This window comes from Trachemys scripta, chromosome 13, assembly GCF_013100865.1.
Source record: "Trachemys scripta elegans isolate TJP31775 chromosome 13, CAS_Tse_1.0, whole genome shotgun sequence".
Lineage (NCBI taxonomy): Eukaryota > Metazoa > Chordata > Testudines > Emydidae > Trachemys > Trachemys scripta.
This window is the reverse complement of record NC_048310.1, coordinates 35,619,797-35,763,975: the sequence shown is the minus strand read 5'-3', so window position 1 is coordinate 35,763,975 and position 144,179 is coordinate 35,619,797. Positions and strand designations below refer to the sequence as shown.

General features: G+C 42.3%; 1 protein-coding gene across 3 annotated transcripts; it reads left to right on the top strand.

Annotated features, from left to right (window-relative positions):
* Window positions 1-49,608: 49,608 nt before the first annotated feature.
* On the top strand, window positions 49,609-126,849 carry CBFB (core-binding factor subunit beta). Of its 3 annotated transcripts, none has more exons than XM_034788393.1 (6): window positions 49,609-49,761; window positions 49,975-50,061; window positions 56,456-56,572; window positions 93,027-93,143; window positions 101,458-101,553; window positions 124,577-126,849. In XM_034788393.1, exons 1-6 carry the CDS (start codon window positions 49,684-49,686, stop codon window positions 124,643-124,645), a joined length of 564 nt encoding a protein of 187 aa, XP_034644284.1. In that variant the 5' UTR covers window positions 49,609-49,683; the 3' UTR covers window positions 124,646-126,849. The 3 variants fall into 3 exon arrangements, with proteins under 3 accessions (XP_034644284.1, XP_034644285.1, XP_034644287.1); XM_034788394.1 differs by having other exon boundaries at window positions 101,458-101,584; XM_034788396.1 differs by lacking the exon at window positions 56,456-56,572.
* Window positions 126,850-144,179: the final 17,330 nt, after the last annotated feature.

Genomic DNA, 144,179 nt, shown 5'->3' with positions numbered 1-144,179 from the left:
AACCACGTTGGGATCCAGTTAGAAGAAATGGTTTGTGATCACAGATCACATGATGTTTACAGCTGTGTTACTAACCAAAGCCTGGCACATGGTTTCTTCCTGTGTCCAGTTTGACTTTTTTGCATGGACAGGACATGCTTATCTGTCTGTCTGTAACCAGTTTTGCCTGTACTCCTTCCTCCCAGCTTTCTGGTTGGTAGGACATCCCAACGTTCATTGGCCCTTGTGCTGTTCCATTTGTAAAGGCTTTGGGCACTCTGTCTGCCTGAGGCACTGTGAGATACTTAACTGGATTTTCCCAGGATACACCAATACACACACAGATAGGCAGTGATGTAGTTGTGGACACATGAATGTAGTTGACATGTTCATGTTGTGAAAAAAGCAGCGGTGTGGTCACAACTCACTTGGGCTTGTTGCAGCCCGGTGAGCTGAATATCACAAACAGATTGCAAACACACAGTTGTAGCTGTAGTAAACAGAGGGCAGGGGAGGAGTGGGGTGGGGCCAGTGGTCCACAAGACACTTGGCCATATTGAGCAAGAGCATTGGGACCGGATGCATCCTCAGGGCTGTAGCACTGGCTGGAGTGGCTCAACTCGCTGTATCTAGATAGAGTAAAAGGGATGATTCTTCATCGCCAGGCACCACAGAATATCGCTGAGAATTTGGACCTTTGTTAGCAGACTTCAGACAGGGCCGCATTCAACCAGCAGTGTGACAATACTGGGTGGACAAGGACATACCATCAACTCTCTGGAGAAGGAAGCTTGGGTTGGGCTGTGTCAGGCAGAGGAGTGGGAATAAAGACTCCTGGTTTCCATTCCCATCTCTACCACCATAACACTTCAGAAGCCATTTCATCTCCCCGTGCCTCAGTGTAGCCCTCTGCCTAGATGAAAGACGCTAATTTAGCTACAACTAATCAGGAAAAAGATCTTGGAGTCATCGTGGATAGTTCTCTGAAGACATCCATTCAGTGTGCAGCGGCAGTCAAAAAAGCAAACAGGATGTTAGGAATCATTAAATAGGGGATAGAGAATAAGTCGGAGAATATCTTATTGCCCTTATATAAATCCATGGTACGCCCACATCTTGAATACTGCATACAGATGTGGTCTCCTCATCTCAAAAAAGCTATACTGGCATTAGAAAAGGTTCAGAGAAGGGCAACTAAAATTATTAGGGGTTTGGAACCGGTCCTGTATGAAGAGAGATTAAAGAGGCTAGGATTTTTCAGCTTGGAAAAGAGGAGACTAAGGGGAGATATGATAGAAGTACACCTCTACCCCGATATAACGCGATCCAATACAACACGAATTTGGATATAACGCGGTAAAGCAGTGCTCTCGGGGGGCTGGGCTGCGCACTCCGGCGGATCAAAGCAAGTTCGATATAACGCGGTTTCACCTATAATGCGGTAAGATTTTTTTGGCTCCCGAGGACAGCGTTATATCGGGGTAGAGGTGTATATAAAATCATGAGTGATGTGGAAAAAGTGAATAAGGAAAAGTTATTTACTTGTTACAATAATATAATAACTAGGAGCCACCAAATGAAATTAATGGGCAGCAGGTTTAAAACAAATAAAAGGAAGTTCTTTTTCACACAGCGCACAGTCAACCTGTGGAACTCCTTGCCTGAGGAGGTTGTGAAGGCTAGGACTATAACAGGGTTTAAAAGAGAACTGGATAAATTCCTGGAGGTTAAGTCCATTAATGGCTATTAGCCAGGATGGGTAAGGAATGGTGTCCCTAGCCTCTGTTTGTCAGAGGGTGGTGCTGGACGGCAGGAGAGAGATCACTTGATCATTGCCTGTTAGGTTCACTCCCTCTGGGGCACCTGGCATTGGTCACTGTCGGTAGACAGGATACTGGGCTGGATGGACCTTTGGTCTGACCCAGTACGGCCATTCTTATGTTCTTATGTTATGTTCTTATAGAAATGCCAATTGGTAACTATTTATTCTTATTCTTGCCGCTGCCTAGAAGATTCATCATCTGTTTATAAGTGCTCCTTCCCTTACAGTTTGAGGAGTATCCTAGTTAATTAGTTTTCCTCCTTTCCTGGTACTTAGTGCTTTGAAATACCAAACATTAATAGCACTAGACAAGCTTCAATTGTTCTGTTTGTTCAGCTATGGGGTCATTATACCATCAGCTGTCCCAGTACGAATCCTTTCTTCCATTACTCCCCCAGATTTACCTCTCTCTGATTAAATTAATGGTATCTTGAGCTGTTTGTCCATTACGGTGAATTCCCACTGAAAAGCATGGGGAAAATATGACAAGGCACGGGATAATCAAATGAAAATTTAATGAGCACTTGCGAGAATACGTTAAGAGAAACACCAATCAATATAAAACAGATTTCCTGTTTTTAAACACAAAATGGACCCATCCTAGAGAAGTCACTTCCCCTAAACCCATGTCCCAACTAACCCAAACATGCCAGTAACATTGTGTGAGATGATTGCTATTTCAATCAAATGAGGCAATTACCTGAAGGTGCTGGAACGATGTGGCCATAAAACACAAAGGCTAAATGATGCCCACAGTGGTAATGCACTCAGAAGCTTTTAAACCCAAAGAGCTGCATGTTCCAGACACTCCTGTTACTACTGTTACAGCCAATATGCGAACGGAATGGAAAACTGCTTGACATCATTCTGACCAACATTGTTACATTCCCTGTGCAGCATCTGATTCAGGTTTGTCTCAGTGCTTTGACTCTAATCTAAGCGAATGCATTTTGTACGCGACGTAGTCTGTGTTGCGTGACCAATGATTTCAGATTCCCCTTTGTTCCTAAGAACAGCTGAATTATAGGCAACAGCAAAAGCCAGTTTGGGGGTGGGGAAGTGTGCTGCAATCAGAGGTGTGATTGCAGTCTGTGCAGACATGCCGGGCCTAGCTTTAATTTCGCCAGTGTGAGTGAAGTAGCAGTGATGCTGTGGCAGCATGGACTTCAGTGCAGGCTAGCCCGTGAGTAAGTACCCAGGGGCCCACCTGTCTTGTATAACCTGCAGTGAAGCCCATGTTGTCGCAGCATCACTGCTTCTGGTACTTGCGCAAGCTAGATTAAAGCTAGCTCAGGGATGTCTACATGTACGGCTATCACATCTCCGACTGCAGTGGAGACGGACCCTAGGAAGTCTGGTTTTCCTCACACTTGCACCAGTGTAACTATTGAATCCAGTGGAGCTGCTCCTGATTTACACCAGCACGGGAGACAAGAACCAGGCCTTTCCTGTGTGAATTCTGGTTGAGGGGAAATGGGTGGCTGGAGGGCAGAAATGGGACTATGGAGCCATGAATCTAGTCCAGGTTGGTTGTGAGCAAATGCTGTTAGCGTGACCAGCCTTTGTGAATGAGTTTGGTGGTCTCAGTCTCATGCCCAATGGAAAAGCCACATACACATTGTTAAGCTATCTGATTGGCTGTCTCAGCAGAGAGGGCAAAGATTCGATTGGCCTTGGAAGCAGAGAAGTTACCCCTCTAGGGCCTGGTCCCCACTAACCCTCCACTTCGGACTAAGGTACGCAAATTCAGCTACGTTAATAACGTAGCTGAATTCGAAGTACCTTAGTCCGAACTTACCGCGGGTCCAGACGCGGCAGGGAGGCTCCCCCGTCGATGCCGCGTACTCCTCTCGCCGAGCTGGAGTACCGGCGTCGACGGTGAGCACTTCCGGGATCGATCCCAGAACATCGATTGCCTGCCGCCGGACCCGGAGGTAAGTGTAGACGTACCCTCGGTCACGCTTGAGGCCTAGGGTGGGGCAGTGTTAGGTAACTTGTGATGCTGTCCATGCTGTACCTGCTGTGCGAATAAGGAGAGGCCTTTTGTCCGAGAGCCATCATTCCTTCACCTTTCAGAAGCATGAAATGCACACAAAGCATTTAAACAGAAAGGATTTTTAAAAAGTCTCAGACGAATCACTTTTACTTAAGACTGGTGTCAGCAGCTCTAGGTTTTTGTTGGCCTCTTTGGTGTCATTTCCCTTTAAACCACACGAAAGACCTCGTTTTCAAGCATCTGTGCTTGATTTGCACACACCACTGTGTGCCACTGGGGAGTTTGCAAGGGAAACTGACCCGCTAAATGCACGACTGGTTGCTTGTATGCACAGGAACCTCATTTACATTGACAATTGCCATAAGTGTTTGTGCATAGAACTGCACCCTTTTTTTGTTTTGTTTTTTAGTATCAGGCCTACAAGGTCATTCCTGTCATTTGTTAATTATTATTACAAGTGTTTGTAAGGACACCTGTCACTTACATCATGTAAAGTGTATCCAGATTGCAAGTGGAGAGCAATTAGTTTCCGGTACGTAGAGGTAATATTAACTGCCAGACTGGATCAGACCAATGCTCCATCTAGGCCGGTATGCTGTTTCTGACAATGGAGAGTTATGGCATAACATGCCCCCAGGGGAAGTGTCCTCCTAGTGTTAGAAACGCCAAGTAATACTGATGCCACCACAATGGTTAAGAGCCAAGAAGCTCCTGCATAGCCCTTGATTCTAATTCTCTCCTTAATCCCTTTGCTGCTGATTCCTTTCCACCGGTTGGGCACCCACCTTCAGCTAACACTCCATTTGAAATCAGTGGAATGGCCAGTTATTCTTGGCAGCTCGGTAGTAATTTCTGTTTGAGCTACCAGATGCATCTGACATACACAGTGACATTGGGCGTGTGTCCTGCCAGCTGTACTGTAACTGGTTCTTTAGGCAATAATCAACAGAGTACAGCCTGATCTGGAGATTTGATTTCTTCTTATGTTTTATCTAACAGCTGCTAAAATCCAGTCAGGCCGCTGCAATGGTTATCTTGGCTTTAGTCCTGTATACGCAAAAAACTAGAAAAACACTAAGCAGCAGATTTTTAAAGATATTTAGACACCTAGTGGGATTGATTTCAATGGGGGTGGGGTGCCTAGATGCTTTGGAAAATCCCACTAGGTGCCTTAATACCTTTTAAAAATCAGGGCACTTAAGCACATGAACGGTCCCATTGAAGCCCATAGGTTTATTCTCAGGCTTGAAGTTGAGGAGTAATGGTCTCAAGTTGCAGTGGGGGAGGTTTAGGTTGGATATTAGGAAACACTTTTTCACTAGGAGGGTGGTGAAGCACTGGAATGGGTTACCTAGGGAGGTGGTGGAATCTCCTTCCTTAAAGGTTTTTAAGGTCGGGCTTGACAGAGCCCTGGCTGGGATGATTTAGTTGGGGATTGGTCCTGCTTTGAGCAGGAGGTTGGACTAGATGACCTCTTGAGGTCCCTTCCAACCCTGACATTCTATGATTCTATGTGTTCCTGCATTTACTCAGCCATGACCCAAGGGACTGATTTACAGAAGTGCTGGAGCACCCACCGCTCCAGCTGATGTCAATAGGAGGTATGGATCTTCAGCCGCTCTGGACGTCAGATCCCAAAAGGATTAAAGGGCGTGATTTCTTAGGCAAGGCTGGGGAAGCTGAACGTCAGCAATACTAATGGACTATCATGCTGTGCTTAAATCATAGGTATCCTGCATCAGACTCCAACAGACAGTATCCTCTATAAAGGTCAGTCACGCACAAAATAGCTATAAATCCCGTGACTTGAAATCTTTACTCCCTTGGCATTCATTATTAATGAATCGTTAATTATGTTGCAAGCCTCACAAACAAAGGACCCGAAATGTACTTAACTCCTGGCTTAACACAGACTTAACAGGGTGGCTACTGTCTGGGACACAACAGCAACCGATCACAGAAGCACCCGTTTTGAGGATTGACAGCTCTGTACAACTTCCCCCTTTTTATGGCCAAATGGTTACGCCTATCTTTTGAATAATCAGCAGATATTTAATTATAACCAGTCACTCTTGGAAGTGAGATCCAGCGACTAGGCCTGTGACAGCAAGTTAATAGAAGACAATCCTACTGATCCTCAGTGAACACATACCGATTTGTTGTAATGGGAAGGAGCAGCCTCCAAAGGGCTGGAAGAGCTGTGTCATGATAAGATTTCAGATCCTTCTCCTCCCAAGACCCATGCACCTCTCCCAAAACCTCTGTCGCCACTGTCGTGTAGAGAGCCCACCAAAGGGCTCTATTGCCAGCTCCGTAATTGACTCACTGTGTGACCTTGGATAAGTCACATGGGGCCAGATCTCCCACAGGAGCTCGATGCTAGGTTTTGAAGAGCTCAGCACCAAGCGTCAGGGCCAGATCTTCAGAAGAACTCACCTCTCATGTAGACACCAAAATAAGGGCCTGATTTTCCAAACAGCTCTGCATGTTGGCTTCTGAAATCTGAAGCCTAAATGGCAACTGAGTCCTATTGAAAACCTGCTGCTTAAATTCTTTGGGCCAAGCGAATCCTTGAGAAAAATCACTGGAGTTGCTCCAGAGATGAATTTGGCTCTTTGGGCCTTAATTTACTCCTCCATCAAATGGGGTAATGAAACGTATCTATCTGATAAGAGTGGTATGAGACGCATAGACTGTAAGGTCAGAAGGGACCATTATGATCATCTAGTCTGACGTCCTGCACAACGCAGGTCACAGAATCTCACCCACCCACTCCGGTAATAAACCCCCGACCTATGTCTGAGCTACTGAAGTCCTCAAATCATGGTTTAAAGACTTCAAGGTGCAGAGAATCCTCCATCAAGTGACCCATGTCCCACACTGCAGAGGAAGGCGAAAAATGCCCAGGGCCTCTGCCAATCTGCTCTGGAGGAAAATTCCTTCCCGACCTCAAATATGGTGATCAACTAAACCCTGAGCGTGTGGGCAAGACTCACCAGCCAGACACCCAGGAAAGAATTCTCTGAAGTAACTCAGATCCCACCCCATCTAACATCCCATCACAGGCCATTGGGCATATTTACTGCCAATAGTCAAAGATCAATTAATTGCCAACATTAGACTATCCCATCATACCATCCCCTCCATAAACTTATCAAGCTTAGTCTTGAAGCCAGATATGTCTTTTGCCCCCACTGCTCCCCTTGGAAGGCTGTTCCAGAACTTCACTCCTCTAATGGTTAGAAACTCAGTTCATTAAAGTTTTCTCAGATGAAAAGATATTATACTATATGAGTACTTGTCTTTTATCAACAAGACAAAGCCTCAAATCCTCAGGCAGTAGAAAAGCTATTTCATAACCAGCCAGAATTCAACCAACAGGTTGCTAGTTCAACACCAAAAGAACCAGGGACTGTTTATGCCGACTGAGGATCCCTGTAAAGTCAGACAATTTGGGCAGGCTGAGGCCCCAAGATGCTGTGTGTGGCTTTTTCACTCTCGGCACTCCAAGCCCCTATGCCAGGCCAGCTGTCAGCCTGGGAACAGATCAGGGAATGGGTAATAGTATGTGACTTTCCATCGCCTTATACCTTGGGCAGTTATTCACCTGTAAAATGCTACCAAGTCAAAATGCTCCATGCAGTCACATTGGTGGTAGCGATAAACACTCAAGAGTGCACTCAAGCTACAAGGCTGTGGAGAATCAGGCCCAATGAGTCCACAACTGTTGAGTGGAGTGTTTGTGGAGGGCATGGTGGGTCAAGATTTCCTGTTAAACAAGAGGAAGGGAGGAACTTGCAATGTGTCCCTGCACCTACAATAAAGACCAAGTAATCCCGATTGTCTTCCATGGCTCAAGTTCCCATCTGCCCAGAGCTCTCTCTGCACAAAGCAACAGAGGGTCCTGTGGCACCTTTAAGACTAACAGAAGTATTGGGAGCATAAGCTTTCGTGGGTAAGAACCTCACTTCTTCAGATGCAAGTAATGGAAATCTCCAGAGGCAAGTATAAATCAGTGTGGAGATAACGAGGTTAGTTCAATCAGGGAGGGTGAGGTGCTCTGCTAGCAGTTGAGGTGTGAACACCAAGGGAGGAGAAACTGCTTCTGTAGTTTGATAGCCATTCACAGTCTTTGTTTAATCCTGATCTGATGGTGTCAAATTTGCAAATGAACTGGAGCTCAGCAGTTTCTCTTTGGAGTCTGGTCCTGAAGTTTTTTTGCTGTAAGATGGCTACCTTTACATCTGCTATTGTGTGGCCAGGGAGGTTGAAGTGTTCTCCTACAGGTTTTTGTATATTGCCATTCCTGATATCTGACTTGTGTCCATTTATCCTCTTGCGTAGTGACTGTCCAGTTTGGCCAATGTACATAGCAGAGGGGCATTGCAGGCATATGATGGCATATATAACATTGGTGGACGTGCAGGTGAATGAGCCGGTGATGTTGTAGCTGATCTGGTTAGGTCCTGTGATGGTGTTGCTGGTGTAGATATGTGGGCAGAGTTGGCATCGAGGTTTGTTGCATAGATTGGTTCCTGAGTTAGAGTTGTTATGGTGCAGTGCATGGTTGCTGGTGAGAATATGCTTAAGGTTGGCAGGTTGTCTGTGGGTGAGGACTGGCCTGCCTCCCAAGGTCTGTGAAAGTGAGGCATCATTGTCCAGGATGGGTTGTAGATCACTGATGAATGTAGATCTCTGCACAAAGCAACTCATTCTCCACTGCTTCCAGCATGGGGCTTTGAATAGTAAACATCACATTAGCTCTGGTTGGGACCCTGTGATCTGGGGCTCCTTTCAACTGTAGGGTTAGCAGCCTTGTCTTAACCAGCCTTGAAAAGCCATATAGATTATATGAATTGTAGGCTCAGAGGACTGAAGTGCATAGAGCAGCTGTAGAGGAAATAGATAAATGATGCTGTTTAGAAAAGATGTGGATTGTGATTGCGGGGGCTGAGGTTTGCCTATCTCATGGCTTCCTTATAAGTAAAGCTGGTTGACATTTCAACCATTTTCAAAAATGTGATTTTACTGAAATAAAAGTTTTCCTTGCGAAACGGTCGATTTTTGGACAAACTTTTCCACTTTCTGATCTGGAGAACTGAAATGAAAAATCTCATTTCAAACCAAAGTTTTTTCATTTCTAAATGTCATTACCAAGTGACAATTTCATTTTGACCCGTCTAATCATTGTGTTTCAATTTGACATTTTGTGTTCACAATTCAAAACTCTCTGGAATTTTTCATTTCATGAAAATGTGTGATATTTGGACTTTTCATTCCCAGGGATGGGAAGTCATTTCAAACTGACAGCATTTCCTATGAAAGGACATTTCATATTTTTAACACAGCTCTTTCCTAAGCAGCCCTGTAACTGTGAGTCTTGGTTGTTCAACCTTTCACATTCTGCACACTAAGGAAAAAGTGAACCGAAGGACCATGGGAATACAAAGGAGAAGTTTTAATATATATTTCACAAACTAAATTTACACTCAAACAACCAAAAAGAAATCCGCGGTGGTCCTTCCAAAACTGCTTCGCTTGGTGCTTTCCCCCATTTTGTGCACAACAGCCCTTTTGTTGAATATCACATCCGGAAAGAATTTAATAGCATTTTTATTTTTAATTCATCTCCTGTGTTTTGTTTGGACTAATCCAGTGGAGCTCCATTCTCAAGAAGTTCTTTTCCAGTGCTACTGAATTTCTTGTAACTTAACCCGTTGATAACTTCAGGACATATTTCTGCCCTCATTAAAAAAGCATCATTGTACATTCAAGTATACCACAAGTACTTGGGTATGTGCTAAAAATCAGAGATTGCTTTTGGATAAGGGTGCCTATCTCATTTCATTCGGGAGGAGGCCAAAACAGTGCCTTAGTCGAAGGGGAGACATCCTTCATCATTTATGCCAGAAGCTCATGAAATGCCTGTCTTATGTCTAATTTTAAATTGATGTGAGATAGGCTTCTCTTCTTGTACAAGGTGATGAGAACTGTGAAATGCAAACATATAGGCTAAGAAAAGAAAAATAAAATGGGAGCAGGATCAGAAGAACAAGTTACATTAAATATAAAATATATAATTTTATATAAATAAAAACATGGTTTAGTTGCACAAGTTCCTGTGGGATTTATTAATAGTAGTATTTATTATTATGTTGAATTTGAATAGCACATTTTGTTCAAAGATCTCAAAGAAAGTTACAAACATTAATTAACTGAATCTCACAACACTTCAGACAGGTCAATTAATATTATTATCTCCATTTTACAGATAGGGAAATTGAGATGCAAAGGAGCTAACGGCCTGATTTGCAGAGGCGTTGACCATCCACAGCACCTATTTATTTCAGCTGGCATTGTGGGAGCTCAGAACGTCTGAAAACCAAAGTGACTTGCATAGTGTCACAGCAAATCAGTGGCAGGTGGGAATTGAATCCAGGAGTCCTGTCTTCCAGTCTCCTCTTTTCTAACTAGACAACACTCTTTTTTTTTAAAAAATCCTAACCCTGAAAAAAAGTCTCTTGGATGAGCCTGTGAATGTTCAGAGTAGAGGCATAATTGTCACTTAAATGGTATATTCCCAAGCTAAAATCTTAGTGCTAGTACTCTAATGCATCCGTGTGTTCACTGGAGGCTGTTATGTTCAGTTTGCATTGGAGTTTATACTCTTCTCGTCTGTGGCCAGAAAAGAAGGAACAATCCTGCAATGGCCAAAGAGGGATTAACTAGACTAACTGTAACAGACACCATTTAAATATTGACATTCACTGAACCATAGTACTTACCTTTAGCACAGTATTTGCAGTGTCCCCTATACTTAGACTATGAACTAGACAGGCAGGATGGTCCAGGGGTTAGGCAACTAGCCTAGGACTTGAGAGACATGGATTCAGTTCCCTCTCCACTCAGATTCCCTGTCACCCTGACCAAGTCACTTAGCCTCTCTGTGCCTCAGTTCCCCATCTGTATAATGGGGATAATAGCACTGGCTACTCACAGAGGTGTTGTGAGGGGAAATACATTAAAGATTGTGAGGACCTCAGCTAGTACAGTGATGGAGGCCATGTGAGTACCTTACTTAGAGAGAAATATAACAGTTACAAATAGAACGACTGGTATATGTATAGGTAGCAAATGCCTCATTTTAATGACCTGCATTGAATGTGATTTTTCCATTTCTTGACTTCTATAGACCAGTTCCTCAGCTGGTATACTTTTGGTGAAGTTCCATTGACTCCAATAGAACTACATCAGTTCACACCAACTGAGGATTTGGCCCTGTGAGTCTGTCTAGAGCAATCCCTGTGTCCATATTTAAAGTCCATAAGTAGCCAGCCCAACATCATCTAGTGTAGTAGTAAATGTAGCCCTGAGTCACCAAAGCACTTACGCATGTGCTTAACTTAAACCATATGCTTAAGGTCGCCTCTGTTCAACAAAACACTTTAATTAAAGTTAAACATGTGCTTAACTCCCTTTGAAGTCAGTGGGATTTAAGCATATGCTTAAAATTAAGCATATGCTTAAGTGTTTCACTGAATCAGGGCCTGTATGCTAAACACTGTACATTCCTATAGTATCCAGGTCTGATTCTTTTATTAAGATGTGCCTGTGTATATTACATACAATCTGAATGGAGCCCATATCGTATGCAGCATTAAGGACAATGCAGATGAATCTTTGAGCACATCTGGAACCTCTAGTAGTTTGGGTCATGAAGAAAGTTAGCTGATGTGAAATAACACCCACATAAAGTGGCTTTATATAATCCTTCCAAAGTGCTTGACTCTCAATCTGTGGATTTTTTTAGAATTAAATCCAGATTCTGCTTTGAACTACAGATACATTACATTTTGCTTTTATTGAAACATGTATCTTTTTGTTAATTAACAACAGGAAGGCAGGACAGTGTGGAAGCGCTTGGAGGAAGTTCATTCAGGGATTACATGTTCTTAAAGAGAGTCATAGCTGTCCTGCTATATAGGAAGGAAATCCAAGCCTAGCAAGGATAGAGTTCCTAGATTAAGGCTGGATGGTTAATGGCCTAGAATAGGCCTGTGAGAAATACCGCTTTGTACATGCCGCAAGAGAAACTGATTTATTCCAGCTTAGTACTAATGTGGACACGAGAACGAATGGATATAAACTGGCCGTGGGGAAGTTCAGGCTTGAAATTAGAGGAAGGTTTCTGACCGTCAGAGGGGTGAAATATTGGAACGGCTTTCCGAGGGAAACGGTGGGGGCGACGGACCTGTCTGGTTTTAAGATTAAGTTAGACAAGTTTATGGAGGGAATGGTTTAATGGTAAAACATATTAGCCAAGGAATACCAAGCAATGGCAGGTAAATAGTATAATGGCTAACAGGGGTCAGGCTGGAGACTCTTGCCTACATGCTCGGGGTCTTACTGATCGCCATATTTGGGGTCGGGAAGGAATTTTTCTCCAGGGTAGATTGGCTGAGGCCCTGGAGGTTTTTCGCCTTCCTCCGCAGCATGGGGCAGGGATCGCTAGCAGGAGGGTTCTCTGCCAATTGAAGTCACTAAAACACAGGATTTGGGGACTTCAACAGCAGAGTCAAGGGAAGGGGTAGGGACGGTTTTGTGGCCTGCAGCATGCAGGGGGTCAGACCAGATGATCATAATGGTCCCTTCTGACCTTAAAGTCTATGAGTCTAAGGCCAGAAGGGCCAACTGTGATCATCTAGTCTGACCTCGTGTATAACACAGGCCATAGAACTTCCCTTCCGCCCCCTCAATATTCCTGTTTGAACTGGAGTATATCTGGTTTTGGTTGCTGTGCGTTTATCCTTCCGGGTTCTAAGAGCAAAAGTAGCGTGTTAGGCTGCAGCCTTCCAGCAAACAAATTTTCATCCAACTCCTCTGCGTGTATAGCAGGAACACAACCTGTTTTCTTTTCTGTGACCAAGAATAGAACTTGGAGAGATGCACACAACATATGCAAATAACTCCCGACAGCCATAGCAACACAATTATTTAAAAGGGTGAGAGTAAAGGAACCAGACTGGTATTTATCCTGAAGCCCAGCTGGAATGATGAATGACTTCAGGAAAGCACATTTACATGATGGCCATCAACACCCATTTCTAATTTCTTAGGAAAGTGCCTTGCACTGCTGACATTACAGCTTGGCCGCTCTTTTTGATGTACATCTTAATGTTGCTCAGCAACAAATGAAGTGCATAAAGCTTTTGAGTGCAACTTGATACTACACCAAATCTTGGCCTGTTCTCCTGCCATTAATATTAATGATGCAGAATATTAATGGATTTTCAGGAGTTGTGGATGTTACAGGAATTTTGCATGGGACAGCGGGGTTCCTGTAACTAGTTCTTTCTCTGTGTGGGTTTTCTTAAGTCAAGTGAACACTTAAGAGGCCATTTCAGAACTCATCACATTACTCAAATCTGTTGCTGGAGCAGCACTATACATATCACACGAGGAGTAAGACAGAAGGAAGCACTTGTATACAGGACAAGGTTGTATAGTAAATGGAGACAATTTGTAAAATCCATCCATTTGAGCCTCCAAATGACAAATGGCCCATTTTTGTTCACCGGGAATCTGTCATTCTTGGCTTCCCCAATTATAACGCCCATTGAGAGGGTAGCTCTGGGGGTTGTAATATGCTCTCTGGCTGGCCAAAGGATGTCACAGTTCTTAGCTGCAATCCACAAGGGCAAGGAGCATCGCTTTGCAACCACACACAAACATTTTCACTTCGCACATTATTTGACCTGATGAAAAAAAGAGACCCTTCAATCTCCATTACAGACTCATAGATTCTAAGGCCAGAAGGTACCACTGGTGATCATCTAGACTGGCTTCCTGGACAACTCAAACCAGAGAACTTCCCCAAAATAATTCCTGATTTAACTAGAGCCTATTATGGTTTGGATGGATGATGTTTTGAGACTTCCCTGAGCAAGGTGGCCTGATGGGCTTTTCCAGCTTACCTGTGAAGTGTTATCTTGAATAACCAGTTTCAGGAGGTTTACAAGGCTTCGGTTTGGCACGAGTATTAAACAGAAACCAGAATAATCCTGTGGCACCTTTGAGACTAACAGAAGTATTGGGAGCATAAGCTTTCGTGGGTAAGAACCTCACTTCTTCAGATGCAAGTCACACATAGCTCACACATAGCCCTTGCATCTGAAGAAGTGAGGTGCTTACCCACGAAAGCTTATGGTCCCAATACTTCTGTTAGTCTCAAAGGTGCCACAGGACCCTCTGTTGCTTTTTACAGATTCAGACTAACATGGCTACCCCTCTGATACTTGCCAGAATAATCCTGTTGCTGCACAGACTTCTCATATCTGCACACTGTGACCCAATGGACTTCACTAACACAAGCAGGGATTGAATACAAGACCGTCTTCTCCAAAGACACAGCTGCTACCACTGAAGAATCTGTTTGGCTTCAAAATGCCATTAGTTGTCATATGATTAGGATCAGCCAGTAGAGATCACAAAAATTTCAGCACATCTAACAGGTCATCCAATCAGGTGTAATGGAGATACACATGCACCAACGAGCACACTCCAAGAGCCACACAATTGGTTATCCGTGTTTAATTGCCACAAAACAAACTAGTTTAGTAGGATTTATGAGAGGTTTAAATGGATATCAGATCTCATTTACCTGACGATCCAGATCTTCCCAGCTACCATTTTAGGAAGTGATCTTCAATTATGTTTCCTCCACAAGATACACACACAATTCAAACTCCAAACCAGGGGGATATATCTGAGTCTCTCCCAACTCCAACTTTACAAGGCCAGACTTAGCAGTCAGGATAACACCCTCAAGGCTAGGCTAAAAGAAGCTGCTAGAGAGGAGTCCATCCCTAGAGCACAGACAGCAGGATGAGGTTAAAAAACTCTATAACTCAGTAAAGCCTTGTTGAGCTTGTGAGCCTGGGTTAATTGTCCCTTGATCTCTGAGTTTTGCTCAGTTTCAATACAGGCCTCATATCCCCACCCAGGTTCACTTGAAAACAAAGTCAATACTAAGCTTCTGCCAAATCTGGGCTTTGTTGCAAGTTTGGAACAAACCCCAAAGCCAGGTGAGTTCTGTGGAGGGTCAGGTTCTGTTGAGATCATTGTGCACAGATATAATTTTAAATGAAGTGGTTCATTTTGTCTCACGGAACTATATTCCCCATGGTTAACTACCAGGTTCATGGCAGTAAAAATACGGTGCACACCCACTGAATAAACTTCACTGGATAAACTATGAAGAACTGGGAGACAAACATCTCACTGACAAAGTATCCTGGAAAAACTGTCTGGGCTGAAGCTGTTGCCAGATCCACCCAAACAAAGAAATCTCTCTGAGGCTGATTTCATGTTGTCTGAGTTTTAAAGATGCAGCAAAATGGGAAGGGGGGGAGTGATATTGGGATTAGAGCACTGCACTAGGTCTCAGTAAATGTGGATTCAATTCCTGGCTCTTCCACAAACTCGCTGTGTAACCTCAGGCAACTCTCTTAAATTCACTGTGCCCAGTCCCTCATCTGTAAAATTGGTACAGTAATGATAATAATTTCTAGCTCACACATAGCACTTTTCATCCATAGATCTCGAAGCACTTTACACAGGAGGGCAGTACCATTTTACAGGTAGGGAAACTGAGGCACAGCGGGGGAAAAGACTTGTCCATGGTCACCCAGTGGGCTAATGGCAGAGGTGGCAATAGAATCCAGTGCTCTATCCACTAGGCCATGCTGCCGCCTTAATACTTGCCTACAGGGGTGTTGTGAATGTCTTTGCTAATACAGAGATGGGGGCCATAAAGCACCTATAATAAGAAAATTAAGAACAGAGGCATCCAAATATTCACAGACCTCTTGCTGGGTCTTGTCTAATGGATCTACCATTCTGCATTCTGAACTGTATATTTAGGGGTACATGCAGAATGCTTTGGATGGAGTTTTAGCCATGCGAGTCCCTTTCTTTTGACTAGATGCACAGGGTTCTTCTAGGAGTAGGGTGACCAGATGTCCCGATTTTATAGGGACAGTCCCGATTTTTGCGTCTTTTTCTTATATAGGCGCTTATTACCCCCCCCACCCCGTCCCGATTTTTCACATTTGCTGTCTGGTCACCCTATCTAGGAGACAGCCCCGTCTCATGGAATTCAGGTTTAGAACGAATGCACACATTCCATTCAACGCTTCCTCTTTGCCACACCCGCTCCCTGCCCACTGGCCACTCCTTTTGTTTCACTGTGGGGAAGATCATTCATTGCAACAAGTATTATTTTGGGGACTGTGGGAGGAACTCAGAACTTTGAGGGCCACAACTTAGATAGCGACAGTTTCCGGTTTAGAGCTTGAAAACAATGGGCCTGTAAATATTGTGCCCTCAAAGCTACCCACACATCCATTACACATGCCCCCGGCCTCTTTTGTGCGTGCTAATCACATAACTGGGTACCCAATCTGAATGCACAAAATGGGGGTGCATGTAAATTGCAGAGAGATTGCATAGTGGGTTTTTTTGCGGGTGCTGACTTAGAGGCTGCTTCCACACCAGCTGGAAATTTGTCTCTAACAATTACCTCCAGAATCTAAAAATCCCCAGTTACTGTTGAAAGGAGCAATTTGTCTTCTACAAGGCAAACTGTCATGCAGTCCAACCTGGCAAGACCCATCATTGCTTTTTCTCTGGGCAGCTCAGCTAATCAACAACATCTTCTTCCTTTTGTCTCCTTTTTCTCTCTTCTCACCAAGCTGCTTTTCCCCGCCCTAATTCCAGTGAGGGCAGACACTCAGAGGGCTGGTGAGGTAATGCTTTGCCCAAACATAGCCAGTCACTTTTTTAGGCTGGCTTCTTGAGCCGAAAGAAATCTTGAGTTATCGTTTTTTTGGTTTTTTTTTTCCTGGCACCTTAAAGAATTTAAGCCTCCTTGGATTTCACAACCAGCAACCACATAGCTTTTATAAAGCTTAAAACTGACATGGAAACATTTACAAGAAGCTCCTCTGGTAGCTTTAGTCTGCAGAATTCTGCTCCCTAAGCGTAATCTCCCGAAAGAGTGTTCTAGGGGACTTCAGCCCAACTGGTATGACTTGAGGGGATTTCCAGAGGCACAAAGGGGAGTTTGCCACTCAACTCTCATTGAAAGGCAACAGGAGTTGGGCACTTAACCCACTTTGTGCCTTTGAATATCTCCCCTTTTAATTGTATTTCAGTAGCCTTTAGAGGCCCCATGAGATCAGGGCCTGTACAGGACAGTAACAGAGATGTCCCTGCCCCAAATAGCTTACAATTAAATAGACAAAGGGGAAACTGAGACACAGGGCGTGACTTGCACAAGGTCATCCAGCAGGTGAGTGACAGAGCCAGGACCCAGCTCTTCTGAGTTCCAGTCCTGTATCTTATCTCATAAGTGCATTTTTCCAGTCGGATGTGTGAGCTCCAGAGTTGGGAAGCTTCGAAGGGTGAAAGTCTCTACTTTCCTCGGTTGGAAAAGGGGTTAAATTAAATATCATTTCACCCCCAGTGCATTTCTGTCCGTGTTTTATTGCTCTGTGTTTGGTTGTGGTCTCTTTCTGGAATTTCTATTGAATGGTGCATGTAAGTGCATTTTTGTAAAGCAGGGAGATTATGAGAGGAATAGCCTTGGGAAAAGTGGGTCACCCTGATCGAAAGGTAGCAGACTGTGAGCATGGAGTCCAAAACCCAAGGAACAGGGAGCGCCAAAGGACTCTATGCGGAAAATATATGACCCTCTCCCTGGGGTCCTGGTGTGGCCTGCATTTCCCACGCTGGCATTCTGGAGTCCTGTGAGTAGTGGATTCTCTGACTGGACTCACAGCATTAGATTGGCGACAGAGTAGATATGACTCTCTGCGGCTAGTAGAGTGGACTCAGCTCTGTTGGTCTGGTCCAATGGTGACGGAGTGGACCTGATGTTGTGGAATTGGAGCTGTGGACGCAGAGCGGAGTGGGGTGTGACACCATAAACCTCACTGGATGGAAGCAGACGGGTGGGGAAACCATCTGCTTCACCACCCACTGGATCTGAGTGAGTGAGTGAGGTTTGGATGGTGGGATGGAGTTCTTCCCCCTTGACCAGTGGAGGAGGGAATGAAGTCTGTGAGGTGGTCTACACCCTGCATGCACTATGTGGGGTTTGCCCACTTTATTTTAGGTAAACATCTGCTGCTTGTGCTTACCTGGATACAGGGCGGGGTGGTTCATATGTGTGCTTGCAAGTAGAGAAAAGACACCTGGAAAGGGGAGCCAGGAGGTTACATTTTAGTTTCCTGGAGTACGGCTCTGGGTGGGGGGATGAACTGAGGCTTATTGAACCCAGCCCTTCGTGCTACCATCTAGACCAGGCACAAACTTGGGACGTCTGGTTCTAGAAGCATGCCCCTCTGCTGCCTGAATTAAAAGAGCCAGGTCTCTTAACCCAGCTGTAGCAGGCTCATCAAGTGCTCTGTGTCACCCAGCCACTAGAGGGAGACAGAGCACCATGGTGACTAAGCATGGGTTACAGATGTAGATTAATTCCACATGCCCTTTTTTTAATAAGAAATATTAAAAGTCCAAGAGCCTATTTACGGATGTTAGTGGAAACTATGTGTTGCCTAGAAAGCGCACGTTAATTAAACCGCTCCCTGCCATTTCATAGATCCCATCGATTTATCAGAGGGTGAGTCACTGGCAACAACAAGAGAGAAGCCAGTTTGGGCGGCACTTGCCAAAGCCCTACTAGTCATCCTTACGCTGGTGAGTGGAGATTCAGTTGTGAGAGGCAACAATCCACCTCACCTAGTAACACAGCGTTTCTCTCCTGCCCACAGAAGTGGTTGCTGTTTACCAGGGATAACAACTCACTAGCCAAATAATAGTAAGCAGACTGCAGGCTCCAGTTCAAAAATGTAAGAAGATCACTAGTGTATCAAGATGTGAGTTTGGGTCCTCTTTGCTAAGGAGGAGGTCTGCACATGGGCTAAAAAAATGGATGTGTGTGAAAATAAGCTGTTATGAAACTTGAGGCTGAAAAGATATATTGCTTGAAAGGGGGGAAAGGAACACAGCTCACTCGCCCCCCTCCCCACTTCATATAGCAAAGTAAAACCCAATATGTGGGCGTCAGTAAATATAGCCTCAGCTACAATGTTTACTTAATAATTTTGCACAATAGCATCCTTTATATAGATAGACTTTGTTTTTCCTCTCCTTGTTATGCATGAGACCACTACACAGACAAGGAGGCACCATGTGTATAAAAACTTGCTGCATCTTGCCTAGAGGCAGCAAATTTAAAAGCAAAATTGGATTCTTAGGGCTTCATAGAAAATTACTAAACCTGCCATTCAAGGTTTGCTGACAGTTACATTAACTCTCTGTGCATTACATTTTTCTTAGATACGTCCAGTATCCGTAGGTACTCAGATACCATGCTTATAAGCATGATATAAGAACCTAGATCATAAAGCAAGATACAGACAGATGGTGAAGGCTTTCTTAAGGGACAACCAAGGGCCCTGCAAAAACTGGTGGCTTAATGAAGGGAAAGCAAAGGGAAGGCAAAACTGAGGTATAGCATGGTCTAGAGAAGTGGGCACTTGAGAGGGAGTCAGAAGATGTGGGTTCTTTTCCTTGCTCTGCACTAAAAATAGTACCTCATTTTTGCATAGTGCTTTTCATCAGTAGATCTCAAAGTGCTTTACATGTGGGAAACTGAGGCAGAGTTGAAGTCACTTGCAGACCAGTGGCAGAGCCAGGAACAGAATCCAGGTCTCCTGTGTCCCAGTTCCGTGCACTAGGCCACAGTGCCTCCCCCACTAGCCAGCTGTCACTTTTCTTCTTGGCTGTTTTCCGTCCCACCCTTTGTCCATCCTGTTTAGTTATTCTGTAAATTCTCTGGGGCCAAGGCTCTCTCACTATGTGTTCATACAGCACCTAGCACAGCAGGCCCCAAATTCAACTGGAGTCTCTCGGCACTACCAGAGTATAAATAATACTAACTACTCAGTACATTTAAGGATACTTTACAGCAGTCTCTTCAAACAGGCAGCTGTTTACTGAAGGTGGTCTCTTCTCCAGATTTCACTGGATAGCTTTAGAAGTTAAAAAGGAGACTTTTTTTTGTATGAACTGTGGAATGTTTTCCACATAATTTGTGTGTGTTCAAGGTCTGGCAGGACTGGGGACTATGCTTTTTGTCACTGGCAAAGTAGATGACTTCGGGTAGTGAATTGCCTAGCTTGGCAATAACTTTTCCATCTGCTGGGGGGTTGTTTTTTTTATGAGTGGTTTCTAATCTTCTCTCATTTCTGCCTGCATAGTCACCATATTCTAGCTTTCTTCATCGAGAAATGGCCTCCCTGCTGCTCACTTCAAAGGAGAGCAAATCAGCTTCTAGTGGCAGTAAAATGGTGACTCACTCCATACCTAACCAGGTTCAGCGCAGTTCCTCCATATACGGTTTGCAAGCGAAAACTCTCCAAAGGCAGCTGCATTTGCAAATGTATTTTTCTTATTATCCAGCTCCCCTCAATGCTGATCTTGCCACACACCTAAAAGGCCTCAGACAAGATTGGGGACCCAATGTGCTAGATGCTGTCCATATACATAGTAGGAGACAGCCCCTGCCCTGAAAAGAGTCCTATGTATCTTTAGCAGGGGAAAAAAATAGGGCTAGATTCAGATCTTAGTTACATCAGTGTAAATCCAAATAACTCCATTGCAGTCAGCAGTTATCTGGTGTAACTGAGATTGGAGTTGGACCTTTAGTAACCAATGTAACATGGTGCCGTCTTTCCAGTGTGCTTATTTTGTGGGCCAGTTTTCGAATAGGGGTGTATCTATAAACAAAGCCTTTGCATCCAGCAAGCACAGCGATCCACAGAGTCCCCCAAGTATAAAAATGCATATTTAAGCTTTACCGTAATGAGAACTGGACTCTCCAAAATACTTTGACCCTCCCACCTCTTCTCAAACCCACAGTGCTCCCCTACTAAAAGATTCACACCTTTGCTTGCATACAGGTTCTCTCCAAGAATGTGGTCTGCAGCTGATTACACTGAAATCTATAGAGAAAATAGGTTAGGTTCCTTCATTAAGCAATAATCTATTAGGAGTGCTTCTGTGGCTTTGGCCTACTACTTACTACAAAGCTTAGGGCTAAAAGCACTGGCAGAGCCAAGCTCTACCCATTACTTGAGGTAATTCCTATAATTTTCTATTAGATTACGGGTATAAAATGTTCAGAAGCTTTTGAAGTATTGAAGCTTTTTTTCCTTTGAGAATTAACGCTCATACACCATATTTTGAGGCTCTTGCTTTCTCAAGGCACGCTGACTCCCAGCTCTTTGAGTAATACATGCTGAGCAAGGCAGAACTGGCAGTAACAATAAATTCAGTCGCGCCAGATGAAATTATGGCAGTTATAACATTGCTCTGCCTAGGCGAAGTTTTGGGCACAGGTAACCTACCAGAGAAAAACATAAACAATGCTCGCAGGGACTCAGCAAACAATTACTAGACATGTTTACTCATGCATTCCCTGAGAGCCGTAATCTGGCCCAAATCGCTCTCGTCTGCAAACCAAATAAAAATCCACTCGTGTGCTCCTCCTTTAGACCCACAGAACTTCTCAGTAGAGATATTACAGGCCTGATTCTGATCTCACGTGCACATGTACAAATCAAGAGGAACTTCTTTGCAGTCGATGGAATTACATTGGTCTAAAGCAGCGCAAGATCAGAATAAGCCCTCTGGCAGTAGCAAAACTTCTAGCACATCGACTGGAGCGAATGGTTACGACAATCATTCACCTGTATCAGGCTGGCTTTTTGCCAACTACAGCAACATCAAACAGTTTCTGCAGGTTATATGGAATGATAATCCAGAGCAAGGCTGCAAACAACATGCCGTGTGCTCAGGCACTGGTCTCACAAAGCCCCCACTGAGTTCTGCAGCCCAGGATCTGGGCCTATCTTTGTTTTTGAAAATGAATTGAAACATTTGCTCTGCTCTCGGTTTGAATGACATGGGATGAGGCATCTTCCATGTCTTTTCAATGGGAGGTCATAAGTTTTAAAAAAACCTTTCCTAAGGTTTTGATCATTTGTAAAATTTCACAAGACCTAGCTGGTTTAGAGCATAATGCAACAGTGCATCTTTTCCAAGTGGTCGACATGTATTTTTATGTTTTCTTGTAGCTCTCTTATGAGGCTGACATAGCTGCACAATATCCCACCCTTCACGACATCCAGCATGTGTGTCTATCTGTGAGCAACTCTCCGAGCTCATACATATAAGCATATATCATACTACACAGATAAGCAGAGGCTTCTATCTGTATCTTAGCAATACAGTACAATACAATACTAATATTATTACTGATTTGTGTTACTGTTGCACTTGGGAGCCCCAGTTGTGGACCAGAATCCTATTGTGCTAGAACAAAAGGACCACCATGTCAGCTATACATTTTGCTCAGTAGTTAGCAATGGGAGCTGCCGTTAACACGCAAGACATAGGAAAAAAGTGGCGTTAGGAACTGATTCCAGCTGATTGCATTCGTCACAGGCCAAATGTGGCTAGTCTTACCCCCACTGGTTGCAATGGGACTACTCACATGAGTTAGGCGAGTGGGATCTGTCCCATGTACGGTATGGCAAAGTGCCTCAACCCACTGTACACTGGGGATCCCTCCGTTTGGTGTCTGTAAGAAGTAACAGCAGAAGTTTGGCTGTCATGAAAATTCAGACCTATTCACAGAGTGCTATGGAATATCTAACAAACCAACACTGGTTTTCTTCTACACTGCTTCAGCGAACTATGCAACAGAACTGGGCTCCCTGCTTTGATGATGAGACTGCAGACGTATGCAGTGTCATTAGCAGAATTATAAAGAGCAGACAGTGGGACAGCCAACACCGTGGGAAATGAAGACAGTCTAGCAGAAGAATACTGGATCAAAGGGCAGAGCAGTGTTCTCCAATAACAGCCAGGCCCAGTCAGCCTCATGTGTCATGATTTTTTTTTCTTTCTTTCCATTTAGGTTAAAGAGAGAGCTCACAATTTAGATCTGCTTCCTTGTTTGTGTTTTTCTTCTGCAGAATATTTGCCCCTGAAATGTTGGAGTTAGTTGGTGTATTTGTAAGCTGAAAGAATATCAACCACAGCCTTCTAAATGCCTCTTGTGAGGTTCTGAGCGCTCTCAATTTGTGCTACATCAGTAGGAGCTTAGGGATCTAAGCGTCTTTTCGAAACTACTTAGCTCCTCCCAGAATTTGGCCCTTAAGCACTCTGTGCTTCATTTCCCTGTCTGCAAAATGGGCATAATTATTAGATACTATAATCATCAACCCCTTTGGGGGGTCTCTGGCAGGGCCGGCTCCAGGCACCAGGCAACCAAGCACGTGCTTGGGGCGGCACCTTGTAAGGGGCGGCCAATCTTGGGGTGGCGGAGGGCGCTCGGATTTTTTTTTTTATTTTTTTTTTGGTTCGGCGGGTCGGAGCTCGAGGGTTTTTTGTTGTTGTTTTTGATTCGGCCGGGCGGCGCTGGGGGGCTGGGTGGGTTGTTTTTGTTTCGGTGGCGCAGCACTCAGGAAGGTGTTTTGGCGGGGTGGTGCGGCGCTCGGGGGGGGGGGTGTTTTGGCGGGGCGGGGCTGCACTCGGGGGGGGGGTGGGGGGGGGGGGGGGGGGGGGGGGGGGGGTGTTATGGGGGGGCGGCACTCTTTTTTTTTTTGCTTGGGGAGGCAAAAAAGTTAGAGCCAGCCCTGGTCTCTGGAGCGCTGTGTTGAGCTCGGCACGAAGCAGTTTTCCATCCTGCAAATATTTTCAAGAGTGAAATTTCCCCCCATCTCGAATTGGGATGACAAGTCCATATCTCAAAAATATTCTCCAACCCAAACTGTTTTTCCATCTCAGGTCAATCAAAATGTCCCATTTCAATGTCAACCTCTTTTTTATTAAAGCCTTTTGGTCAGTCTAATTAACTTTCCTTTCAAAACGAAAAGTCGTTTTGAACAAGAAAACCAGGATTTTTCATCCCAGAAATGTCAAACAAAACATTTCAACATTTGTGACACTTTTCTTTTTTAATTTTTTTTTTTTTAGTTAGTAAATTCGTTGAACCTGACCAGGATTCACAAAGAGAATCGGTTGCAACAAAATTGGCATTTTTGGATGAAAATGATTTGTCGAAGAATTCCCGACCAGCTCTGCTGTTGTGTTACACGCCTCCCCTCTGCATGTTTGCTAGTTTGCTCTGTGTATTATGAGTTCAGAGTTCCTATGAGCACTTCAATTAGTAGACTTTAAGGCTCTAGCACGTGGTGGGTCCCAGATAGTATCCTGCCAAGTACAACCAACCACCATATTCTTTCCGTAGCCCCCAGACACCCTGCCTTCCAGTTACCCCAGAACCTTTCCCTCCAAGTGACCTATCTTCTGACCAGGAGGAAGAGAGCAACAGCTTTACCCTTAGCAGGTTCATCATACTCCCCTCTGCTGACCTTCCCGTGCCTCTGTTTCCCTGCCTGCAAAATGGGGAAAATTCTTAAATACATCACAGGGATGATTTATCTAAATATAATGGGATTCTTATTGATTTTATCACATAGAATTTTAAGTGCTTATTCCTAATTTTCTCTAGAGAACTGGGGCATATATAGACAACTATTGTTATGAGCTTGTTATGGGTTGAGTTAAAACTTCACTCATGCTGATGCATGAACAAGTCCTCCATTTAAGATAGTTGTAAGAGACAGTCGAGGGGCCAACCCAAAACAAAACCTAAGAGAGTTTGCCCAGAAACTAGCGCCATGGGGCAGAGGGTTCTCCTGGGTATTGTGACCAGTGTGTGTGGGTGTTTGAGAGAACACACAGACAGATACTGAGGTCACAGACAAGAAGAGAGCGAGGCAGCGAAAACAGAGGCAAGAAAAGCCAAGCTGGAGCCTGTAAGCACAGCGTGACCCTGGAGAAAGCTAGAGAGTTTTTGTTGACTTAAGGCGCTTTGGGGGGCTGGTAAGCAACTGCTCCTTATTGTTCTTTGTTCCTTCTGCATTCAGAGACATGGGACTTTGTACATTCTTTGTAAAGAAACAAGACTGCATCCAAGAAATACCTGCCTACCACCAATTTCTACTCCCAACTGGAACACCGAGAAAGCCCCAAACTTTGACTAGCCACTTGGGTGAAAAGGAGGCAACACCATCTGTTCAATATAATATACCAGCTTTCCTGGTGTGATTATCACTACAATGTAAAAGTTAACAAATAAAGAATACAAATACCATTTATTTAAGACTCTACAACCAAAAAAAGTCTCCCTTATTGTCTTTATCTGAACCTGGGCCACTGTCTCTCAACTCCAACAAAACTAGAAAAGGGAAAGAAAAGACATCTGGATAAATTAAAAGGGCTCCTAGCCAGTAAGCAATGCGCTAGAATCTCTATTCCATCGTTTAGCACCATTATCTATAGATGAGATGAAGAGTAATTCATAGATGATCACAGAGGAAGCTGACCATGGCTCTAAACAAATTTTTTTTTTAAAATAGCCTCAAGACAGAAACACAAAAGAGAATCCTCGTTCTTTGAGAGTTCTATTTTGGAACATACTTTTTGAAAAGTAGCATACTGTACCAATCCCACAATTACTGCAATTTCTCCTAAAGTCTTCTCGGAAACAGATGATCCAAACGATATTTAAATAAATCTCCCTAGCATGAAAACTCCTCCAAGTCTCTTCTGAGCTTCCCCACAGATTTTGGTTTGCTCTCTAGCCTTGATCTCAGTCACGGGATTGCCTGACTGATCAGTGTCACCCCACTCAATCAGCTCCAACAATGTTCTGACTCAACAGGGTCGACTGACCCTCTGTGGCAACAGGAACCAGACAAGACTATAGAACCACAGCCCCAGGCTTCTGACACACAATGAATCTACCAGGAGAAGAAGAGGGGAAGAAAAGATGTGGGAGGAAAACCACTTTGGGACGCTTAACTCCTACCCTTAGGAATGGGTTTCAGTAAGTGATCCATGGGGTCGTGCCATTATACATTTCATGTCCCATTGGGAGAATGAGAGATTGGCGTTTTATTTGACTCATTGCAAATGTTCTTTGGTTCTTCTTTGTTAACTCTGTATAGTGGGGAAGTGGGGAACTACATGAGAGTGATTAACATTCTGGTAAGAGGAACTTGTTTAGATCAGGGGAACACACATGAGTTCTAAGATATAAGCTTAATTGGGTCAGCCGTCCTTGTATTACATATCTTCATATTCATTTCAATGTCTCTTACACTGTCCGTGCATTTTCAGTTTGGAGTGCGACCTGGATTTTTGTTCTGATAGTGGATCAAGATGGACGTTTTCACAGCTGGCAAGGGGGCAGCAAGGAGTTTTGGAACCCAAGGAGACGTGAGAGGTGGCTTGGAATAGTCAGAGAAGCGTATTAGCAGAGCACTTTTGTTAAGCACTAAAATAACTAACTAGGTTGATATCTAAATGTGAATCACGCACGCAGCCTGGCCACCGAAGGTATCTGTTCATGAACACAGCACCCTAACACTGGACGAAACCTTTATGGAAGCAAATAAACCCAAAGAACTTAGAAGGACTAAATGACTCAGGTCATGATTCGTTAGTTTGAACAGTATCCAAACTGACATGCTTTGAGGGCAGATTCTGAAAACGTCTAGCATCTATACAAAATGCAGACTCCCTGCGTCGGTCTCAAGGGACCGCCCGGCTGGCAAAAGCTCAGGCTGCGTTTCTCCAAGAGCACGTCTTCCTTGCCCATGTGTTACAGCCGTGTCTGTGCATGTGAATCCCGGCCCCACCTCAGAGGCCTACTCACTTCTGAGCGGGCACAGTTGCAGGATCAGGGTCTTAGATCTCAGCTGAGTCATTATCAAGTGGTTTCAGGCATCCAGTTAAGATTTTGTTCCCGGTTTATCGGCTGTATTTAGTTAGTTAGTTTGCACGACACATGTTAAGCAATTTTAAGCAAGCTGTCCTCATGTAAATCAGGTCTACACTTGGCATTTGTGCTCAGGCAACTAGACAAGACAGATGCAGGGTGAGAGAAAGGATGGATTATTTATTATCCTATTGTACCGCAGAGGAACTGAAACACAAAGAAACTAGGTGTCTTGCCCAAGGTCAAACAGGAAATTTGTGGCAAAGTCAGGAATTGTACCCAGATGTCCTGATCCCCAATTCAGTGCCTTAACCAAAAAACTGTCCTTCCTTAAAAAAATAAAAACTGGATTTCTTGTCATTGATAGTACCCTGTATCTAGTTTTTGCATACAGATTTTTGCCATGCCTGTGTTCGTCATTTTTCTTATTCCACACAAATAAAATAAAGTTAAAAACATGGGCCCTGGTCCTCAAGTGGGTCTTAGAATCACACAGTAAAGCATCGGAGGTGCAGTGCAAAAATGGCTTTTGATTCAGACCTACCAGTGCCCCAGGCCAATCCCCTGGTGGAATTTAGAGCAACCTGAAATTGTGCCAGCTGCCAATCCCTCCCCACCCCACCCCCCAGGGGCTGCTGGGTAGTTGTTGAAAAGCCCCGGTCACTGCCCTTCACATTCCCCACAGGGAGGGGAGTAATGTAGGAGCTGCTATGCTGGCTCTGTGCCTCCAAAGGATTTTCCCATGGCTGGCTATGCCTGACTTAGGTTCAGTTTGCACTGGAGGAGGAGAGCAAAGAGGCCAGAATGCAGGAGAAATAAAGACCATGGGCCAGACTTTCTCAGACAGGGAAAAGTGGGATCCCGTCTGGCCTTCTGATTCCAGGTGCTGATGTCCTGTAACGGATGAGGGTAGTGAGAAAAATACTGTTCCTTTGGATTCCTAGGTGACTGAGTTCCTTTAAAAGCAGACGAGAAAATAATACTTTGTGCTTCTCTTCTCCAAGGATCTCAGTGCAGTTTCCCAGCATTCACGAATGAAGTCTCACAGCCTGCGTACAAAGTTGATCAATATTATGCTCATTTTGTCGATGAGAATAGTGCGTCCCAGCAAAATTAGGGCCTGATCTTTCAGCACCTGGCCCTATCACCTTTGCCTCTGTACAGTTGTGCACCTACTTTGCGTGCATAACAGTAACTGTAAATGATTAAATCCCTGGTTGTGTGCACACATGGGTAGCTGTCTGCCTGGCAAACCGCATGCATGCATACATTGGGATGTTCATGAAAAGCAGGTATGCACTTCTGTACTCAGAGTGTGTGAACCTTCTGGCTTAAGATCAGGCTGCAAGTGCTTTTACCCATGGTCACCCAGCAGAGAATGAGGCAAACACTTAATCTCATCAGCTTTCACTACTGGTAGATTTCCTTGCTGGAATATTTAATGTATTCCAAGAACAACTTCCCCCAGGACTAGTTAAGCAGAAATCCTACCGGTTTGGAAAAGCTGTTGCCTTTGGCCGACAAGGACAGTTCTCAGCTGTGGCACTGTGCGTGCAGATAAAGGAGTGAAGCTACTGCACGTTTAGCGGACTCAACTGATTGCTTCTCTGTGCTGGGGTCCAGTTGCAAAGCACAACAGGATCTAGAAGCCTTGTTTTTAAGCTGTCCCTGTCTCAGAGAGAGCCTGATTCTCCTGTCACTGCAAATGACATAAATCAGGAGTAAATCTGCCAAAGCCAACTGAGCTGCACTGGTGTGAAGCCAACATGAGAGTAGGAGAAGGCCTGTCGTTTCTCATCCATAATGACAGGGCCAGCTCCAGGTTTTTTGCCACCCCAAGCAAAAAAAAAAGGGCCGGAGTGCCGCCGCCGAAGCAAAAAAATAAATAAAAGAAAGCTGAAGTGCCACCGCCGAAGCAAAAAAACAACAACAAAAACCGGAGTGCCGCCCGTTGCAAAGTTCCGCCCGAAGCACATGCTTGGAACGCTGGTGCCTAGAGCTGGCCCTGCGTAATGAAGCAGTTTTTTGAGCCTAGCAGGAGTGGAGCCGACAGCCCTAAGATACGAAGACTGACCCCGGACAATTGTTTGCAACAAAGAGGGTTGGGGAGGCAGTTAATAACATTTAAGCAAAGAACAGAAAGTAGGGATATTACATCCAGAAAGTCTGTTCAGGGTAGAGGCAGGACAGAATGATATACCTTTCTGTCAAAATAAATGGCCCTCTGGAGAGAAGTATTTTGGAGACTCTTTCTGCCCCCCCGGAGATCATTTAAGAAATGCATTACCACTCAAAGTTTAGCTAGTAGATGAGTTGCAACAAACATATTTTTCCTTCTATGCTCTATGGCAGGGGTAGGCAACCTATGGCACGGGTGCCGAAGGCGGCACGTGAGCTGATTTTCAGTGGGTCCTGGCCACCGGTCCGGGGGGGCTCTGCATTTTAATTTCATTTTAAATGAAGCTTCTTAAACATTTTAAATCCCTTATTTACTTTACATACAACACTAGGTTAGTTATATATTATAAACTTATAGAAAGAGACCTTCTAAAAACGTTAAAATGTATTACTGGCACACGAAACCTTAAATTAGAGTGAATGAATGAAGACTCGGCACCCCACTTCTGAAAGGTTGCCGACCCCCGCTCTATGGACCCGTGGATGTGTTATTAGAGAACCATAATGCAAACAGTAGTTTCTGATTAGAAGGGAATATCACCAGCATTTCTCCAGTTAAGCATCGAATTTCCTTGCATACAAACAGATTGTTAGCAAACTTTTGTCTCCCTGCTGGTTACAGAAGCTGGAGAGAGGCTTCGAGAACGTTGCCAGCATAGTCAGAGCCTCTACTCAGGGTATGGCTCCACTTAGAGCTGGGGGTGTGATTCCCAGCTCAGGCAGACGTACTCACACTAGCTCTGATCCAGCTACCGTGCTAAAAATAAAGCCTAGCTGTGGCACACACGCTGCGGGACGGGCTAACTGCTCCAAATCTGTGCTCAGGGTCTCTGATGAGGACACGCTCAGGGAAGCCAGCCCATCGGACCACTCGCACTACCGTGGCTACGTTCTATTCTGAGTGCACCACCAGGATGAGAGCCAGTGTGCGTGTGGGACTCACGCCCCCAGCTCCAAGTGCGGACATACCCTACGTTTCTCTTTAAGGGCCAACTTTTCAGCTCTTTCCCATCAACATGCTCCAGCCTTGACGTGAAGGGAAACCTTCTGAGAATCAGAGGATAGTTCATTTTTCTTGTCTTCACTCAGACCTCGGTCTCAGTGGTGCCAATTTTTATTATGTGTACACCTGTCCAGTGGGAAATGAACTCAAACCACCACATTCATTTTATGCCAACCACCAAATAGCCATCTGAGATCAATTACTCTGAGTCGTTACTCATCAAAAACTCAAGATCATTACTCATCTTGGTCCAATTTGAACCAGTGACCCACAAGTGAAAGCTTCTATATTCATCTGCCAACAGTGTCCAGACCCACTCATTGAGGTCTCTACTAGTTATTTTTATTTATTTGAAATGCTATTTTATTATCAATTTGAATAATTGTCTTTGGTTGTTTATTATTTTAAACAACCATTCATAATAAGCTAGTGAATGCGATTATGGCTTAATTTATTGAAGGTACTAAATATGTAACACCGAGGCAGTATTTGTTGGACAGTGTATATTGGATGTTTATTCTTCGGGTGGAGTTATTTAATAGGTAAAAAAGATACAGGCATATTAATCAAAGGAAAGCAACCTTAACTACAACATTTGCTGCCCACAGAGGCTATAATTACTGCATATTACTCAAATCTCTCTTTAAATCTGTAGAATCAACAATCCCTTCTCTCTGAAATGTATGTCTCCATGAATAACTATGTTGTTTTCCAGTAGCAGGTGTATAAGGAACAAGACGATATGCCATTAATCTAAGTTTGCAACTAGCTTGAGATGAGTAGAGTATCTCAGCAGGGTTTAGAACGGGTAGATGAGATGTTTCGAAAGTTGACAGTTGTACTTGTTAATGAATGCGGCAATATTTCATACATGCAATGTCTAGTCCAGTCTGTTCTCTACTTCATACGCTCAATTCGGATGAGGCTTTCAAAAGTGCTTGGGAGATGATCCACAAAGGGATTTGGGTGCCTAACTGCCACTTTGTATGCCTAAATCGAAAATGTAGATCCTCAAAGCAACTGCCGCTCAACTGCCATCTAACCCTGGAGCACCTAAATTCTCTAGATGCTTAAGTTTCCACCAGTAAAATCCCCGAGGTACCTACATTTCTGCCAGCAGATGCCACCTAAATTCGGATGCTGCTAAGCTGCTCAATGCCTGAGCCCTAGAGGGATCCTCAAACTAGGCGTTCCCGCACCTTGCCTACTGGATCAGGCCCTGCATAAAACACAGCTACAGGAGGAAGAGGCAGTGCCCTCTTTACACCCAGTGGTTAGAGGGCTCAACCCAGGATATGCTGTTTGAACCCCGGTCTCCCTCCTCCCAGGTGAGTGTTCTAACCACTGGGCTGCAGGGTATTCCGGGGTGAGTCTCTGTCTCTCCTGTAGAAGCTGTTCCATTTTGTATAAAATACTTAAATGTTCATTGGGCCAGAGAGAGGGGGAATGCGAATGACTCTATATCCCAGTGGTTAGAGCACTCACCTGGGAGACTCCGGTTCCCGTCCCTGCCCCAGTGAAGATTTAAATATTTCCTAAAAAGTCACAAAGGGATCGTTTCTGACATTCTTAATCAGGACAGCTCAGCCATAGATGATTCCAGAAGAAGGAAGCCTAGGCTAGCTTGGTGGTATAGTGATACATCTAATAACAGCACTGCAGAAGCCTAAAGCGTTCTGCATCTGATTTTAGAAACCACTCACTTCAACCCAAGCTGTGTTGACAGAGTGGAAAGACTTTTAAGTTGCCCCAGCTTGGAAAATGGTTGGTCTGCTTTGAAAAGTCTGGAGTTACTTTTTCTGATTAAAACGGTCTTTGTTTCAAAATTTACTTTCAAATGCTTTTCATTTCCAAATAAATCAATGCCTCTATGGAATTATTTAACTGGCACAAACGTATTCCAGCTAAAATAATGATAAGCCTAACAAAATGATAGGAAATTGTTAATCCGTCATTGCATAACTTCTACGAGTGTATATTTCCGTAATCAAAATTCAACACGCTATCCAATCCAAGGAAAACATTTCAAAGAGTTCATCAAACACCACATGCTTCCAGGAATATTTTCTAAAGCCAATAGCTGGAAAACTTTACACATTATAATCCACCTTCCATATATATATATATATAAAAGATGCCAATTCAAAGACCAGTTTGTACCCCAGTTATTACAAGACATCACCTCTTCAAGATCTGTTAGCTGATGTGCTCCTTCGCTGCATTAAGCAACCTTCTAATATATTATAGCAATTCTTTTTTTTTCATACTCATGGGCTTTTTGTTGTTTGTTTGTTTTTTAAATCAGTCTTACAGCCCCTGATTCGGGACAATACTAAAGCGTGTGCTTAAACCCCACGGAAGTCAATAGGACTTAAATACATGCTTAAGGGCCCTTCCTCAATACAGAAGCTTTCCTGAACTGAGGCCGTATTTATCCAGTGCAATACATATAACTCAGGATACAGTGGGAGCTCCAGGTAAGCACCTTAGGATGTAATACTGACAATTTAAACACAACTACTAGTTTTGAACGACTATTTCTGTCCGTACAAGTTGGGGTAACTTTAAAAGTTCTGCCTGCCAAGCCACGCCCTAGGGCCTGGGACAGAGGAGGTCTTGCAGGAAAAACTCCTAAGAATAACTATGCCTGGGGAGAAAATGTAGGCTGACGCTTATATTTTGTTGATGTTGATGTTAGCAATAAAGCTATTCCCCCTGAAGAAGTTATATTTGACCTATATAGGTAGCATATGTGTATGCTGTTCAAAACAGGCTAGAAACATCATCTGGTTACAGACATCTTTCAGTACAACAACCACTCAGACTTAAAATAATCTCTCCCCCTTATCAGACACTTTGCTTGTTCTCTATTGATGATCGTTTTTCCTCAGACATTTGCCCATACCAAACAATAAGCAGCAAGAACTTGATGGGAACAATTTGGAACCACATTCTGAGGTAAGGCTGGTGGGTCCCCGTGGATGTAAATGAACTGAAGAAAATAATGCTGGGCATAGCCAGTGAATCCAACACTTTACTTTCTCAGTAGTTCCGTAGGTAGCTCTGTAGCTTAGCTGTGTAAGTCAGCTAAAGAAAGAAACCCTAAGAAGGGATGTACTGTTACTGAGAGTCGCGGTATAATTGCATTGAGAGCAGAAATGTGGTGGAAGAATATATGTTATAGCAAAAGCTCAATCTAGTAAGAAACTGATGAGAGACTGATAAAGGGTTTAAAGGAAAAATACAGGAAGTTAAGAGGAGGAAGTTGTCTGGGACAGTTTGAGAATTTCTGAAAGGATACTTGACTTGAGGAAAAAAGGAACTGAACAGGATAGAATAGGATTTAATGCTATCTCATAATTCCAGCCCATTGTCGTGATGCAGTAGGATAAAGTGTCCTATCTGTGGGCAAAGATAGGGAAGAGTGGTTTTGTTGTTATAAAACAGGCCTGGGAGTCAAAAGTTCTGGGTTCTAGTTACTGCTGACTCATTTTGTGACCTGGGCAATGCGTAACTTTGCTGCACCTCAGTCTACCCAACTGTAAAACTCAGACGATTTCGACTTTACAAGATGTTGTGAGGTTTCATTAATGTCTGTAAAATGCTTTGAGATCCTTGAACAACAAGTGCTGTGAAAATGCAAAGAAACATACTCTTATTGGAGAAAACGAAGCTGGGCTACTTTTCTGGAAGTGCTAGTGAAGATAGAAGTGCTGAATTTTGAGCTCCTGTAAATTAACTTTCTGAAGACTCATCTGTTCCCTGACGATATATGTTTTGTTACAGAGAAAAGGCATCAGCTTTGTATCCTGTATTGCTGGCACCACTTCTCAAGTTCAAAGGCAGTTCAGAGGAATGGTATTTTGGAGACCCAGATATTTCCGTCCAAAAGATACTGTACACCTCTTGATTTAACTATTCCTCGAATTGCGCATCGCATGTTTAATAGTTCAGGGCTCACTCTGTGTTTTGTTACTTATCAAATATTAACAATACACTTTCCACGGACAAAAAAGAAAATCCCAGGTATAGTTAAATAATATGCCCCAGGGTGAATTACAGACAGTTTCAGACTTAAATGTGTGGGTTTGATTTTCAAAACACCGTACAATGTTTCCAAGAAATTACATATGAAAGTCCATGTATTGGCAACAGCACAAGAAATTAGAAGCATATAACATTGTCAAATGGGATCTAAATATTGTACATGGCTGCTCATGTGACTGTATGGCTCAGAAATGGGTGGTTAGGTATATACAAACAGCGCAAATAAAACCGAGCTTTTGAGTGGCATTTTCATGGACGCGAGTGAGTTTTTCCTAATTAGGCTTGTGCCCCATTCTAATAATAAATATAAGCAGCATAAATGCTTGGCTACACCTTTCATTCAAGAATCATATGGCACTTTTCACCTACATATGTGGGAGGAATATATTATCTCCATTTTACAGATGGGGAAACTGAGGCACAACATACTGGCATGACTTGCCCACGGTCACACAGTGAGGCAAGTTACACAGACGGGAATATAATCCAGATTTCCTGATTCACGCTGTGTGAACTAGCTGCAGGAGTTACTGCCTGCAACCTTCCCTTTATTTTATTTTATGTTTCATGTCGCAGTCTCTCCCTTATCTCCTTTTCCCGTCACCACTGTCACTCCCTGATGACGATTCTTCCTAGCCTAGCTTCCATTTCCACTGGCCCTTTCCCCACAATGATCTAGTCTCATCCACCCTTTCTATCACTTGCCTCTCTTGTCCTGCTCATCTTCCACTCTCCTGCCTTCCTATCCCCATGCTCCACAGTCCATCTCCTGGTTCTTCCCTAACATATCTCTCACTCAAGTGTAGTGGTTCCCACTTGTGCATGCATGTTGCCTCCTCATCATACCTTCCCAGGTGTGGGGTGCGTTCCCAGTGCTCAGGGCCACAAGGAAGGTGCTTGAGAGATTATGAAGTAGTTGGTTCTGACTTTTTTCTCCAACTGCCTACATTCAATTCCACCATGTTACACTGAGGGTATGTCTGCACAGCAACTGGGTGGCACATTTACAGCCATACCGAAACAAGGGCCATGTCTATACTACAAAGTTAAGTCAACTTTATTTATGTTGACATCGAGCCTCCAAACTAAGCAAGTTGATCTTGCATGTCCACACCACACTCATTGTGTCAGCGGAGTGCATTCTCCCTAGCAGTGCTTGCATCGATGCATGGAGCAGTGCATTGTGGGTTGCTATACATATATAAATGCATGCAGCTCATTATAAAAGCGGCACGTCTGTGGGACAGAACCAGAACGACTGTTCGCCACCCTGGTCTTCTGGTACACTTGCCAAAGCTCTTTTATTTTCATGTGGGACTGATGCGTGTCCCTGGTGTAGCCCTTCTCCCCCATGCCCTGTGTGATCTTGGCATAGATGTCACATTTCTTCTGCTGGATCGGAGCTCTGCCTCCACAGACTCTTCTCCCCACACAGCAATAAGATCCACCACCTCCTGTGTACTCCATGCTGGAGCGTGTTTGCAGCCTTGAGTCTCCATGATCAGCTGTTCTGGTGGATCAAACAGGAAATGAAAATTCAAACGTTCCCAGGGCTTTTACAGGGGAGGGGCTGTTTCCTGTGTACCTGGCTGCCGTTCAGTGAAGTTGAAAGTGCTCTCCAGGATGGTCACAGCGGAGCACTGTGGGACACCTCTTGGAGGCCAATTCATTTGAATTACACAACATAGCGTCTACATTACCCCCATGTCGACCCATGGATGTTGAATGAAGCGCTTCTCCTCTCGCAGCAGTGGAATACAGAAGTTGACTTTACCGGCGACTTAGGTCAGTATAAGGGACTTGGTAGTGTAGACACATACATTATTAGATCGACTTACCGTGGCTTCTCTCGACCTATGTTTGTAGTGTAGACCAGGCCTAGCTTTGATTGAGCTCGCTTGCTAAAAATAGCAGCGTAGCTGCAGTGACACAAGCCCTGACATAGGCTACCCACCTGAATACAATCCTGCCCAGGACCCTTGGTATGTCTTTGGATGGCTACACTGCTATTTTTAGAGAGGTAGCTTGATCAGAGCTAGCTCAGGTATGCCTGCACATCCCATCCCTATTGCAGTGTAGACGTACCCTGAGAGGCCTATTGAGTGAAGATAGGGAGAGAAGGACCATGTGGAATCCCAAGTTTTGCATAGCAGCAGCCTCTCGTAACCACGAGCAGGAGCTGTAGGAAGAACCTTGCTCATTTCCTGCAGCCCTGGCTGTGAGTGATATTTCAGCTGGGATCAGTGACATTTGGGAGGCCTGGAGAGTGAAAGTGGAGAGGGGAAGAAGTGCTCTTATAAAGCAGGGTGAAATGTCAGCGAATGGCAGGGAAATGAGGGAACAAAGAGATAGAGGGGATAAAAGGAAACCAACAGAAGCATTGAAGGAAAGGAAAGAAAAAGAAAGAAAAACAGACAGAGACATTTACTTGAAAAGTTATGTGAACCAGCTGATGTGCTTCTTGGTGGGCATGTGAAAGGGATGAGTTGCTGGGTGGTGTACCCCAGGGAGCTACCCGCCCCTTATTAGATATTCTGTAAGGATGTTGTTGTTACTAATGCTGTACTTGGATGGATAAATGGGCTCACAGGATAGTATGATTAGCACTTATATTATTTTTGTAGCTTGGTGTGGGAATTTGAAGTTTCAGCACTGATCAAAAGAGGAGACTGAGTCATCCAGTTTTAACTATATCTAAGCCCCCTCGTTTTCAGTTTCAACCGATTTTTATTGAAAAAAATCCCAGGTTTTACAAAAAAGTATTATTCGTTTTTTTCCCTATTTTCACCCTACTTTTGTATCATTCAAATATATACAAAATAACTTGTTTTATTAGGAAAATACAATGCATTGCATGAGATACATGTATTACGATACCACATTTCTCTGTGGGTATATACAAAGCTGCCTGGTGAAGTAAGGCTATGTATTAGTCTAGAAGATACACACAATAAACAAACAGGCATGCATGCAAGCTCTGAAATCCGTGCGCATCTGAACGTATTTGTGAATCTCATGCCCACCACATGCACATTTCAAACTGCTAGCAGATAACGGTTTAAAGATCTGACACACTAACATGGGAAGAAAATGAAAACCTGTATCAGAATATATTTCAGAACACATGGAAGTACTTGAAAGTTAAAAAACAAAACAAAAAAAACAGGAGAAAAAGATGAAGTTGAATGTATGCACTGCAAATGGTGTGGCCCAATTATTAAATAGAACTATCAGCCTATAAACATTTATAAGTCTACCACAGTAAACTGTTTATTTAAATGAAAAGTTTTATTTGGGGATTAGAGATGTTGTTTTCTTAAACTCAGAGGTGGCATTGTGTTTTGAGCTGTGTTTTAGTTCTGCAGTGGGCCACAGTGAATTCCGTTCATCAAAGCATTCATCTACTGAATACTTTTCCCCCCTGTACTTCCATCCACCAAAATAAACCATGATATTGACCCAGAAAAATTATTAATATTTTTTGCACTGATTTTCACCTGTTGTTGTAGTTGTAGTAATAAACACCGATAAATTCCCAGGACAAATTAAATAAAATAAAAACAAAAATGAAGGGCCCTAGTTTTATCTTGATGTAGTCAACAGGGGTAGCCAGCAATAGCTTTGTGCCTGATGGACTGCAAATAATTCATAGACTGAAATAGACAGGGATGTTTCTAGTGGGGAAGAAACAGATTTCTCCCATCTTCATACATTCATTGGGAATTGACTTCCCTGGGATACTAAACTTTTCAGGTACCTGTAGCCTTTCCTATGGGAGAATAAATTGTAATGAGCAATACAGCTATCAGCAGGTTACAGAAGAAAACCTGCCACCTGCTGTTAGGACTACAATACTATATGTATGTATGTATCTTAACTATCTTTGTGAGGGAAATGATAAAATTGTTCTTTTTTCTCCAATGCATGAATTTTTGATGGCAAGACACACCGAGTTACTTCTCATGAGACAGATTCAGGTGTGATTCTACTGGCATTGAGGTACAGTATTTGTTTGTAGATATTATTATAGTCTTCTATATAACTCAGTATTTCTGTGTAGAGAAGTGATACCTTTTATTAGTGTATTCATGAGGGGGGTCTCATTTTGCATCTGAGCTGCATTACTCTTTCCTCGCAGAACTTTCACATGCTTTTTCTCAGCAGTTGAGGTTCTTTGTTCTAGAGCTAGAATCCATGAGGAAACCAGATCCGACTTTGATTCACATGAATCAAATTTAGATTGTAGGGTTTGAATAGCCACTAGAATTCTTTCTTGTGAAACTTTTGAAGTGCCCCCCCGTTTATTTAGAGTGTCAATTTCTAGCATAATTGGACTTTCCCAAAAGCTGAATGGCCGAAATAAACCAGCAAGGCAACTGAGAGGTGAAGGTCGGGGGGTAAATCCCTACTCCTGTCATCATTTATCCCTTGCTGTGGTAATGCCAATTGATATGAATTTTTCTATCCTTCCTCCCTTCCTTTAGGAAACATGATCCTGAAGGGGGGAGCTACATACAAAAATGCAGATTAGAGGTTATAATAGTAAGGGAAGAAAAAATCTTATGGTAAGGGGGGAGGGATAGCTCAGTGGTTTGAGCATTGGCCTGCTAAACCCAGGGTTGTGAGTTCAATCCTTGAGGGGGCCACTTGGGGATCTGGGGCAAAATCAGTACTTGGTCCTGCTAGTGAAGGCAGGGGGCTGGACTCGATGACCTTTCAAGGTCCCTTCCAGTTCTAGGAGATGGGATAAGCAAAGGAGTACACAATTAGACCTTGATCTTGCAATCAGATCTGCCTGGATGGACTCTTGTGCTCTCCCAGAGCCACACTGAAGTTAATGGGATCTTTGTGCTGGTGCAAGGCTCTGCCCACCTGGATCCAGTTCCAGGTTTGGGACCATAGTAATTTACACTCAAAAAAGACAAACAACTGCAGCAGCAGAGAAAAAAGTCTGAGAATAAAGTTACTACCACTCCCCACTTCTTTGAAATCACTTCCAAATTCTCAAAGGATAAAATCAGTGAGAACAAAACTACAGCACTATATTAAAATAAGGGGAGGGAGGGCAGAAAGGCAGATACACACCCAAGGAAGGAGCTTTTCTTTATTTTCTCAGTACTGATGTAAGTCAGGTGGAACTAGCTAAAGAATCTCCATTCCAGCAACAGCATTTATTTATATGCTGTTTGTAGAATGTGCGGTAAAGATTGCTAAAGGTATATAGTCCCTATGGTCAGAGTTCTGTGAGTTTGCTTGCAGTATAATGCGTTGATGAAGAATATCTTTTATAAATAGCTGCGGACTTGGAGTCAAGATATCTGAGTTCAGTTCCTGACTTTGCCACAGACTTCCTGTATAAGCCCTGAATGTGTAATTAGATTATAAACTTTTTGGGGCAGGGGACTGTCTTTTCCTATGTGTTAATTCAGCTTCCAGCACAATGGGGTGTTGGTCTCACTTGGGGCCTCTTGAAGCTACCATAATACAAAAATAAATAATAGTAAATTGATTGGTGTTATGAAGCAAGTTGACTGTGTGGACTTGTGGTTTATGGAAGTGTATGTAGACACTGCAAGATTTTATTTTTAATAACTATGCTGTGTTACAGTTTTTTATTGCGTAAGGTAACTATATGTTAGTGTTATGTGGACTCCAAAGTAAAAATTGAATTTTATAATCTATTAATTTGTAATTTGAGTTTTTTGCTGATTTTTGTGAGGCAACTTTAAAGTTGGATGTACACTCAATCAGGTGAAGTGATGGTAACCCGGAGACGATTATATGGCAGTAGGAAAATGTTCACTTCCACACATTCAGGATGATTTCTCCCAAGCCAGCTCAGAGACTTCGACACACAACTGTAGATGTTAACAAGAGTTGTGTTTCTAAATCCCCTAGCCAGCTTTGGAAATCTCAGTCTCTCTTTTTGTATTTTTAAAAGATGTAAAATTTCAAACCCCTATATTTTAATACTCCTTTCTGGTTTTTTGCCAAACTTCCCAGAAAAACACCTAGGCTGAGATCCAGCATGTACCATTTTAGGAGGAATTGGGTTGGGGCAGGGAGAAAGTTGATCATTGGAAAAGTTTAAAAATTCAGATTATCTTCAACCTTAACTATGATGCAGCTACCACAGCTCCTTAAATACAAAAGCTGTTCACTGTTTGATCCCTAAGGACATGTCTATACATACAGTCCTCCAGTGTCACAGCTGTACCACGAGAATCTCTTCCCCAGATATAGCACTGTGCACATGAAAGCTTATATCGGAGTGGGTGAATGTTTCACCCCTAGGTGCCCAGAGGTGGAATATGCACACCCCTAAGTGACATATATTTTGGCTACATAGGTTGTTGTGTAGACATAGCTTAAGAGGAGAGAATTTTAGATGGAGCTGACATGAATAACCTCTTCAGAATCTGAAAACTCATACTCAGAGTAGCCATAATTCTGTACATTACCTGTTTTAAGAATGATGTCACTTGTACTCTTTCAATTAACAGATGTATTGAATATAACATAAATGAAGAAATGCTATGCCACCAAAATAATCTCTTATTGTTTTCCTTTGTATATGTTGCAATACAAGCGATGCGTAACTGTAATGTATTATAGATTCTAGAAGCTCCAGATGGATACCTTGTCCAACCCCCAAATAATAAATCATGTGAAGACAAAATCTTCTTGAAAATGAGAAAAGATGTGCTTTTAATGACTGTCTGACCAAGGCTGCTGTTATTATTCATTCCAATAAGTTATCATTTAAGAGTTATTTGAAGGCACACAGCTGAAAATGTTTGTTTACTAAATTTACTGTATAGCTAAAATGTCTTATTTTTGTACATGCAAGTTTGTAGTTTTTCCTCTTTATAGTTATTTGCCTTATGCTGTCACCTAATACAATCATCACAGTACCAAACACAATAGAAAGGGGTGTGTTTGCACACGCTGTCACTGTGAAAACACCCTTGCTTCCTGTCTCAATTTGAGAACTAGAGAATAATGACTGCGCACAGGTCATAATCTGTGGCCTGATTCTGATCTGACAGTGGTGTGAATTAAGAGTAATTTATTGGGTTAAATGGAGTAACGATGGCTAACATTGAAACCAGTGCTGTTTCATGAGTTTAAACATGAGAGATCAGAATCAGGCCCTATTTGTCAGTTTCCGCTGTAACTTTCACTCTCTCTTGCCATCTCAAGTTAGCACACTGATAGTAGCTGGCACCTCCAAATGTTTGGCTCACACATCTTGGATCTGAAAATGTTCTCTTCTGGTCATGCAGGAGCAAAGATGAGTGATTTTAGGACCTGATACATGTGATTTATACACACAACCTCTTTCTCTCTCCTCCCTCTCAGATGTTAGCCACAAGTTTAGTTTGGATCAACAAAGTCAAAGCACAGAATATTTTTAGAGTTATATTAATGATACACTGATATTAACAACCCAGAGGAAGAGACATAAGATAAACACAAATAAAAAATAACTAAATGGAAGTGTTGTTACATTTAAATCTAGCTAGTATAGGAATCTAAAGGCTGAGACTTGAAATTGCAGAAACTATATTTAGCTTCTCCCAAGCATATTTAGAGAGAGCTGACTTGCCTGCTGCAGGGCCTATGTAGCTGGCAGACTACCCAGCCCTGATGAAATGTGGACCTTCTGCTGTCCTGGAACCTGTCCAGTTGTCTAAATTTATGGCAGCCCACTGACCACCCTTTTCCTGGCAAGACAGGATCTATGGTTTCTCCCCCTCACTGATGACTTTTGAAATACCTCAAAACTGTCAATTCAAGTAGGGCTAAGATAGAATAGCCCCTGTTTCTAAGCTATGCTGTATTCAGGATGATATTTTCTCAAGAGGACTGCAATGATGGGATATTTGATTACATTCATTGGATTTGAGTCTCTCTCTTGACACCACTGTAACTCAAGTCACTGACATGGAGTTAATCCTATTTTACACCCATTGTCGTTTCAGGGAATGGAGTTAATGTCCTTAATCCTCAAGTCCAGCCAAACTGCTTGGTGCAGGGCCCACGCCCTCATTCCGAGACTGGCCAGGAGTCGTTATTTCCAGTCCCATTCCCAGCTCTAACTGGTTCCGGCTGGTAATAGATGCCAAGGGACTGTAACATCAGCTGGGGACTGCTGGAGCCCTACTCTGACCACACTCCAGGCAGTCCTTCTGGTTATGCCAGCTTTATGCCACCCACAGATCCCTCCATGCTGGGTGAGTGCCGGGTTAGGGCAGCCTCTCTGCACTATCAGGACATCGTAAAGGGGCTATATTGAAGATCTGGCCCATTTTTCTCACTGTTTGAAAGTCTTTATTTTAAAAAGTCCTGACACAGTTTAGCCTGTAAGCTCTGTGGGTCACAGTTTCCAATTTGTATGGCACTTTTATGCTTTGTACATTAGAATATTAATATGTTAAGCAGTTAATATTTCTCTTTTCCTGAGTACATGAATAGATTCTTAGTGATTATCTGTACCAGAGCATCCCCCTTCAAAGAAAATAACAATAAAAATAATGGTGACAATGACAAGATTATTACAGTTTTTCTAAACACTGATTTTTGTATGTGTGCAGGCATGTGTGAATTATGCCTTTTGCCCAGTTAAAATGATATTCTCGTGAGTTTTAGAAACAAGAGTCTGGATGTTCTTCCTTTTCTCAGTTTATGCCACAATCTTTAAAAGGAAAAGCTTTTTCAATAGGGAGATCACATGGTCCCATTGTCTAACTGTATATAAATGGTGTAGAATCGTGCAAATTGGTATCAGTTTACTCATCCGTGTTTCTAATAATGAATAGGTATGAAAAAGTCAAATAGCCCTCTGGGAAAATCTGTTTAATTCTTTAATTGTATAATTCAATCCACATTGCATCATCAGATGAATAATTGGTTCTGATGTTCTGAAGTCTGCATTCCATGCTGGTTTCTAGAAAAATGTCTGCATTCCCTTTACTAATTGAAAGAATCTGAACTGACTTCCAACTTATTATGATGGGTTCAAAGTATCAGAGGGGTAGCCGTGTTAGTCTGTATCCACAAAAATGAGGAGTCCGGTATCTGAAGAATACTCCATGCATCTGAAGAAGTGGGTATTTTACCCACGAAAACTTATGCCCAAATACATTTGTTAGTCTTTAAGGTGCCAATGGACTCCTCGTTGTTTTTATGATGGGTTGTTTGCCTATGGTATTGCCTAGTTCACTAATCAGGGTCCCTTTTTGCGGCATCACAAACTTAATGCTACTGGATATCAAAATGTAGCTTTTTATGGCTCTATGTCCTTATCTTTCTTTAACCATATAATTGCTGGTAAAAGAATGCCAGAGAAGTTTATTAAAATAATAACACCACCTCGCTTTTACACAAAGGTTGGTATCATTATAGCCATTTTACAGAAAGAAAAACTGAGGCACAGGGAGGGAAATAACTTGCTCCACAGTCATACAGCAGGCCAATGGCAAAGTAGAACCCAGGTCTCCTGCATCCCATTCCAATGCTCTGTCCACTAGGAAACACTACCTCCTATTTAGCTATCACAGATTATGTGGGCTCTGATTCTGTGAGAGATATGGGGCACATATATTTTTAAATAAAAATCACTTTTTTTTTACAAAGGAGTTGCTTTGATCCATTAGATATGTATATTCTAGCAGACTGAAATTCACCCTGCTACAGAAGACTAGACCAAGGCCCTTCGTACCACTTAAGACCCCCATCAGAGTTATGTAGGGGGTCTTTGGACCACACAATGGATTTAGCTGATGGTGGGCTGGCAAAAAAGATCACTTTGGAAGTGGGCTGGAATGGTTTGGGGGGGAAGTCAAAGGAAGAGGCTTTGGATCCATGGTTTTTATGGGGTCACTGGATCTACAATTCCCTACCCAACTGGTGTGAAGGGGCTACAGATGGAGCACCAGCGGTACGTGTGTGGAAATCCAGCCTGCCTAGGGGTATAGCAGAGAACCTGAACACTAGGGCTTTATGTGAATGGACTGAATTTCACACTTAGTGCTCATAATTATACCTTTCAAATAGTCTGTTATATGAATTGAACTGTGATTGGCTTGTATATACATACCAGCAGTATTTGATTATGCTCCAAATGCCACACCTCAATGGTTTAGTGTACACAGACATCTTGCTGATGCACAATTTGCACAATACATGAAATCTAGATAAAAAGGGGCACAGCACCTGTACCTTACACTTCAAATAATGCTCATCAGTAACTGCAGCCTAAGTAATGAAGGCGTTCTTTGTGGAAGAGAACTTAATAACCACAGCATATACACAACCTCTAATTTGAATAAAATTCCCTTGCTCAGAAATAACCTCTCTGTAAATATTAAAGCGCCATCCTACTTCAAGTTATTCATATGCCTTAAAAATGTATAAAAGTTACTTTGAAAAGCAGTTCTGCTCTGAAAGTGATTGTAAAAGCAACATGTTTATTGATGCTCAATTATTTCTACTTTCTGAATGCACACTCCGTTACAGAGCTAACGGGCAGGCTAAATTCTTACCTTGTGAATCAACACCAAAAGAATTTGCAGTCCAAAGTAGAACCTTGGTGACACCTGTGCAACCTCAGAGTTTTCAAAAGATTTGCATAGGTGTCACTGAGAGGAACTTAGTAAGCAATTGTATTGGTTGTGCACAAGAAGAAACTAAATCTAGCTCATTCTTTGCTGTGATGGTTCTGCAGTGCCCAAAAGTTAGGGTGATCAGATAGCAACTGTGAAAAAATGGGACAGGGGTGGGGGGTAATAGGCGCCTATATAAGAAAAAGTCCCAAAAAAACGGGACTGTTCCTTTAAAAACGGGACATCTAGTCACCCTACCAAAAATAGAAAACAGAAAAACATAGTTTTATCACTGTTAAGAGTCTTATCTGCTTTTATAAAGAGAAACCAGATCTGTTGAGTAAGAAGGTGTCATTTCTCAGAGTAGAAATGAATTTTAAAATATCAGCTCAGCTTAAAGACAAAGAAAAAATGCATGGAGTAATACATGTTATTTTGTGCCAGTGTTTCACAACCAGTAGTTAGCTGTCAGGGGACTTTCCTGCCCTGTTTCTGTATTGAGAGTAATGGAGGCAACAAAGAGGAGGCAGCCTTTTGTTCTGTTGTGAGCAGTCCACTAATATTATTGCCTAGTTTTATTTAAACAAAAACATTGCAGAGAAGAGAGGATGAAAACTTAAAGAAGACAAGTGACATGTAAAGGGTGCTGGGGAAGAAATCAGTCCAACTTAACTTTGCCTCCAAATAAAATTTGGAAAAAATATATGCCAAGGTGAAATTAACAAATTGTTAGGTGATTATAAAGTCCCATTTCTTAGTTAAGGGCTTCACATCCAGTAATCAAATTTGTTTTGACCCGGGACATATTTTTGGAAACTTTATTTGGAGGCAATGTTAAGTTTGGGAGAGGGACGTAAATTGGGGGAAGTAAAAGTGGTGAAGGATTACTGACAATCAGGAAGCAGCTGGATCGCTACTGTAAAAAAACTGGCAGTTCTCTTGTGAGGCCACACTGTTAGCAGATGCTGTTGATTCTGCTGGGAGACATGTATATAACCTTTTTCTTTGGTCCTTTAAATATGTTTTGCCTACCTTAGAAGTTCACTTACTTTAAGAAGTACAAATTTGAGTATAACTATCCATTATCATTATTTTATTATGTCAATCAACATATAGTTTCTCTTCACTTTGACCATAACTAGAAGAAATAATAAATATTTGTCAATTATTTTGTTGTTTGCACTGTTGTTGTAGCTGTGTTGGTCCCATGGTCTGAGAGAAAGTGGTTGAGTTAATATCTTTTATTGGACCAATGATCTTCAGGTCTGGAGAAGGTAACCAGAGTGTCCAAGATAAAAGGTATTTACAGGGCATACCTGGTATTTAGCTTGGACACGCTGATTACCTTCTCCAGACCTGAGGAAGAGCTCTGTGAAGCTCAAAAGCTTGTCCCTTCCACCAATAAAAGTTGGTCCAATTATTTTGTTGTCATATAACCTTTAAACAGGATAGACAGAGAAAATTGTAATGGCAAAAGGTACATTAATACTAAAAATAAGAAATTAATACAAAGATTAATTATTAGTAAAGTTGAAAATATGTAGAAGTGGAAAATGTATTAAACTTTCCATAGAATAATTCTTCTACCGCAACCCCCTCCCCTCGACCTTCCCCAACAATAATAAAATCTTAAAGTATGAAAGTCTAGAAATAAACAATTAAAGGATACAGCCACTTTGTTCATATCATCTGTTCCTCCTTAATTTACAAGGACTGCATGCAAATCATGACTCCCATCCAGGCTTAACTTTGCTCTCTCTTAATTTGCATGAGTATATGTAAAGTTAAGAACATGTTACTAGGAGACTATAAAACCTCATTTCCTTACCAAGGGATCTATATATTTAATATGCTTTAACTAGGCTTGGAAGGATTAAACTTTTATTGGTAAATGTCAGCAAATGTTAATTTCACCATACACACACAAACTAAGGAATATTTCCATTGATGATAATTGAAATTTACAAACAGGCAAAGTAAGAAAAATGTCACTTAGGAACTTACTAGAGTTTGATAAAGGATATTTACTTTATATATTTTGCCATCAAGTTCACAATTTGTGTTTTAGTGGTTATAAAGCTTTAACTTTACAAATCTTGCTGAATAATTGAATAATTATTGAATAATTGTTGTTGAATAATTGTTGTTGAATAATTGTTGTCTGACACCCCCCGTCGCACAACAGTGAAAATGTAAATTGATAAAAATGGGAAAAAATGCTTAAACAAACATCAATATTATTCATCAATATTATAAAAAAATAAAAATTGAGTTCTGACAAGCCTAGCTATAACTTTAATAGAAAGGCTGCTGAAATAGAAATAGTCAAATATCAGTTGGTAAATGTACCTATCAGGAATGTCTACATATTCTTACATTTATGTAAGATACTGTGGATGGAATCCACAAAGGGACTTATGCATTGCAACGCTGAGCATCATCTCGCCTAGAAATCACAGGAGCAACATTGTGAACCACAAAGCCATGTTAGGCACCTAGGCATGCTCTACAATGAATGGGGAGAGACAGGCACCTCAGAGTGCAATTCGCCGGCATGCTAGGTGGGGAGCTGCCTAAGCTAGCCAATAGGAGATGCAGAGGAGAAGGGTGTGGGCTGAGCCCCGCCCCTCTCTCGAGATAGGTACCTACGTTTCTGGGCTGCAGAGAGGCGCCTAGCTCTATTTAACGATCCACAAATGGGATCCCACCTTCTGGAGTCAGGTGGCTTGGGAGCTTAAGTGATTTCTTGTAGGAGTGAGTTAGGCACTCCACAAAATGGGCTGCCAATCTTCTAACGTTTAGCCCACCGGTTAAAGCACTTTCCTAGACCCAGGTTCAATCTCCCCTTCTCTGGCGAGGGGGTCGGGGGAAGAAATGTGGGAGACCCCTGTTTAAGTGCTATCAGAATACGCTGTGAAATATTCTGATGTAGGGCTCCCTGAAATCTCTGCTGTTGAACTGTGGCCTAATAACTACTTAAGTATTTACAGTGGAACAGTCATTGGGCCAAAGGGGGGATTGAGCCTGAGTTTTCCACAACCCAAGTGAGTGCTCTAACAATGGGGATAAAGTTATAAAGTGGATGGTAACATCTCCTCCTCTGTCAGGATTTTGAATGGGAGCTGATCCAGTAGGTGGGTACAGAGGGTGCCTAGTGGATTAGGCCCTGCCTGTGATTTAGGTGACGAAATGGCTATTTTTCCCTGATTCGTGAATTGCTCTGGGGCTCAGGCTATGTCTACACTACTGCTGTAAGTCGACCTTTGCTATGCGAATAACATAGCTGGAGTCGACGTACCTTAGGTTGAGTTCCTGTGGGGTTTACACTGTGGGGGGTTGACAGGAGAAAATCTCCCGTCGACTTACCTTATTCTTCTCATCGGGGATAGAGTACAGGGATTGGCTGAAGAACGATCTGCTGTCGATCTGGCGGGTCTTCACTAGATCCGCTAAATCGACCGCTGGTGGATCGATCTCAGAGTGTCCATCCCGGCTGTAGTGTAGACTTGCCCTTAGCGGGAGATAGGTCTTCGGATGCCTAGAATGAGGCAGCAATGCACGTGCCCAGAGGCAGAAACTTAGGCTGTGCGTTTAGGCACCCCCAGGATTCAGCAGGAGTTTTGTGGATCAAGGTGCAGGGAAAAGTGGGACTTAAGCACCTAAGTACCTGTGTGAATCCCACCCCATATATTCAACACAATCAGTAAGTGCAAAGATAGATTTTTCTGTGAATAAAAGGAAAATGCTTAGTGCTCCTTCAAAATATTTCACTAGTAGCAAAGTTAGGGAGCTCTGACATACTTTCTCAGGCACCCTTTGATTAAATTAGGGCCTGACTGTGCAAATACAGGTGGGTAATAAGAAAGAGCCAAGGGCTCGGGCTCAGGAGTTAGTACGGCGCTTTGAACAAGAACTGATTCATTAACAGCCAATTTTAAAAAAAATCATTAAGACTAGATGCCTTGGCTTTTGAGTGGCTAACTTGAGACACCTTGGACCTGATTTTCAAAGGTACTGAGCGGCTGCAGCTCCCCTTCAGTTTAACTGACGTTGTGGGTGCATGGCACTTCTGAAAATTGGGCCTACAGGGACTCACGTTGGGCATTCAAAATGAGCGACCACTCTTGAAAGATTTGCCTAACCCCTACTTGGTCAGCATCCCCTCAGCCAGGTGGAGGTTGCTGACCAGCGACGCTCAAAAGCGGTTTTGATTTTGGATCTTGAAATAAAGGTGATGGCACAAGTCGATTATTTGGTTTGGGGATCCAGGAGAGGAGAGCGTTTCCAAAAAGATGATGTTTGCTGAGGCCACAGGCAATGTAACAATCACGCTTTCTGCTTTGTTTTAATCTGTTGTTGTTACAAGTTACATAAGTTCCTTTCCCCCAAGGAGAGGGCACAGCTCTGGCAGCATGCAGACACGCTTCTCTTGCCTGGGAGGTGTTTTTCCCCCCTACACACCACCACAGCCCAGAGAAAACAAGGGGGGGGGGGGAATTACCCCCCCCCCCGCACTGGGGCAGGTGCAGTACCTGAGCCTATTTTGAACGCCCCGCGGGAGGCTGCCAAGCCGGAGCACCCGCAGGGGTTGGCCTGGGGCAGCCCAGCCCGCCCAGAGCGCTGCCCAGCCCCGGGGCGCCGTGCCCCAGCTCCCGCGGGGTAGCGGAGCGTGACCGATCCCCGCGGGGTTCCCCGGGCGGGAGCGTGTCGGGACACGCAGGTCCCGCCCGTCCCGTGAGGGCTCAGCCGGAAGCCGGCGAGACGGGCTGAGCGAGGGGCGCCCGCCCCGCTCCCGAGGGCCACGCGGGGGCGGTGACTCACGCCCGCCCAGCGCCTGCCAGGGAGGGGCGGCAGCGCGAGCCCCCAGCTCGCGCCGCGCATGCGCGGCAGCCTCAGCCCGGAGTTGTGAATGGTGCGGCTGTTTGGCCGGAGTTTACGAGCCGGGGAGGAAGTCGGGGGGGGGAGGGGGCTCGAGACGCGCGGCGGCGGCAGCAGCAGCGGCGCGAGCTCTGGCGGTTGCTGCTGCTGCACTGGGCGCGAGGCGGCGGCGGCGGCGGCGGCGCAGCCGGGGGAGGGGGGCGAACAAAGGGCAGCGGGGCGAGCCGCCGGGGCGGCAGCGGCGGCCCCACCATGCCGCGGGTTGTCCCCGACCAGAGGAGCAAGTTCGAGAACGAGGAGTTCTTCAGGAAGCTGAGCCGCGAGTGCGAGGTGAGGGGACCCCCCCCCCCCGGGGGAGCAGCGCCCCCCGCGCCCGGTCCCGCCGGCGCCCGCACCTCCCAATCCTGTCCCGGGCTGCCGGGGCCGGAGGGCAGCGCCCGCCCGCCCGCGGTGCTATCTCCGCACTCCGCCTCCCCTTATCGCTCGCCGCCGGCCCGCTCCCGGGCGGGATTCCTCCTCTGATTTGCCTCCTGTTCCTCGCAGATTAAATACACCGGCTTCAGGGACCGACCCCACGAGGAGCGCCAGGCCCGCTTCCAGAACGCCTGCCGGGACGGCCGGTCCGAGATCGTAAGTGCCGCGCTTCCAGCATCCCCCCCGCCCTCCTCCACACGCGCCCCCGAAATCCACCTGGGCCGCTCGCTTGGCCCCCCGCGGCACGGCCCGGCACTGCCCAGCGCCGTCCCACGCGCGAACAACCCGGAACTGTGCGCAGCCCAGACACCCCGCTCGCTGCCTAGCGTCTGCCGCCTGTGAAACAAAGCTGCGGATGCTAAACCTTTCAGCAGCAGGAGCGACTTCCTTATTGTCTGCCCCATTCCAACGCGCAGAGGGGGAGAGATCTAGAGTCACCGGTTGTGGATGTCAATTGCCGACGCTTGTCGCGGCCAGGCGCTTAATCGCCAAACTTAGACAGCCCTAAACTCCCCCCAGCATAAAACTTCACTGGATAAATAACTGTTGTTGCTACCAGCAAAAGGGTTTGGGCAACCATGTTTTCACTTTATGGGAATAAAAAAGGGAAACTAAAACCCAAGCAGCATAAGTTAAACTATCCAGCCACTTCTTTAAAGAAATAAATGTGTCTTTCTGTCCAGCAGCTTAACTAAAATGTATAGTAATGTTTTAAAAAAATACTTTAAGGAAGAGGAAAAACAACAAGGAGCCCTTGTTAGAGACTGACAAATTTATTTGGGCATAACCTTTTGTAGGCTAAAACCCACTTCATCAGATGCATGGAGTGAAAAATACAGTAAGCAGTATATATATTACAGCACATGAATATATATATATACTGCTTACTGTATTTTTCGCTCTATGCATCTGATGAAGTGGGTTTTAGACCTTTAGCCTACGAAAGCTTATGCCCAAATACATTTGTTAGTCTCTAAGGTGCCATAAGGACTCCTCATTGTTTTTGCTTATACAGACTAACACGGCTACCACTCTGAAACCTTTAAGGAAGAGGAACACTTAAAGTCATTGATTTAAAACTCTCATGGATGGGTGGGGCAGAGTGGATGCTGTTTGAGGGATGTTTTGTAGAAATGTTTTGTAAAAACTATCAGTTTCAGTATGTAGGATTCATAATACGTATTCTGTGACTTATTTTTAAATAAATCAAGGGATACTTTGTAAACAAGTACCTTAACATAAATACATTGAATGTTGATTTAAACAATTATTTACTTATCTGTCCCCTAAGGAGTGGGCCTTGCATTGGAACATAGGGTGGTTGTGCTTCTAAAGTGTAGCACCCAGTTGTGGAAAGCTTTAGTTATATCTGTACTCTAGAAAAGAAAGGGAAGATGAATGTTCATTAACATTTAATATTCTCCATATAACAGTATTTGCGTCTATAAAAGTTAATTTTAGAAAACTTTTTTTGCCTAATAGTAATAGCTAATTCTGCTATTACTAGAGGAATAAAAACATATGTATCTTGTACATTAGGATTTAAAAGTAGTGTTATGTATGTGAAAAAGTACTTTATAGCCAACAAAATGATCTGTGAGAGTATATTGGCAGTTCTTCCTTCACCATTGCATATGTTGAAATTATAAGCTACTTATTTCAACTTTAAATTCCTTTGTCTAGGAAGTAGTGACTTCCAGGAATAAATAAGACTAATATGAAATTATTCTGAACTCTAGCCTATCATTTGGTTAAAATGAATTAGTAAATAACCTTGGTATAGTGAAATTTAAAATGGAAAAAAAAATGCAGTCACCGAAAGCTTTTTGAAGTAGAGTAAATAATCTTTTCTGAACCAAATTAGGCACGTTTCAAACTAAACTTTACAATTTTAAATATTGGATTTTTTCTTAGTGATGGTACTAGTAGACCACTCTCATCCATGAAGTAAAACAAGATTAATATGGCTCCATGTAGTCAAAAAGTGGCTAGAACTTATTTCCTGATTTATTTCTGTTTGATGTTTCTCAAATAGGATCTGTATCTTGTAGCATGCTTGTTAGTGATGTGGTTATTTGTACAGTTCCTTAAAACATTCATATTGAAAAGTCACCGATTTTTTTGTTACTTATTTAAAACAATGAAAATGGTGACAGAGTTTTCCTCTTCATTAAGGGTTTATTTCAAGTGAGAGGAGGATTTACCTGTTTTTTGATTCTGGCTTAATAAAACACTTCCATATACTTACCGTAAACCTACATTACTACATAGTAAAACTAGAGATTTTTTTTATGCACAGTGTACATAGTGGAATACACCTTACTTTAATTTGTGAATAGAAGAGGGGAGTATTCTAATATAGCAGATTCCTATTATTCTAGTTATCCGTTTTCAACAGTTATCTAATACAGCTAGAGGGGGATGTTTTATATTGTGTATTGTAAGTGAGCAAGGTTTATAGAGAATCTGTAGAAAAAAGTAGATATTATTCAAACCCCTGCGTACCAAATCTCTTGGGCTTGTTTAAATTATTGTCATTGAGCATGATTTTTTTAATATTTTAAAAAGTTTACTGTTGAAAACAATTATGGATGGAGAAAAACATAAATTTTTAGTCTTTTAAGGTTCCTGGACTGGTGGCAATGCACAGTATATGTCTGTAATTGAGCACTTCACTGAAAACTTCAGATCTAAGCTTATAATTAGTTACAGCTAATACGGTTTGTGAAGAGTTATTTTTGTAAAATGGGAAATACTGTCTCTTCACCATCTTATTTCTATGCCTGCACTCTCTCCCTGCCAGAACTCTGCCCCTTGAAATCTCCGGTGATGCCTGTTGCACACAGTTTTTCAGTCTGTTATAATAATAGGAAATAGCTTCTTCTTTTCTTGACCTAAGACATCTGGTTTGGTCCAGTAAAACTGATTGCTTGTTACACATCCATTTAGAAAGTGAGGGTACAGAATGATTAAAGTTTTAAAAACTAACCAGTTAATTCAGTAAAAGAGGTTATATAGATGATTTGCTACAGATAAAGAATTTATTCTCATCTTTACACAGGGAGGTTGTGCCTTCTGATGGCAGTGTGTCCAGAAGTAGTCTAAGGGTAATATAAAGATGGGGTTGGGACATAAATGCGTCATACAAAGGTCACAGTTCTCTAACTTCAGACCAAAGTGATCATGTCATGAACAATTTTTTAAAATAAAAAAAGTCATTACTGAGATGTAGTCTTAAATTATCAGTGGTATATTGTTTTGTGTATTTTGAGGAGAGAGCTTGCCTACAGCCACAATAATCTTCGAAAAGTGGTGGTTGTGCATGTAAAATAACTCCCCTGACACTTACTGTACATAAATACTCAGTTAACCTGAATGGTTCTAAACAAGTTCTTCTAGTCTATTAGGTAATGAAAAGGCCTTTGGAAAAGAAAAATAAATGTAACCAATAACCTTTACAGTCTATTGATCCATAAAACTACTTTTGAAACTTAAAACCCCCAAAACCCTGTGTTAAGCATATTTTCTGGATAGATTTAAATAGACTTGGTCTCTTGTGTATACATATTTTATAATCACCTATAAATCTTTTATGGTAAATCTTTTAAGTTCAAGTGGAAATTGTTTTTTTAATGTTGAACACTGTGACAAAAGCCAAGAGCTTTAAAAGGCCATATCCAACCTAAAACAACCACTGACTGCCTGACCTGCAGAAAGTCTGTCATATTTTGAAGTCACTCTAACCTTGGTATCAGAGTGCTGATGTGTTGGTCTGTTCATCCTCTTTGTTGTGACTGCATAATATCAGTTTAGATGTTACATGACCATCAGGTTTCCACTCGCTCTGTCATTTATGGCAGTCAGACTCATGGGAATGATATCCTGATGAGGATGGAAGACAGGAGTTCCTTCCATGGCTGACATCTAATCAACATGGGAATAACTTGAAAAGCCCTGGATTGCCAGACACTTCTCTCTCCTTTCTAGAGGTCAGCCAGAAAGCCAGAAATAGGGTTTATGGGACTATAGACTACTTGCTAGCTCCCTACAAAACACTAATGATGATGGATGGTCAATACATCACTGATTTTTTACGTATGTACCGATAGTAGTCAGTTATGCCTATCTGGTGATTGGGAGAATAGGAGAGGCATCCCCAGCCTACACACAATAGTGTTCGCGCGCGTGTGTGTGTGAGAGTGAGAGAGAGAGGGGGTTGGGGAAACATAGCAATAACAGCCACGTTTACATGATACATTAGATGGACTATTGGATTTTGTACATGAACTATTGATCTAATATAATTGGTTGGGGGGGGCGGACACAATGCTTCTAAAAATTCACATGATAGCCTGTATCTGGCCTATAGACTAAGGCTGCACAGTTCCAGTGGACGTTGGTGTGCATTCATATTTTCTGTCGTATTTTCTGTTATTTTCCCCGTCTTCAAGCTTTTCTATGATTTCCTGGATACATGTAAGGATTTCTTCTCTTGGTGCTTCATGCTAGGGTGACTTTTCCCCGAATGGAATATACTACCGCTAAAGCTAGCATCCAGGGGCCATCAGAAACTTGTGCAGTCTGGAAAGCTGCAAAATTCAGCTGGCTCAGCCCTTTCAGAGTTTTGTATTAGCGTGTGCATGTTTGTTTTTAATAACAGCCTTAGTTTTTAAAGGCTAAAAATGCTGAGAGAATGGTAGTAAAGCTGCTTGGCTGTGTTGGTGTTACTGCATTGTTGATTCAGAAGAGTGTTTAAATCTAGAAAATTGTTTTTCAAAATATTGTATTTACATATGAGCAAACAAAAAACTACAAATTGGGAAAATGATGTAATACAAGGAATCTCCACCAGAGTTCTGATGACAATGGCTCTAGTTCTGTTCTTACGGTTTACATGTTACCTGAAGCTGTTGATGGAGTATATCCTTAAGTTACACTTCTGTCAAGCTTTTTACTGCACGTTTATACTATTTAAAATATTTTTCTTTGAATGTTTTGTATCCTAAACAGATTAATATACTTGTGCAATATCACTTTGATACTAGTGACTGCTGTCGTCAATTTTAATGACTGTCTGTGTTGGCTTAATGGGAATGCTCAAAAACTGCTTATAAGAGAAAGTCAATAGATGAAACCTAATCATGGGATATTAGTCTCCTTCTGCTACAAAAATGTCAGGGCAAAGCAGGTTTCATTTTCAAAGTGAGAGATATTGATCCTGTGACACTTTCTTCTACAATGACTTATACAAAATGACGCAGAGCGAACTGTATGTTAAGTGGTAGTGTAGTCGAGTGATTTTTTTTTTTATTACCGCTAAGTTGCTGAATTCTGCATTGCTTAGAGGAAACATCTATTTTATGCTCCTCTCAGTAAATCATCTCTCTAAATTCAAACTATTTTGAGCTATATTTTTATGTAGTTTTTATGAATAAACTGTTTTCTGGATTAGTAGTATTTTAAATTTAAGTGAACAATGGTAGTTAGTCCAGCAATTTGATTGCAAGACATTCTATTTGATATAATGATATTTTAATGATATGTTCTGGTATAAGTGTGTATCTGTGTATGCATATTTACTCTGTACTCTATCATAACTGAAACAGTGAATCAGAATTCTACTTCTACCCACATTGTTTTCCCCCCTCCCAGCTGTGCAAGTTGGAGCTCTCTTTCCCTGTTTGAATTGCTGTGATATGCATGAGTCTAAACTTCTTATGAATGAAAATGAAACTTTGTTTTCAGTTGAAGTTGAAGGTCATGGTTTACTTGAATACAAGGATTCTCATTTCTGATAAGATTAAGTCAATGTCCCTTCACGAGTTTTTGAGAAAGAATACAACAGATTTCTCATACATGGAACATCTACTAATCTAGATTTCGCTGAAGTGTTTGCCCACTCACACACTAGCTATAGTAGCAACAAGATTTCACAACTTGACAGTGTAATATTATGCAGTATATGGAGGGGTACATAGATGGTGCATTCGCTCATCTGTCTGTCAGCATGCAAAATAAGGGTAAATAAATATTTTCCTTGCATTTTTGTCTTTAGATCTCAGGTAATATGCCTCCTGGATTTATATATCTGTGAAAAACAGATAGGATTTTTTTGTTCAAAATCTGTGCTCCCAGTAACAAGTCTCTGCAACTCACTTTCTTCTGAAAGTTCTTCTAACTGGGAAAAATGCTACTTTTTACAACATGTAAGCACTTTTTTAGTAGGTTTTGGTACTGAGTTGTTGGTACGGGATTTCCTGACAGAATTCTGAAATAATAGATTCTAATGTCAGCAAAAACTGATTTGAAAGAAAGTATTGATTCCATGTTGTATTTTATATCCAAAGCAGCCAATGGCAAATGTTGTCAAAATGGAATCAGATGTTTGTAACTTAATACTTAAGAAAAATGATGAGTGCATGTTTTTGACTTTAAGTATTCTCTATGCTGCTTGGCTTAAGACATAAACTGATGTAAAAATAAATGACTGCCTGCATAATTTATGTAATGTCTTGCTCCCTGATCCTGTTTGTATTGATTTTTCTAAAAGGCTTTTGTGGCCACAGGAACCAATCTGTCTCTCCAGTTTTTTCCGGCCAGCTGGCAGGGGGAGCAGCGACAGACACCGACCCGGGAATATGTCGACTTTGAAAGAGAGGCAGGCAAGGTAAGAAGGAAATGGTTGCAATTCAAAGATTTTTATGTGCAGTGTCAGTGAGCTTTTAATATAAACTGTGTATTATTTGAAATTCTTAATGTTCCACAGTTCAATGCGTAGTAGAGTTAGTTATAAAAATACTAATAAAAATTATTAAGATGAAATCTGCTAAATTTCTCTAAGGATTGTTAAAAATAAATTTAATTTTAACTTGTTTTAAAACACTTTTTATATTACTTGGGGAAAGGTATGTGGGGTAATACTTGGTTCTTTCCTTCTATGAACTTTCATTTATTTTGGAGGGCAGAAGCCCACTTCTTCATAATAAAATGTTTAGGAACAACTGCAATTTGTTAGTTTTTAATTTACAGTAGACACACCTTTGGGACTGCATTAAAATTACAAACCTTAACTAGCAAGTTATCTTAGAGAAATTTTCATTAGTCTCACTGAGCACATTCCCTTGGCAGGGTTCAGGTTGGCAATTTATATGAAGTGTGGGAATTGCTTGCTCTTGTTCGTCCACTAGACATTTTTTGCTTGACTTTCACCATCACAAATTATAAAGAATAAATACTACTTTAAATAAATTGCTGACTTCGCCTGTTTTGCTGTTCTGAAATGGTTGATCCACAGACTAAAATTCCTTAATGGCACAGCGGTACTTTATTAGTGTTTAGGTTGTATCTTTCATCTCAGAAAACTTGTTTGAGAGGTCACTGTGATGAACTTTTTTTTTTTTTTAAATGTATGGTTTCACTGTATAGAAAAATACTTAAAAACAATGCTTAATAGATATGTTTCTCTGTACTATGTAGGCTCTATGGGCCTGATCCAAAGCCATTGTAGTTTGTGAGACTTTTCTTTTGGGTCAGACAGTGTATATACTCTTGGACTCCCCCCGGAGCTGGGTAACTTTTTTGTACTATTGTTTTCTAATAACTCTTTTTATAAAGGTTCTTAAAGGGACTTGCTCAACTTAAAACTCTCGCTATCTGTTTTCAACCTTCTTTTGTTACACGTAACTACTAACAAAAAAAACTGAAAGACGAGGAAATATTTCATAAAGTTTTATATAATAGCCTATTGGGTTTTCCCACATCAGTATAAATAGGAAAATCTGATTGCAAAAGCACAAAAATTCTCAAAGGACTTACTCAGGGTCAAATGTAGTACCTGAAGTTTCTTTTAACTCATATTTTGAAATTAACTGGAGTTCAAGTTGATAGTACTATATCATGTTTGTGTTTTTTTTGTAAACCTATTCTACTGTACTGTGGAAGCCTGCAAAAGTTTTTAAAAAACACATTTTGGGCGGGGGGAAAGGCTGGGTACTGGCTTCTCTGGTGAACAAGATGAATTGAGTTTGGCTCTTACTGAAAAATATTGATTCTGGCTCATAATTGAATGAGGAATTTTTTCTTGTAACATAGCAAACTGAAGTCTGTTTTTGCTTATTCCAAAAATAAACAATTTAATTTACTTCCATGATTTTTTTTAACTTTGTTTCCTTGGAATGAATTTTTAAAGGGGTGAATTAAGAACTTAAGAATGGCCATACTAGGTCAGACCCATGGTACATCTAGCTCAGTTGCCAGTGCCAAATGCTTCAGAGGGACTGCACAGAACAGGTTAATTCATCAAGAGCCATCCTCTGTTGTCCAGTCCCAGCTTCCAGCAGTCAGAGATTTAGGGAGACCCTGAGCATAGGTTTGTGACTCTGAACATCTTGGCTAATAGCTATTAATGGACCTATTTGATGTGATCTTATCTAATTTTTTTTAACTCCGTTATACTTCTGGCCTTCACAACATCCCCAACAGGTTGACTGTGCATCATATGAGGAAGTACTTTCTTATGGTTTGTTTTAAACCTGCATCCTATTAATTTCATTGGGTGACCCCTGGTTCTTGTAGTGTATAGGGGTAAATAACACTTCCTTATTCACTTTTTCCACACCATTCATGATATTCTAGATCTCTATCATATCCCTCCCCTTAGTCATCTTTTTCTAAGAATAGTCCCAGTCTTTTAATCTCTCCTCATATGGAAGCTATTCCATACCCCTAATCATGTTTGTTGCTCTTCACTGTGTTTTTTCCAATTCTAATGTATCTTTTTTGAGATCGGGTGACGAGAACTGCACGCAGTATTTCGGGTATAGGCATACCATGGCTGTATATAGTGGCATTATATTTATTGCCTTATCTGTCCTTTTCCTAATCACTCCTAACTTTGTTAGCTTTTTTTTTTTTTTTTTTTTGACTGCTGCTGCACATTGAATAGATGTTTTCAGAAGACTATCCACGATGTCTCCAAGATCTTTCTTGAGTGGTAACAGCTAATTTTGTAAAAAACAACAAGGAGTCTGGTGGCACCTTAAAGACTAACAGATTTATTTGGGCATAAGCTTTCGTGAGTAAAAACCTCACTGCATCCGAAGAAGTGAGGTTTTTACTCACGAAAGCTTATGCCCAAATAAATCTGTTAGTCTTTAAGGTGCCACCAAATTGCAAGTACGGCTACTGCCTCTCTGGTACAGGATTTACATCTCTTTACATTAAAACTGCAATGCAAATTTAAAAGGATAGGACATGCGGTTGCAGGACCAAGAAGAATACCAAGCTCTTTAAACACATACAGATTCAGAATGAGTAAACATTTGGCAAAGATGAATATGGGTTGGCAGCATAACTTGAGCCATATTTCAAGGACTAAATTGGAACATTACCTCTGCAGGGCAAATGCAATGATTACAGTAAAGATCCTGAAAATCAATTACAAAATGGGGGTTGGGGGGAGAAGAGATTACATTGTACTACATATATTGAAAACATATTAGGTTTTCTAAAGCCTCCTTTGTNTGTTGTTTTTGTAGATACAGACTAACACGGCTACCCCCTGATAGCTAATTTTGTGTGTATTGTTGGGATTGTTTTTTCCAAGTGCATTAATTTCTATTTATCAACACTGAATTTCATTTGCTATTTTGTTGCCCAGTCACCCAGTTTAGTGAGATCCCTTTGAAACTCTTTGCAGTCAGCTTTGGAGTTAACTATCTTGAATAATTTTGTACTGTCTGCAAACTTAGCCACCAGATTTGCAGGAACTTAGTATATACTACTGCAAAGCCAAATAGAATTAATCTCATCACTGTATGCTACTTCTTGCTTTTTACATGTTAGTTTATAGTAAACTTTCAGAATATTTGGCTAAATTTAAGTCTCCTTCCATATTTTTTCATTTAAGGCCATTTAGAAGTAGAAGATCATCCAGTAAAACATGAATAGTATTATACTGTACTTTGGATAAATCACGAATTCCTGGGTGTGATTTAGCATTATTATAAATCGCATGTGACATCAAGCTTGTACTATACAGAACTTGTTTTAAAGTGAAGTTGCTCCCATAGCATGTTGAGAAGAGAAGCAAACAGGGTAGAAGTGCGTTACGATATCAACAGAAAGCACCTGATGGCATTATAGTATTGTAGTTTAGTTGTCTGTCACTTATTCTTTATATAACTTTGTAAGGAGTTTTGTGATTTTTTTTTTTGCACATATTCAACTGTCTCTACACTCAGACATGTGATTTCTGTAGCTCCACGCAACAATTTTTTGTAAGCTTTAACTCTTGAGGCAGTGGCATAATGTGTGTTTGTTCATCACTGGAGCTGTGCCAGCAAGGCATGTTTTTAATTATATGAATAAAATATAGGCCATTGAGGGAGCTGTCATTTAATTATTATTCTAGGCATAACTCTGAGATTCTGAATGTAGATAAAGTTAAACTTACAAATACTGGAATCTTTTTATTCTAGAATTCTTTACTGTTTCACAGCGTTTGGTTAACCAACTAATGTCCCAGAAATAGTTTATTCAGAATTTGTAAGTGCATTACTGCCGACTATAAACAGTTTTTGTCCTTAATCATGTAATTTTATTCTCCAGATAAACAGTTTTCTAAACTGTTTTCTAAAGGAGCTTTAAAAAAAATTCCATAGTTGAGTCCAGTTTGTTGTCCAGGGAAAATGAATTAGCATCCTGTTCTTTATCTACAGAATAGGAGTCTGACATACGAGGCCTTTTTAAGGATAACAAATTCCTTAATAGTTATTGGGACTCTGGGGGATAGATCTTCGCAGACAGATATATGCAATTTGAGTTATTTTGTACCTACAAGGATATATACGTTCCAGAAAATTGGCCTCTAGAGCCTAAAGATCATAAAACAAAATCTTTCAACGATCTTCTAAAAATAAAAAGCTCAAAAGACGTGTAGGAGTTACACAGTGGATCAGACTTGTAGCCCACCTCATCCGGGGTCCTGTCTGACAGTGGCCATCACCAGATGTTTCACAGGAAGGTTCAAGAAGCCCAACAGTAGGCAGATGTAGGGTAATCTGCCCACATGAATGTCTCATCCTCATCCCTATGAGTTAGAGATCGATTTAAACATAAGGTTTTATTTCTTTTCAGATTCCCTTTGCTAGCATTAACTATTGTAACTCTGGATATTTTTATCATCTATGTAAAAGTTGACTCTGCCTCTGAATATTGCATTGTTTTTGAGATGAACAACATGCCATGGCAGTGTGGTCTGTATTGTGAGAAAGTATTTCCTTTTATAAATTTTGAATGTAACCTTTTAATTTCATTGAGTATCCCTTTTGTTTTTCTATTATGAGAAAAAGAACAGAAGCCTCTGATATTTTAAATGCTTCTATTATTGTAAAGTTAAAAATATCCTACTCTTTTCCATCTCCATCCATGTGAGGTTTTTCTGTCCCTGATCATTTTTGTCATGCTTCTCTGAACCTATTCTAATTTTGCAACACTGTATTTGATGTGTGGCAACCAAATACTGCACACAATATTCCAGAGGAAGCTGTGCCATTGAGTCATAACTTTATATTTTCCCCCATATTAATCTCCATTTCATTCCTTATGCAGTTTAACATTTTGTTTGCTTTTTTTGACAACAGCTGCACATGATCAGAGGTCCTCCACACAGCCAGCCTCCAAGATGCCTGTGTCTTTTCTTAAGTTCATATAGTAAATTTAGACCATTGTAAAGTGTTTGAGTAATTGAAATCTCTTCTTCCATTTTGCATTAATTAGTATTGCCATTGTCTGCCGTTCACCTAGTTTAAGTCCCTCTGACATTCATCATTCTTCAAATTATGCCACGTTTGAGATCATTAATAAATATATTAAACACCGGATGGAGTATGGCACATTGAGGCACCCTGCCGTTAACCTTTTGCCAAGATGTAAATTGACTATTTATTCCTATTTTGTTTTCTCTGTCTTTACCCAGTTTTTCATGCATGACAGTGCCTTTAAGACCATGACTTAGTTTCTTCAGCTTCTTGTGAGGGACTTTCTCAAGGTCCTGCTGAAAGAATAAATAAATTGTTAACCAGTTCTGCTTTATCCACTACTTTATTGACAGACTTTTCTTTGCTGAAATCATGCTGGTTGGACTCAGTCATTTTTTAATTACCTTTCCAACGAATTTACTGATGTAAAGCTTACTGGTCTGTAATTTCCCAGATCACCCCTTGTACCTTTTTAAAATAGATTTAGAATATTTTTCTATCCTCCAATCCTTTGGTATGGTGGCTTTTTTAATGGGGTTTCATATTTTTGCTAGCAGCTCAGCTGCTTCATGCTTGAGCTCCTTCAAAACTCTTGGAGTTGTATCATCTAGGCCTGGTGACTTATTTCTTTTTAAATTATCAGTCTGTTCCAGCATTTTTCTGACACCTCAGTCTCTTATAGTACCTCATCTTTATTGCCAAAAAAGGTCAGGTCTGTAGTAAGTATTTCCCTGACATCCTTTGTGGTAAACTGATTCAAAAAATGAGTTAGTTTCTCAGACATGTCCTTATCTTCCTTAACTGCTCTTTAACCGTTGGTAATCCAATGGACCCCTCATTTTTTTTCAGGCTTTCTGCTTCTTGTATATTTAAATAATTTGTTTGTTTTTATACCTATTTCCTCTTAAATCCATTTTTATCCTCCTAATTTCCCTCTTACATATAGCCTGCTGTAACTTATATTTGTTTGACTTCCCTAGAGGTACAGTTCTTTCAGAATTTTTTTGTTTGAATATCCTCTCAAGCCTTGTTAATTAGCTATATTGGTTTATTGCTTGTCTTCCTGGTTCCCTTTTTTTGTAAGGTGCCTTCTGAGGTACTATTAGTGTTTCCTTAAGTAGCCGCCATACGTTTGAGGGTTTTACTTCATTTGACCTAGGGCCTTCTTTACTAGCTTCTTCATTTTTTTTGAAATCTCCTTTTAAAAAGTTTATCATGGCGTCAGATTTTCTTTTTAACATAAGCTCTTAGGATGTAATTCAAGAATTAACAGTAGTAGAACAACTAACTCCTCTGTATTACTTAAGACTAAGTAGAATAGCCTCTTCTTATGTGCTTTAGCTCTTCCAAGAGCCAGTCACTTAGTGTTAAGAAATTCTTTCTCTAGACCTTGTCCTATTGTGTCTTTTTAACAGTTTGTATGAAGGTAATTGAATCAACTGATGGTACACAATGTTATTGTATTGAGTAAGTTATATAAAAACTGGTGACACGCTGGTCATGAATATCATTGCATGATGTGTATATACCGATGGTGTGTAAATAGGGGTGTGTGTGTGTGTGTGTGTGTGTTGGAAATATGTTCCTAAAATATGTTGTGGGGGCAGACTTGGCAAACAAGTCTGCTCTAGACAAAGGAATGTCAATTTACCCATCTGGGTTAAGTTTTGTAAGCCATAGACCATGAAAGTACATTTACAAAAAGGGTAAGCAAAGCAGTCAAGCTAACAAACGGTGGGAGAAGCAACCTGGTGAGCACACTGGGGAACATACCGGAGTTTGACATCCTGAGGTCTTCCTGGCTCCTGAGACAAAGGCAATGAACTCTGGAAAATATAAGGGGAGCAAATTTTAGTTATCCATCACTCCGGGGACAAAGGGGACGGCACACTCTGGTTCTGTGAACCTTGGATCCTTTTGCCTGAAGACTGGAGATGCTGGTAACTTAAGGTGAAAAAATGTGTTGGGCAGAGACCTAGCTTGATAGAATTAAGTTTTAGGTACTAGAAGTGTTATTTTTTTGTTTTGTTTGTAACCTTTTTTTTTTTCTTCTTTTTTCAGTTCTTGCTTGGTATTACTTAAATCTGTTCTTTATAAATAAACGTATTCCTATCTTAGTGCTATATATTAAGATAAAGAATGGGTCCTCAGTGAGCCAGCAGTTGGTGTGTGCACTGTCTCTCTGGAGGCAGCAGGCTTGATAATTCTGTGAGTATCCAGTGAGAGTCACTGGACACTGCAGAGAGACATCTCTGGGGAACTTTGGAACTGAATGTTACCAGCGAGGCAAGGATAAGAATGTCAGTGACTTGGAACTTTTAGTGAGGTGGGCAGACTTGAGTGACAGGGAGCTGATGTACAGTCTAAATGCCAGTAAACCTCTCCCTTGTTGCAGCAGAGCGAGGTAACATAGTGGTTTACAGTTCTGGGTGCCCTGAGCTGAGTGTTACAACAGTCCTGTCACTATTTGACCCCACTGGTGAAAGAACAGTAGGATTCACCAAGGGCAATGTTACCATGGTGCGCCTCCTCACAAGGAGACCTTTAGGTCTGTGTGGTCATAACAGCACTGCCTTTGAGTAGCACACAGAACATCTAATATGCTCTACTTAGCTGGAAGTCCAGGGAGGAACTGTGATTAGGAATGGGCTTTCAAAGTCCTTTAAATCAGATCTGTAGTAACTACACGTCCATCCTGCTTTACATCTGGAGCTTGCTTAGAAGGTTTCTATGCTCGAGGCACTTGGTCCCTTTGCGCACAATCCTGTTCATAAAAGATTTTTCTGATAGGATGATCTTATTGATCCACTGACCTAGAATGCAGGAAATCCAGGTTCAGTTCCCAGCACTGTAGACTTCCTGTGTGACATTTGGGCAAGTCCATTTAATTCAGTGATATCTAATTTCCAGCATGAGGGCCAAGGTATTGTTTCAGAAAGGTCAGGGGCTCACAATTAATACTTTTTTGCTACTCAGGAACTGCCACTCCCTCCTCCAGACTATTTTAACATGTACCAAGGCTGTGGCAGACAATCAGGGAGCAATAACTGTCTTATTCTTGATTTCGTTGCTTCTCCTTTTCCTCTTTTTTGGGCTGCTCTGGATACTTGGGGCATGGGGTAACTATCCTTTGATATTCAGTTCCCATTGACTTGGACAGAACTTGTCAATCTCCTATCCTGCTTTCCCTGCAGCTCCCACAGCCCAGAAGGGAATCAGGGAATGGTGCAGCCGGAGAGGGTTTTTTTTCCCTTTTTTGTGATGCAGCTGTTGGTCAGTAGGGTTGCTGTTAAGTAGCTGAAGCAGTGAAAGGACAGCAGTTTGTCTTCATAGAGTTATGAATAAGGCGTAAATGCAGTAATGTTGTCATTGCAGACTGAAACACTTTCAGAACAAAAACTTTAGGTTAGCAACTTCTTTAGCATCTCCATACTTACTGAGATTCATGAGATTCCTATCAACCCTTTATGTCCCTGTAGTACTTCATGTCTGCAATTTATAAAACTGCTTTTTCCTTAACTCAAACTTTTATTACATGTTTTAGAATCGCCACTTTATTCAGTAGCATTTTATATGTTTCATCTTTTTCTGGTGGTCTAAACTCGGCCATCCACGCTGTAAAGGCAAGACTTCAAATTTCCTAATACCGGCCTCTAGCTTCCTAATATTTGCCAAAATGAGAATGAAAATAGAATAATTGTATGAGTTAACTTTTATAGTGGGGAGCCAACTATAAGATTTATGAGTGTTGCATGAATTGTTATAGTTCCTGAAGTGCTTGCAGCATAGGTTTGGGGGGGAAATCCAATCTTTGGGTTTTTTGTGATTCTCCTTTGTTCACACTTTGGCCTCTGTTTACTAGACAGAATTGTTGCAGTTGTGTGATTTCTTATTTTTTTCAATGCAGGAGAGAAGTAAAAGCTTCATCTCATTAAAGATTTGACTGAGTCTAGCTCTTTGTGAAATTCAGTTAAAAGAATACCTCCACCTTTTTAAAGGAATTGTGCAAACCTATGAGTTATCTAGACACTTACTACTAAAAACCTTGGTAATTTAAAATGATTTTTCTGTAAATTATTGGAATGCATCTTAAGTTATTGTATCATCCAGATTGAGTATTGGAATACACTAGTAGTTGGGATAATTATTGGGCCATAGAACTGGACTGATTTACCAGATACGCTTTAACTGGTATATGTTCATTTATTTTGGTTGGGATTTTTAAAGGAGCCTAGGAGACTTAGGCACTCAATTTCCAGTGACTGTCAGTGGAAACTGGAGGCCTAACTGTTTGGCTGCTTCAAAAATCTTCCTTTTTGTGTCCTTTGATGGTAAAAGCTATTGAATATTAGCAAAGCTGGTAGCAAAGGGATGCCACTGATGTAGAGAGTAAAAGGATTACTTCTGATGAGGATACACTATATCGTTTTAAAGGAAAGAACTCTAAGGCTTTGTCTATGCTTGTTGCTGTAGCACTGTAGCTCTTCAGTATAGACACTCATTACAGCGACGGGGAGGGACTGTAGTTGATCCACTTCCCCGAGAGACGGTAGCTAGGTTGATGGAAGAATTCTTCCACCAACCTAGCGCTGTCTACAGTGGAGTTTAGGTCAGCATAGCTACATCTATTGGGTGTGGGGTTTTTTACACTCCTGAGCAGAAGCAGCTATGCTTTTTGCTGCCTCAAGCACGGCAGTCAGGCGGCGTTTGGTGGCATGCCTGCAGGCGGTCCACGGTCACACGGATTCGGCGGCGTTTCTGCAGGTGATCTGCCAGTCCCGTGGCTTCAGCGTACCTGCCGCTGAAACCGCGGGACCGGCGGACCTCCCACAGGCACACCGCCGAAGGCCGCCTGACTGCCGCCCTCACAGCGACCAGCAGGCAGACACCTGCAGCTTGCCGCCCCAGGCACGCGCTTGCAGCTCCAGGCACCAGGGCAGCTCCTGCTCCTGAGAGATGTAGTTATGCTGATGAATGTTTTTTTGTTTGTTTTGTTTTGTTTGTTTTTTCCCAGTGTAGCCCAGCCCTTAGTAAAATGAAGATCTCTTGCATGATATAAGCAATTAAATGCTTAGTATATATTCAGCTAAAAAGTTAAGCAGGTTAGCTTATTGGCCTACCACAACATACTTTGTGCCTGATAAATAGGAACAAAGTAACTTTTCTCGTACTGAGGATTATTATGGCAACTACAGGTGTTTGCCAATGTAAGGATTATCTCGTCTCCTGCTTACTGGTTGTTATATTTTCAGATGTTTGGACTAAGTAGAAAATCCATACATTTCCTCTGCTTCCCCAGGATCCAGGCTTGTAGAGAAGATAAGAGTAGACAAGAAAACTAGCATTTCCATTTGCTTTGGCTGAACTTAAAGACAGTTATCAGAAGATACAACAGATCATGTACAGGCAGGTCCTTTGCTTCCTTTATGGAAGAATCTCGATAAACGCTTTGTCCCATTCTCAATCTTTCTTCAACTTGTCTGGAAATCAAGACCCAATTATTAAGTGCATTTAGTTTAAACTGCTTTTTGAGATAGTGTAGCTTGTGTCAGTTTATTTTAATGTCAAGAATTGAGTGGTTGGTGGGGAGGTCAGGAAGTGGTAAGTGCTGCATAGGAGTTTAAGAAATCAATCCACCCCAAAAATTTGTTAATGGTGTCTCACTGTTGGGAAATTCTCCTCAGACCATCTCTTGTCTATACAAAACTGAAATGAATCTAATTTATTATTTTGACTAGAGTAAATTTTTCAGGAATTTGAGGTATAAAAAGCTTGGTGTCTAAAACAGTTTTGTGGAAAATAACTACTTTGTTGATTTACTAAAGAAAATTCCCAGCCGTTGTTGGGAATGTTCCTCATTAGAAGCTGGTTGTCATCTATGCAGAATAAGCAAGATGCTGTAAAATGTTGTTAGGTGATGAAAGCTAAATAGCTACAAAAAGTACAAAAGACAAAAACTGAGTAACTTGCATTAATTTGTCTTAATACCATACCATTTATTGAATAAATATTCCTACATTAGATTCTGTGTACCATATGTGCTTAAGTTCCTTATTTAACCATGTATTCAACAATATATAAGATTTGGAAGTGGGGTAAAATAGTATAACAATTATAAGCAAAACAGGTCATTTTTAACTGTTTGTGTCTCTCTCTTTTCAGCATAATATAGTAACATTTACATTGATTTGTTTCTGTGGCCTATGTGAAACAAATTTCAGTTTCTCACGTTTCCTAGGGCAGTTTTACAAATGACACAATCACCATAATTGTCACTAATTGGCACTCTTGTTGGGCAGTCTCAGCAGAAAACCCAAGGATTTGAATGCTGTAGCCCACACCCCGCTCCTTCCCCCTCTCCCCCCAAAAATGTTTGAAGCACGTTTCCAAGGAGGCATGAAGAAGCCTTTTGCCCATCTCCTTGAGAAGCCTGGGCTTTTCCATATATATGACAATTTTAGTTAAAAAGGGTGAACAAAATAATTGTATTTCATGGCATTTATTACAGTGGCTCTCAACCTTTTTTGATCTGCAAACTACAAAAGCTAAAAAAAGAAATTGTCCCATGACCTGCTTTGTGAAAAATTAATTGCAAGTTTCTCAAAACGAATGTAGTAAAATTTAAGTACACCAAAATGAATGGATTGAGAGAGAAAAGTAACTAATGCATGCAATCTAAAAAGTTCAACTTGCTTTTCCAGCCATCAGTTTTTCTGTGCTGTTTTGTAGGGATGGATAGGTAAGGGTTCTATCCTCTTCCCTTCAGCTTTCCTAAGTGAACACCGCTCTGGTGGAACTGCTTGCATGGTCTATATAGTATCGCTTCATGCCCTCCAGAGCTGAGTTGTACATGAGAAGAAGTAGTGGCGTTGAAAAGTTGCTGAGGGATTGGATGATAATTAAAGGGGCAGAGGAAGTGAGTTGATGGTTTTTGCCCCTCTGCTTGCCCCTATTCGATCCCACTAGCATCCATAGTTGCTGCTTTTCTTTTCTTTCAAACATTCTTTCAAACATTCTTTCTAATGGGTGCTCCCTTGCTACGCGCTTCTGAGTTCACTTCACCAATTGAGAAATGGTAGTCTAACAGACTAAAAATATCTAATAGCTCGCCTTTGAACCTTGGTGTTCCATGTTCTTGGTGGGGAAAAAAAACACACTGCACCCGTTTGGGGATAACTCCTGTTTCACTTACATCTCTTGTTTATCCCTTTATCTTTTTGCTGTGTTTCCGAGCTGCCTGCCTTCTCTTCCCCATCCCCCCACTTCTTGAGGGCAAATGCTATCTACCATAATGCCATCCTAGTCAATTTTATTCCTAGTAGCCAAAGCACTATTGTTCTTGAGTACAACCTTATTCCAGAGTAGGGCAGAACATTGATTATTCCTCACTAGTCTGTTGCCCAGATGTGTGGCAGAATTCCAATTGGCAAGCATGGTGGCCTTGCCATGTATAAGTGCTTTAAGGGGAGTGCTGCAATTTATTTGTAAATTTTGTATCCTCTACATTTAGGTTAGAGGAAGCCCTTTTTGTAGTTTTTATTTGTAATTCTGTTATTCTCATATCATCTTAAAACATTGAAAATAAATTTCCTCGCCAATTTTTTGTAATTTTCCATCTAGAAAGCATATAATGTTTCTAAACATGGGAGAAAACAGCACAATTTTATTTGTGTGAGTATGATTTGTTAGTGAAATGTATGCAGTGTTAGAGTTAGACTTGGAAATATTTGATTTTTATCCGTAAATGCTGATTTCACTGTACACCCAGAAAGCAACAAAAATATTTCTATTGATGATCAAAATTTACAGATAGGCAAAGTAAGAAAAATATGGTGTGAAAACTTATTACAGTTTGATTTAAGGATATTTACTTTACTTGTGAAGTTGATAGTTTGCATTTTAGTGGTTATAAAGCTTTTAAGTTTTTGAATCTCAACATCTGTCATTGACACCCCCCCATAATTTCCTGTGTAAAATTTAAATACTGTATATACTAGTTCATTAGCCCGTTCGTTTATAAACTGACACCCCCCCCCCAAAACGGATAGGTAAAAATAGCAAAAACTGTATGACCCTTTCATAAGCTGACCCTATATTTCAGCGGTTGGAAAACTTTGGCTCCCGGCCCACCAGGGTAAGCCGCTAGCGGTTCGGGATGTTGGCTGGGAACGGCGAACCGTGGCCACAGGGACCTAAGGGGCTCCAGGTAAACAAAACTACAATGTATTAGATCAGGGATCAGCAACCTTTGGCCCGCGGCCCACCAGGGTGTTTACCCTGGCGGGCCACGGGCCAAAGGTTGCAGATCCCTGTATTAGATATTCAATTCAATGATTCCATAGAGTTTAAAATCCTCAAATTTTGGTGTAGACCCGTTTATAAGCCGACCCCCGCTCTTTGATGGGTCACTTTTTTACCAAAAATATTCGGCTTATGAACGAGTATATATGGTAGATAAAATAAAAATCAATATATCCATTGAAATTATAAAAAATAAAAATCAAATTCTGCCAAGCCTAGTTTTAACAGAAGTGCAGAAGCATTTGTCTTTTTAATAGTGTCAAAATGACAGCATTATTCTTTTAAAAACATATGTATTGTGCCTAGTTAAAATTTTAAATTTCAGTTTTTCAAAACCTGCCATTTGTGTAGTAGAGAGGGTTAGGTTTAAGTTTAAAAGCCTTTTCCTTATAGAGTCTAGCCATTGTAATTTAATGGATGATGCTCAAAAGATTTATTTTGGATAACCCCAAAGCATCTCTGCTAATCTGAATGTATCCAGGCATTTTAATCCTCGCTGTCTCAGTGGCAATCTGTATTTTACTATGTTTTGGAGCGGGATTTGTGTTTTTGTTTTACTGTACTTTTGGGGAATGTGGGCCTATTTGTTGAGGTTGTAAAGAGAATAAGCCATCAGGGTGCCTTTTTGTCTTACTTTAGCTTTTGTTTTCAGGGTTTGGTCAAATATAATGTATGCCCCATGCTCAGTCCAACAGTTCAGAATTCTTGAATATGGGAATTACCTCCAGGTTTGCATGTTGGTACCTGTATTCCAGAATGCTACTGTATCAGGTTGTATCACCTCAGAAAATAATTATGGGGAAGTAACTATCTCTCATTTAAGAATACAGTTTCGGTACAATTAAAATTTAATTTTCTCCACCGACTTCTAAACATAGCACTGATGGTTTTTAATCGAGGAATAAAACCTGTAGTACTGGAAAATTTTATTAATCGTGTCTTTTCTGTTATTGTTAGCAGTTCTCTTCAGACCAATTGTGTGGTTCATTAAAACTGCTAATTAGCTTATTTATTTTAACCAAACATTTAACAGTCCTGGAAAAAGTATCATGTTACATAGTCGCTGTAGTAGCAAAAGATAAAATTGCACTAATAGTACTATGACTCTCACTTTTCTAAAAGCTACATTAGAAAATTCTATGCCATTCACTGTAGCAGGAAAAGTGTTTTCTGTTGTTTCTTTACGTCTCAGAAACCCAAACTCATAAGAACACAAGAGCAACCATACCGGGTCAGACCAAAGATCCATCTAACCCAGTATTTTGTCTTCCGACAGTGGCCAATGCCAGGTACCCCATCAAAGTCATCCAACCCCTGTTGCCTTTTCCTAACTTCTGGCAAACAGAGGCTAGGGACACCATCCCTGCCCATCCTGGCTAATAGCCATTGGTGGATCTATGCGCCATAAACTCATCTAGTTCTTTTCTGAACCCTGTTATAGTCTCAAAACTCTCATGTATCAGTGACTTATTTTGGCAATATGGAAAGTTGTCTGTCACAGTTGTGAACTTTGAAACAAGTGTTTTTCTAGCTGGAATTGACAAATGAATATTACTTTGTTAGTAAAAATGAATGGCACTCCATTAATATTGAGATACATAAATACTTTTAAAAAATAATATCCTGGAAAAATGATTTTTTTTTTTTAATTAAAGCAGACACCATTTAAATGTTGCTAAGTTGCTTAATGACAAACCATCGGCTTTTGCTATGGAACATGCTTTTGGGCAGTGCTCCAGGATTTGGAATAAATACCCTTATAAGACTTCGTTACTTTGAATCTGAATCCATATTTTTATATTGAGTGGCCATACTGAGGGAATGCTACTATAGTGTTGGCATTCTTGGATAGAAATTATTGCAGCATTTTTCAATATTCATGTTCTGAAGAGTTAGCATTTTGAGCCTGATTATCAAAAGTAGTTCAGTATTTGTACATTTAAATGGACAGCTATGAATCTATTCATTTGTGTGCGAAAATATTCCCATTGCACACCTAAAACTACTGAAAATTAGCACTGTTCTCCCTCCTTGTTCTTGAGTGTTGAATTCAGCAGTGAGTCTATCACCTGCCTAAGTTAAAACTAAATGACACACTTTTCTGAGAATGTAGAGGGTGAAGTTGATTCACCATATATCATTCCTGGAAACCATGTGTTTCTTAATTTAGCTGTATCAAGTTCCAAGGTACAAAACCAGAATCCTTTGCTCTATGGTGGGAGAGGGAAAACTCTCCAGAATTTATAAACGTTAAATAGCACTTTGACTCGGTTAGATATAAAGAGCTGTCTAAATAATTTACAGATGAAATATTTAACACTAGGCTCAAATATTTTTAATATTTTGCCATCCCAAATTTTAGCAAAACTGTGCTAGAGTTTATTAGCAATTCATAAGGGCTTCTGGAAAGTTCGCAATTCAGTTGTTTAAAGAGTATTTTATCCCTTTTTTATTCAGCCAAACTCAAAATGTCCAATTTTTCTAGTCCTGAAATATTGAATTACGAAATGCTGTTTTTAAAAACAATATATAATTTTTCTCATTTTATATAAAATGCTAGAATAATTTCTACTAGACAGTCCAACATGTACATGTTAAGCGCTAATGTGCTATAAAGTTCACTTCCATATGTTTCTTCGGGGTTTCCTTAGTTGCCCAAGGCTAATGGCGCATAGTTAAATATAAGCTTTGATTTTGAACTCTAGCTTTATAAAAATTGTGGAATGTGATTTACAAAATTAATACTGTGTTTTGGATATGAGGTGTAAGTGACATAATGCAAAGGGGAAAATGGTAGAATTGCAACCAGATTTAATCAATGGGGAGACACTGTACTATGAGATTATGGAAGATGTTTAAAAAAGGAAAAAACAAGACTCATTGGCTTACTGTGGCTCAATGAAAAAGGGAAAATACCCATGGTAAAATTATTACTGTTTTGTCTACAAAGCATGGTGACATTTAGTGAGTGGGGAAAAAAGTCATACCAATTGGAGATGGGGCCGAGTTTGTCAGGAATTGAGTAGCTTCCTTTTCATCTTTATGAGATTTGTTTTTAAGACCAAATTTAAGTCACTAATTTGGCTAAATTTAGCTTTCAAAAAGATGACTTTTGTTTTAAGAATTTTCTCTAAGTGATTATGAGATTAAACTATATTTTTTCTTTTAAACAGACAACTTTCAAAAGAATGAACTTGTTAATATAATCTATGTTCAGAGTACCCATGATGTAACACCTCTGTTTAGAAAGATCTAGGTAAGCAACCCAGAATTTAGAATATTTGTATATGACGATCACTTGCATAAATGTCACCAGCTAATATATACATCTAAGAATCTGAGGTCAGAGAGATTAATTTCAACCTTTTGTCTAGGAATGCCAAATAAAATAAGATTTAAAAAAAATACCTTGCACATTGACATAATTTAGCAATTTGAGAGTTCACTTGGTATAATGATAGTGAAGAACTAGTAGCATTGTCTCGAGCAGGGTGTATTGTATAAGTTACTAGTCAATTACATAGTCACACTTGATCTAAATCAATATTTGGATCTTGGTGTATCGTGTACAAGTCCAGTGTGCCATCCAGTTTCTTTATTTTTGTTTTCTTATCACCATGGTCTTCAATATTGATAGCCAGAATTACTTTCTCAAATGATAATTTAGGGATTAACTACAAATCTTCATTAATTAAAATTTGTTTTACTTTTCCAAAATAGTTTTAAGTAATAGACTGGTTAATATGTGTTTAAAAATTTGTTCAAGATTTATATCGTCCATTTGAAGGGAGTCAATGAGAACTAGATCTTAGAGTGTTGATCATAGCAACAATGTAAAAGCCTGCATCTTTTAGTGATTGCTAATATAACCTTAATGTACTGTTTCCTTATTGGAGAAAACTAGTTGGCACAGAGTGCATAATGAAACTAACAGACATTTTGATTAGTTCTGTGTGTCACCAGTAACTTGTTGATTATTTTTTCCTTAGTTTCTTTGAGCAGATTTGTGTGAATGATCAATATGTAAAAGTATTATCTGAAGCAGGAGTTTTACATTGACTGCTCTTAAGCTATAAACTTGTTTTAAACTTTGCTAATTAATCTGCATGTCACAATTATTGTTGTACCCCATCCTATTTTACCAAAAGGATTTATTTTTAATGATATGCAAGTACTACTTTTTAAAATAAAAATTAAGTTAAAGGGCATTTTTTTCCTAATTTACATAAATTCATCTTAAAACTATGAAAATATTGGCGGAGAAAGTTCCCATCCCCTCATTTAGTGCCATAAATGCTATCATACAAAGTGTATTAACATGTTTTTACCTCACAAGTGGCCTCGAGAGTATATTCTCCAACTTGTAAAGTAAGAAGCTTTGTGACTCTCTAATGATGTTGCCACATGTTATATTTGAGGACTTTAATAGAAGTTGATAATGCAAGTAAACATGTATAAAAACATTTAGGTTTTCTAAGGTAATTGAAAGCTAAAGATGGATACATAACTTCCTAACTGAATATTTTACTTGCTTCTCTTGAACAGAGTTTGTACTTTTTAAACTAGTGGGCCCTGTACATAAACCAGGTTTTGAGTAGATGAGCTGATACAAAGTTGAGCTTAACCTTATGAAATTTCTCTCACTGGGACCAAATATTTTATAAATATTTCTTACACAGGAGACAATATTTAGTAAACTAAACCATTGGCGAGACTGCTGTTTTAAATAGCCAGTGTTGGGTATGATTCAGAGACAGGTGGGATGAACGTTGGAATTTAATTATTGTGATCAACCAGCAAACAGGCAGTTGACCGAACACTTATGAATGAAGAGATGCATGTGACGAGACTGGGGCAATGAGTCAGAGCTGAGTGTCTTTTAAAGGAATGCATCTTGGTCCAGTGTGCTGGAATAGGATAGAAAACAGAAGAGAAGGGGGCATACTGTTTCACTAGGGACTATTATTTCCTGGGGGATTGAGTTTGTCACAGTGGTGGTTGTGGCTGCTGTTTAGTGTGCTGATTCATTAGTCAGTGGGTGGTGAGAACTGTGTGCAATCTGTGGGGGAGGAAATGGTTCAGTTGCTTTAGGGAGAGGGAACGCTTCTTTTTGTAACTGCAGGATGTGTGGATGAAGTGTACAGATAACATCTGAATCACATCAGTAAATCGCCCTGGTATTGTATGATAAGGATTTACCAGAGGACTTAAATAGGATGGGAAACTGAGAACTAGGTTTAGTGTCTTGAATACAAATAAATTGACTCTTTATTTCTTTCAAAACAATTGAGAACTCTCTTCTTGTCTAGTTAGTAAATGCAATGGGACTCAGTCATATTTTACTTCTTAAATATATGCACCGGACTTTTAAAATCAGTCCCCAGCCCTTTCAGAGGGGGAGTTGGTCATGATAGGGCAGCGGAATGCATGTGCCCTAATTTTGAGGAAAAACACTTTGCAGTGTAAATTATGAGCGAGTAATAGTAACACTTATATTTAGGTTGCTTAACATTTTCAATTTTGTTAGAAATATTTTTTAAGTGCATTTTTTTTTTTCCACACTGTGTGTTTGTGTTTGTGGTGTGCTTGCTGCTTGACTGAAATATACCGTATAGTCTGTTTGGGGGACCGTGTGCTGAGCCTAGCAGCCTGTTAGGCAAGGCTGAGAGCTTCTTAACGAGGCTTTGATCCCTAAGCCCTTCAGCACCTATCAACCCTTAACCAAGGGGCGGGGCTACTCAGGAAGACCAGGGGCTTTAAAAAGCCTGTTCCTAAGCGACCCAAGGAGCTAGCGGACAGGAGAAGCTAACAGGAGTTTTGTGAGGGAGCTCTCCAGGTGAAGGAGGAGCGATTACATGACCCTTGGGGTAAGTTTGTTGTCTGTAGTGTGTTTGTGGGATCAAAGCCTCAACAAAGGACCGAGCTTTAGGAGTAAAAAAGCGAATACATACAGAAGTCCAGCAACAGAGTGGAGGTTATTCAGTTTATTGCACCCAATGCAGCATGTATGATTACCTGCCCTATGGGCAGATGGCATATGTGTGCATTTGGTGCAAGGAGTTCCTGGCCCTCAGAGACCATGTACGGGCTTTGGAGACCAGAGTGGCTGAACTGGAGGAGCTAAGAGAGACAGAGAGGTACATAGATAAGACTTTATGGGACACAGGGTCCCACCTGTGCTCTGACAGCCTCTGTGCTGTTGGGGAGTATGAAAGTCTCAGGGAAGGAGAACATCCAACTGGAGCAGAGGAAAATGATCCCATAGTTGGGACCCTCCTTCCAAATGATGTAATGGTATCCTCTTGCACTGAGGATACCTCTCCGGGGGAGAGAACTCCAATTATTAAGAAGAGAAGGGTAATAGTTATGGGGGATTCCATCGTTAGAAACATATATAGCTGGGTTTACGATGATGGGAAGAACCACATGGTGACTTGCTTGAGGATCTCTTGAGACACATAGATAGACTTATGTGTAGTGCTGGGGAGTAGCCTGGTGGTCGTGGTACATGTAGATACCAAGGACATAGGAAAGGATAGGAGAGAAGTCCTGGCGGCCAAATGTAGGCTACTAGGTAAGAGATTGAAGTCCAGCACCTCCATGGTCACATTTTTCTGAAATGCTTCCAGTTCCACGCACAGGGCTAGTTAGACAAGCAAAACTGCAGGATCTCAATGCATGCATGAGATGATGGTGTAGGGAAGAGGGCTTTAGATTTATTAGGACCTGGGGAAACTTTTGGGAAAGGGGGAACCTATACAGGAAGGATGGGCTCCACCTAAACAAAAATGGAACTAGATTGCTGGCACTTAACATTAAAAAAGTCATAGAGCAGTTTTTAAATTAAGGAAATCCAACCGGTGCAGAGGAGCACGTAGTTTGGACAGAGACATCTCTTAGGGGAGGATCTATTAATGGAGATTCTCTATGTCCTAGTAAAGAGGAGAGAATGGAAGACGACAAAATATGGGTAGGATCTGATGAGAAACAGTCAATTGAAATAGTTCCATTCAATTACATCATGTAATGGCAGACAGCTAAAAAGTGACAGGTTTTTAAAGTGCTTATATACAAATGCTAAAAGTCTAAATAACAAGATGGGTCAACTAGAGTGCCTTGTATTAAATGAGTACATTGATATAATAGGAATCACAGAAACTTGGTGGAATGAGAATAATCAATGGGACACAGTAGTACCAGGGTACAAAATATATCGGAAGGACAGAACAGGTTGTGCTGGTGGGGGAGTGGCACTATGTGAGAGAAAGCGTAGAATCAAATGAAGTAAAAATCTTAAATGAACTGTACCATAGCATCTCTATGGATAGTAATTCCATGCTCTAATAATCAGAATATAGCAGTAGTTATATATTACTGACCACCTGACTAGGATGGTGATAGTGACTGTGAAATGCTCAGGGAGATTATACAGGCTATAAAAATAAAAAAACTCAATAATAATGGAGGATTTCAACTATCCCCATATTGACTGGGTACATGTCACCTCAGGACAGGATGCAGAGATAAAGTTTCTTGACACCTTAAATGACTGCTTTGTGGAGCAGCTAGTCCTGGAACCCATAAGAGGAGAGGCAATTCTTGGTTTAGTCCTAGGTGGAGCACAGGATCTCATCCGAGATGTGAATATAGCTGGACTGCTTGGTAATAGTGACCATAGTATACTTAAATTTAACATCCCTGGGGGAAAACACCATAGCAGCCCAACACTATAGCATTTAATTTCAGAAAGGGGGACTACACAAAAATTAGGAAGTTAGTTAAACAGAAGTTAAAAGGTACAGTGCCAAAAGTGAAATTCCTTCAAGCTGCATGGAAACTTTTTAAAGACCCCATAATAAAGGCTCAACTTAAATGTATCCCCAAATTAAAAAAACACAGTAAGAGAATAAAAAAAAGTGCCTCCATGGTTAAACAACAAAGTCAAAGAAGCCATGAGAGGCAAAAAAGCATCCTTTAAAAAGTGAAAGTTAAATCCTAGTGAGGAAAATAGAAAGGAGCATAAACTCTGGTAAATGTAAAAATATAATTAGGAAGGCCAAAATATAATTTGAAGAACAGTTAGCCAAAGACTCAAAAAGTAATAGCAAAACATTTAAGTACATCAAAAGCAGGAAGCCAACTAAACAACCAGTGGAGCCACTGGACGATTGAGATGCTAAAGGAGTACTCAAGGATGATAAGGCCATTGCGGAGAAACTAAATGAATTCTTTGCCTCAGTCTTCACAGTTGAGGATGTGAGAGAAATTTCCAAACCTGAGCCATTCTTTTTAGGTAACAAATCTGAGGAACTGTCCCAGATTGAGGTGTCATTAGAGGAGGTTTGGGAACAAATTGTTAAACTAAACAGCAATAAGTCACCAGGACCAGATGGTATTCATCCAAGAGTTTTGAAGGAACTCAAATCATAACTAATGAAATTGCAGAACTACTAACTGTAGTCTGTAACCCATCATTTAAATCAGCTTCTGTACCAAATGACTGAAGGATAGGTAATGTGGTGCCAATTTTTAAAAAGGGCTCCAGAGGTGATCCCGGCAATTACAGGCTGGTAAGCCTAACTTCAGTACCGGGCAAACTGGTTGAAACCATAGTAAAGACCAAAATTGTCAGACACATAGATGAACATAATTTGTTGGGGAAGAGTCAACATGGTTTTTGTAAAGGGAAATCATGCCTCACCAATCTACTAGAATTCTTTGAGGGGGTCAACAAGTATGTTGACAAGGGGATCCATTGGATATAGTGTACTTAAATTTTCAGAAAGCCTTTAACAAGGTCCCTCACCAAAGGCTCTTAAGCTAAGTAAGCTGTCATGGGATAAGAGAGAATGTCCTCTTATGGATTGGTAAGTGGGTAAAAGATAGAAAACAAAGGGTAGGAATAAATGGTCAGTTTTCAGAATGGAGAGCGGTAAATAGTGGTGTCCCCCAGGGGTCTGTACTGGGCTGAGTCCTATTCAATATATTCATAAATGATCTGGAAAAAGGGGTAAACAGTGAGGTGGCAAAATTTGCAGATGATACAAAACTACTCAAGATAGTTAGGTCCCAAGTAGACTGCATAGCGCTACAAAACGATCTCTCAATACTGGGTGACTGGACAACAAAACAGCAGATAAAATTCAATGTTGATAAATGCAAAGTAGTGCACGTTGGAAAACATAATCCCAACTATACAAACAAAATGATGGAGTCTAAATTAGCTGTTACCACTCAAGAAAAAGATCTTGGAGTCATTGTGGATAGTTCTCTGAAAACATCCACTTAATGTGCAGTGGCAGTCAAAAAACAGAACAGAATGTTGGGAATCATTAAGAAAGGGATAGATAATAAGATGGAAAATATCATATTGCCTTTATATAAATCCATGGTATGTCCACATCTTGAATACTGTGTGCAGTTCTGGTCACCCTATCTCAAAAAAGATATATTGGAATTGGAAAAGGTTCAGAAAAAGACAACAAAAATGATGACGGGGATGGAGTGGCTTTCATATGAGATATGATTAATAAAACTGGGACTTTTCAGCTTGGAAAAGAGACAACTAAGGGTGGATATGATAGAGGTCTATAATATCATGACTGGTGTGGAGAAATTAAATAAGGAAGTGTCGTTTACTCCTTCTCATAACACACGAACTAGGGGTCACCAAATGAAATTAATAGGCAGCAGCTTTAAAACAAACAAAAGGAAGTATTTCTTCACACAGTGCACAGTCAACCTGTGGAACTCCTTGCCAGAGGATGTTGTGAAGGCCAAGACTATAACAGGCTTCAAAAAAGAACAAGGTAAGTTCATGGAGGATAGGTCCATCAATGGATATTAGCCAGGATGGGCAGAGATGGTGTCCTTAGCCTCTGTTTGCCAGAAGCTGAGAATGGGCGACTAAGGATGGATCACTTGATTACCTGTTCTGTTCGTTCCCTCTGGGGTACCTGGCATTGGCCACTGTCGGAAGACAGGATACTGGCCTAGATGGACCTTTGGTCTGACCCAGTATGGCTGTTCTTATATCTTAGAGCAGGACTTTGAAATGTAGTAGAGGGATAGTAATAGGGGACAATAAAGTACCTTTTGCTGGCCTCGTGAAGTTCTGTTCAGTGTTGTCTGCATTACAAGATGCTGAAAATTTCCATTGCACATTTTTGTTTCATATGGCACTGCTTGTTTTTGCCTTACTGCCAGAAACTCTCAAGATTCCATTAACGCTATGCATAATACCACCCTGGTTCCTTGTTTCAGCAGTCCACGTAAGGAGCAGGAATTCTGGATAGGTACAGAGAAGTGGTTTCTCCCATCAAAATACGTTTTGGCATAGATGAAGATGCGCTGTGCTGGAAGCCAGAAGATGATGGGTTTTGCACTTGGTTCTTCTATTAAATTAATTCTGTGCCCCTTCACAATCCTTATTATTGAGAAAGGCCTCACAGGTTACACAAGCTGGTAATAGAACCCAGATCTCTAACATGGTAGACCCAAGTCTCGTCCAGTTAGCCCCACTCTCTCTCAGAAGGAGTCTGCCAAATATTTATTCTTGGCTGTGCTACTGCATATGTAATCCACTGTTTCAGATTGTTAGGCAGAGTCCTCTAATAAGTAGTCCCCAAAGGATATTAGCCTTCGCTTGCTGCTTTTTTAATCTGCCTTATCTTTTAGCTGACCTGTTGGGGGACTGCTGCTGCTGCAGTGCTGAACATTTAGGGTTCAAAATCTGCTGCAGATGCACGAGAGGAGGGTTGTTACAGGTACACATAGTAAAGATTGACTTTTATGTTCTTTTTGAAAAAACATGAGAAATTACATATGACTGTTACTTTGCTTACTTTTGTAAGTTTTCAGAAGTTAGAAAATACAGTAGCAGGTTTATGGTTGCCTATGCAACTTGAATTCTGCTTTGTGTGTATGCATAGCTATACAGTGGTCAGTTACATGATCAGCTGCTATCTTCTCCACAGGACCCCTGCTTCATTCAGTGCACAAGACAGGCTGCTCCATGTATGAGGCAGCTATTGAATATTTCTTCTTAATCTCCTCTTTCATTGTCTGGTCCCATGTGATGGTTTTCTGCACATTATCCAAACACTGAACTGAATATGGAATTTATTGCCTTACGATCTTTTCTGTGCTCATAGCGAATATATCTGAGCTTCACAAACCAGAATGAATTTCAGATACCATGACAAGCCGCATTAGGGGGAAAATTGACAAAATTTTGGGTAAGCCATTTTAGCTTGAAAATAGATTCTCACTTAAGTTTTGATGGTATTGTGGTTAAGAGCTACATTTCTCAGCCTAATTTTAATCATAAACTGTAAAAATAATTTTGTAATAGGAAAGGAGAATCTTGGGTTCTTACTAGAATTACTGTAGTCTTTGACTGCCTTACTATGATCCAGCAACTTCTGAATAAATGACTTTGGAGTGCTAATATCAGATTTTAAAAGATGCCATGCCTTTGGATTGTGAGGTGTGTTGGTGATAACTGCTCTGCAACAGGAATTTATTAATATTTGTCAGGGTCTGGAAATTGAAGGGAACCAGCAGAGTTATATCTAGAAAGAAGGAAATATGTGGTTAAACGGTTTAGGCTACAATGGCAAGCTGTTTCCCTTCTTCCAGAAAGAGGGGAGAGAGAAACGAGCCTTTACATTTTTCTCTAAAAGAAAGGAAATTGCACCAGTATGCTTGGCTGGATGTTTTGATGGGAGAAATGTGTTTCGATGTCGGGGGGGAAGAGGGCAACATAAATACATACAGCTTCCAATAAGATTTTTTTTAAATAGGTTTTGTTTTTTATACAAGTAATTTGAAAATTGTCAGTGTACTTATGTGCAGTGGTAGTGTAGCAGTGTCGGTTCCATGATATTAGAGAGACAAGGTGAGTGAGGGCAATATCTTTTATTGGACCAACTTCACCTTATAATGGGCCCTTAGAATATGTGCTAACTACTTACGCTAAACTATCTGTTCTACCTTGTATTTAGTTGTGACACTGAGTACCTATCCCAGACCAGAGAAAGGGCTATGTGTAACTTGAAAACTTTTTTCTTTCAGCAAAAGAAGTTGGTCCAATGAAAGATATTACTTTACCCATCTTGTCTTTCTAGCAGAGTTGTAGATCATTCAAAAATCCCCCCTTCCAAATTACAATTAGTTTTCACTCCTGAGTTGTTGTGATGTATGCCTGCTGAAAACAGTACAACTGAGGGTTAAAAGATGGAATCCCAGAGCTTCTTGAGCTTCTCTGATTACCAGATGAAATTTAAGGTGTTGGTTTTGACTTGTAAAGCCCTAAATGGTTTGCATCCTGGTTGCGTGGTTATCTGTTTGCAACTCCATGGTATCACACAGGGAATCATCAGAGGTACTCTGCACAAACAGCTCGTAGAGTCAATGGGGGGGACTGGCAAGCAAGGTGTTATCAGAGTGGGCTCCTTGGCTTTGGAAGTCACTTCCTTTGTCTGTCTAAGATTTGCTGACTTTCAGGAAGTACTATACAACTCCCAACCCAAGCTTTTTGTGGTTGATCATTGCAGTTAATTGGAGGGATTGGGAGGCTTGGTGAAAGAGAGGCCTTTTGGGGGTTGGAGAAGTTTGTTAGCTTTGTGGTGCTTTGTCTAAAATAATTTTATATTTTAATGAGCCTAAAATAGGTATAATTGATATCCTCTTAACCTCTCATTTCCTTCTAGTTCCTATTCTCAAAAAAGCTGACTCATGACTCGGCCTGTCGAGGCCTTGGCTATACTTGCAGCTGTACAGCGCTGTGAGGTAAACTTGTCTTCGTACAGCTGAGTAGGGAAAGCGCTGCAGTCTGTCCTCACTGACAGCTGACAGCGCAGTGGCATGGCAACATTTGCAGCTGTGTTGGGAGCGGTGCATTATGGGCAGCTATCCCAGCATTTATATGGCTGCAACGTGCTTTTCAAAATGGGGGCGGGGGGTGGAGTGTGACAGAGAGTGCTTTTTGGAGTATGTCAGCTCTCTATTTTGCAAGTTCCGAACTCCTGGTCCCCTGCTCATTCATTCACTCACTCAAAGCAAACAGGAAACTGTTTGCTTTTTCTCTGTGGTACGAGCTTTGAAACTGGCACTTCTTCTTCGAGTGCTTGCTCATATCCATTCCATTAGGTGTGTGCGCGCCGCGTGCACGATCGTCGGAAGATTTTACCCTAGCAACACCGGCGGGTCGGCTGTGGAGCCCCCTAGAGTGGCGCCTTCATGGCGCTGAATATATACCCCAGCCGACCCGGCGCCCCCCTCAGTTCCTTCTTGCCGGCTACTCCGACAGTGGGGACGGGGGGCGGGTTTGGAATGGATATGAGCAACACATCTCGAAGAACAACAGTTACAACGGTGAGTAACCGTCTTTTCTTCTTCGAGTGCTTGCTCATATCCATTCCATTAGGTGACTCCCAAGCCCAACTTAGGTGGTGGGGTCGGAGTGAGACATTGCTGTGTGCAAAACCGCTAATCCGAAAGCAGCATCGTCCCTGGACTGCTGCACTAGTGCATAGTGGGCTGTAAACGTATGGACTGATGACCAAACCGCCGCTCTACAAATGTCCTGTATCGGAACATGTGCCAGGAAAGCAGTCGAGGAGGCTTGGGCCCTCGTGGAGTGAGCGGTGAGGTGCGGTGCTGAGACACCTGCCCGGTCATAGCAAGTCCGGATGCAAGACGTAATCCAGGAGGATAGGCGTTGTGAGGAGACCGGTGAGCCTTTCATTCGGTCGGCCACTGCAACGAAGAGTTGCGTCGTCTTTCTAAAGTGCTTTGTGCGGTCAATATAGAAGGCCAGGGCCCTTCGTACATCCAGGGAATGCAAACGTTGATCCTGGCGAGTGGCATGTGGTTTGGGATAAAAGACCGGGAGAAATATGTCCTGGTTGATATGAAATGGAGAAACCACCTTAGGGAGAAAGGCAGGATGTGGGCGAAGCTGCACTTTATCCTTATGGAAAACTGTATAAGGGGGCTCGGATGTAAGCGCCCTGAGTTAAGAAACTCGCCTTGCTGAGGTGATGGCTACGAGGAAGGCTGTCTTCCAGGATAGGTACAAAAGTGAGCAGGTGGCTAGTGGTTCGAATGGAGGACCTGTGAGTTTGGAGAGAACCAGATTGAGATCCCACGTCGGGACGGGATGACGCTGTTGCGGGTACGTCCGGTCTAAGCCCTTGAGGAATCTAACAACCATCGGGTTAGAGAATACCGAGGACGCGAGTTCCCCTGGGTGAAAGGCCGATATAGCGGCCAGGTGAACTCTAATTGAAGATATCGCCAACCCTTGTTGTTTTAGGGAGAGGAGATATTCCAATATGAGAGGAATGGGTGCCTGCAACGGGGACGTGGCTCGTTGTTCGCACCAACAGGAGAACCGTTTCCACTTGGCCAGGTACGTGGTCCGTGTTGAGGGTTTCCTACTGCTCAGCAGGATCTGTTGGACAGAGTGTGAGCATTGCCGCTCTGCCTGGGTGAACCATGGAGCAGCCACGCCGTGAGGTGGAGTGATTGCAGGTCGGGGTGACGCAGCCGACCGTGGTCCTGAGATATGAGATCCGGACATAATGGAAGCGGGATCGGTGTCTGAACCGAGAGTTCCAACAGTGTGGTGTACCAATGTTGTCTCGGCCACGCTGGAGCGACCAGAATTATCTGTGCCTGGTCTCTGCGCAATTTGAGCAGTACCTTGTGGACCAGAGGAAACGGAGGGAAGGCATAAAACAGGTGGTCTTTCCAGGGAAGGAGAAACGCATCCGAGAGGGAGCCCGGAGCTCGACCTTGTAGGGAGCAGAACATGTGGCACTTCCTGTTGTCTCGGGATGCAAACAGGTCTATCTGGGGAAACCCCCACTTCTGGAAGACGGAATGTATGATGTCCGGACGGATAGACCACTCGTGCGTTTGGAAGGACCTGCTGAGTCGGTCCGCTAGAGTGTTCTGGACTCCAGGGAGGAACGATGCCGTGAGATGGATCGAGTGGGCGATGCAGAAGTCCCACAGGCGAATGGCCTCTTGGCATAGAATTGACGAACGTGCTCCTCCTTGCTTGTTGATGTAAAACATGGCCGTGGTGTTGTCGATGAGAACCAACACACAGCGGCCACGTAGGAGATTGAGGAATGCCTGGCACGCCAGGCGTACCGCCATCAGTTCCCGAACATTGATGTGCAGGGCTAACTGGGATGCAGTCCACAGGCCCTGGGTATGGTGTTCGTTGAGATGGGCGCCCCAACCCAGAGATGACGCGTCTGTGACCAGGTGCAGAGAGGGTTGTGGGGCGTGAAATGGCATCCCCTCGCAGACCACATTGTGATCTAGCCACCAGGTGAGGGAGGCCAGGATCGAGTTCGGGACCGTGACCACCAAGTTCAGGCTGTCCCGATGTGGACGGTATATTGATGACACCCAGGTTTGAAGCGGGCGAAGCCGAAGTCTGGCATGCCTGGTTACGTACGTGCAGGAAGCCATGTGACCCAGCAGGGTAAGGCACGACCTCACCGTGGTAGTTGGGAAGGCCTTGAGCCCTTGAATGAGGTTCGTGATGGTGCCAAAGCGGTTGTCTGGCAGGATGGCTTGTGCACGTCTGGAGTCTAGAACTGCGCCGATGAATTCTATTCTCTGGGTAGGTTCTAGAGTGGATTTGTCCTTGTTGAGTAGGATGCCCAACTCGTTGAATGTGTGCACTATTCTGTGGACGTGAGCTTGAACTTGCTCCTTGGTGCGACCGCGCACCAGCCAGTCGTCTAGGTACGGGAACACCTGTACCCCTTGCCGACGAAGGTACGCTGCCACGACAGCCATACATTTCGTGAACACTCTTGGGGCCGAGGATAGGCCGAAGGGAAGGACAGCAAATTGGTAGTGCACCGTGTTTACCACGAATCGCAGGAAGCGTCTGTGAGGCGGGTAAATTGCAACGTGAAAGTATGCGTCTTTCATGTCGAGGGCGGCGAACCAGTCTCCAGGATCGAGGGAAGGGATGATGGCCCCCAAAGAGACCATGCGGAACTTCAACTTTACTACGAATTTGTTGAGTCCGCGCAAGTCCAAGATGGGCCGCAGACCTCCTTTGGACTTGGGGATCAGGAAGTAACGGGAATAAAATCCCCTGCCCCTTAACTCTATCGGAACCTCCTCTATGGCCCCCATGGCAAGGAGCGTAGAAACCTCCTGTATAAGAAGTTGCTCGTGAGAAGGGTCCCTGAAGAGGGACGGGGAAGGGGGGTGGGAGGGGGGGATAGAAGAAAACTGGATAGCGTATCCCCTCTCCACCGTGCGGAGGACCCAACGGTCCGAAGTTATAAGGGACCAAGCACGGTGGAAGTGGGAGAGGCGATCCCGAAAGGAGGGAGCTGGATCCTGGGGGATGACTGGGGCGCCGTCCTCGACCGCACCTTCAAAAGTTCTGTCTAGGACCTGAAGGTGGTCTTGGTGGCCCTTGGTTCTGACCGGGTTGAGGGCCAGCCCATCTTCTCCTACCACCTCGCCCTCGCCTTCTGGCAGGGTCCTGTCCTGGAGGGGGGTAAAAACGTTGAGGCTGGGGCCTAAATGGTCTGCGCTGGGGACCCGCAACATGCATCCCCAAGGAGCGCATGATTGTCCTGGAGTCTTTGAGGCTCTGCAATCGAGAGTCCGTCTTCTCCGAGAACAGCCCCTGTCCTTCAAAGGGCAAATCCTGTAGGGTCTGCTGTAATTCAGGGGGCAAACCCGAGACTTGGAGCCAGGAGGTCCTGCGCATAGCGATACCTGTGGCCAGGGTCCTTGCGGCCGAGTCCGCTATATCCAGGGAGGCCTGTAAGGAGGTCCGAGCCACCTTCTTACCCTCCTCGACCATGGCTCCAAACTCTTCCCTGGACTCTTGGGGAATCAACTCCTTAAACTTCCCCATAGAGTTCCAGGAGTTGAAATTGTAGCGGCTCAGTAGCGCCTGTTGATTCGCCGCTCTAAGTTGTAGCCCTCCGGCTGAGTAAACCTTACGGCCGAACAGATCAAGCCGCTTAGCCTCTTTTGATTTTGGCGCTGCAGCCTGCTGGCCGTGGCGCTCTCGTGCATTCACTGATTCCACCACTAGTGAACACGGTTGGGGGTGTGTGTACAAGTACCCATAGTCCTTAGATGGGACAAAGTATTTCCTTTCCACCCCTCTCGCTGTGGGTGGAATGGAGGCAGGAGTCTGCCATATCGTATTCGCGTTCGTTTGGATCGTGCGGATCAAGGGTAACGCCACCCTCGATGGGGCATCCGATCCAAGGATATTCACGATCGGGTCGTGCACCTCCACTATCTCCTCCGTCTGCAGGTCCATGTTACGGGCCATCCTGCGGAGGAGATCCTGGTGAGCCCGAAGATCTATCGGAGGGGGACCCGTGCATGAAGTGCCCGCCACTGCCTCATCCGGAGAGGAGGAGGAGGACGCCTCCGGCGGTAGTGGATCCAAGGGGGGGGCCCGGTCCCCCTGGTCTTGGGTCGGAGCGTCACCTGTACTTGGGTCCACGGTGTCGGGTGGTGTGGACACAGAAGCCTCTACGCCTCCAGGCGGAGGCCGAGAGATGGTGGATTCTGGGGCCCTTCTGGCCGAGTGACCCGAGCGAGAGGTCGATGGTAGTGAAGCCCCTTGCTCCTGGTGGTACGCCCACGGGGTCCAAAACGACCAGTGAGATGGTCCATGAGGGTGGTCCTCTGCCCTCTCCTGCCAATGGCCCAAGTCTCGTTCCTCGGCCTGTCCCTGAGGGGGGTATGCCGATCTCGACAGGTCCTCCGATGAGCGAGATGCCGATCTTGACGGCCATGGCGGTGCCGCGCAAGATGAAACGATCCCCGTGGTCTGCGGTGCCGCACGGTGCCGGTCCGGAGATGATCTATCTCTGTGCGGTGCCGGCGATCGGTGCCGGGACCGCGACCGGTGCCGATGACCTCGTCGGTGCCGGGAGTCGGATCTGGACCTCGACGAGGACCTAGAGTATGCCCGGTGCCGGGATCGGCCCCTCGGCGTCGAGCGTCGAGCGTGGCGGTGCCGAGAACTACGTCTCGACGTTGACCGGTGCCGACGATCATATCGGTGCCGAGACGTAGAGCGGTGCCGCGAAGAAGATCTTGACCGCGAGTACGACCGGCGCCGAGGCGATATTCGGTGCCGGGACTGCGAGCGGCGTGGGGACCTGCTTCGGGACCTGGATCGGCGCCGAGGTTCCAGCCCTTGTGATGGAGGGCGCATCAAGGCAGGTTTCCCTCTTGACTGTACCGGGCGAGTCAGCGGTGCAGTCGGTGCCGGTGGTTGAGGCGGTGCCGGCTCCGTGAGAGCTATCAAGTCTCTCGCCGCCTCGAAGGTCTCCGGAGTCGACGGGAGACACTGTATCACCGCCGGCCTCGGTGGAGACGCTATTTGTACCGGACTCGACGGCCTCGGCGCCGGAGTCGACGGTGCTGGAGGCGCCTGTTTCCGTTGCTCCACCGGCGGACGCGGCTCTACCCCCGGCACTGGGGGAGCCGGCGCCTTCGGCACGGACGTCCCCGTCTTATGGGCTTTTTTATGCCCTGGGGATAATGACTGGCGCCGCGGCACTTGCTGTGTTTGCGGTGCCGACGAGGTCCGGTGCCGGGGAGGCTTGTCTGACGCCACTCGCGTGGTCGTCATAGCCGGTGCCGCCGGGGCACTGCGCACCGAAGTGCTAGGCGTCGGAGTCTGGCCCGTGGAAGGAGTGTCCGGGCTAAGTGCCGCCTCCATTAGGAGTTGCCTGAGCCGAAAGTCCCGCTCCTTTTTGGTTCTTGGTTTGAAGGCCTTACAGATCTTGCATTTGTCTGTTTGGTGGGACTCTCCCAGGCACTTCAAACAGGAGTCGTGCGGGTCGCTCGTTGGCATAGGCTTAGCGCAGGAGGCGCACTGCTTGAAGCCGGGAGCGTTGGGCATGAGCCCGGGCCCGCGGCCGGGGAAGAAAGGGGGAGACGACCCCCTTAACCCCTTAAACTATAATAACAACTATAACAAGTTTAAACTATTGAACTATAAACACTATAACTACAACTATAACTATAACTCTGAATGACTAAGTACGCTAGGGAGAGTGGAGATCAGCTATGCCGCGCTCCACAGTTCCAACGACCGTCAGGGGCGGTAAGAAGGAACTGAGGGGGGCGCCGGGTCGGCTGGGGTATATATTCAGCGCCATGAAGGCGCCACTCTAGGGGGCTCCACAGCCGACCCGCCGGTGTTGCTAGGGTAAAATCTTCCGACGATCGTGCACGCGGCGCGCACACACCTAATGGAATGGATATGAGCAACACATCTCGAAGAACAACAGTTACAACGGTGAGTAACCGTCTTTTCCGCATTCCTTTAGCCGGTCATGACAATGGAGAGGATTGGTCACTTGACAAGGTGATTAGTACAGCGCTGCAGGTTGATTCCTGGTACACACTCACAGGGGAGAGTCGTAGCCACTCTGCTGTATCTCTTTATGCTTCTCGGGGAAGGGAAGTACCTGCAGTGGTGTACCCAGGGAGATACAGCGTTGTACGTGACCTGCCAGTGTAGCCGGTCAGTGAGTTACAGCGCTGGGGGAGGCTTTACAGTGCTGTAACTCGCAAGTGTAGCCAAGGCCGAATGGGCTGTTTACAACTGCTCTTTTGTTCTCTCTCTCTAGGTACTTTGGTCCCCATTTTATTTATATATAATTATATATATATAATTATAATCAGATATATTATATATATATATATATATAGTATCTGATTTACTATATTTAAAACCTGAAACAAGATCTTTCTTTTCTATCCCAGTGTGTAGGAGAAATAATGTTTGTTTGGCACTCTGTACATGTGTGTAGATATTGCTGAGGGAAAGTGAAGTTGTATTTAAAATGTGTTGAAGTTAGTAGCCTGTTTTAGTTCTTGGAGCAAGTTACATAGTCTAGATCAGGGGTCGGCAACCTTTCAGAAGTGGTGTGCCGAGTCTTCATTTATTCACTCTAATGTAAGGTTTCACGTGCCAGTAATACATTTTAAAGTTTTTAGAAGGTCTCTTTCTATAAGTCAGTAATATATAACTAACCTATTGTTGTGTGTAAAGAAAATAAGGTTTTTAAAATGTTTAAGAAGCTTCATTTAAAATTAAATTAAAATGCAGAGCCCCCCGGGATCCGGGCAGTGTGAGTGCCACTGAAAATCAGCTCGTGTGCTGCCTTTGGCACGCATGCCATAGGTTGCCTACCCCGGTCTAGATTCTAGGTCCAGCTCAGTCTCCTGCACTTGAAAAGCTCCCCTCTTGGTCAGCGATTCAATTATGTAGTTGGAATGCAGCACTTGTGGGAAGACATTGTCATGGAGGGTGAGGCGACGTCTCAGGTAGCTAGGTTTTGACTAAAAGGACAGACCTTGAATTGACCTCTTGTATTCAGTGGAGAGGCAGTGCAGGAAGTGGAGTGATGTGTTTACGACAACCTTTGTTTTTAAGCTGATGAGTTTGCTGCATTTTGTACTAGTTCAAGCCTTTTCAGGCTGTGTTATTTCATACTGAGGTATGTTGAGTTCCAGTAACCAAGCCTAGAGTTCACAAATGCACAGATTTTCTTTGGATGGAGAGTAGAACCTCTGGTCAGTCATCTGGTCTGTTAATCTCGCTCTCCCATCCCTAGTCAGTCTCATATGTAAACAAAGACTTCATATCAATCTCTCAGAAGTAGGGAAAGTTTGGGTTTTTCCCTGTACCTCCCAGAGTGTGTACCTCTACCCTTTCTATGGGTTTCCTTCCTTGACACTGAAATGAGGAACTGGGGCTGTGGAGGGGCCAGGGGGCTAGAATCCGAAATGCATCAGGACAGGAACTGTCCTCATTTTGGGATACTGTATAGCACCAAACACAGCATTGCTCAATAAATTGGTGCTTTAGTTGGTGTTGGTCCTTCCTTGAGCAGGGAGTTGGACTAGATGACCTCCTGAGGTCTCTTCCAACCCTAATCTTCTATGATTCTATGAAATAAAAATGAGGATCGGTGTCAAGATGGACCTAAATTCTGTTCCAGGGCCCCCTGGTTTACCTACCACTTTGGTGCAGCAGCTAAGGTAAATCCCAAAATGGAATGTTTTAATTGATAATTTAACCAAAATGAGTAAACAGACCATACACTAAGCCTTGTTTTGATATTAAATTCAATTTACTTTGTGCTGTCAGAGTTTTCACTATGCTGCAGCTTGCATATTGATTACATAACTATTGTTGAAGTTGTCGGGAGAAACAGGAGATTTTGCTAGCTGGGGCGGGGACAGCTGATGCTCTTGGTAATTAGGAAAGTGTGGGAGACAGTTAAGGAATGTGGAATAAGTACATTAATTTAGATGTTTCGCCTAAAATGATCGACACTGAAATAGTTAAGAGATTGTATTTATGTTGTCATTAGGTGTCAGAGTTCACCTCCTGACTGAGTTGTATCAGGGTAACTCACGCCTTTCTTAGAATAAGTTTTTGTGAAATAAATTGTTCTGGAATATAGGTTTTCCTTCAAACTCTGCAAATTCCCACCTGTGGGTACCATGCCACCTTGTGGTGCCTTACAGTAAAACCTTCCTCTAGCAATGTCAGAGCGCTCCGATGCCACTCCTCCCCTCAGCATCACTCTGTACTGAGGGCAAGACAATATAGGGCGCAGAGCAGCCTCATCACCTCAGTTCCTTCCAACAATGTGCCTGGATGGATGTTGACTTCTCCAGTCCCATTGGCCCCAGTTGGCTGAGGTGTGGCAAGGGGATGAACACTTAGCCTCATGCCTCCCACTTGGTGTTTTGTAGTCGAGGAGAATTGCAAGTCCTGAAGAGGTCCATGCGCTTCTGCTGAAATTAGAGCTTATGGAGGATGGATAAAACACCTATCCACCCTAGTTTAAATGTGGCGGAAGGAAAGCAGGAAGGAATACACTTTTGCTCTGGGAACAATATGTCTACAGAGCAGGACAGTATTACATAGTAACTACTGAAAACTGCTTAACGTTTTCATGAGTTACGCCACACTGCTCTGTTTGACATTTTAAAAAGTCAGCAGATGTAAGCTGTCAAACCCCTTTAACACAATATCCATTTCTTTTTAAATTTCCTGTGAGGAGATTCGTCTCTGTTCTTTGGAGGGGGAAATACTTCAGCTTTAAATCACAGTATTTTGTACCTCTATGTAGACTGTAGGTTCTTAGTAGCAATTACCTTACACAGTAATAAGAGAAATTGTACCATGCAAAGTGTGGTTCAGTAGAAATATTTAATCCCCTGTCATTTTTCAATTTACCTTTTACAAATATTAGAAAATAACATAAGAAAATAGGCTTCCTCAGTCTTCTGTACATTAAGACATGCCACACAACGTCTTTGTGGTTTGGATAGCGTATTACATTAAGCTCTGACTTTTTTTTTAAGTCTTCATTTGATTATTTTAGGCTTGAGAAGGAAGAGAAATTGGTGTTTATTCTTTTAGTATTAAGAAAAATAAATTTGTGGCAAAAGCAAAATAAAACTCCCTCTGAGTGTAGAAAAGCATTTTGTCTAACATTTGTCTAACACTTCAAAACAAATTTGTAATAAATCTTACATTGCTGATAGTGCGCACACACACACACACACACATATATATAATTAAAAAAAAACAACATATAAAACAAATGAACATAAGAGGTCTGACAAGAAACACAAGTGACTTTAAGTGTAAGCAGTGACAGAATTTTCACTAAATGTTGGTGCATACTGGTTTATAAACTGGGGAAATAAATTAATTCTAATATGTATAATATGCAAAATACAATAGCCAGATTATTAATTATAGTATTTACAGGCTTTTGATTAAAATGTAGTTAGCAGAAAAAACAGTTAAGGGGAATGTCAAGTTACTAACTGGTTCAGTCATGTTTTGTATATAGCATTGCTTTGTATCAGAGTAATAGTTATAGAAATATAGTTAAAAAATAAATACAGTAACCATTTGTGTGTGTGTGTGTGTGTGAGTATATATGCACACACAAAAAAGCTTTTGAACTCAGATGCATGTGTCTGCCTATATTTCAGGTATACTTAAAGGCACCTATGATTTTGAATGGTGTCTGTGTTATCTGGAAAGGCTGGATAGATCTGCAGAGGCTGGATGGTATGGGCTGCCTGGAATTTGATGAAGAGAGAGCACAGGTAAGGCAGTCTCAAACCTTCTGGACTACCCATGTACTGAATCTGTAATAAGTGTAACTACTACTACTTTTAAACAAATGCATTTTCTTTCAGGAGAGAGAATACATGCAGTTAGGAGGCTTCAGATTTAATTAGTCATCAAAGTAATCACACCCTTTCATTTGTCTCTTCTGACTTCACCTATGTGTAAAAATGTCACAGAAAACTTCTAGTATGGGAATCCATTGACTTAAAACTCTGTAGCCTCAGTTAAATCCCTTATTAAATTGAGAGTTATTTCAGGCATGGATCGTGGGCCATTTACACATGCTGAGAGGGCACACAGCACAAATTTGAGTACCGTAAAACTGATCTTTCTCCACTCTGCAGGAAAGAATTGGCAAACTAGTAGTAACATCAAATAGTGCATATTCTGTTTGAAACTTATGAAAGTTTTCAATGAGTAATGCCATTCACCTAAAACCAAACACAAACAAACAAAAAAGCCCATTCCAATTGATTACTGTCCTTCCTCCCCCCACCCCTTTCCTCACTGAACAGTTTTATCTTATTACTTTGCTTTTCTTTATCTTCTTTATAGTAGCTGATTCTGCTTTGTATAGGTATGACCTCTTCTGAGAAATCTGACAGTGTTACTAGTGTAAAGTGAATAATTAAGTCTTTCTGAAGCATACAAGAGTGCAGCAAACATTTACAATCTGTGGTTTTATTAGATGGGGAGATGACTCTTTAAAATACAAATTGTACATAAAAATTTCATTGCATCTCTGCAAGATTACTTACTAAAGGCTTGGTTCCAGGACAGAACCATATGCTAAAAAGCATATATTCAAAATTTAATTCCTCTGCTTATATCAGAAAGCTGATGCAGCAATTTATCACAGCTGTCTTATGTGGGCTGCCTTGATGACTGCAATGGACTGTGAGTCTACCTTTGCTTCAAAAGAAAAATAATTCAAAGGTATACAATGATAAATAATACCAGTAAAGATCATTTAGATCATCCATTATCAACCTGCATTTTGCAGAACTACTCCAGCATTTATTTTTATAGTGCCAAAATTGTGGTAGATGCATTAGAGATAAATGAAGATATGGTCCCTGCCCCAAAGAGCTTCTGAATAAAGTGGGAGGTAGCAGATGAGGGGAAAGGCTGCAATATAAAGCAGAATGATTGAACCGATATATTACGCATATATTTTGTTCCATGTGGGGGATCAGGTATCCCAGCAAATCTCTCTAATCTGTTCTTTTAGATGTGAAGTGATGGTGCCTTGATTAACTCCATTTACTCATTCTGTTTAAAACTTTTTCCTAATTTTTAGCCTAAACATTACTTCATTAACTTGAGGTCATTGCTCCTTTGCCCAATGTTTCATTTTCTATATTGCTATTTTTAACTTGAAAGTCTTGTTCTCCCTGAGTTTCTCATCTTTATGACTATATAATTGCATCTGCCTTAATCTATTTACATGTTTTGTCCATTTTATTATTTTTGCTGCCCTTCTTTGTATCTTTCCTACTCGTTCCTGTAGCTTTCCTAAACTTTGGGGCCCATAACTACCACCTGTTCCAGATGTGGTTGAAACAAGGCCATTTTGAATGGCTGTATTGCCTCCATAGCTTTATGTGACGACTTGTATATAAATCAGAGCATAGCATTGACTCTTTTGCAAGATGTTGCTGCAAAATTATATTTACTACTTTTTCAAGCTTCTACTTTAGATAGTTGTTTTCCAGTTAATATGTTTATTGCTTATTAGCACTCTTCCTGGTTCAGCGTGACTTCATATTTCTTGTTTAGATTTTGTTTCAGTAGAATTGGTGCATCGTTTCAGATGGGCACTTTCTGTAAATTGGAAGAAATAAACCTATTTTTCTCCAAGAGTTACTTTTACAGATCCCCATCATTAGGATACATGCCCCTCTGAATACAAGGCAAGAATCATCTTAAAAACAACGACCATTATGGCCACAAGCTCCTTGCTCATGCATGGAATGATCCGTGAGATTAGAAAAAGGAGGTGGGGTTGGATTCTGCAGTAGCTTGGAACCTGTTCCTCACTGTCTTGAAGACAGTAAGTTTGACACTACTGCAGAGAACCTCAAGGCACATTTGACAAACCTTTCACCTTTGCCTTTCCTATTTCCTTTTGGGGATATTCTCTTTTTTTGGAATTACTTCAGGCAGATGGATTCCACAGCAGTATAAAGGTCAGGTATTCTGTTCCTTTATTCCAAAAGGGAAGGGGAGGCTTAAGTCTTATACTGGAATGGAGTCTTAAACTCAGCAATTTATTTAAAGTTCCATATGGTGATATTAATGCCATAATCCCTTTGTGTCCTCAGGGCTCTCAACTTGAGAGATGCATATTTCCACATTTCAGAGAGGCCGTGTCATTGGGAATACATATTTCTGGGTCAGACAGAAGCACTGTCACTAGTGGGGTCTTCCCTTTGGAATGTCCACAGCACCATGTGCCTATATGAAATGCTTAGCATTGGTGACATGGCTTTTCTCAGGAATAAAAAGATGTCATGTCTACCCTTACATGGATGATTGATAAGAATTTGAATGATTCGGGAAATAATATTGTTTCAAAACAATTTGTCAGTTATTCCAGAAGGGGCTGTGGTTATATTGGAACAAATCCACTATACTACCAGCTCAGAAGCAAGCCTTTATAATGTATGAGCACTACTGAATATCTCTCTGCCTCAGATTTCACCTCATTCAAGACCTCATAGCTGTTCTGAAAATGAATCTGCTAGTTCAACTGAGAACACTTATTGTTTTAGTCATATGGTCTCTCATACTGGGATGGCACTTTGTCATATAACACACGAGACTTCTTCAAAATTGATTGAATGTGCTTTCCTTGAAAAGCTGTTAGAGCACCCGATTAGACTAACTTAAGTTATGGACACTGGATGTTATGTAAGGTGCTCCAATCTTTCCCCAAATACTGGAAGTTGTGATAGGCACACAATCTACAATTAAGAGCATCAGTGCTGGCACCATCATTCTTCAAATTTTAAAACAAACAAAAACTTAGAAGCAGAAGTGGAAATGTTTTTCTGTGTAGAACCATGTATTTGCTTCAATTCATAGCTAGCACTATTTCATTTTGCTTTGAATTCTTTGTTTTAATTCCATGATGAGCAGTTTGATGGTACTCCAGGGAGAATTTCCATTGCAAATCACGGAACTCTTGGTGTTTTGCATGCTCTTGGCACCATGATCACAGACACTTCTAGAAAGCAATGAACTTTGGGGTTGTGTGCATTCTGAGCACACTGATCGGAGCTCTTGGTGTTAGGTCCATGATTCCTTATCTACCCTCTGCTGTAAGTAGTGATATTGGGAGCATCCTTTAACTCTATCAGTTTATTGTGTCCAGGTAATTTAACTAATACTGCCTGTGGTGAGTAAGCGTTCCTGGGTGAACGAAGGGGGGGACTGATGCCATCAACTTGTATAAAGGCTAAGCTTTCATAGAGAGGGGGAAGGATTTCTAGCCTTTTATGATTTAAAGAAATCCAAATAAGATATGGAAATGCGCAATTAAGGTGCCCAATCAAACTTATCCCTGTCCTGTAGTGATACCATGAAAGAAAACTATGAAAAAACTGTATCTTTTAAAAATCAGGTTAATATAATCTAGAACTACTATCTCTTATTGCATACCATTGCTACAGGCCAGAGTTAAGGCTGTTTGGGTGCCTTAGGCCTTGGCTACACTTACCAGCTAGTTCGACGGCTGGAAATCGAAGTTCTGGGTTCGACTTATCGCGTCTAGTCTGGACGCGATAAGTCGAACCCGGAAGTGCTTGCCGTCGACTGCGGTACTCCAGCTCGGCGAGAGGAGTACCGCGGAGTCGACGGGGGAGCCTGCCTGCCGCGTGTGGACCAAGGTAAGTTCGAACTAAGGTACTTCGACTTCAGCTACGTTATTCACGTAGCTGAAGTTGCGTACCTTAGTTCGAATTGGGGCGGGTAGTGTAGACCAAGCCTAAGTTGTCTGTTTCCATAACCTAACAAATTTGGATTTCTTTTAAGCCTTGCATCCGAAGAAGTGAGGTTTTTACCCACGAAAGCTTATGCCCAAATAAATCTGTTAGTCTTTAAGGTGCCACCAGACTCCTTGTTGTTTTTGTAGCCTTAACTCTGAATTTCCTGAGTTTATACTACTTCATTTTCACCCTGAAGCTGCTAATACATACTCTTAGCCTTAACGCCATTTTAACAAATGTTTTTGTCTTGGAATATATCCCCGCACTGAACATTTAAATCCATGAGGGAATGTACATGCAGCCTCAAATGTCAGTGCTTTCTTGAAGTTTCTGAGCTCAGGGTGCTGAGGTGGAAGCATCACACCAAGAGTGTGGATCTACATAGGTATATACCTGTGCAAACTCAAAATTACAGGTGAGTAACCTTCCTTTTCCGTTTCTTCTCTTGCGTATCTTAGTATTAATGAGTATATGGTTATGTTGTGTTGCGTTTTCCATTTAAAGAAGAGGTTACATTTGTTTTTTAAAAGCAAATTACCCATTACTAAAAGTGTGCCATTTGAGCAATATAATTCTTCTTTCTGTTTTGCCAGCCCCTCAAAAGACACTTTCTAATTTTCTTGTATTTAAACGTGTATTAGTACTGTCAGCCACTGGGCTAGTTCTTTAACACTCTTCCTGTATTTCTTTTTCCATTGTAATTTTAAATTGGTTAAATCATAATTTACTTCCACTTCTGAAACTCTTGCATAATGTTGTTAATGGAGGATGACTGGCTGCTATATTCCACCCCAGAAGTGATTAATTTCAGAGGACTAAGTGGTCTCTGCATATTACACACACCGCTACTATATAAACAATTTTGTAATTTACATAGCCTCCATTTTTGGAAAGCTTACCTTATAAAAATGTATTCGCTCCCATTTTCTGATTTCATCACTATTTTACTTAACACTGGATTCAGACTAAATTGATCATCTTTTCTTCCACCTTTCTGGAATAAGAAACTATCTACTACTCAGTCAGTCATATATGCTTTTTTTCAAAAGATACCTTTGTAATTAAAATACATCATAATTTTATTTTTAAAATTCATGTTTTTGCTGTTTGATCTGTAATGTACCAATCTTCTCATTTACTATTAAGCAGCCTATAGCACACTATCCTTATTTAAGGCCCCATTCAGCTAGGTGTTCAGGCACATGTGTAAATTTAACATGCATATTGTCCCATTAAATTCAGTGGACCTACTCATGTACTTAAAGTTACTCTTGCTTGAGTACTTTGCTGAACGGGGGCCAAAATTCCCATCTTTTAATCCGTAGACTTTTGCTGTTTCTGTCTCACATCTGTCTGTGCTTCAGTGCTTGTATATTTTGATATATTAGCACTACACTAGATCCTTTCCTTCTAGCGCTTAATATTTGCTATGTAGATCTAGATTATTTCACTCCTGTCTTTTCTGACCAAGTAGCTGCAATGCCTTCTAAAGCAGAACTATGTTTATTCACGGCAGCCTCTACTACTTCCTATGCTCGTGTTGAGACACCTAAGAAATGTTTTGCATGCTTTTCTCATTGATACTTTGTCAGTATTTTGTTACTAGATACATTGTCTTCATTGTAAAAACAAGGCCTTGTTTTAGATAATTTGATTTTATATATTTTTTTTTTACTGTACAATTCTCCAGGCGGAAACTGTTAACTTTTTTCAGCTGTCACCCCAAATCCACTGTCTATAAAAGTTCTTGATGAATGTTCATTTAATTTACTTCATAATGGGCTGCAATAGCCTGAAAGCAGATTTTTTTAAGAAAATGACAACCTCACATTTTTTTCCCAGGTGTTGGTGAGCCATCCTTTCAGCCATCAACATACATGGCTAGTCTGGATATCAGCAGCTTGTTTCTCTCCCTCCTCTGAGGTCTTAATTTGGGTTTTATTCCAGGTTTATTGGTTTGTTTTTTAATATTCTGGCTGAAGCTAGAACTTAGAGAAACTATTCTGATTCATCTTCTAGTTTGCTTATTGAACAAAATCCGTCTATGGCTTAAAAGCGTTAAGGTACCTTTTTGTGATCACTTGCCACCTTTTGAAACCTTGACTTCCAACCTGAAACAGAGTTCCGCCTGAGAAGATGGAATAATTGTTTGTTTATTTTTGTTCCCATGGAGCCTTTCAGAACTGTCATTACTTAACTTCTTAGAATTATGGTATTTTCCAGCCTTCCATCCAGACAAATGCTTAAAAAGACTTGTATCTACCTTTCCAGTATCTAAATGGTTACCAAATTGTTATTGGAAACTAAATGACAAAATTATTGGGCTGTTCTCCGGATCAGATACACTCTTGGGGGTGGGGGGGAACGCTTCTCTTTATCAGTACACACACACGCATCAGCATGTGCATAGCTGTATTTTTTTAAATTTTTAGGCTATCTTTGAAAATTTGTTTTTCCACTTGGTTTTGCTTAGCTTAAAATACTGCTGATCTCTTATTAAAAAAAAATCAATTTTCATTAAAAATTTTGGTAAAGAAGTAGGTAATTATGAAATTTTGCATGGGTTGCCTAAATTTAAAAAATGAGAGCTTTTCTTTAGTCATCAGTAATCAGCTAGACCACCTCTTTTAGTTCTGTCCTTCTCCATTAAAAGAAATGAACTCTATTTTCCCTTCCACTGTCCCACCATAATTGATATATATTACACCAATATAAAAATCACCAAAAGGAGACAAAGTTATCATTTAAAAGTAGAAGTTGCTGTCAAAATGGTATCTTAATGGCAGCTGTAAATGTTGTCCTTTGATATCTTTCTGGAGACTGAGCTATGAAGATCTATTGATTGACAGATGTTTGTATTAAACTGTGTTAGGCCACAGGGGAGACACTTTTTTGCATCATTTCACAAAGTAGCTTTAGGGTGTAGGATAGTGCTGCAGGCAAGAAAAGCAATTTGACATTCTCTTAGGCTAGAGACATGTTATCTTAAATTTAAAAGTTAATGCACTTAATCCCTTGGTATATAAAAACTGAACTGAGTTCTTGGGAGCGGAACATTTTTGTCCTCTATAAATCAAGGTTAACATTTCTGTTTTTTAAAGAGAGAGATCCACTTGAAAATAACATATGACAGTTACTAGTGCAATCTATAATTACTGTGACTGAAAAAAGTTAATGGTGAAAAGAGATTTTTTTTCTGTTTCACTGTTGACCTGTACGGTCAACTCATCTCTTGCTGATCCTTACAAGCATCGGTGGGAGAAACAGGAACTCACCTTTTTATTTTAAATTCGCACAAATTCTTCTAAACTGACTAAACATGTCCCTTTACTTAAAGGGTATATGCAGATTTATTATTGTGTTAATGTTGGCTTAGACAACATAAAACTTAAATCTAAAATGTTACCATTTTTAATAGAAAATATTGAATAGATTTTATAAAAACAATTAAATTAAGATTACTGTCCATCCTTTTTGTTGTAAAGTTGTACTAAAATCTGGTGGGGTTTTTTGGTTTTGGGGTTTTGTTCTTTTTGTTTTGTTTTGTTTTTCACCAAAATATGAAAGTCCACTGATACTGATGGATGTTTGTCTACACAAGAATTGGGGGAAGAATATTTTCTAGCTCTTAACAGTTTTGTATTTTAAATTATATACTAAGGGATGTGAATATTCATTTTTGGTCAGATGTTGCTATAGATGCAAAGTGATGAAGAGTTTCACAGCTAATCTGTTAAATTGTTTGTTTTTAGAGCATAAAAATTGAATGTAAAGAACCTGATTATCTAATTTACAGTTATCATTAATTTGTTTAGTGCTGTCATCTACCTTACAAAACTACTTAATTTTTCAAGATCAAGAATGAAAAATATTACCTCTGTAATATAAGCTTTGAGGTTTCCTTTAACTTCTTGGTTTAAGAAACTTAGTCAGACTCCACTTCGAAACTATATTTTTGATTCTTTAAAAAGCAGTTCTGATCTGCAAAGTGACTTTTAAAAGTGGCATTGCATAGCTCCAGATTTGTCTAGATGATTTCATATCCCATTTGCTCAGTTTCCATGTGAATGGATATCTTGTCTAACTGCTAAACCTGCACATTCATTCTTCAGTCTGAAGGTCAAGTTCTTTCCTTTCTGACTTCTGCGTCATCATTAGTAATAGATTTTAGAGGTCAGATTTTTCTCCCCTACTCCCTGTGGTCAACCTTGTTGTCCTTAAACAATGCCCGGAGTTAAATAGAACATAACTTGGGAGAAATGTATGTAGCCTCGTAATTTTATGTCTTCTGGTTTGGTAGCAGGAGGATGCATTGGCACAGCAAGCCTTTGAAGAAGCTCGGAGAAGAACTCGTGAATTCGAGGACAGAGACAGGTCTCATCGGGAGGAAATGGAGGTGAGGGTTTCACAGCTGCTGTCAGTAACTGGTTAGTACTTTACCAAAAATCTAGATTATTTCCTATAACTTGTCTGTCTGTATGTATAATGATCGGGAATTCCTGTTTGTTTTAATTTTGCTGTTAAGAAAATAGTAAAGCATGATTTAATATCCTACTTAAGTTATTAAAACTTGAAAAGGCACATGGAAAACAGGTTTTTATTTGCATACACGTAAGTTGGTGTTACCATTTTCCCTGTAGGTTGCCCCAATTACTGGTTGCAGACTCGTGACTAGGGCCCTACCAAATTCATGGTCATGAAAAATGCGTCATGGACCGTGAAATCTGGTCTCTTTGTGTACTTTTACGCTATACTATACAGATTTCACAGGGAAAGACCAGCATTTCTCAAACTGGGGATCCCGACAAAAAAGAAGGTTGAGGGGGGGGGGGGGATTTGCAAGGTTAATGATGGGATGTTGCAATATTGCCACCCATACTTCTGCACTGCCTTCAGACCTGGGTGGCTGGGAGAGTGGTGGCTGCTGGACCAGATCAGAAGCAGGGCCAGTGCAACCCATTAGGCGACCTAGGCGGTCGCCTAGGGCACTAGCATTTGGGGGGTGGCATTTTGGGTCCTTCGGCGGTGACCCCATAATGACAGCATGACTAGTCCCCTCTCAAGCTTTAGTAGATTTCTTTCCTGGTATCACTCAACCCTATCTCATCTCTTCTTGTCTTCATGGTCTCCTTGCTAAGTGAAAAGGGAAGATCTGGGGAGTGAGACCAAAAAGAAGGGCTGGTTCAGAAAGTAAGTCAAGCTGGGGAACAGGCCTGTGGAGACTGGTGAAGTCAGTAAGCTAAGAGTGGAAGGCATGAGGAAGAGCTGCGCTGGGCTGGTCTCTAAGGAAAAGCTGGTTAGAAAGGCCTCAGGCAATTTACTTGGTTAGTTACGAGAGAGTGCCTTCGCTACCTCTACTCTAGGAATCACTGCCATGCATTCTTGCCAGCCCCAAATGTTTAAAAATGCATAATCAGTCCCCTAACTGCCCCCACCCCCACCCCAAAAAATGATATAGGCTTAAGTCATGAGATTTAAAATAAAATAAATGTTGGGTACTTTTTGTTTGCCTTCAGGTGCTGGAGTCTTTAGGGTTCACAATTTCAATCTCTGCAACCTTTTCTCTGCAACCATAAGGGGCTAGAAAGTTACTGATTTTAATGAAAACTGAGATTCTACTGTTAAGCTTGTACAGACGCAGTGAAGTCTAATGGTGGATGAGTTCAGAGGTGTAACTAAGAGCATAATTTGGCCTTCAAACATCGTATTCATTGAGTTTTCACAGTGCTGACAAAAGAAACATCTTAGAATTGACATCTTGGAAACTGAGCACATGTAATCTGTAGCTGAATTACAATAAGGGTGGAACCTCACCAGTACCAGTATTGGTTTCTTTTGAGAGTAAACTACACTTTTAATTAATATTGAAAACTTGGAAATCTTTAAACTTCTTTTATACTGTTTAGCATGGCATGATCAGCAAATCTGGGAACCACTAGACTTTTTAACATCTCATCATTTAGTTCTCCTATGGATTGCAACAATGTCTGTATAAAATTAAAAAATTTCAGACTGTAGTACTATAGTTGAAATAGCTTTAATAGAGACCAGATTCCAGTTTGAGAGAGAGAGAGAGAGAAATCTTGTAATACTCCACCCACCGCTACCCAAAAGAGAGGCGCCAGCTCTTTGGAAATATTCATCCAGAGCTTGGCAGCATATGAAAATGATCACAGATTTTGTTCTTTATTTATACAGCTTTCTTTCTTAGTAGAGATGTTTACTTATTCTTAAAGTCTCTACCTAGATTATTTTTCAAATGTCGCAAACGGGTAGATCATTGCCAAAGAACGATCCCTAAACTAGGCATTTGAACAGTTAAACTATTTTTTGTTAATAAAGAGAGAGTATTATTTTTTAACGACAATAAGATTAGGCACAGTGGTACTTTCAGAAACATAAAATAGAGATTGCAATAGCTGCACCATAATGAAACTTTTGGTAGAATAATAGAATAGTAGAAAATAGAGTAGAAAAGCAGTGCTTTTTTTTAAAAAAAAAAAAAAAATCTGTTTACACCTACAGGCATAATAAAAGCTTTTTAGAGAATATATACAGTATATCTGAGATTATTTGTATCTTCTTCCAATCTCTTCCTGTCATGGTCTGTTTTCAATATGGATTACCCAGGGATCAGTGCTAGGACTGTTATTATTTAATATATTTATTTAAAAATCTGGAAGCAAAGGTGAATGTTAAGGTGCCCAAATGTGTGGATGATAATTATTTCAGATACTAGAGATCCGATAATTATGGTTGGACAAAGCAGCAGTTATTTGAATTGAGTCTTTGCTGAAGTCTTGGAGCTGGCAGGAGGCTCTCAGCTGCAAAGTGATATTGCTGTTCCTGCTGTGTCTCTCACAGGAGTCTATTTCCACACCAGAGGGGTGGGTTGGAGGGCTCTGGCTCCTGAAGAAATTAAGGTGTAGTTCCAAGAGTAGCTTTCCATGTTGTGTGGACATAATGCAGTTTATTTAAGTAGCAATTTCACTTTGTATTTTAACTGAGCTTCTAATACAGTGCCAGCTAGAAAGATTTTGATGAAGAAAAGATTGCAGGACCCCAGGCTAGTGGAGTCAGTACATGTTGGAAGTAACATAGTCTGTATTCAGTCACAAAAAGCTGCAATCATCTACTTTTTGCCAGCTGTTTAGTGCAGCAGGAGGTACCAAAATGGTGGTCTTACAGCAAGGAATGGGTAAAGTGGAATGGAAAAATTGTATGCTCCTGTCATGGTGTCTACAGATAATTTTTGTGAGGGTTAGCTTTGTATTGTGGGAATTAGTTATAGAATGGAAACAGTTTTTTGAAAGGTTGGATTGTATACATTCTATGACAAAAGCTCAAATTTTAAAAAAAATTTCCCAGCCCATTCTGTTGTGCATGAGCTTGGCCAGACATGTTCTGCTGAGTCTAATTTTCTTGAGATTGAGTTGTCCAAAGCTTTCTGAATACGTTTCATGCAACAACAAAAATCAGTGGTTTAAAAATCTATTTTTTCTTGTTTGTGTTCATTTCACATATTACTGCAGTTCTCTCTGTAGCAACACTGCAAGTAAAGACGCAGAGTGGCTTGCTCCTCCCTGAAATAGCCTGGTCTAGCAATTGGTCTGTTTGGTGTCCTGTGATAAATACATGCATGTTTGTTTTTAAATCTAGGATACACACACAATAACAAATTAGTTTCCAACATACCTCTCTGGTAATGCCCCCACAAAGATTTTTCTCTTACAGTTCGTTCTCCAAATTTTCTCCATTTTACTTACGCTGTAATTCCTAAATAAATAAAAGATCTTCACAGTTCAAGTTTCCCAATTTAAGGAAACTTCATTACTTTTTGATATCTTGCTAACTCTTCCCTCGCCCTGAAAAAAAAAAAAATCCCAGAAATTTTGAAGGAAATCCTTCTCCATGTACAGGATAAAACCCTGGCTCTGGATCCCATCCATAAAGGTTCCAGGGATGTATAAGGGCCACCCATGGAGAGGCCATGTGCTTCTTTACCAGCTGTGGTCCTACTTTTCCCCAAAGAGCTCTAAATCATGATCAGGCCAAGAGTTGTTAATTTACATTCATAATTTGGATTGTGTGAATTCTTCATTTGTACTGTTGCCTAGAGCCATCACAATAGCTGCTTTTGTTTAAAAGGTAGCATGAAATTGCAGCTTTTTGACATCTTATGCTGAAAAATTGACCCAACCCAATATCCTGTTTTCTGTCGTGAAATGTCAGTTTTTGGGACAGTTAAAGAAAAGTTTTTAAATATAAAATACTTAAGATTTTTATATTGATGTGAAAGTGTTCTTTTTCTAGGATAAAATCTGAAATGTTTTCTTTTGAGGAAGTATTGTTTAAAGGCTAGTATAGCTGTTATAAATATATAATTAGTATTGATCTTTCAGTCAGTATTTCTCTGTTGCTCAGCCCCCTTCTAACCTTCATTGACTGAAAGAAGATGCTTACATTACAGTATTTCCTCATTTGCAAAATTGATTTTCTCTGTACTATATTCAGCATTGATTGTGTACAGAACATAAATTGTTGGGATTTTTTTTAATATATGCACTATGTAGCACTTATAGGCTAATATTAGCTGTTTTGAATCTCTTGTAGAACAGTAACAAGGCGAAATGATTATTGGAATGTTTGACTATGTTAACATCTTGTATCTCAGACATTTTTTTTAAAGTTACGTTCAGCTTGAAATTGGTTAAATACAGTAAAATAACAAAAGGTCAGTTATATCCGTGTGATGGATTCCATTCGACTTAAAAGATCCAATTTGTCATTTGGACCAGACACATTACCAATATATGATAAGTTGCAATATGATTGAAGCTTCTGGATAAACTTGGCATATGTCCAGAAGGAAAGTCTCCCTTGTATTGTCTGTGCTTGAAGTCAGTAGCGCAGTTTCAGATCTTTCTTACAAAATCCAACTAATCTATTAGAAGTTGAACTGTTCGTGGGCTTTTAGTAAAGGAAGCTGTGTCTTTAGAAAATAGACTTGACAGGAAACACAGAATGGAATCTTGATGGAGGTTGATGTTAAATGCTTTATATAATCTTTGTCAAGAAAGCTACTAAATTTTATGTTCCCAATGATTTTATTTTAAAAGCTTGTCAGTAGGTAGGTAGTCCTAAAAGCAACTAACTGCCATTCATTGTTCAGGTTTTTTATTGTTCATAATGTAGCTTGATTTTTCATTTATTATTTAGTAAATAATAGAGGCAGATACTTGATGCCAAAGAATATAGCATATCTAATCTGTTTATCCCAGTAGTGTGTAGCTGCCAAAATACAATTAAGAATCACATTACAGTTGCCCATGAAAGAGACTTCTGTGACCATTTCTTGATTCATCCTCCATTGTTTTAGATTTTCTGGTCTCTTCTTTCCTCATCTCTCCATGGGAAATTTATGCTTTAAATATGGAGACATTTGAGGGATATCATATGATGTAATAGCTGTAACCAACTAATAAACTATAAAAAAAAATTTCAGAGTAGCAGCCGTGTTAGTCTGTATCCGCAAAAAGAAGAACAGGAGTACTTGTGGCACCTTAGAGACTAACAAATTTATTAGAGCATAAGCTTTCGTGGACTACAGCCCACTTCTTCGGATGCGTTGCTGGTCATCAATGTGTACCATGTATAGCTTCGTTTCCGTTTAAATGAACACTGTGTATGTTCTTGTCAGCAATCAAAGTATTGATACCTACGGCCATGATTTTCCAAAATAGGAGCCTAAAGGTAAGGTCCACAAAAGTTTCCAAAGTGTTCAACCCAGTAGCTCCTATTGAAGTCAGTGGGCATTCAGCACTTTGGAGAATGAAGCTACCTATTTACAATCCAACATATGGACTTAGGAGCCTACCTTTAGGCTTCTACTTTGGAAAAATTGGCCTAAATTCATACCCATGATTGTTATTATTTATTATTTAATATTTGTTATGAACACCCAAAAGCTCAGTCAGTATCAGGGCCCTCCCTTGTTCTGAATGCTGTCAAAACAAATAAACTGGTCCCTGCCTTGAAGAGCTTACTATATAAATAAACAAGGCAGACTATATGTCCGCAAAATGTCAGATCCATAACACTGTACTTCTAATTTACTTAAATGGCATATTCTAAGAATATTATTTAAAATTAGGTCCCAACTTAATTACCTGACAGGTCTGCACTAAGAATTTTTGCTCCCGGCTGCTGTTGATGAGCTCTCATGCACCAAATGAGGTGTACAAACCAGGAATCTTAAACTCTGGACTGGATAGCTGAATGAGTGACATGTAACTTTCAAATATTTGGTCTTCATTCTGCACCTAGTCATGGGACCTTCCAGGTACTGCTTTAGCCTCCAGTGCAAGTTGGAGCACACTCATAGCTAGCTGTCATGACTCCCAAGGATTTGTTCTGGCAGCCAAAGCATTGCTGATCTACAGCCCTGACATGCCCATGTGAAAAGTAGGGTGGACTAAGGCAGGCTTTTCTAGCTTTATCCCACCCAGGGGTTCCTCTGCACCAGGGAAATACCTAATTAATAGTGTCTACCATATCCAGTAACTCTGTGCTGTTGGCTAAGAAGAAAGGCAATTGTAAGCAAAGAAGTTTGTAGTTAGTAAATACAACGCTGTTGAGGGAAAATTGTATGGACTCTAAAATTGTCCTTTGCTGTTGCACATTCTTTTTTTCTCACCCCATTGGGCTAGTACTTTAAAAGGTGTTAGCCAGATCATCTCCTTAGCCAGAAGAACCTAGGGAGGACTCTGGGGACGGACAGTGTCATCTAAAATTCCCTCTGAGATTATTCTCTTCCCCTCCGCCCCACATGCATGCAATTCCATTCTGTGTGTGGAGAGGGGGATGGTCTGTTGTCGTCATCTCCCTGTCCCTAAATTTAGCTGGTGCCCAATGGTTCATGACAAGCCAGGGCCATCTTCATGGAAGTCCTCTCCCTTCCCCCTGCCTTCTCCCCACATCTAACCCTCAGCAAGGTCTCCACGTGCTTCTGGATCCCCCTGACCCATAGCTGCCCCCAGGATTTTGAGAGGGGCAGCAGCTTGGGGTTGTATTGTCTTTTCTGGGACAACTCCAGTGGGCTAAAGGGAGAGTTGTTCATACCCCTCTCCAGGCTCCTTCTCCAAGAATCTCTGAATCCATAGAGATGCTTCTGTAAGCTCCAAAGTGGAAGTGAGGTCACAGTGCCAAAGAGATGGGAGGCTTGTGTATATAAGATTCTCTCTGCATGGATTTATGGGTGGTGATCAGGGATATTAACATCTGACAGTCCCTGTCCTGCAGAGCTCACAATCTAAGGCCCTAATCCTGCAATGAGCCCAGTGCCCACACAGAGCTAATTGCGGAATCAGGGCCTAAAATGAGACCGCATAAATAGGTGTTACAAATGGAAGAAATGGGCAGAGGGGGATAAGGTAATAGCGATAATGTATGGTTACATAGATTAGCTATTTGTACAGTTTAGATTGTAAATTATTTGTATTGTGCTAGCACCTAGGAACCCAAAGTACAGACCAGGGCCCCACTGTATTAGACATTCTACAACCACAGAACAAAAAGGTGGTCTTTGCTTACGATCTAACTAAAGAGTAGTTGCTTTTGAGTCAGCCATAGTTTTTGTTTTTAAGAAACAAATTAACAAAAAATAAAATGTATTCTATACTAGCCCACTACCTAGCCATTATCCATTGGCCTATACGTATACTGGAGTAAAGTTCTGACATAGCTGGCCAAAGTGAGTGTGCAGAAGAGCATAGCAGCAAAATTAACTCCCAACACCCTTTCTTTTGTTGATCTTTGAGAACAATGATGATTATTTCTGTTTTAAATTGTCTTTGTAGGACTTGATCGCAGTACATTCTCTACTCTTCTCTCTCCCCCCTAGCCCCCCCCTTTTTTTTTTTTGCAGCGTCTGGACCAGTTGAGTATAAATAACAGTCTAGACTAACATGTCATGAGGAGGATTTCAAATGTCTTCTGCCAAATAGGTTCCTGCATTTTTCAGTCATCATACCATCTCCTACTTTCTTTAGAGATTTTAGATGGCTTGTTGCCAGCTATAATTCCTTCCATATTGCAAAAGAGTTGCATGGTTTCATGTGCTGTAAGTTGAGTGAAGTTTCTTGGGTGTTGGAAACTCCCTGTGTTGCCACAGCATTGACTGTTCTATTTCAGGATACTTAGAATGAAACTGTCACTGTTAATCATAAAACGTTAGGTTTAAGAAACATCAGTACACTGGGTTCTGTCTATATTTTTGCAAAGTCAACAAATTGGTAAAATACAAGCTCTTCTCATAACCAAATGTTTATGCTAAGGTCATTTCTATTTTATCACTTTGAATAATTGTCATTCATCTGTTCTTAGTGAAAAGTACTAAACTCTGCTAATACATTTCTACTGCTTGTTAAGCAATTCCCTGAGCATCAAACCTAGGATTTTCAAATACTCTCATTCAAATTTAACTTCAGCATCCTACTGAAAAGTGGAGTATGCAGTAGTAAGATGATGATGATTTTTTCCCTCAAATTTGGTGTGTGATTCATTGAAAAAATATTTTGTTTCTAAATTGAAAAAGGCAGATGCAGTTTTTGTTTAAATGAGTCTCCCTCAATGTTCAAAAACTCAGACAGCACAATATTTAATGACAGATCTGTGTGTGTGTGTGACGTTTTAGTATTTTCTTTAATTTTTGAAATATGCATTTTATGGCTAATTATTACAACAGTCCCATAGGGGATTGCTTAATGGTATAGAAGCATCAGGTTTAAAATACAGAGCATTCTTCAAATCATAAGTTTTAAACCTGGCAAAGTTGACTTACGCTTTTTATGTTTCTGTGGTGGATAAATTGAATTCCTGATAGTATACTGTGTGGAGGTTTTCCAGATACAGCCTTACTGAAAACTGAGGTTCTTCTTCGAGTGCTTGCTCATATCCATTCCATTAGGTGTGTGCGCGCCGCGTGCACGATCGTCGGAAGATTTTACCCTAGCAACACCGGCGGGTCGGCTGTGGAGCCCCCTAGAGTGGCGCCTTCATGGCGCTGAATATATACCCCAGCCGACCCGGCGCCCCCTCAGTTCCTTCTTACCGCCCCTGACGGTCGTTGGAACTGTGGAGCGCGGCATAGCTGATCTCCACTCTCCCTAGCGTACTTAGTCATTCAGAGTTATAGTTATAGTTGTAGTTATAGTGTTTATAGTTCAATAGTTTAAACTTGTTATAGTTGTTATTATAGTTTAAGGGGTTAAGGGGGTCGTCTCCCCCTTTCTTCCCCGGCCGCGGGCCCGGGCTCATGCCCAACGCTCCCGGCTTCAAGCAGTGCGCCTCCTGCGCTAAGCCTATGCCAACGAGCGACCCGCACGACTCCTGTTTGAAGTGCCTGGGAGAGTCCCACCAAACAGACAAATGCAAGATCTGTAAGGCCTTCAAACCAAGAACCAAAAAGGAGCGGGACTTTCGGCTCAGGCAACTCCTAATGGAGGCGGCACTTAGCCCGGACACTCCTTCCACGGGCCAGACTCCGACGCCTAGCACTTCGGTGCGCAGTGCCCCGGCGGCACCGGCTATGACGACCACGCGAGTGGCGTCAGACAAGCCTCCCCGGCACCGGACCTCGTCGGCACCGCAAACACAGCAAGTGCCGCGGCGCCGGTCATTATCCCCAGGGCATAAAAAAGCCCATAAGACGGGGACGTCCGTGCCGAAGGCGCCGGCTCCCCCAGTGCCGGGGGTAGAGCCGCGTCCGCCGGTGGAGCAACGGAAACAGGCGCCTCCAGCACCGTCGACTCCGGCGCCGAGGCCGTCGAGTCCGGTACAAATAGCGTCTCCACCGAGGCCGGCGGTGATACAGTGTCTCCCGTCGACTCCGGAGACCTTCGAGGCGGCGAGAGACTTGATAGCTCTCACGGAGCCGGCACCGCCTCAACCACCGGCACCGACTGCACCGCTGACTCGCCCGGTACAGTCAAGAGGGAAACCTGCCTTGATGCGCCCTCCATCACAAGGGCTGGAACCTCGGCGCCGATCCAGGTCCCGAAGCAGGTCCCCACGCCGCTCGCAGTCCCGGCACCGAATATCGCCTCGGCGCCGGTCGTACTCGCGGTCAAGATCTTCTTCGCGGCACCGCTCTACGTCTCGGCACCGATATGATCGTCGGCACCGGTCAACGTCGAGACGTAGTTCTCGGCACCGCCACGCTCGACGCTCGACGCCGAGGGGCCGATCCCGGCACCGGGCATACTCTAGGTCCTCGTCGAGGTCCAGATCCGACTCCCGGCACCGACGAGGTCATCGGCACCGGTCGCGGTCCCGGCACCGATCGCCGGCACCGCACAGAGATAGATCATCTCCGGACCGGCACCGTGCGGCACCGCAGACCACGGGGATCGTTTCATCTTGCGCGGCACCGCCATGGCCGTCAAGATCGGCATCTCGCTCATCGGAGGACCTGTCGAGATCGGCATACCCCCCTCAGGGACAGGCCGAGGAACGAGACTTGGGCCATTGGCAGGAGAGGGCAGAGGACCACCCTCATGGACCATCTCACTGGTCGTTTTGGACCCCGTGGGCGTACCACCAGGAGCAAGGGGCTTCACTACCATCGACCTCTCGCTCGGGTCACTCGGCCAGAAGGGCCCCAGAATCCACCATCTCTCGGCCTCCGCCTGGAGGCGTAGAGGCTTCTGTGTCCACACCACCCGACACCGTGGACCCAAGTACAGGTGACGCTCCGACCCAAGACCAGGGGGACCGGGCCCCCCCCCTTGGATCCACTACCGCCGGAGGCGTCCTCCTCCTCCTCTCCGGATGAGGCAGTGGCGGGCACTTCATGCACGGGTCCCCCTCCGATAGATCTTCGGGCTCACCAGGATCTCCTCCGCAGGATGGCCCGTAACATGGACCTGCAGACGGAGGAGATAGTGGAGGTGCACGACCCGATCGTGAATATCCTTGGATCGGATGCCCCATCGAGGGTGGCGTTACCCTTGATCCGCACGATCCAAACGAACGCGAATACGATATGGCAGACTCCTGCCTCCATTCCACCCACAGCGAGAGGGGTGGAAAGGAAATACTTTGTCCCATCTAAGGACTATGGGTACTTGTACACACACCCCCAACCGTGTTCACTAGTGGTGGAATCAGTGAATGCACGAGAGCGCCACGGCCAGCAGGCTGCAGCGCCAAAATCAAAAGAGGCTAAGCGGCTTGATCTGTTCGGCCGTAAGGTTTACTCAGCCGGAGGGCTACAACTTAGAGCGGCGAATCAACAGGCGCTACTGAGCCGCTACAATTTCAACTCCTGGAACTCTATGGGGAAGTTTAAGGAGTTGATTCCCCAAGAGTCCAGGGAAGAGTTTGGAGCCATGGTCGAGGAGGGTAAGAAGGTGGCTCGGACCTCCTTACAGGCCTCCCTGGATATAGCGGACTCGGCCGCAAGGACCCTGGCCACAGGTATCGCTATGCGCAGGACCTCCTGGCTCCAAGTCTCGGGTTTGCCCCCTGAATTACAGCAGACCCTACAGGATTTGCCCTTTGAAGGACAGGGGCTGTTCTCGGAGAAGACGGACTCTCGATTGCAGAGCCTCAAAGACTCCAGGACAATCATGCGCTCCTTGGGGATGCATGTTGCGGGTCCCCAGCGCAGACCATTTAGGCCCCAGCCTCAACGTTTTTACCCCCCTCCACCTCTCCAGAGACAGGACCCTGCCAGAAGGCGAGGGCGAGGTGGTAGGAGAAGATGGGCTGGCCCTCAACCCGGTCAGAACCAAGGGCCACCAAGACCACCTTCAGGTCCTAGACAGAACTTTTGAAGGTGCGGTCGAGGACGGCGCCCCAGTCATCCCCCAGGATCCAGCTCCCTCCTTTCGGGATCGCCTCTCCCACTTCCACCGTGCTTGGTCCCTTATAACTTCGGACCGTTGGGTCCTCCGCACGGTGGAGAGGGGATACGCTATCCAGTTTTCTTCTATCCCCCCCTCCCACCCCCCTTCCCCGTCCCTCTTCAGGGACCCTTCTCACGAGCAACTTCTTATACAGGAGGTTTCTACGCTCCTTGCCATGGGGGCCATAGAGGAGGTTCCGATAGAGTTAAGGGGCAGGGGATTTTATTCCCGTTACTTCCTGATCCCCAAGTCCAAAGGAGGTCTGCGGCCCATCTTGGACTTGCGCGGACTCAACAAATTCGTAGTAAAGTTGAAGTTCCGCATGGTCTCTTTGGGGGCCATCATCCCTTCCCTCGATCCTGGAGACTGGTTCGCCGCCCTCGACATGAAAGACGCATACTTTCACGTTGCAATTTACCCGCCTCACAGACGCTTCCTGCGATTCGTGGTAAACACGGTGCACTACCAATTTGCTGTCCTTCCCTTCGGCCTATCCTCGGCCCCAAGAGTGTTCACGAAATGTATGGCTGTCGTGGCAGCGTACCTTCGTCGGCAAGGGGTACAGGTGTTCCCGTACCTAGACGACTGGCTGGTGCGCGGTCGCACCAAGGAGCAAGTTCAAGCTCACGTCCACAGAATAGTGCACACATTCAACGAGTTGGGCATCCTACTCAACAAGGACAAATCCACTCTAGAACCTACCCAGAGAATAGAATTCATCGGCGCAGTTCTAGACTCCAGACGTGCACAAGCCATCCTGCCAGACAACCGCTTTGGCACCATCACGAACCTCATTCAAGGGCTCAAGGCCTTCCCAACTACCACGGTGAGGTCGTGCCTTACCCTGCTGGGTCACATGGCTTCCTGCACGTACGTAACCAGGCATGCCAGACTTCGGCTTCGCCCGCTTCAAACCTGGGTGTCATCAATATACCGTCCACATCGGGACAGCCTGAACTTGGTGGTCACGGTCCCGAACTCGATCCTGGCCTCCCTCACCTGGTGGCTAGATCACAATGTGGTCTGCGAGGGGATGCCATTTCACGCCCCACAACCCTCTCTGCACCTGGTCACAGACGCGTCATCTCTGGGTTGGGGCGCCCATCTCAACGAACACCATACCCAGGGCCTGTGGACTGCATCCCAGTTAGCCCTGCACATCAATGTTCGGGAACTGATGGCGGTACGCCTGGCGTGCCAGGCATTCCTCAATCTCCTACGTGGCCGCTGTGTGTTGGTTCTCATCGACAACACCACGGCCATGTTTTACATCAACAAGCAAGGAGGAGCACGTTCGTCAATTCTATGCCAAGAGGCCATTCGCCTGTGGGACTTCTGCATCGCCCACTCGATCCATCTCACGGCATCGTTCCTCCCTGGAGTCCAGAACACTCTAGCGGACCGACTCAGCAGGTCCTTCCAAACGCACGAGTGGTCTATCCGTCCGGACATCATACATTCCGTCTTCCAGAAGTGGGGGTTTCCCCAGATAGACCTGTTTGCATCCCGAGACAACAGGAAGTGCCACATGTTCTGCTCCCTACAAGGTCGAGCTCCGGGCTCCCTCTCGGATGCGTTTCTCCTTCCCTGGAAAGACCACCTGTTTTATGCCTTCCCTCCGTTTCCTCTGGTCCACAAGGTACTGCTCAAATTGCGCAGAGACCAGGCACAGATAATTCTGGTCGCTCCAGCGTGGCCGAGACAACATTGGTACACCACACTGTTGGAACTCTCGGTTCAGACACCGATCCCGCTTCCATTATGTCCGGATCTCATATCTCAGGACCACGGTCGGCTGCGTCACCCCGACCTGCAATCACTCCACCTCACGGCGTGGCTGCTCCATGGTTCACCCAGGCAGAGCGGCAATGCTCACACTCTGTCCAACAGATCCTGCTGAGCAGTAGGAAACCCTCAACACGGACCACGTACCTGGCCAAGTGGAAACGGTTCTCCTGTTGGTGCGAACAACGAGCCACGTCCCCGTTGCAGGCACCCATTCCTCTCATATTGGAATATCTCCTCTCCCTAAAACAACAAGGGTTGGCGATATCTTCAATTAGAGTTCACCTGGCCGCTATATCGGCCTTTCACCCAGGGGAACTCGCGTCCTCGGTATTCTCTAACCCGATGGTTGTTAGATTCCTCAAGGGCTTAGACCGGACGTACCCGCAACAGCGTCATCCCGTCCCGACGTGGGATCTCAATCTGGTTCTCTCCAAACTCACAGGTCCTCCATTCGAACCACTAGCCACCTGCTCACTTTTGTACCTATCCTGGAAGACAGCCTTCCTCGTAGCCATCACCTCAGCAAGGCGAGTTTCTTAACTCAGGGCGCTTACATCCGAGCCCCCTTATACAGTTTTCCATAAGGATAAAGTGCAGCTTCGCCCACATCCTGCCTTTCTCCCTAAGGTGGTTTCTCCATTTCATATCAACCAGGACATATTTCTCCCGGTCTTTTATCCCAAACCACATGCCACTCGCCAGGATCAACGTTTGCATTCCCTGGATGTACGAAGGGCCCTGGCCTTCTATATTGACCGCACAAAGCACTTTAGAAAGACGACGCAACTCTTCGTTGCAGTGGCCGACCGAATGAAAGGCTCACCGGTCTCCTCACAACGCCTATCCTCCTGGATTACGTCTTGCATCCGGACTTGCTATGACCGGGCAGGTGTCTCAGCACCGCACCTCACCGCTCACTCCACGAGGGCCCAAGCCTCCTCGACTGCTTTCCTGGCACATGTTCCGATACAGGACATTTGTAGAGCGGCGGTTTGGTCATCAGTCCATACGTTTACAGCCCACTATGCACTAGTGCAGCAGTCCAGGGACGATGCTGCTTTCGGATTAGCGGTTTTGCACACAGCAATGTCTCACTCCGACCCCACCACCTAAGTTGGGCTTGGGAGTCACCTAATGGAATGGATATGAGCAAGCACTCGAAGAAGAAAAGACGGTTACTCACCGTTGTAACTGTTGTTCTTCGAGATGTGTTGCTCATATCCATTCCAAACCCGCCCCCCGTCCCCACTGTCGGAGTAGCCGGCAAGAAGGAACTGAGGGGGCGCCGGGTCGGCTGGGGTATATATTCAGCGCCATGAAGGCGCCACTCTAGGGGGCTCCACAGCCGACCCGCCGGTGTTGCTAGGGTAAAATCTTCCGACGATCGTGCACGCGGCGCGCACACACCTAATGGAATGGATATGAGCAACACATCTCGAAGAACAACAGTTACAACGGTGAGTAACCGTCTTTTCCGTCTTGTGTGAATACTAAAGATCCCATAAAAGTTGTAGATTAGCCCATGGCTGTGGCCAAAAATGTCCATACTTTTGCCCGGTATTATGCAGTGTTCTTGCCACCTGCACATTGCTTTGTTTTTACTCTTCACCTGAGAAGTGACGAAGTTTTTGTGAGGAAGTGTTTAATTTATTACGTGTGTGTGTGTATTTTTATATAGTTTTATATATATATAGTTTGAGAGAGAGTGTGTTCCTTCATATGCCTAGGATCTAAAGCACGATCTTGTTGTTTGTATGTATGTATTAATTATAGACAGTGGCCTACATGGTTTGGCAGAATGGTGATTGATAGAACAAGTACATGTTTCATATAGTTATACATGTACAGGTCATACAAATAAATGGGATGACTCCGTTGGGCTGAGCTGTCATTTCACTGTCAGAATTGCCTGTGTAACTCCCCACTCGTTGAAACGCAAAATTACATCTTCGTCAATATTTACTAGTAAGATAATATACTGTAATGAATGCTTTTCAATACACTTGATCATAATTTGTCATTCCTTTCACGTTATTTGAAAGGGCAGAGCTGGTGGTAGTTCCACAGTGGCTTGTGCAAAAACTTACAACTAGCTATGATGTCGTAAATCATGTGGGTACTTTCATGAATTTAAAAGAAAAGGCCACGTAAGAAAATTATAAATGCAACCATATGCTTGTACTTTGGAGTCTTCATTGAGATTTGACAGTAAAATTATTGTGGAAATAATTTGTTTATGAAAATAAACTTTTTTTAAAGCAGAAGTATCCTGTCAAGTGATTTGCTGTTTTTACTATTAGATGTGAAAACATGCACTGAAAGTAAATTTAGTAACTACATTTATTTAAGGTTTTGCATTGAGAAAATCAGCAAAATCGTAAATAGAGATCGCACTCCACTTGTTTCCAAACAGTGGGAGACTCTTGAAACTAGAAGCAATAATGTAAGCGAAAACAAAAAAAACAAGGTTAACCTTTTGCTAGCTAGTCTCAATGATAGTTTGGGTATACTTTTCAAAATTACAAAATATATTTTGTAGTAGGAAATAACTATACATCACAATTCTCCTTTTGTGGAAAGAAAATTGATCTGCAGCCTCATTAAAATTGAATAATTCAGGTTGTACTGTCATTAACACTGTAAAAAGGTTAATGAATTAATGTGTAAAAACTGATTTAAACAAAGTCTCTAAATTATCTGTAGTTTTATAAAGGAGGCAGGCAGTTTACAAAAGGCTTCCTTGGGTGCAAGGGACAGATGCCCTCTAGCATTTAAAAGCTTTAGCGCTGCGTGTGACTAATAGACTATTTCCTTTTTTAATTCAATTGTCTGCACACAGAAAGCTTTCTGAAAAATCAGGCTTTGTATACATTACAATGATGGGAGCTGGAATTGTCAATTTTCAGCTGAGAGGCCGGCAGAAAGGAATACAGCTTGCTCTGAGTATCACCAGTGTGTAAATGGTATAATAAAGGAAGACCCAGCAGTCTATGCCCCCAAAGAGCTTATAATCCAAATTGGACAGTAATGTTTGGACAGACAAATGCATCAAATCACTAGATGAAATTTTGATCTTAAATTAGATCTGAATTTTAACACAATTATTTGATTATTTCTGATTGGCTTCATAGAAGTGTGTTTAAGGAAGACTTGAGAGGGTGGCTATTTGGTGGATCTGCTGTGGAGGGACTTTCAAGCATAAGGATCTGCATGGAAGAAAGGTGATAAAAGGGCACTTATGTGGGGCGCTTGGAAGGAGTATAGATAATTGGAGTAAATGAAATGTAGACAGGAGCTGAGTTGTGCAGAGCCTTGAAGGTGAAGATGAGGAACTTGGATGCAGAAGATGAGAAGAAGCCTTTGGAAGGAATCTAAGAGTTCAGTCATATTATCGGAACATTGAAGTAGTAAGATCTTAGCAGTCACAGTCCATACTGAATGGAAAGGTATGAAATACCAGGTGACCAGAGAGGAAGTTACAAAAGAGATCAGATGACCACAAATGGATAAAGGTTTTTTTTGTCGGAATAGTAAAGAGAAAATTAATTTTTAGAGTAATTGTAGTGGAAGGAAAAATAGACAGAATTTAGCTACAGTCTGATAACATGGAAGAAGTTGAATACAAATCACAAGCTTCCATAACAGGCAAAAAGGTGGAGTACACAATAGTGATGGAGGAGAGAGTAGATGGTTTAGTTTGGAAAGAGTTCAACTTTCGCCACGCTTAGTCTGAGCTAATGATAGGATATCCAGCAAATCATGTCAGAAAGACAGTTGGAGGTGCAAGACTGAACAGAGTGGAAGAATTTAAAGAGAAGTAAATTTGAGAGTCATCAGTTTAGCTGAGGCGGGGGGTGGGAAGACAAGGACAGTGTGAGGGAGAGAATGGAATACTCTAAAGTATGCTTGTGGAGGAGGAGAGCATGCAGTGTCACAAAAGCCCAAGATTAAGGAGTGGAACACTTGACTGTTAGAATTGGCAAATAAATAAAGGATGAAAATAGAGAAGAGGCTATTCTGTTGAGGTTGGGTTGGTTTTTCTTTCTTAAAATGAGATCACGTTGTACTTGAAGGCAGAGATAAAGGAGTCAGGTGAGAGGATGGTTTCAGAGTAAGGGAGAGGAAGCAATGAGAGAGCAAAAAAAGTCTGGGGTTAGGAGGGAATGGAGTTGAGCATATGTGTCAAACGATTGGGAGTTGAAGTTAATTAATACTTGAAGTTAGCAGAGAGCAAGTTGCGTGTTCTACAAGTAGGTTAACTGCAGTAATGATGGGAAAACTTCCTCTGTCAATAAATTCAGAAAGTATGACTCAGAAGAATACAAGGAACAAATAAGTACAGTAATGATGTAATTTTTAGTTACTGTTCTGCAGTCACATTTAATTACAATATTTGAATTGTTAAGTGTTGACTTGTAAATTAGATCATTACTAAGGCTCTGCTTAATTCACGATATTGCGGATCCCGCAATATTAGGCATTCACCGCAGTTTTGTCATCCAGGTGGCTGACAACGTGGGCCATCAGCCACCCTGGGCAGCTGACAGCGAGGACGGGTTTTCCAAATTACTGCAAATAATAAAGGTCCAGGATTACTTTTCTGCAATTTTCCTTATCTTGTCTGTAACTCAGCTTCAGTTATTTGACAATCATACAGCAATTCAAGTAGGGCCTTGATCATTGCTTAAATAACCAATGTCAACGTTACAGCAAAGAGGCGTGAGGCCTTCCGTGGTGAGACTGGAACCACACAAAACACAAAGAGCCAGATCCTCAGCTGGTGTAAATCCTTGTTGCTCCATTGACTTCATGGGCGCTTGCTAATTCATACCAGCTGAGAATATGATCTGCAACATTCTTTGCATTTGCAGTAGTGCCTGGTGATATGCACTGTACAAATCTAAAATACAAAAATATATCAAGATATTAGAATACTTAAAATGGAAAAAAAATAAAATTGTGGAATATCTCCTGGACATCAGAAAAATATAAGAACTAATTTAAAAAAAAAATGTATATTGAACAAGGAAAAAACCTTTTAGGGGAGCTTGCTGAGTAAAAGACTTTCTTGTACTATTAGAAAATCGTGGGGTAGGTTAGTAGAATATCACTCTGAAAGGAATGAAAAAATCCTGCTTCAAGAGGCTTTGATATTTATTAAAGGCACAGTTTGGAATAGGTTCTTCCAATCTTGTCAAGTTGGCTGCAGCTGTTAACACCTTTGGCACTCTTAAATAGGAAGGCAGTAATGTTTCCTCCATGACTTCAAATGAGCAGAACTGGAGGCAAAAGTAAACCCTTTTAGACTAGTTTAAACTGAATTAGTCTAATGAAAAGCCTATAGGGAATAAACATGATCATTTTATGTAGATCTTGAACTCTTAACTAGATTTGTCCTGTGCCTCTATCACTGGCTGTTAAATCAAGACTTTTTATTCAGATGCAAAGAAAAAACTATTATTGTTTGTGGTACTACTCATTACACTCTAAGTGGTTTCCAAACAGTTATGAAGGATGGTTCCTGTTCAGAGGAGCTACAGTCTAAGCACAACCAAGTAGAAGCAAGGCATGGGAAGGGAAATAATAGGCCAATTATATACAAGTCTGCTTGATTCATTATAAGCAACATGGCAGAAATGGGTCTTTAAGGGTATGTCGACATTGCAATTAAAAACCTGCAGCTGGCCCATGCCAGCTGGCTTGGGCTGCAGGGCTGTTTTAATTGCGGTGGAGACATCCAGGCTTGGGTTGGAGCCCAGGCTGTAGGACCCTGCACAGTAGGAGGGTCCCAGAGCTTGGGCTGAACGTCTACGCAATAATTAAACAGCCCTGCTGCCTAAGACCCACAAGTCAAGTCAGCTCCCCCCCCCTCAAGAGCACACACACACGCCGGAGCCGCCCATGGCCACAGTAGCGCAGCTTGACCCCAGCCCCAAAGGAGTGCCAGGAGGGTGGGTGGCGCATGGCCCCCGGAGCGCAGGAGGGTGGGGGGCAGGCAGCTGCAGCCTTCCCAGCTCATGAGCATGGGAAGGCACAAGGCCCCAACCTCAGCAGAGAACTGGGGGTCTGGAACCAGAGGACTGGAGCTGCACGCTGCCGCAGGGAGCGGTCACAGCAGAATGCAGGGTAATGTTGGGCTGTTTGGGGAGGCAAAGCCTCCCCCATCCTGTGCAACCCCCCGCCCATGAGTACAGACATATCCCAATGGGGATTTAAATATGGATGGAATAGAGGTCTTTTGTCCCAAATTCAGGGAGTTGTACCATGCATATGGGGCTGCATGGAAGAAGGCACAGAAGTGATTGAGAGATTGACAGATGCGTGGATGAGGTTGAGAGCATTGGCACAGCAGAAGGAGCAGAGGGCAATGTGAAACTTGACAAGTGGGGATAAATTGGGAGGGGCAGAGTTATAGAGAGGGAGCTTTGAAGGTGGTCTGACAAGAAGTTTAAATTTGATAGAAATGAATCCTTCTATTAGCTTCCCATCCCAAAAAAGGGAGTTACATGATCATGTCACTGCACAAGAGAGAGGAGTTTATGAACGGCCTTTTGTATGTACCGAAGGGTGTCCATTTGTGTGTTTGGGAGTCCAGAGAGGAATGGTTGTCTAGAGAATATCTAGTGAGGTCCTGAACTAAAGAGCTGGCTATAGAGACAGAGGGGGAAATGACAGATTGTAGAGATGCTCAGGAACATATAGTGGTAGGATTTGGATATGGCCTGGATGGGTGAAGAGGGAGCTGTCCAAAAAAACCTACCAGTTCCTGGGCCTGAAAGATGGTGATGTCAGCTGGGATGAAAAAGGAACTATAACTTTTTAACCCTTTACTGGGCACAGGAGTTGAGCTCCTTGTAGCAGCAGCCATTAAAAATGTTGTGTTTAGGCTATGTATACTTTGCTGCATAAATCCATGGTGGATGAGGAATTAAAATGGCCATATAGTCGCGGCAGAAACACTAAAATATATGGGATTTAATTTGTCCTCAACTACCAGTGTTCCAGGACAACTGGTAAGATTTCCAGGGCTTACATCTAAACTTGCTGTGATACTTGTCATTAAGAGAGTAGACAGGGTGAGGATATACTGGAGAAGAGAACTAAGGTTAGAGAACTTAATTCTCTACTTTCAGATTTATATTTTTTAATTGTCAACTTAGAAATTCCTTGCTTTTGGACACTTGTGTTTATGAAAACTACAACATCTTCAAGATGTTTATCTTCTAAGATTATATTTATAACCTTAACTGCAGGTTAATGATTTGTTGTTGTTTTTTGGCTGGGGATTTATTTTTAGACTCCTATAATGTTCTCACCAGAATATATATGATTTCAAAATTATTAACAGTTTGACTATTGTCCGCCTTAAGTGGATTTCCTTTACCAACAGATCAAAAAAAAAAGTCAGCCTTTATACCTGCAGACTAACACCTCAGAAAATAGGATATTCTTCATCGTTTCTGAATCCAATTATTCTGTGCAGTGATACTTCCTTCACTTGAGTTTTTTTGCTGCTTGCACAATAAGGAAATAAAAACTTAACTAGTCAGGCAAGAGAGACAGTTTGACACGCCACCAAGAGGACAGACCTGCCATAGTACTCTGTTTTCATTATGTTGATAAGTAACCTTTTATATTAGCTGAACAGCTTCTTCTCTAATTGTTTTGGTTAGTCTTGATGCTGATGGAGTTGGTATTGTGATTAAATATTTGAGTTAAACAGATTCATTTCTTGCATTTTTAGAAGCATTGACATTAAAAATGTGTCCTGTTTCTGTCATAGAACAAGAAAATACATCATATGCACTGTTAGATGTTTTTACTGGATCTCTGTCTCAAATTTTGGTATTATTACTCTTGACTTAAGTAGCAGAAAATCTGATACAATTTTAATGGATTTATTTATATTTCATATGTGTGTGTGGAAGTTCTTCACCTCAAAACGGATTATAGTTAACATCCATCATATTAATAAAGTTCAGGAGAGGATTTATTTGGGATTAATGGTTGTGTGTAAAGCTGCCCTGTTATACTGTAGACGTCCCATCTAAGGGGACAAATGCTTACGCACGTTTAATTTTACACATGTGAATAGTCCCACTGACTTGAATAGGACTACTTATGCATAAAGTCAAGCAAGTATGTATTTGCAGGATTGAGGCCCAAGTTAACAGCTTTCTTCTCTGGCCTGGCGTTGAAGTCACTGAGATGTATCGTCCTGATTGACTTCAAGTTCTGAGTGGATGAAGCTCTTACAGAGTGTTTGAAATACTATAGTTTCATGGTAGATATTCCAGGTAAAGGAGAACTCAGTGTACAGGTGGATGGATGTACTACAGATCTTAAACAAAATGTTAAGTTGGATACTGGGAGAGTGAAGACCAAATCCTTGTCATGATTTGACTTGTCTCCAGGCTGCTTGTCCAGTTGAGAGGTAGAATCCCAGCAGACATAGATGTGCCATACTGAGGATCTAGATTTTTGTCATGGAAAATTTGGGGTACAGACAGAGGTCATGTATCTATGATGAGTCTCGTGGAGCTGTCATCAGTCTTTGACCATTGTATTAATTCTGAGGTTATGGAGACTTTTCACATGGTATCTAGCAGGAACGGACCGACTGTGCTTCAGTGACTCTTACTCCTTTCTGTCAGAGAGATTCCAGAGGCAGGTGATGGGCAGTTTCTCATTGCCCCCAGCAAGCATTTTTGCAGCTTCTATTCTCACTTTGGTTCAGTTTCTGTATGTGGGTAGTAGGGGAGATTGTGAGACAAGATGAGCTGCATTGTCACCAATGTGTGGCTGGCACTAGCTCTGTATTATTGTCTGAGCAAGACGATGCAGTCACTTGGCTTTCCGAATGGTTGTCAGTTAAGGCATGGATAAAAAGGTCAGCAGAAGCTCAAGTCAGACAAGAGGGAGGTGATGCTGGTGGGTAGCGGATGAATTTACAGGAAACAGCAGGGTTGATATTTGCATCTCCAATTAAAGGAATGTTTACATCTTTTTAAAATGAGGGGTGCAATTTTTTGGGTGCAAAGAGACTACATAAAGGTCTGTCCTTGGACGCATACTTATCCATGCCTTAGTTACCTCCAGATTGTATTATTGCAACATGCTCTCCATAGGGCTGCACTTGAAGACATCTAGACACTTCATTTTTTGACAGAATGCTGCCATTTGCCTACTTGGTGCAAGTTTATTGTAACTCTGCTCTGTAGATTTCACTGTCCTCTAGTTGCCTTCTAAGAACAATGCAAGGTGTTGAATTGGATCTATGAAGCCTTAGATGGTTGGACTCTGTACTATATTTCGTACCCACTCTGCTACCTCTGACCTCTCCCATCTGTTGAAATAAATTAAGTAGAAATTTAACAGTCCTTAGATTTGAACATCAGGAACTTGTGCCGCAGCATTTTCAGTGTAGGGTCTTCTACTCCAGAGTGCCCTTCCTCTGCTGGTCCATCAAAACCAGAGCCAGACCTTCAAAGGATTGTGTGAAGTCTTGCTTTTACTCAGGGTTTTTCACAAAGGTGGGGGATTAAGTAGGGGGTATTGATGGTATTTTTGTATTTATAGTATGTATTTAACAGTTTGAAGTGTAAATTTCGTGTCGTGGAATTATTTGTGGTCATAAGCTTGTAATTAATGCATTTAAAAAATCAACTAAATTGATATTTCCAAACCATTCCTTTGACCTTGAATATATATTTATTAATACAGGCAAGAAGACAACAAGACCCTAGTCCTGGATCTAACCTAGGAAGTGGTGATGACCTCAAACTGCGTTAATCAACAGCAGCAGCAGACATGCCATGGGTCTGCGCATATGCATTGCTTATACTTGGCAAAAGATTAAATAAAAAACCAGAAACTGTGATAACTGGGTTACTATGGTCTGTTTCCTGACCTGCGGCAGTCACAACCAGCATGAACTGCCATGGTTTGCACTATGTTTATGTTACAATATCTGCATTTCCTATTGTAAGCATGTAGCCAGTGGCAATTTGAGATTGTTTTTCTATGCAAGCTTATTTTTGTTGGCACTATTTTAGTGAAATGGAAACTTAAGCAGCTATAAACCATTTTTCTCAACTGTCATAAAAAAAATTGTCACTTAAAAATAGGTCAAGACATTGCAGATTACAATTTTTTTTGGTTTTGGTAAATTGCTGGAAGCCAAGGCTTTCCAAGCTTAATTTTTTTATATGGGCTTTTGGAAGTTTTGGTTGTCATTATTGTGCTCCTGCTCTATTTTAGATATGCATTCTTGTCTTTTTTGCAATTTTCTTTATCTTCAAAATTTGCAAGACATTTTAAAGACTGCTGACATTTTTTGCATTATTTACGAGCTAAACCCAGTAGCACAGAGCTGTCAATCAACTTTCTAACATGCATGTATGTTTGTTAAAGTTGCAATATCCTTTTAACTGCTAGCAATTCATTGGTTCCATTTTTTAAAATAAAATGTTTTAAAAATATTTTTGATGTCAGTGCATTCTGCCCCAGAATCTAACCTAGTTTCTATTCTGTACTAAATGAGTTTGGGTGGTTAATATAGCCCTGTATATAGTACCTACTGAGACTCCTAGGAAGTTGCAGGCTGGCTTCTGTTTTATTCAGGGATTTTTTTAAATAGTTCTGGAAAGGGATATTGCAACTTCACGATTGGATTTGACAGCATGTTAAACTGGGGACAAAGGTGATCAGCTGCAATGGTGATATTGTATTAAAAATAATGTTTAAGATATCTGCTTTAAGTGTATTTTATATCTTATGCTTTTTGTAAATTTATGCTGAATGATGAAAGGAGAGATTTGGGATTGTGTGTAGAATCTCTCATACTGTCCATAGGACACTTTCTTTTATTAAATCATCTACATATAAAACTAATTTACAGTATATATGGCTTTTTCCAACAGGGTAAGATTTGGGATGGATTCATTTGTATGAATAATTTTTGTAAACAGGCTTATCCCCAACTTTCCATCAACGTCCATTACTTTAAAGAAACAACTGGAAACAGCAGTGTCATTTGGCATTGTTTGAAGCTGATGCTTTCTGTATAGCTTAATTATTTTTTTGTCATTTGAAATAATCTTTAATAATAAAATGCTGATGCTAGACCACCTATTTGAAAGAAAAATTATGGTTTCATGATGAATTTTGAAAATGAATTGAAATTGTTTATGATTAGGATCATTAAATATTTATTTTTATATGGTACCCTTACTGATGGCAAAACATTTGAATTGAAATTATACAAGGTCTTGCAAAACTATAAACAAATAATGGAAACGTGAACGGGACTCCTTGTATGTTAATACCAGGAATATTTAACAGTTCGCTAAAACAGTTATCTGTAACTGCTGTGACAACATCATAAAATGGAAATACTTTGATATTGATACATAAATTTAAATTTGGCTAATCTGACAGATAAGGTTTCACATTCTTTGTGGCTCATGTTATTTTTCCTCTCCTCTTCCCTGAAGAAGCATTTTTTTCTGAAAAGCTTCTGTAATGTGATATTTAAGGTACCCATCGTTCTAGTCCTGGATCCGCTCTGCATCCCCTGTATTTTCGATGGAATAGCATGAAGATTTATTTTACATAATTTTCCTAATGGTTTCAGATCATGGTTCCAAACCATAAGTACACAGGAAATTATACTGTCGGATCTAAACATTACTATCTTTGTGTAAATACTGAACTTTCCCTCTCATCATTTAGCATTGTGCTGCTTACTATATCTTAATGCTGGCATTAAGATCAGAAACCCTTACCCTCTGCTGGTTAGTGCAGACTTTTTAAAGTACGTTTTAAGTTATTGATGCAATTTGATATTTTTCATAATTTCTATTTAAACAGAAGTTGCATCATCCTTTCTTGAATTCGTCTCCTTTAAGAGTTGCCTTAAGCTACAGGATTGCTTTTGCTACCTTTTGTGTTGTATGTTTAACTTTCATAATAAACTTCGGTGTAGTGAAAACAAATGGCTGTCAGTTTTATTTCTGACCATTCTAGTGATCGACGCTAACAGGTTTTGTTTCCAAACTGCTGTCATTTGTCATTTCCAAACTTACTGTCCATTTTAAAAGCAACAGTGACATCCAGTGGTCGTTTCATCTAATCCTAAAATTCCCTTTTAGCACTGATATTCCAAAAATATTAAAGATTCCCAAAGTACTTACAATAATGGTAAGGGGACGCTGTCAAGGTTGAAAATTTGACTGACTTTTCTTGAAAGGGGTTTTTTGCATGTAGTTTGACAACCAGTTTTACTCTAACCATATATACTACAACTTCAGACAATGGCAAATAATTTTTTAAAACACCATGACTTTTTACAATCCAGCAAAAAGCTCTGCACACACATAACAGACCGTTTGCATGCATATTTTTGTATAAACCATTAATCCATACTTCCAAATTCAGTGGCTTTAAAAAAACCAAAACCTTCCAGCTTGCAGGATCCATTTGAAAAAGTAGTACAGTGCCCTAGGAGAATCAGGAAATTTAAAGGCCAGAGAGAGAGAGAGAGAGGCTCTACAGCCTGGTGCATGGGGCATTCAGCTGGGAGATGGAAGACCCAAGTTCCTGCACCAGCTCCAGTGATTATGTAATCGGCATTGCCAACCCCAAACGTTCAAAAATCATGATTTAGGGGCTTTTTTTATTTACCTTCTATTTGAGTGTTTAGGGTACACTGGGGTCACATTTTGAAGCTTTCTCCACAGCCACGAGGGCTAGAAACTTTTTCTTTAAAAGTGAAGGCTGAAATCACACATCCATTTGACCTCAAGGGCTGGAGCTTTAAGGAAAACAATAATTATCATGAGACTTGTGACAAAATCATTAGAGTTGGCAACACTGTAATTATTATCCTATTGCCTGATGGTTAGGGAAAGGGAGACCTAGCGTCAAATCTCTTCCCCACATCAGGTAGAGGGGGGAATTGAGCCTGGGTTTCCCACATCCCGGGTGAATGCTCTAACCACTGGGCAAAAGCTTATACGGGAACATTCTCCTCTTGGCATTTTGTGAATCTAGTCCTTTGAAAACAATGTTTTGGCTTGAACAAAATTTTTCAGATCTTTCACATTCTGTTCAATCAGAACCAAATTGTATTATTTTTAACTGCCAGTGAGCCCCCCCCTCTCTCCTCCATCAATCATTTGCTCAGCTTTAGTAAAGATACACAATGTTGTTCATGTGTAAAGCTGTTTAATTCCTGCTTTAAGTGACAATCTCAATGCATCCTCAACTATGGAGTGAAATTTGGTATATGTAGCCTACCCTTTGGATGTTCTACTATACGTAGAAGATCCACTGGCAAGTTTCCTGCAGGAGGATGTCAAAAGCTGTCTTAATGCAGGTCTGAGATGTGTAGGGGGGAAAAGGCCAGTTTTGTTCCCAAAAGCAGAAAATAGGGCTGGTGATATTACTACTCAGGGGCAGGAGGAGGAAGAATACTGGTTTTGGAGGTCTTGAACAATTTCTCCATCAGAAAAAGCAAAGGTTACTGGTTAATCAGATAATTTTTCTCTTTCCATGTTAGAGGTCTTACCAGTCACTACACCTTCCTGCTCTGAGAGAGTTAAGAATGATTGGTTACTAGTCTATTTACTTGTTTGTAGTTTGTAAATGTATAGTGCCGTATTTTCCTTTGAAGGGAGTGGCAGTTTAAACACCTGGCCCTGTGTGATCTTACTTCACCTAACCACCTTTTAATTAGGCTATTAGTAAAATTGCTCTTTGTCAATGAAAACAATGAACTGTTCTTCTGTGAATTATACTATCCTTTACATGATGATGATCTTCAATTTCCTTTAAATGAAGGACTCAGAAGTAAATGGGGGGGACTAGTTTTGGAAAGAGTCCAAGAATACTTAGATAATCCAATACAAAACCAATTTTCAGATGATGTCACATAGTCTGTCGCATACTTAGGTCTCTTTCCAGTTTTTTTTCTTGCTGCATAAATTTGGGACACTATCCTGTGTATTTAATAGTCTATCCTATTTTTATGTGGGGGCAATTTATTTAACTAACTCATTAATTTTACCATTTATTAATGTAAATTATTTGTAAAAAAACGACAGTCCTGTGGCACCTCATAGACTAACAGACGTATTGGAGCATGCGTCTGATGAAGTGGGTATTTACCCGTGAAAGCTTATGCCCAAATAAATCCCTTAGTCTTTAAGGTGCCACCAGACTCCTTGTTGTTTTTGTAGATCCAGACTAACACGGCTACCCCTCTGATACTTGTAAATTATTTGCATCCTAAATGCAGAATCCAGAAAATGAGTTGCAGGAAATGTGTGTGTAAATGTAACTAATGCAGTATCACTATAAGTTTTCTGCGCTATTATTCTCATCCCTTAGTTTGGATCTTTGTCCTGCAATTTGACCAATGACAATTTGAGATGTACATAGTGAAGCATAAATAAGCCACTGCACAGCTTGGAACTGCTTGGGCTAACCTTTTTTAAAAGCCCTTTTAGTTAATGGCTTTAACAATTAGAAACTAATATTACTGACTTCCATAACCTCCCCCTTCACACATTTCAAACGGACAGGTTAACTGTCAGCTAACACATAGCCATTAATAGAAATCTTGGAGCAGATGGACATGCTTTAAATCCCTTTCCAGATGAGCATCAAAATGAAAAAGCCAAACATTTGCATGCTGGGAGTGCGGGGAGTTTCAATGAAAAAGGTAAGAATATTCTTGATGGGACCAGAGCCAAAGCCCATTGAAGTCAAAGGCAGTCTTTCGATTGGGTCCTATCCGAGTTCTATGTGTGAGTTCAGGAGAAGGCTCTAGTTAGTCAAGTAGTGTGTGATAACTCAACGTCTTGGTTGTTGGACGCATTTGGCTTTTAGTCTCCTGCCTCAGTACACATCTGTGGCACGTGGCTGATACTGATACTTTTAGTAACCTGCATATTTTAAGACTGATTCAGACTTTCTGCTCCTTGTGCTGCCAATGGGGACCAAGTGCTGCTTTTTCATTCTTGCTCAGAAAGATCTCCGAGGGAAAGCATGAACTAATTGTTTGTATGTGACAAATTAGCTGGAGACAGGTGAAATGGATTTAAAGGAAGGAGGCAGATGAAGTGGATTCTGCCATCTGTTTAAACACACAGGTTTAGCAATAAGTTTTCTTACAGACTTATTCACCACAGGAAATGAGACGATGCCCATATGGCATCTAGATATAAAAATCCTAAAGGATGGAAACTGGTGACTTGCAAAGAAAAGAAATGCAGGAGTTGCTTCCTAGCACCAAATATTTCTTCCTCTTTGTATTTGCGAGTAAATTATTTGAGCTCAACAACTATCCTATGTGCTGTCGGACTGGACGTGATTTCAATAGATCTATCATATGCAAGAGAAAAAGTGAGTTGATGGCTTCCTCCACACTGATTCCTCAGCCTCCTTCCCAGCCCCCCTTACCCTGACACCTCAGTGGGCCCATATACTGTAGGAGATCTATTCAAAGCATGGCAATTACAGCTTATCTTTGTTCTAACATCTAAATCATCATAGTTCAGAGTAATTGCCCTAGTATTCTCCCTTCATTGGTCAGCAAGGGAACCCACTCCCAGACTTGTGGCCTCTCCAGGTATTGCCTCTCTTGGGTGGAGATAGGCATCTCTCCCCCCTACTGCCCAGGGTAGTTCCAGGCTCCACAGCTCCTTGGCTGTACTGGGACTTTTCCCAGCAAAAGATAGACTGGCTAAATAGGCCAGCTTCATTTCTCTCCTCAGAGATGGTCTACGGTGTAACTGCTACAGCTGTCTGCCACCACATTTCTGTATCTAACCAAGAGGATTTATTCTTAAGGTAGAAAGGATTACACCTCTGCCCCGATATAACGCTGTCCTTGGGAGCCAAAAAACCTTACCGCGTTATAGGTGAAACCATGTTATATCGAACTTGCTTTGATCTGCCGGAGCGCGCAGCCCCCTCTCCCCCCGGAGCGCTGCTTTACCACGTTATATCCGAATTCATGTTATATCAGGTCGCGTTATATCGGGGTAGCGGTGTATATAGAAAATATATTAAAAACAATAAAAGAACCTACACGTATGCTAATAAGCTTCCCAGAGATCACTGGCCACGTTGACAAGGGCTCTGGGTGGTGATTTGTCCTTCTAGCCTTTCCCTAAGATTGGGACACCCTTAGGCCAGAAGTCCTGTCTGTTTGCTGGATCAGTTTAAAACCCGGTTATTCATCCAAATTTCTTTGTCTCTTGGTCCCTGAGGAATCAAGTTTGAACTAGTATAGGCAGACCACTTCAGATGGTGGTGTTTCTCTGGAGATGTTACAGCCTGTGTGAATTTGCCTAATCACCATGATGCTGTTCTTTTCTTTACTCTCCCAGTGGAAATACATGAAGTTCCTGAACAACACAGAGACAATTGCATTTCTAATACAATGGACTCCAAAGATATTAAACTCAATAAGGTTTGTCCAGGCTATTATAGGATACTGTCAATCTGTCACAATTGGTCAAACGGAAAAAAAATACTCAAGTTATTGAAAAATGCAGTTTTATGCAATTACGCTGGTGGTACAAAACATCATTAGTTATTTTTGAGATAATAAAAAGTAGTTCTACTGTATTTGGGTTAATGCCAACAATTTATTTTGGGATAGAGGGTGTGTAGAGAACAGAACATAACGGCCATACTGGCTCAGAGCAGTGGTCCATCATTCTAGCCCAATATCCTGTCTCTGATGCTGGCCAGTGCCAGTTGCTTTATAGGGAATAAACAGAACAAGACAATTATGAGTGTTATCTCCTGTTAGCCAGTCGCAGCTTCTGAAAGTTAGAGGCTTATTGGCACCCAGAGCATGGAGTTGTATGTCTGACCATCTTGACTAATAGCGATTGATGGACCTATCCTCCATTAGGTTATCTAATACCCCGTTATACTTTTGGCCTTCACAACATCGCATAGGAACAAGTGCTGCAGGGTGACTGTGCATTGTGTGAAGAAGTACTTCCTTGTGTATGTTTAAACTGCTGCCTATTAATTTCATCGAGTGATTGCTGGTTCATGTGTCACATGAAGGGGTAAATAACACTTCCTTATTCACGTTCTCCACACCTTCATATTATAGACATCTATCGTATCCCCCCTGAGTCATCTCTATTCTAAACAGAACAGTCCCAGTCTTCCTAATCTCTCATATGGAAACTGTTCCAGCCCCCTAATCATGTTTGTTGCCCTTCTCTGTACCTTTTCCAATTCAGATATATCGTTTTTTGAGATGGACTGACCAGAATTGCATTCAGTAGTCAAGAGGTGGGTATACCAGGGATTTATAGTTGCATTATTATATTTTTCTGTTTTATTAACTATCTCCTTACGAATGATTCCTAATATTCTGTTAGCTTTTTTTCACAGTTGCTGTACATTGAGCGGATGTTTTCAGAGAACTAGCCACCATGACTAGAAGATCTCTTCCCTGAGAATTAACAGCTAATTTAGACCCCATTATTTTGTATCGTTGGGATTATTTTTTCTAGTGCACATTAATTTGCATTTATCAACATTGAATTTCATCTGCCATTTTGTTTCCCAGTCACCCAGTTTTGTGAGATCCCTTTGTAACTCTTTGCAGTCATCTTTGAGTAACTTTGTCATCTGCAGATTTTGCCATCTCACTGTTCATCCCCTTTTCTAGATCATTTATGAACAGCAGAGGTCCCAGTATAGATTCTTAGAGGATCCAGCAATTTATCTCTCTCCATTCTTATATATTCTTATATATTTTGTATATAGAAAGATGGTTACTTTTTCCATATAAGGAGGGGTGTAAACATCAGGACCCCCACCCTATATCTTAGGTAAGTCATCTTTCCTAACTAAACACTTCCCGTATCTTCAGTTGGAGATGATGATCTTCACTTTCTATCCTAATTTTTCCACCACTCTCTGTTTCTAACAGCAGCTGTGTTCCACCCCAGAAATGGCCCACTGGGCAGTGCACCTCTTTTCACAGGATTATGGTAACGTTTTATGTGTTGGTAGATGTAAGTGCTTTAAGATCCTCTGACAAAAGGCTCTTTAGAATTGTGAAGTGTTGGGATTAATGGCTTGCACTGCTGAAAGGGGCCAGACAATATTAGCCTCCACAATTATACAGAAATTCTCTCTTATGTACTTACATGGTTTCTGTTATCATAGTATCTGAGCATCTTGCCATTTTTGATGTCTTTATCCTTTATCCAGAGTTGGCTGTATTATTATCCCCATTTCGCAGCTAGGGATTAGCCCTCAGGGCACACGGAATCCTGTGGTGAGCAGGGAATTGAGCCAAGGTCACCCACATTCCAAGCTAGCACCATAAACAATGCACCATCTCGCTCACTGGGCCAAGATTTTAAAAAAGAAACTTCATGTTTAGATTTCCACCCAGCCGGATGTTCCACAGTGCTGAACACCCAGCCCCTCTTATTAAAGTTAGTGTTTCCCACTCTTGAAATTCAGGCAATTTATTTAGACACCTAACTATAACCAGTCTTTGAAAGCCTTGGCCCACAGTTACTCCCTGGCTGTGCCAGGCTTTGTGGAGGAAGGCTATCTGGGTATCAGGTCTGGGTTACGCTGTCTTCTAGCCAACCTGGCTGATTTAAAATAAACTGATTAAAAGCAAAGGTAGCAGAAAAGTAGAAACGGTACACAGCTGTTGGAAGTTCTTTAAAATATTCTTTAATCTAAAGATGCCATCCAATAAAAAAGAGAGGGAAGATTTAAAGCCTGAGCTTGCAAGCTGGGTTCTGGCATTGACAGCTGATAACCTTTAAGCGAGCGCTTTGTTTACGATTGGAGGATGTTCATGCGTGAAAGACAGCATCTTGCAACTGCAGTTTCTCTGGGATGGTTAGGAGTTCACTCCAGGAGTTAGTGGAGAGAAGTAGGGAAGAATTGGCAAGCCGTGTTTTTTGCATTTCTAGGTTTTTTTCAGTTGGGTTCATCATTGTAACTCATAGGTGCAATATTCAGTTAATATTTCATACAGTCCTGGCAACATGGGCTGATTCTTGTCTCCCTGAAGCTCAGGTAGGAGGATGGGAAAGTTTATTCATAGCTTGATGCACATCACTGGGTTTCTTTCTCTCCCCCCCACCCCCCCACCCCTCCTCCTGCCCCACCTCCATTCCCCTTTTTTTCTTATCCAGGATTTGGAGATGTCACTTGCCTGTCTTTCTTCATGTGACACATCCCCTGGATGTGTTTGTCATTTTCCAACCAGATACAGACAGTGATGTTGGAATAAGAGTGATTGAATTATTTGTGGTGGGCTGAATAAGATCTACTGGGAAGAGTCTGTAGAACATTTGTGATGCACAGATCTGTACAAATGTGTTAAACTCACTGTTAGACTCTGCCTAAGGGCAACATAGGATCCTTAAAAATCCCTAATATACTGATTCTGCACTCAGCTGCATGGGGTAAATCAGTTTCACACACACTGAATGGAAAGAGACTGTCTAGAAAGGAGTATGGCAGAAAGGGATCTAGGGGTTATAGTGGACCACAAGCTAGATATGAGTCAACAGTGTGATGCTATTGTAAAAAAAGCAAACACGATTCTGGGATGTATTAACAAGCGTGTTGTGAGCAAGACACGAGAAGTCATTCTTCCACTCTACTCTGCACTGGTTAGGCCTCAACTGGAGTATTGTGTCCAGTTCTGGGCACCGCATTTCAAGAAAGATGTGGAGAAATTGGAGAGGGTCCAGAGAAGAGCAACAAGAATGATTAAAGGTCTTGAGAACATGACCTATGAAGGAAGGCTGAAAGAATTGGGTTTGTTTAGTTTGGAAAAGAGAAGACTGAGAGGGGACATGATAGCAGTTTTCAGGTATCTAAAAGGATGTCATAAGGAGGAGGGAGAAAACTTGTTCACCTTAGCCTCTAAGGATAGAACAAGAAGTAATGGGCTTAAACTGCAGCAAGGGAGGTTTAGGTTGGACATTAGGAAAAAGTTCCTAACTATCAGAGTGGTTAAACATTGGAATAAACTGCCTAGGGAGGTTGTGGAATCTCCATCTCTGGAGATATTTAAGAGTAGGTTAGATAAATGTCTATCAGGGATGGTCTAGACAGTATTTGGTCCTGCCATGAGGGCAGGGGACTGGACTCGATGACCTCTCGAGGCCCCTTCCAATCCTAGAATATCTGAATCTATGAAGTCAATAGAGTGACAATGGTGTAAAACCCAGTATAGGTGAGAGGGCAATCAGGCCAGGGTGTGTGTTTCTGTTTCAACAGGAGTACTCACAAGAAACAGCAGCATCAATCACTTAGCAATCTTTTTTTTTTTATTATTTAACTACAATTTCAAATTTGTCAGAGGAGCTAAGTCAATTAATGCCTTTTGCATGCTATTTGGTATTACATTACGCACCTAAGATGATCAAACCATTCTGGCTTCTTGTTTATCAATGGCCTGCTAGATTTAATTTAGCTTACACAATATCATCCAGAGGGGGGTGTGCGCGCAAGAGGAAGACACCAACCAACACACCCCAAACTGGAATTCGTACAGACAGGTGATGGATGTGGTATCAGACTAGTAAAGCTGGGGCAGCACATTGAGCTACCTGCTGGAACACTTACATTCCAGCAGAGATTCCCCCAATGTAGATGACATTCAGATGTTGGTGGGGTGTGACGTTTTGGGGCTCATCCAGGCCAATAATGGGGTTGGTCACTGTATGTCTTGTAACCTTGAGTGTCTTGTGGCTGTGAAACTTTGGTCCAGATCTCTGATTCCAGCATCCTGCCAGCAGCCCACAAGCTTCACCCAGGCTTGCCTGACCCAATTACTCCTTGCAGGCTGACCTTAGTATCCTTCCAGCCCCAAATTCCCCCCAAAATCATCCTACTGCAGGGACCAGTCCCTCTCACTGGACCCTCCTAGAGAAAGGGTTTGGTTCGCTGCCTTTACCGAGACAAACAGTCCAAGCTGTCAGCTTTCTGGAAGCACACGCTTTATTTAACTTACGCAGTCCTGATGATTTATAAGGAACACCCAACAAGTTTATGAACAGAGGAGCTTGGACGAAGTGATGCCAAGTGAGAGAAAAAGGTAGAGATGGTTACAAGCCAATAAAAGTGGGGGGAAAAACTCATCTAAAATCTTTGTTCAAGATGGTTTCTCTCACCCCTAGTCTCCTTTCCAGCCATTGCTGGCCAGACCAGGACCCATCACAGAGACCAAATGGCTTGGTTTCTTGGTTTCTCCATAAAGATGGAGAGTCTCTGTGTTCCTTATATCCCCAAAGGGATGTCTTTGTCGTACATGTTAGGAAGGCCTGCTGGAGAATCTGTCTCCTGTCTCTCTCTGGGATACAGGAGCCATCTTGATTGTTTTAGGCTCAGGCTAATGCCCACTGGTTCATCTCGGGGGCTTTTTTTTTTTTTTTTTACTGGTAATATATCAAATGAGGTAAACCCACGTTCCTTTGTTTAGAACAGGCCTGTTTATCACCTTTACATAGGCTAGGCTGTCTGGTCTTAAACATGTTCTAGTGACATTATCAGAGGGAATCCCTAACGTCACATATACCATTGACACATGCACTTTGCAATGATATTAATGACCAGCAGGGTATTCGCTTTCATATGGTACCTCACAAGGCATATTTCATACAAATATTATTGCAGAAGTGTGAAGGGTGTGAATTCAGGGGACCTAGATTCACATGGATACGATGTGCCTGGCCTTCTGAGCTGGGGCGTGGAGAGGGAAGAGGCAGTGATCTCCACTGGCGGGCACTGCCTTGGAAGTCAGGAGATCTGATCTTTTTCTGGCTCTGTAACTGGCCTGACAAGTCACATCCCTTCTCTGTGTCTCAGTTTCCTCCCGCCATTTATCTGTTATGTCAGTTCAGACTGTAAATGTTTTAGGCAGGGACTCTCTCACTTAGCACCGTGGGGCCTGATCTCGTCTGGGGCCTCTGGCTGCCGCAGTTATAAATAATGTGCCCGGAATAGCTTTTCGATGGTGGACCTCATGATGTAGTCATGGTGTCAGATTTAGAGGAAGCTCTTGGCGGTACCTCTTGGATCAGGATGAAATTCTCCCTAGATATCCGAAAGCCTGGAGAAGACTGGAGACATTTGGGCGGGGTGGGAGATTGCACAGAATGACACGTCATCTTCCTAGAGAGAGAGCAAAAAGCTCCCCTCCCTTCCCACTGAAAATAAAATGATTTGCATCCAAATCTAACCCTTCTCCCCTGGGACACCTGTGGCAGTGACAATGCTACTGCAAAAGGGAGGCAGTCTTAGAAACCATGCGGTTGCTTAAGTTCTCATTCCTGCACGGTGCAGAATGCAGCCTCTTACCTTTTAAGGCCACTGCACGGGTTACCCAGCAGCTTCTCGGTGCAATTTAAGTTGCTGATTCTCCTCCATGAAGCCCCAGGTGTCCTGAGACCTGTGTAACTCTCTGGGCCTGCCAGTCTCCCTCCACCTGTCCCCAAGGCTGAACACTGGGAAGCTGGCAGTACAGCGTCCTTGCCGGAGCCTGTATGTCTCTGGAATTTCCTTCCTCTGGCGGCTCCATGAGAATCTGTTGCCTCTAACAGTTCTCCCTCCCCCCAACCCCATGTAGTTTTCTCTTAATTGCAGGGTTCCCAGTCAGGTGTGCTTTGTGGGTTGGCAGGTAGCAGATGACTTAGGGCAGAATGTGTTTAATGATTAAGTGAAGTGTGTGTGTTGTTGTTGTTTTAACTTTAATGATGCTCAAGTAGAAGAGAAATGGGAGCCTAAAAAAATCTTTGCAATAAACTAGCCTGTTATCCATCAACAGGTACATTACTTTGAGCTCCTGGAGTCGAAGTGTGTGCAGTCTGTTAAGCTTAACAAAGAAGGTGATGGGTGACTTAATCGCAGTCCATAAGCACCTACCTTAGGGCTGGTCTACACTGGGGGGGGGGGGGATCGATCCAAGATACGCAACTTCATCTACGCGAATAGCGTAGCTGAAGTCGAAGTATCTTGGATCGAATTACCTGGGGTCCACACGGCGCGGGATCGACAGCCGCGGCTCCCCTGTCGACTGCGCCACCGCCGCTCGCTCTGGTGGAGTTCCGGAGTCGACGGTGAGCGCGTTCAGGGATCGATATATCGCGTCTTAACAAGAGGCGATATATCGATCCCAGATAAATCGATTGCTACCCGCCGATACGGCGGGTAGTGAAGACGTACCCTGAGAAACAAAGATTTGCTAATAGAGGGCTCCTCAGTCTAGCAGACAAAGGTGTAACATGATCCAATGGCTGGAAAATGAAGCTAGACAAATTCAGCCTGGAAATAAGGCGTAAATTTTTAATAGAGTAATGAATCATTGGAACAATTTAACAGGGGTCATGGTGAATTCTCCATCACTAATAATTTTGAAATCAAGACTGGGTATTTTTCTAAGAGATCTGTTCTAGGAATTATTTGGGGGAAATTCTCTGATGTGTCTTATACAGGGGGTCAGACTAGACGATCACAATTCTCTCTTCTGGCCTTGGAATCTATGAATCGATGATCCATACAGAGCATCGTGCTAGTGAAATGGCAGAAATCAAGGAAGCATTTTCATACTAAACCTTTGTTTCGGGTTCTTCACCCTTTCGGCTCGAATTTTCCTCTGAGCTCAGATTTCTCAGCCTCAGGTCAGACATGATTTTGTTGTTTGTTGTTGACAGTTTGCTAGGATTCGACTTCGCTATTGTTGAGCAACCTAGACGTGCAGAATTGATTCCTAAATACGCCGCAGCCACTATGGTATAAGCCCCCGTAACTGAACTACTTAACAGGATATTCCCACACAGAAGAGACATCCTCTTTTTAGTTCTGCTTTCAGTTATGTTTTGCAAAAGCACATCTTGTGTGACCACAAGGACACACTATCAGTTGGCTTGTGAAGCACGTGACTCACTTTCTAAAACGATTGTATTTTACAGTGCTGCTTTTTTCACAGAAGAACTCATCCAATTCATTTTAGGGTATGGGCCTCCACCACTGCGAACGTTGCCTTCTGGTTAGTAATGGAGCCCACCGTCTGGTCCAGTCTGGTTAAAGTGATAACACTTGGTAGAGCTGCTGTTCCTTTCACCAGGGGTCTCAAGTACTTTACAAAGGTTAAGCCCCATGACACCCTTGTGAAGTAGATACTATTATCCCCAATTTACCAAGACCAAGTGACTTTCCTGACGTCCTGCAGGGAATTGGTAAGAATAGAAACCCTGGAGTCTGCACTCTCAGTTCCTCGTTCTGACTGCACTTCCTTTGACAGTTTGAGTTGTCACATGGTGATTGATGATGTGTTGAGGATTTTCCATAAGTAATTGCAAGATAAGCTGTGAGGGGGAGCTGCTGGGTTGAACTCCATCAACGGAAATCATCACCAGTCCCCCACCATCATCCTGTCGCCTCCAATAACTGACCTTGTGAGGCCACTGTTCAGCCACTCATCAATACATCTGGTACTTGCAAGTCTCCAGTGTCAGCCAGGAACAATGGAAAATGTTCCAAAGAATTTGGAACATGAGGGGCTGCCAAGGAACTAAAATCACTAGATATGACCTTGACACTGTTTGCTGGCCCAGAATTAGGTGCCACGAATGAACAATGACTAGTGTGTTTAAAATTGCGGCAGTGAGGGAGATGATGCAAGAACTGAAGTTTGATGGAACAAGTGAATGATCTCAGATCTTGAGAGCATAATGCTGCAGAAAGCACTGAAGCCCCACAGCCATGCTTTCAGACTAAGCCAGCTGGAACAAACGCTTCCTTTCGTTATTTAAAACCCATTCACGGTTCAGAATTCCGTGACTTGGGGAAATGGTCTATATTTATGCTAGGCTCACAGATCTGAGAGAGTTGTGATTTGTCCAGGATTTTCAAAGGTGACTAGACCCTCCACTTCTGGGTGCCCCCATATCGGACACTTCTACGCGTCCTGATGTTCAGAAAGGGCGGAGCATCCACCCCTCTGAAAATCAGGCCCTTCTCCAGTATCTCGAGTTGTGCACCCCAAACGCACTTACGTGCTTTTGAAAATCTTTAACCACAAGCACTTTTACACTTGTCATTTAACTTTCCAGCGGGTCCTCTTAGATTCCTCATTACACGAACCCCCAGTTTCAGGGACACGTCTTCTATTAGTACAGGAGACCTGAGGCCAAAATCTCTTCTGGGCATATTTTATTAGGTTATTCTGTCCTGCTCCTTCCCTTCCACCTTGAAAGAGCAGCTGTAACTTTGTAGATCTGCTCTACGCTGAAATGTATTTCTGGCCTAATTCAGTCATAAAACTGTAACCTATCTTGATTGAGGAGTACTTGTGGCACCTTAGAGATTAACAAATGTATTTGGGCATAAGCTTTCGTGGGCTAAAATTCAGCACTTTAGCACCGAGTACATTTTCTCACTGCAGAATGTGAGCAACTCCCACTGAGTATTGCGTGAGTTCAATGGGAGAACTGGGCAGCAGGGCGTGGATACTCTGAGATCAGCTTTGGCTGGCTCCAGTTCTTTTGGGGCTTGCTCATTGCTCTGTGTGCGCAAATGAAAAAGCCCCTGGATCCTGCAGCCACGAGCAGCATCTCTCCTCATGCTATGTTCACTATGAGATCTCAAAATTCACTGGCATAAGCATTATTTTGTTCCATGTCTTTGTTAGAGGAATCCAGAGAGGGGCAGCATTTGCTACCAAGTAATGAAGACTGTTGATTGTGACAAGAACAAATCTTGTGCTAGGAATATCTCTCGACTCACATTATGCTGTAACAAGTGCTTCAGATCATTCTGCTTGTTATGGATAATAGGCCCCTTGAAAATCTTTCTTCGTTATTGTATTGATGATCTGCCCCTATTTTAAGCTGCTATACTTAGTGTGATTGAACCAAAGACTCACTTGTGTGATTGCCCCGTTGCCTTGACTTTAATAGAGCTGTGACCGATGTGCCTCGTCTCACTTGTGTTTAGATTTTGCATTTTGAACAGAGATTTCTTGTTTGCTAACCCTCCCATTTATGGCATGGGTTGTGATCTACAGATCTCTGGAGCAACTTTGCTCACATATTCTATTCATTTAACCTAATCTGCTCTATTATGGTAAAACCTCCCCTTTCTTTTAATTTCCTGCCCTTTTAAACAACTTTCTCCTGAAAAGTATTGATAAAGGCTAATTATTTGCAAGGAGACCAAAGCTTTTATTATAACGGGTCCATTTCCTATAGAAACAATTCTTAAGTGGCTATGGATATTTTATATGTATCCTACCAGGTAGACTGGGTTGCTCATGAGACAGGTGATTAAGAATTTGATTGAGTGCCCATTGAAAGGCCCCGCTGTCTTCAGTGGGTGTTGGGTTGGCCCTGAAATAGACCCTTTCATAGAAGATTAGGGTTGGAAGAGACCTCAGGAGGTCATCTAGTCCAATCCCCTGCTCAAAGCAGGACCAACCCCAACTAAATCATCCCAGCCAGGGCTTTTTCAAGCTGGGCCTTAAAACCTCTAAGGATGGAGATTCCACCACCTCCCTAGGTAACCCATTCCAGTGCTTCACCACCCTCCTAGTGAAACAGAGTTTCCTAATATCCAACCTAGACCTCTGCCACTGCAACTTGAGACCATTGCTCCTTGTTCTGTCATCTGCCACCACTGAGAACAGCCGAGCTCCATCCTCTTTGGAACCCCCCTTCAGGTTCGATCCTCTGTTCAACTCTGGCTTTGGTCACTGAACTGAAAGTTATCCTCTGAGAACTATGTGACAGAAGGAGTTGGTGGCCTCACTTCAGCTGGACTGCAGGAGAGGTGGCCAAGTGATGAAGCCACAGCTTGCCATTGGTACATTTGGTGGCAATCTCAGCAGAGAGACTGCATGGAGACTGGATTGACCCTCTCACCAGGTGAAGTGGACCTTCAAAGGCAAGGGATGGACCAGTGCTTGTGTTCTGTGTTGATCTATCACCTTTCACCAGTATTAAAAAAAGGCAAATTCTACTTCTATGGGAAACACGCACATTCCTGGCCTGAATGGGCTGCTTTTAGAATAGTGTACTCATGGCATCTTGCCAGACATTTTGCAGTCAAAAGAGAGAATGCCACCTAAGAGGGAGTTTCAAACTATTGTTTTACATTTACTTTAACAAAAAAAGAAAGGCACGTAATATCTCTCTAGCCACGTGCGTGCTGCAGGGTGAAATTTCTCTCTGGAAATCAGGCTAAGATTTGCAAATAACATTTAATAAGCAATTTCCCCCCTTAATTCAACCTTAAGGTTTAGATTCTCAAAGTCACCTGTGTGATTTGGGCGTCCAGGTTCCAGTGGAAACGAATGGGAATTACCTAGCCAAATCTCTACAGTGCCTTTGGTCTGATAGGGCCACTGGGAGAACAAGGGCCCTATCCCTTGTGCGGTCATTCGCACCTCCAGCACGTCGAGGTAAACCAGAGTGGCAGTATCTTGCCGGGGAGTGAATGGCTGGCTGCACAAGGGATAAAGCCATGGAGGCTCAATCCCAGGATCTCTGAGCAGATCTAAACACATGACCCGATTGTGAGTCTGCAGCAATGGAAGTCAAAGGTCAGATTCTGGTTCTCCTGGGTGGGTGTGCGGGAAGGGAAGGCACCGTGACCCTTCTCTCCTGGTGCTGTTGCACAGTGAGCCACTAGAATCCCCTTTCCCCTGCTTGCACTCCCTGAGCACCAGGGGAGGATGGCGGGGTCCTGCACTGGCTGGCAGATCAGGACTGGAGGTGCAGGGAAGGGTGAACGCTCTGTTACGGAGCGTAGTGGTGGCTACTCCTGCACGTGCTCACCCAGAGGCGTTCTGTCTGCATGTGGTCTCTACCATGCCTCCAGCCCCAGCATTGCAGCAGCATCCCCTCCTCACACACTCCTTCAGCAGCAGTGGCTTGAGAAGCCACAATCTGGCGCTGTGTTTGCCACTGTGCTCTTGGCTGGCTCTCCTTCGGTCAGTCCTGGTCCCTCTGGAGCTGTAAATGGTTGAGCCCGAGTGTCTGAGGCTGTTTGTTGCTAGATTAGCTCATGGGTTGTGATGTCATGTCCTTTGCTTGGCCTCTCATTCAGAAAGTTTCATTCCCTGCCACACAACTCCCTAAATTACTGTAGGGGCAAGGTTCTCAGGGGAGGCCTGAGAAAAGCACAGCGAGGAAGGATGGTTTTACAGAACAGTGTTTGCTGACGAAGGCTGCGCAGATACCCCGGTTTGCATGCGATTGGCTGACTTCTTAATGGGCCACTATCCACCTACAAATCACACTGCTGCCCACAAGGAGCGTTCCAGATGACTGTAAGTGGAAGAATTTGCTGGGAAGAATATTCTTTTTTTTTTTTCCAATGTGTTTCCTGCCTTTGAGAGCATGTTAGGCAGTTACATTGTTCCCCCCAATATAATTAGTCAGTTTCCCTTGTTGTTTGTGCTGTTTTATTCATTTATTTTTATTTTTGCAGACAGGCATAGGTGCTGGAACTCGGAGTGGGGGGGGGCGGTGCTGCTACACCCCCTGGCTTGAAGTTGAAGTGGTTTCCATCATATGCAGGGTTTACAGTTTGATTCAGTGGCTCTCAGCACCTGTGCAGCCTGTGTCCCCTAGGGCGTGCCGGCCCTGTAGAGCCCCCTGCTGAGCTCATATGGCATTGCAGGCACTCTCTGCCTCAGTTTCCCTTCTCTCAGGGCTCTTTTAAGAACTCCACACAGTCCAAAGGGATGTGAGACAAAAAATTCCCCTGCTGGGGTTCTATTTTATTAAATCTAAAATAATCTTGAACTACAGTCTCTTCCCAGGCCTTCCCAGTCCTCCTCCTGGGGCCTGCGGTTCTCAATCCTGGGGCCATCTCTCCTTTGGGACAGAGTCTCTTTGTGAGCACCCATGTAACTGAGCCCTGATGGCCTTTTATCAGGCCCAGGTACTTGTTCTCCAATTAACTGCCTAGATGGGCTTCTTAAATCATCTCAGGTAGCCTGGGCCCAGATTCCCCTTAAAGGGGCCAGCAATCCCGTGACACATGGAAAAGAGTCACATGATTGTAAAACTGACCAGGAGAATCTGGGGCTGGTGGAGGACCTGAAACCACCTCCAATGCCTTTATATAATTGTCTAGATTTCAAATGGGTGGTGTCATTTTAATCCCGCAAGAAACTCATCAGTACCCACGATGCTGTCATCAGGAAACTGGATAATTTTCTAGGTTATCTGGGGGGCACTGCAGCTGGATGGGGACCTCCCTTTTCCCCAAGCCAGACCTCACTCTTTACCCCCACCTA

What these genes read in the sequence shown, in the direction of transcription:
- CBFB (XM_034788393.1), top strand. Translation starts at nt 49,684, where the DNA reads ATGCCGCGGGTTGTCCCCGACCAGAGGAGCAAGTTCGAGAACGAGGAG. An exon ending in AGCTGAGCCGCGAGTGCGAG is followed by an intron (nt 49,762 to 49,974) that starts GTGAGGGGACCC and finishes TGTTCCTCGCAG; the next exon opens with ATTAAATACACCGGCTTCAG. An exon ending in GGGACGGCCGGTCCGAGATC is followed by an intron (nt 50,062 to 56,455) that starts GTAAGTGCCGCG and finishes TTTTTCTAAAAG; the next exon opens with GCTTTTGTGGCCACAGGAAC.